The 144,179-nt window shown below is 42.0% G+C and overlaps 1 protein-coding gene across 1 annotated transcript; it reads right to left on the bottom strand.

The window, feature by feature from the left end:
• Window positions 1–69,178: 69,178 nt before the first annotated feature.
• Window positions 69,179–137,786, bottom strand: LOC125455729 (tetratricopeptide repeat protein 9A). The gene is made up of 3 exons (XM_048538101.2): window positions 136,949–137,786; window positions 82,250–82,432; window positions 69,179–70,757 (listed from the first exon to the last, which is right to left on the bottom strand). The coding sequence occupies exons 1-3, from the start codon at window positions 137,337–137,339 to the stop codon at window positions 70,678–70,680; spliced, it is 654 nt and encodes a 217-aa protein (XP_048394058.1). The 5' UTR covers window positions 137,340–137,786; the 3' UTR covers window positions 69,179–70,677.
• Window positions 137,787–144,179: the final 6,393 nt, after the last annotated feature.

The following is a 144,179-nucleotide window of genomic DNA, read 5'->3' as shown; positions in this document are numbered from 1 at the left end:
ATTTTCCTATTATTGTTGTTGTAGGCCTGTTACTTCATTGAAGATTGACTTTTGAAAGTATATGGGGCTGAAAACTTGAAGTCAGAGTCTAGCTGATATGTTGATTAGCAGGAAATTACTTCCACAGGAGAACACAGTCTTTGAGAGATGGAGAGGTTTTTCTCTCTTCCTCTCTCTTCCCCTCCCCCCTCACACACACAGAGTCTCTCTCCCCCTCTCTCACAAACATGCACATCTACAGGGTGAATTTGTATTTGCAGATGCATTCTATTTTATTCAGAAAGCAGGCAATTTATAGACAGCCAGTTAATGTGGTGTTTTATAAATTCCTACTTTAGAAATAGAGCCAGTCTGACTCCAAACCAAAACACAAACAGATCCTAAACAAGACCTCACACCTAACATGCAATGGCTGACATGAAATGCCTTTTCTTTACAGTGATAAAACCTTTTGTTCTCTCAAGACAGCAACTTGAAACAAATCCAGGGATTTACATAAACATATTAATCAATTAAAACCTTCTAACAGAAGATTTAACAGCATCTTAGGTTTGTCTAATACATCACCATCAATGGTGTGAACCTTTGATTATATAAATTCTGTGTTTGATACCACCTCTCTCACTAATACCGGAATACAGAGTGAGGCTCCAAAGCTTGTGTTTTCAAATAAACCTGTTGGACTATAACCTGGTGTCGCGAGATTTCTGATCTGCGTAGTATTTTTTAACACAGTGCTTGCAGATTTCTGCAATATTTCAGCAGAACAGTGGCTGATTTCTAAAATCCTTTCTCTTGTGATTCCTTTGGCTGAGAATGGTCTCCGTGTCCTTCCTTGGGAGATCTGACAAAATGGTGCTTTGCAGTCTCTTGTGTAAAATCCAAGATGGCGGCTATTCCAAAACTATTGCATTATGCTTCCATATTCAGTATACGGTGAGCCACCATCAACCACTGCTTCCCCCCTTCCCCACCCCCTCTCCCAGGAAGCTATTGGAAAGGAGACTTTGCTTATTCCTTGTGGAAATGTGCATTTAATTTGAAAAGTCTTCACGCGTGTAGGTATGTCAATTTGCAATCCACTTGGATCCTTTTGGAAATTGACAGCATTGTGATTATAAAAGTTCAGGTGATTTCCAGGAGCGGTTTCTCAAGTTGATTAAAGATAGGTTAGCTTTTTACAGAATCTATAACATCACGACTGCCATGCTTATGACACAATTAACATCTCTTTGTAATTGCATGCTTTCGCCTGTATGACTTACAATACCACCAATCTTTGTGTCATCAGCTAACATGGCTATGTGCCTCTAAATGATTACAGCCAACCTTGATTTAACAGGCTCTTTATCAGCCAGCACTCTTGATAAACCAGTGAAAGTTATATACTTCAAAACTGCAATCTACCACAATGCCTAAGTATTAATGCTGTAAATAATGTATTACACCTGAAATACAGTATTACTTACTGTACGTTTTTGTGTAGAGTTTTGAGGGACGTTGATGTCTCAAAGCTTTGCTTGGTCAGGGTTTACTGCGTATCTCTTTATTAGCCAGAATATTTGATAAACCAGCACACTCCTGTTCTTATGGGTGCCAGTCAATAAAACATTTGATGTACTGTTATTAATAAACACACATAATAGTTGAGGTTGCAACACTGTTTCTTCTGGGATACAGCTGGTCACATCCTGTCGAGGAGATTGCATATCTATTATCTCTACTCTGTGTGTCCCACTGTTCAGCTAATTTCCACACCATGAATATCTTCAATCGGAAGAACTTTACCGGATGTCCTCATCTATGGACAATCTTATGTGCAAGGCATTAGCCATCCTTTCAAATGTTTCTGTTAAGTGCAACAAATAATGTATCCTCTACAGGAATTAGTGGCAACCTCAAAAGTTTCAGAGAAAACCGAAGCAAACATTTTAAGTACTGTATTGTTAGTTCATATTTGTTTGGCTGTTTTTGCAACATGAAGTTCATTGGCAATGTGATGGGGATAGTAAATGCAAAAGTGGTGTGCCGGTTCTATCCACTGTTAAGTATTTTCAGAATTCAAGTGCAATCTGTAGTGCAAAGACTGACTACCCCTGTTCCAGCATTTCTAGGGCTAGCAGCATAATAACAGGAACACTGTGGGATGAATTGTCCAGTTTGCATTGGAATAGTTAAAATATGAGTGCTCATAAAGTGCACAGCTGAGTTAAATGTCTCATTTATCTTTGGACTTTATATTTGTGTTTGTTGTGCGATTTTGTGTGAACGTGGAGCAAATTTAAAGGATCTAGTCTGACATGATTTGGAGTTCAAATATTGTGAATGCATAGTCAGTCTGATTTTGGCATTTAAAAACCCCCAAACTTTGCTCCTACTCAGAAACACATGGTTGCACTATCAGAATCTGAAACTAAAAACAAAGCTAAGGGAAAATCTTACTGGCATCTGACAAATGTGGGTCAAGGTACGAAATTTCAGAAATATATGTGAACTCCAGCAAGGCATTTCTCAATATTGTGTGCAACTTGGATGGATTTTCCAACAGAGTTCTGGGTGTTGAGACCAGTTTGTTACCAGGCAGTACCAACATGCCTATTATTGTTCATTGTCAGCCTCATTAATGACAGGTATCACCTCAAAATGCAGCTCCTGTGCTACCACTCACTGTGAATAAAGCAAATGTAAGAATTCCTGCCCTGAAAGTCTGAGTGGGTAACTGATTGCTTCCTTGTCACTTCCACCTCTGGATGTCCAGCTTGGATGCCTGGCAACAGAATCATTATTGAATACTCCATGGGCAGTGGTCACATTTGTGGACCTTAGCATCAGACACTTTCCAGGCTCTCCATATCTTCATGGCATGCTTCTGATCCATTTGAGCCGCACTGCTGCACCTTGAGGTGAACTGGTAACTATGATTGTAGTTCTGCTGCAAAGACAGTTTGTGTGCAGAAACTGACTCGCAGCTCACAGATTCAACCAGGCTGCACCTTGCCTGCTCTCTTAGCACTCCCTCACCTTGAGACTACCTGGATGCTCACAACACCTCTGCTTTATCCTTTTGCACTTTGTCCTTTCAACCAGAGCTACCAGGTTAAGGGTGCTTCTGTCTTGCCTTGCCATTTAGCTCAAATACAGGAATCTTGTCATAGTTGTCAGCTGTCATCAGTCAAATAAGGGTGCCGCGGTGGCTCAGTGATTTGCACTGCAGCCTCACAGCGCCAGGGACCCGGGTTCGATTCCAGCCTCGGGCGACTGTCTGTGTGGAGTTTGCACATTCTCCCCATGTCTGTGTGAGTGTGCTCCGGTCTCCTCCCACAATACAAAGATATGCAGGCTAGGTGGATTGGCCATACTAAAATTGTCCATAGCGTTCAGGTATGTGTGGGTTATAGGGTGATGGGCCTGGGTGGGATGTTTCAAGGGGCGGTGTGGACTTGTTGGGCCGAACGGCCTGTTTCCACACTGTAGGTAATCTAATCAAAAAAGTGCTTTGTATGTGAATGTGGAAGGCATTGTTAGTAAATTTGGAAGCATGGTAAATGGCAAAGAGTGCTACTTCACAGTACAACAGGATCTTGGTCAGATGGGCCAAAGAGTGGTAGATGGAGTTTAATTTAGATAAATGCAGAGTACTGCATTTTGGAAAGGAAAATCAAGGTGGGATTTGTGCACTTAATCATACGGTCCTGGGCAGTGTTGCTGAACAAAGAGACCTCAGATTGCAGGCTCATATTTCTGTGAAAGTGGAGTTGCAGGTTGATAGGTAAAATGAAAAAGATGTTTGATGTGCTTTCCTTTATTGGTCAGTGCATTGACTACAGGAGTTGGAAGGTCATTTGTGGCTGCACACGGCATTGGTTAGAGACATTTGGAGTATTGCATTTAATTCTGGTCTCTCTGCTTTTGGAAGGATGTTGTGAAACTTAAAAGGGTTCAGAAACGATTTACAAGGATGTTGCCAGGGTTGGAGGGTTTGAGCTTTAGGGAGAGGCTGAATAGGCTGGAGCATCGGAAGCTGACAGGGTGACCCTATAGAGGTTTATAAAATCATGAGGGGCATGTATTGGGTAACTAGACAACGTCTTTTCCCTGGAGTAGGGGAGTCCAAAACTAGAGGGCATAGGTTCAAGGTGAGAGGGGAAAAGATTTAAAAGGAGCTACTTTTTCACACAGAGGGTGGTGTGTATGTGGAATGAGCTGCCAGAAGAAGTGGTGGAGGCTGGTACAATGAAAACATTTAAAGGGCATCTGAATCAATATATGAATAGGAGGGTTTAGAAGGATATTGGCCAAATGCTGGCAAATGGGACCAGAATAATTTAGGATATCTTTTCGGCATGGTGGAGATGGACCAAAGGGTCAGTTTCCTTGTTGTACATCTCTATGACTTTATGACTCTAAGTTAAGGAGTCCCAGCATATTAAGTTAATTTCAGCTGCTGATGCCAGTCCAAGGATTTGGGCACAAGTCAGTTGGCCATTTGGAGAAGTGAGGGTCAGGATCATTCCCTCATAAGAGGTGAGGAGCAAATTGTCGGGTGCCTCACCACCCATCTTAGCTTTTTCTATTTTACTAAGGGGCACAGCAGTTCAAGAAAGCAGGGAGTACGGAGTAATTTCTAGACATAGCCCTTTCCTAGGTTGCTAACCTGCAGAGTGCCTGTAGCCTCTAGTTACTTGACATCCAGGAACAGGCACAAGGGACATCACTCTTAAAGTGGTAGTCAACATTGTGTACATCCACTGAGTTGTTGGGGAGGAAGTTCCAGGACTTTGATTCAGCAACTGTAAAAGAATTGGAGGATAATTCCGAACCAGGATAGTATATGATATGGCAAGGGCATATAGTTGGTGGTGTTCCCATACATGTACAGATCACACATTTGGAAAGTGCTGTTGAAGAAGCCTTGGTGGATTTCTGTATCAGTGTATCAGTGGTGAAGGGTGTGAATGCTGAAGATGGTGGACGGCGTGTCCTGGATGGTGCTGAGCTTCCTGCATGCTGCTGGAGTCCCACTCATCCAGGCAAGTGGACAGTATTCCATCACAGTCCCAGATGTTGTCTTGTAGATCCTGGATAGGCCTTGGCGAGTTATGTGCTGCAGAATTCCCAGCCTCAGCCTCTGATTAAAAGTAATAGGGCATATGCATTCTTCACCATCCACTACAGATGACTCCTGCAATTCCTCATCTATGGTTGAAAAGCCAAAGTTTCCTGACTTTACTTTAATGCTCAGAACTTTAGCATTGTGGAATCAGCATCTTGACTCTAATCCACACTGCCAATAGCTCTTGTAAACTGGACACAGTTCTCCAGCTGTGGTCTGACCAGTGAATCATGGAGACAATTTTAAGATGCCTGATTGGACATATAATGACCACAAGTTCCTTTGGTATTACTTTGACCTTGTACTTTGATATTTGATAATTTATTTTGTTTGCTCTCCTGCAATTTTAAAATCTGTTTAGCGTTGGTTAGAAGTGATAAGTCTTGTATACAAACATCCTTGTTCTTTTTCAGATTAGTCCTTAAAATATTCATGTGCAATAATCAAAACTCTAACACCCCTGGAATTTTCCTTTTACAAATGCTGTTTTGCCTTCATTCCATCAAGGCTAGAATTTTGGAACTGCCTGTACAATCTAAACTCTCACATTTGCTGAGTCCTCTCCACACAACCTTTTGTCTCATGCAATTCCAGGAAGACCTGATAAATGATGCCTTTCTTATAATGTCAAGCTTATGTGAACATTATAACAATGAGCATCTACGGAAGGGAGTATATTTCTGAATTGAGGTTGTCCCCTTCTCTATATTCGATGAAATCCCTCAGATTTATTTCTCTATTGATTACATTAAAAAGCTCCACAAGAAGCAACTACCTTATTTGGGTAACAGATAACCCAGGAACTGAAGTGAGCTGCAGATTATGGTGCAGTGCTTAAATTGCTTAATTTTTAACAACGCTGCTGCACCGGTGTTCAAATTCAGATTTCCCTTCACAGGATCAGAATTAAGGGACATAACTTCAAAATAAGGGGGAACAGATTTAAGATCGAGTTGAGGGGCAATTTTTTCACCCAAAGGGTTGTGAATCTATGGAACTCCCTGCGCACTGAAGCAGCCGAGGCTACCTCATTGAATATTTTTAAGGCAAAGATAGATAGATTTTTGAACAGCAAAGGAATTAAAGATTATGGTGAGAGGGTGGGTGAGTGGAGCTGAGTCCACAGAAACATCAACAATGATCTTATTGAATGGTGGAGCAGTCTCAATGGATCAGATAGCATACTCCCGCTCCTGTTTTTGTTTACTTATTAATGTTACCTGAGAGCTCTGAGTGTCATTTTCAGTATTCTTCAAGGAATGTGAATAATGCAAGTAGCCACTCTGCCACTTCCCAAACTTGCAGTTTTCATTAATAATCCACTACCGTACAAGCCTAAATCTTTCTACATATTTCACAGCTCACAGTGTACTCGTAAGAAAAGGAACCGGGAGCAGTGACAGCTCTTGCACTGAATTTAATTGCGCAGTGTATGACATAAGGTGTTAAAAGCCTTAAAGCTGCTGACTGCTATTGCTTCACTTTATTAAGCTTTTAGCTCAATTTCAGAATTGGATTTGTTGGCTATTTTTCAAAAGCCACAGGGCAAAGCAAGTAAAAGGCTTGGCACCAAAGCTATTTTAGGACACTTAGGACTGAGTAAGTGAAGTGGTCATTACCTGATGTATGCAATGTGCATTATAGGTGCCATTCCATAGCTTTTAAATGTAACAGTATCACTACATCTCTCATTGCTGTGCAAAGTAGAACACCAATCGTACTGCACTTCTCAGTAGCACTTACTGTAAGTTCAATTCAGGAAAGGTAATGTCTCTATTCTAACTTTTCATTTTTTAATGTCGAAGTGCCACAAACCCTGTTATAACATGATTAAACTACTAAAACAATTGGTTTCAGCAGGTGATTATTGAATCTGAGATGAGGTTATGTTGCTTATATATACAAGCTATAAGTATAATTCCAGCATTAGAAAAGAAAAATAATCACCATGATGTTACAGGTTAACATCTTAAGTCAGACTACGTAGAAAAAGGAGTCGATCATTCAACCCCTTGAGTCTGTTGTTCAGTCAATTCGTTGTTGACCTGTGCCTCAACTCCATTTACCAGCTTTAGCTCCGTATCCCTTCATTGAACAAAACTCAATCAATCTTTTCAATTTTTCCAATGACCCAACCTCAACAATGTCCTCATATTTTAACCTTTCTAACTTGAATGCAATTCTATTGATCGGCATTGCAACCATCCCCCCAAACCTCCCACACCCCCGTAACTGAAGCCAATGTCTTTCTGAAATGTAGCGCCCAGAGCTGATTGTAGCCTTCCAGATGGGTGCTGAACACATTTATGTACAGCTGGAACGTAACATCCATCCATTGTATACATCTGCCTTCAGATTTAAAGGTCAGCATTTCACTGGGCTTTCAATCTTTATTTATATGCCTTTCCACCAGCCTTAAGTGACTTCGGATTTTCATCTCCCCTGCTCGTTCTCAGTTCCAACCTTCTCGCCATCTAGAAAAATTATTGTCATATCTCACTTGGGCCCATAGTGGATGACCCAACATTTTCCCACATTGATTTCTAAGTTTGCCATTCACATCAATCAATGGCTTTTTGTAACATTGTGTTTCCACCACATGATTTCCTACCTAACTTAGCGTTTTCAACAAAATTAGATTGTAGCTCTCTATTTCTTTCATTCCAGGCACTGGGAACAGTTTCATACAAACTAAATAGTCTTTTGCTGTCCCCTTTAGCAGTGATCGTAACTCTGTTGATAGCTTATGAATGCACCCCAGATCCAAACATTGGGTTACGTTATTGTACGACAAAGATATCTAGCACATGCATTCCACCTGCTAAGTATGCCCCTCATGATTTTTTAAACCTCTGTAAGGTCATCGCCAACCTCCTATGCTCCAATGAGAGAAGTCCTTGCCCATTTTTATAACTCAAACCCTCCATTCCTGCCAACATGCTAGTCGATTTTTTATGAGCTCGCTTCAATTTACTAATATCCTTCCTATAGCAGAGCAACCAAAACTGGACATAGCACTCCAGCGAATTGTACAATCTCAACATAATGTCCCAACTCCTACAGTCAAACTTCTGAGCAATGTAGGAAAGTGTGCTAAATGTTTTTTTAACCACCCTGTCAATCGCTGGTACAAATTTCAAAGAGTTCTCTTTCTGAGCCTGTCTCTTTGTTCTACAGCACTACCAAGGGCCCTACCATTAAGTGCAGAGGCCCTGTCCTTGTTTGTATTACCAAAATGCAATACCCCACATTTATTTATATTAAACTCCATCTGCCACTCCTTTGCCAATTGACCCAATTGGTCAAGATCTCTTTGTAATCTTAAATAACCTTATATGCTGTCCACTATACCAAAAATTTCGATGTCATCTGCAAACTTTCTAAACATGCCTCCTATATTCTCATCCAAACTGTTTATATAAATGACAGACAAAAGTGGAGCCATTCCTGCAGAACACTGCTGGTCACAGGCTTTCAGTCTGAGAAACAACTCTGCACCACCACCCTCTATCTTCTACTGTCAAGTCAATTTTATATCCAATTAGCAAGCTCACCCATGGGATCTAACTTCACTAATTACTCTATCATGCGGAACCTTGTCAAAGGTGTTACTAAAGTCCATTTAAACAATGTCTACTTCTCTGTCCTCATCAATCATTTTGGTTACATCCTCAAAAAAAACTCAATCAAGTTGGTGAAACACAACTTCCCTTGCACCAAACTATGCTGACTATCCCTTGATTCTCCAAATGCATATAAATCATATCTTTCAGAATCACCTTCAACAACTTACCTGTGTCAGGCTCACTGGTGTTTAGTCCCTCAGTTTCTCCTTACAACCTTTCTTAAGTGAAGGCACAGCATTAGCTACCCTCCAGTCCTCTGACACTTCACCTATCATTGTAGATGACACAATTTTTTCTGTTAGGGGTCCTGAAATTTCTTCCCCAACTTCACACAACGTCCTGGGATAAGCATGATAAGGTCCTGGAGGTTTCTCCACTTTTCATAGAGATACCAAGGTGTGGAGCTGAATGAACACAGCATGTCAGGCAGCATCAGAGGAGCAGGAAAGCTGATGTTTTGGGTCTGAACAGTTCTTTAGAAATAGGGGAGAGGAAGGGGGTTCTGAAATAAACAGAGAGAGAGGGAGAGGAAAGTGGATAAAGGAGCAGATAGGTGGAGAGGAGACGGATAGGTCAACGAGGTGGGGATGGAGACAGTAAAGATGAGTGTAGGTGGGGAGGTAGGATGGGGGTTGGCCAGTCGAGGGAAGACGGGCAGGTCAAGAAGGTGGGGATGAGGCTGATAGGTAAGAGGTGGGGTGGGGTGTTGGTCAGTGAGGTGGGAGGAGTGGATAGGTGGGAGAAAAGACGGACAGGTCAAGGAGGAAGGGACGAGCTGGGCTGGTTTTGGGATGAGGTCAGGCGTGGGAAGCCTTCAAGGTTGATGTAACCGTTTTTAAAGATATGGCCAAGGGAAATGAATTGGAACACAAACTAGCCACAGAAATTTCTGATATCTTTTGATCAATACTGCCATTGAAAATTCTTGGGAAAAGTTTAAGGATGTTATTTTAGCACATCAACTAAAGTCAATGGGTCTGTTTACCTTCTAAAGACTGCCTATTATCCTCTGTTTGCCAATTGTGAACTAACAAAGAAACTGTTATAAAAACCAAGGATTGCTGCAGGTTGTGAAAGCGAATAGCTTGACACTCATTGTAAATACTGTTTATATAGGTGCTAGTTCCAACAGTGATAAAGTCTGGTTGCAAATGAACTAGAGCCTAGGGTTTGAGTGTGGGTGGATACAGGAACAATTCAACTATTTCTTCAGCTTTTCCTCCCGTCAAAACTCATTTTCTTTCCTGTCTGCATCTACCTGTTTGAGTATGTGTAAAGGTGAGTGTATACAGGGATTAGCGTAAAAGTTAGTAGAGTTAAATGCCAATGGTTCATAACTGTTTACTTCAATACAGAATAGATGGTACTTTATGTCAAACTTAAAGATAGGTCAAAAAGATAGGTAAATTGAGGAGTCTATGTTTACTTTTAAAAGCCTTTAACTGTTATAAAACCTCCGGATACAACGCATCATCCTCCGACACTTCCGCCATCTACAATCTGACCCCACCACCCAAGCTATTTTTCCATCCCCACCCTTGTCTGCTTTCTGGAGAGACCACTCTCTCCGGGACTCCCTTGTTCGCTCCACACTGCCCTCCAACCCCACCACACCCGGCACCTTCCCCTGCAACCGCAGGAAGTGCTACACTTGCCCCCACACCTCCTCCCTCATCCCTATCCCAGGCCCCAAGATGACTTTCCATATTAAGCAGATGTTCACCTGTACATCTGCCAATGTGGTATACTGCATTCACTGCACCCGTTGTAGCTTCGTCTACGTTGGGGAAACCAAGTGGAGGCTTGGGGACAGCTTTGCAGAGCACCTCCACTCGGTTCGCAATAAACAACTGCACCTCCCAGTCGCCAACCATTTTAACTCCCCCTCCCATTCCTTAGACGACATGTCCATCCTGGGCCTCCTGCATTGCCATGATGACACCACCCGAAGGTTGCAGGAACAGCAACTCATATTCCGCTTGGGAACCCTGCAGCCCAATGGTATCAACGTGGACTTCACAAGCTTCAAACTCTCCCCTTCCCCCCTCTGCATCCCAAAACCAGCCTAGCTCGTCCCCGCCTCCCTAACCTGTTCTTCCTCTCACCTATCCCCTCCTCTCACCTCAAGCTGCACCTCCATTTCCCACCTACTAACTTCATCCTGCCTCCTTGACCTGTCTGTTCTCCCCGGACTGACCTATCCCCTCCTTGCCTCCCCACCTACACTTTCCTCTCCACCTATCTTCTCCTCTATCAATCTTCGGTCCACCTCCCCCTCTCTCCCTATTTATTTCAGAACCTTCTCCCCATTCCCCTCTCTGATGAAGGGTCTAGGCCCAAAACGTCAGCTTTTGTTCTCCTAAGATCCTGCTTGGCCTGCTGTGTTCATCCAGCTTCACACTTTGTTATCTAAGAAGAATGGAGCTTGATTTCCAGTGAGCTACCCCAATGATTCATGACAAGCAGAAGTGCCAAGGCTGATTTGACAACAAGAACTAAATTTAAGCATTCTTCTAGATGAAATGCATGGCATCGCTGATCTTACATCTCTGATAAGAAATCACCATCATTATATGCCAGGTACCATCACTCTAAAATGCTACAATATTAGCCACCCTCCAGTCGGCCAGCCATGGTTGCAGATGATATAAATATTTCTGTTAGGAGCCCTGCAACTTGTTCCCTAACTTCTCACAACAAGAGCGATAAGAACCAATGTAACAAAGTGTGAAGCTGGATGAACACAGCAGGCCAAGCAGCATCTCAGGAGCACAAAAGCTGACAATAAGAACCAATGATGGGAAAATAAGGTTGATGACCTTCGAGCAGCTACTGATGAAAATGACCAAAAAGCTATATGTGAGGCTTGTATATATGGTTTCAAACCCAATGGTGTGACAAGATTAGATTCCCTACAGTGTGGAAACAGGCCCTTTGGCCCAACAAGTCCACACCGCCCCTTGAAGCATTCCACCCAGAACCATTCCCCTATAACCCACACACTATGGACAATTTAGCTTGGCCAATCCATCTAGCCTGCACATCTTTGGACTGTGGGAGGAAACCGGAGCACCTGGAGAAATCCACGCAGACACGGGGAGAACGTGCAAACTCCACACAGACAGTTACCCGAGGCTGGAATCGATCCGGGCCCCTGGCGCTGTGAGGCTGCAGTGCTAACCACTGAGCCACCGTGTCACCCGGTTCTGTCATCTCAACCAGCTCTGCACAAATAATCATGGGATTTTCACTCTTGTTGGCCAGATCACTTCAGTGATCTCCCAAACCAGTAATATATAGTGTGCTATGATATCACAGAGATACTTTCTCAGCACCACACTGTAAAAGAGCAGGCACTCCATCCTTCTCAAGCAGAAGTCATGAAGGCAATGAAACCATTTGTGTGGGTAAGTCCCAGGAGCTGACAGCATAGGGAGGCAATGGCCTAGTGGCATTATTGCTGGACTGTTAATCCGGAGATATCGGTAACATTTTGGGAACCCTCGTTTGAATCCTGCCATGGCAGATGGTGGAATTTGAATTCAGTAAAAATATCTGGAATTAAAAATCTAATGATGACTGTGAATCCATTGTTGATTATCGGAAAAACTCATCTGATTAACTCATGTTCTTTAGGGAAGGAAACTGCCATCCTTACCTGGTCTGGCCTACACGTGATTCCAGACCACAGCAATGTGGTTGACTCCCTACTGCCCTTTGGGAAATTAGGGATGGGCAATAAATGCTGCCTTGCCAGCAACACCCTCATCTTGTTAATGAATAAAGGGAGAAAAATACCATACCACCTGAAGTATTTTAGTGTGAAGAGTTTCGTATGGATAAGAAACTCACTAATCTCCTTTAACTTGTCCAGAGTCGAGACTGCTTATCAAGGCTCCCTATCACATCTCACTAATATACAGGGATCTTCATAGCAGGGACCCAGGTTTGGGTCTACCTTTGGGCAGCTGTCAGTGCAGAGTATACACATTCTCCCTGTGTCTGTGTAGGTTTCCGCTGGCTGCTCCAGTTGATCCACAGTCCAAAGATGTGGAGATTAGATGGATTGGCTGTGTTAAATTGCCCAAAGTGACCAGGATATGCAGGCGAGGTGGATTGGCCATAGAAAATGCAGGTTACAGGAATATGGCAGGGGATGGGTCTGTGTGGGATGCTTTTGGACAAGATCTGAGTCTACTGCCAGGGACTCCATCTGGGCCAGTCGTTTTCCTTGGGTTCTCTCTCAAAAAGGTCAATCTGATGTTGCCTAACTCCTTTTGGAGTAGCAAAAGCAGCAAAATTCAGGAATTGTACTAATTGAGACAGGAATTCATGCAAGGATCTTACAGGTGGAATAAGAGAATGACAAATAGGCGTTAGGTAAGGCCTCACACATAGCAGTGAGTGGGAGAAAAGCATCCCACACAGTTTGAGGAGTTTGGGGAGTTGGTGTGGACTCGATGGGCTGACTGACATGCTTCCATACTATAGGGATTCTATGAAGGCCATTTGTAACAATCACCATGAAATAGTGCTTCTTTCAAGAGGAGGACAATATCTTACAAGGGTTATTATTAATCAAGTTGTCACTCACCTTTTTCACTCTGGGTGCCAGAATCCCAGTGTGGTTCTGTGCATGATCATTGATGCATGTCAACTTCAAAAAACATTTTTTGAACAGTAAAAGAGCCTGTACGTGGTGTTCATTGACATGATCAAGATTTTTGATACAGCAAACCAGGATGTCCTGTGGAAGATTCTGCACAAAAACATGATGATCATTGTCATCTGCTCATTTCCTGATGGCCAGTGTGTTAGAAAGTGGTGCATTGTTGGATGCTTTCCATGTTATCAAAGTTGCTAAGCAAAACTCCAGATCAGCTTGCCTTAAACATAATGTATTGGTCACATCCAAGTATATATTTGGCACAGGTGTGTTCAATTCAGTTAGGTTAGCAACATTTTCAACCTAGAATCCCAGCTGATCAAGCAACATCATGAATAAAGCAAAAGGAACAAGCAAAATGCCTTCACATTTTATCTCTTCATTAAAGCCTGAAGCATTTGAATGTTGAATATCTATATGCCAAATTTATCAGTGTCACATTAGAAATAACAAGCAAGCCACAGAATAAAATAAACTAAATTAGAATGCATGTATGTTTTCAAATAAAGAGAACAACCGGTCCCCAAAGGTTGAAGAATTTTTGAGGAAGAGATTGATGGAATCAAACTTCTACATCACAGGAGTTTCCATGACTGATAGGAATCTCTGAATTCCAATTGAGGAATATGTAGGTTGTCATCAAAGCTTTGGTTGAGAATTACAGTTTACTTACCATTTTTAAAACATCCACAAAAGTACAGAAGTGTTTCCTTCTGATTTATCTCCTTCTCCCACTCACTGCTATGTGTGACGTCTTACCTAACGCCTATTTGTCATTCTCTTATTCCACCTGTAAGATCCTTGCATGAATTCTTGTCTCAATTAGTACAATTCCTGAAGTTTGCTGCTTTTGCTACTCCAAAAGGAGTTAGGCAACATCCTGTCTCACCCTCCATTGGAAGATATAAAAGCTTAAACACGTGTACCAACAGGTTTAAGAACAGCTTCTTCTCCACTGTTATTAGACTGCTGAATAGACCTCTCAAATTTCAAAGCTAATGTTGATCTTGTTTTTGTGCACCTCCTATGCAGCTGTAACATTGTGTGGCTTGTTCTCGTCAATCACTCTTTAATCTTTATCCTCGTATGTTATGATCTGCCTGTACTGCACACAAAACTCAACTTTTCACTGTACGTAGGTGCATGTGACAACAATAAATCAAGTCAAATCAAAATTTAGCTTGCTCTTTCTTTCTCTGCTTTTTTCTCTTTAATATTCTCTCTCTTTTCACTATTCTCTTGCCTTTTCTTTTTTGTGTCTTTCTCAATCCTCCTACATATACAAAAATGTCACGTAAATTCCAGAGAGTGATGGAGTTAGAGTCTATCGAAGTAAACGTCTCATTATGGTCTGAGAGCCTTCAGTTGACAAAGGAAGTTTAGCAGGAAATCACTTCAAGCTTTGGTGGTATTAACCCAAATCGGGCTGGAATTACTCCACTGGTATAAACTTATGATATACATGAGTTAAAATATAATCAAAATACATACTGGTAGCTTGGCTCAGTGAGTTTTTTAAAATTGATGTTGTAAAGCAATATTTGACTGAATTTTCAAAGACACTATTCAACACTTTCTGTAAAGCTTAGAAGAATTTAATCTTTTTTTTCCCGCAGTCTATGGGTTGCATGGCTGAAGATACAAGAACCTTTCATGTGAGGATGAGTGCTTAAGGTGAGGGTGAGCTGATAGTTTTGAAGTGCCTCCCTCCTCAATGAGCTCAATGCATTCAACATTTGTTTTAAGCAGAAGGTCAGTGAAATGATGTCACCTGTCCCAACATCCTTGAATGCACCTGTTCTCACAGTCACTGCCACAGACATCAGATTGACCTTTTTGAGAGAGAACCCAAGGAAAATGACTGGCCCAGATGGAGTCCCTGGCAGTAGACTCAGATCCTGCATGGACCAGCTGGGGGCAGTATTTACATCTTTAACCTCTCCTCACTGTGATGTGAGGTTCACCCCTGCATCAAGAAAACCCCTATCATCCTGGTGGCCAAAGAAAAATCAGGCAACGTGTCGTAATGACTACGGTGGCTCTGACTCCAACCATATTGAGAGGTTGGTAATGTCACACATTAACTCCAGCCTCCCAGACTGCCTGGATCTACCACAAGTTGGCTACCATCACAATAGGTCCAAGGCAGATCCCATTCTTTGACCGTACACTTATCCCTGGGACATCTTTGACTGAAAACATTAACTTTGTTTCTGTCTCCACTCATACTGGTAGACCTGATCCTGGTAGACATGCTGAGTTTCTCCAACACTTCCTGATTTTATTTTCAAACTCCAGCATCCACAGTATTTTGCTTTCATTTGGTTGATTCTTTACAAATGGACACCAGTGTTAACCCTGATCTGTTCTGCCATCATGATCTGTTGTTGATGCAGTGATGGCCCTTTGACCTTCAGCAGGAAACTTGTATCTGATAAGGTGATACTTCTGTTAGCTCCTTTAACATAAAAACTAGACGAGAGTCACATAGTACTGAAAAATTAAATAGATTTCATTACAGCTCCTGGTATTTACATTTACATTACAATCACCAATATGTCTGAGCTAATACTTCGCAATATGGTTTTCCCTCAGTGTATAATGCTGCAAGTAGCCTTAGCAGGATGGAAACAGACCATATACCATTATGCCACAAGCAATGGTATGGTGATGATATCATATGATGTTAAAGACATTCTAGCTGTGAGCTATAACACAACACATGGCAAAGAACATTTTTTTTACTCTGACTGAGGCCAGTCCTCCTGCACTGGGTGAGATAGGGAATGAAATCTATGGCTGCTTTTTCATGAACAGTTGAGTATGTTTGATCAATTCCATGTTCTCCAAGCTCCTTTGGCTAGTGCTGGCCTGGACCCCTTGCATTGTGAAGTGCCTGACATCAGATGGTACATCAGTTGCTACTGCACCCTTTCTATACAACATACTCCCTCTGCATCTCTGCAATGCTTAGGACCGATAGAGCAGATCTTCTGCCTGAAGCCTGGCATCCAGCATGTCAGCTGGGACCCAATTTGTACCTCTCTCATCTCTGAGTTACAGAATTCAGTGTTTAAGTCCCTATTCAGGAGCTTGGCAAATAAGTCGAGGTTGGGTTTCCATTGTAGCAATGAGGGATCGTTACATTTTAGATAGTACTGCCTTCTGGATAAGATGCTAAAGACAGAAACAGACCATATACCCTTATGTCATAAGCAATGGTATGGTGATTATATCACATGATATTAAAGGCATTCTAGCTGTGAGATATAACACAACACATTCAAATAACATGTAACCCATTTTTTCTCTGGCTGAGGCCACTCCTCCTGCACTGGGTGAGATAGGGAATGAAATCTTTTACAATGATCTAGGTAAGCTCTACCTGCTTGTTTAGGTCATTGTGAAAAATCCCACAGCACATCTTAATAAAGAGTAGAGAAATTCTCACATGCGCACTGACCAGTACGTAGGCCCCAGTCAACATCTCCAAAACAAAATCATCAGGCCATTATTATCACATTGTTGTCTGTGGGAATCTGCAATGCACAAATTGGCTGTCATGAACAAAAACAGATACTGCTGGGAAAGCTCAGCTGATCTGGCAGCATCTGTGAAGAAAAAAAATCAAAGTTAACGTTTCAGGTCCGGTGACCCTTCCTCAGAACTGGCTGTTAGGTTTGTTACATTACAGCAGTGATTACACTTCGAATAAGTTCTTGATGGAATTTAACGTAGTGGTCATTGAAGTGCTACACAAATACGAATTAATCTTCCTTTGTGAAAAAGTCTCTTTTAGTCTACAAACCTTTCCTAAGGTTAAAAACATGTATAAATAAGATCTATATTTTTTTCAAATTTCTTTAAGAATTACTAATTTGAGTTTGATGCTTCATAACTCAGATGGAATTTTAAAACTTAGAACTGAATGCATGCTTTTCAGTCAGTACAACATTTTTATATGGTGAGTACCTTTGTCTCTTTCCATGTTTTCAATGCAGGTAAATATGCTTCACGAAACTTAACACTCTAGTTGTGAATTTAATATTGTACATTGGGATTGTATCTTCTAATTACGCTTTAGTGTTTAAGAAATGCGGAACAGGCCATAAAACCATTTGCTTATTTCATGTTTGCTCATGTCTGGAAATCGCACTCATCACTCCTTAGCAAACAGGTCTCAATGTATTATGTTAAGTGAAGGAGCAATACCTTCTAGACTTGTCAATAGCTATCAAGTCTGTGTTGTAAAATTGTCATAATTGCAATCCTCTAATGCTTTCACACTAACTCCTCATCGTTGGGGGAAAAGAAAAAGCAATGCTATACTTGAAAATGTATTTAAATTAACTAAGCAACGACAGAAACAGGTGTGAAATGAATGCTTGTATTCTGAAAAACAAATTGGAGGGCTGCTGTTATAACAAGGTGTAGAGCTGGATGAACACAGCAGGCCAAGCAGCATCAGAGGAGCAGGAAGGCTGACATTTCAGGCCTAGCCTCTTCGTCAGAAACTGGAGGCATGCTGTTGTCTCTCATCGAGGTCTCATTGAGATGGGAGTGGGAAACGAAGAGAAGACACTGTGGATGAAGGGTGGACCAGAGGATGAAGAGAAGAAGGTTATATCTTTTCAGTTTCATTCTTAACACATTCAGTCAACTTAGGAAACAGAAATCATATCGGATATGACCAAGACCCGAGAACTGACTTCACTTACCACATACTGCACTTTTAGACTTCGTCTTAGGAGATTTTTCTTCACGCTGAGGTACAATATTTTCAACTTTTACTGTTTCAAAAAATGCTGACCAGATTCTGTAACGGTTCGATTAGCGATTAAGTTCCTGATGTGTGTGAACACACAGACCTCAGGTTTGATACTTGATCTGAACACAATAAATTTATCCGAGCTTGGGGTGTCAGTCAGGATGCTGTAATGTTGGCAAACGATCAAACCCAAACTCTGCAGGCTGATGCACAAAAAGAGACAACTTGTGTGAGTTACGAGTGAATTCTGGGATGTAGATCCTGGAACTGCCTACTCTTGTTGGAGTAACACTGCCATACAGACTGCAGTGATTTAAAGAAGAAAATCCACCCGTACGTTCTTGGGGATAACTTTTGATGGATAATAAATGTTGGCCTTCCCTGGAATACACACACAGTCCTCAGAATAATTACTATTCAAAAGGTTTTGGAACAAATCACTGGTGTCAAAAACAAAAAAAAATCTGAGGGAAGAAGAAAGGAGTTGATCATTGAAAGATCATTGATGAACCGCATTATTGAATGTATGCACTACGCTTAATTCAGTGTGCTAAATGAGAACAGATTGTTGAAGAAGCACAACATGACCGAGTGCACAAGTATAGATCTACCTACGTGGCATAAGGTAACGGTGCTGAAGGGATTAATGCTGAAAGCTGCAATAAACTCCCCCCATTCCGATCATGTTATACAAACTTGGGTGGGGAAAGGCAGAGCATCTGAAGATCTAAAGGCAGACCTGTTATTCTAATAGCCTTTAGGAACAATGTATATAATGCAACAACGTACATCTTGTTTAAGGTAAGAGCCTTTTTCTCATTGTACTAACTAATGGGTTTTTTTTAACCTTGGCCCAGTAGACCCAGTCGGAAAAGACTGTGTTGGTTTCCATCTGCCTAACCACATGTTGGTATCACATGCTCATGGAACTGCAACAGTAAATGATGAGGAAGTTCAACATATTTCAGATGTTTTAAGAATTTTAAATTTTCAGTAGCTTTTTGTTTTAAAGCAAAATGTTTCAAATAAAGAGGAAACAAGACTACTGGTATCCAAAACAGACGTTCTATAAATCACCGTCTCTTTGCCATTGCCAACTGATTTTCCGTAGTCAGCCTGTGGTCTCTTTGAGTGGGACTGTCAATTATGGGCATTTTGCTCATTTGTGAGATGGTTGTTACCCATTAGCAACTTTTTCATACTGCCCATGTTCATGTTTACAGGACTATTCAGCCAACAGTTCATCTAACCACAATTCTGAGCTATGTTCCAGTTGTGAAAGTTCACGGGCCAATCCAAAATGTTTCCAAGCAATCCAAATTGTCACCTTAAAATATTATTCTGTATACAGTTAGTTGGGTGGATTTGAAGCTCTGAAGAAATTTTCTGAATTTTCTGTTCATGGATTTTCTATGATGCTTGGATAATTGTTCACTGAATACTATTTTTCAACAACTCAAGATGAAATGTAAGAGAGAGAAATTGAGCTGGATTTTAAGCCAGAACTTCTCACTTATTTTTTGTGGCCCACTCTTCAACAGCATAATACGGCACTCCTTCATTTGATGCGATACATGGAGGTGTTGATGCAAACAGTAGGCAGCTTGCTGCAAAGCTTTTAAGGGTCAATTATACATGGAATAGATTAGTTTTCAACCTTTAAAGCTCCCTTGGAAAGTTAAATGTGTTTGTTGAGCAATCTTTCTGAAGAATGTAGCCACTGTATTGCTGACTAAGAAACTATATATTGCACCAAAAGCAGGAATTCTAAAACTGCATTGTCTGGACTGTATACAGCCTTAGGCATTGTAATGCTATGTGTCACTGAAATCCTCCAGTCGAACCTACTACCCTGAGTATTCATGTTGTCCTTATTCATTGTAGATAACCGCAGCTACCTTGCAAGTCCAGCCAGTCAAAGAAACCTTAAACATCTCTGCTTTCACCAGGGCCTCAGCATTAGCCCTCAAAATCACTGCTGGACGCAGGCACTTAAACTGTGATAATGTGACCCCAAACCAGTGATGCTTGGAAGGTCAAATGAAGGTCAGAAGAAGCCATGAGAAAACACCTGGAGATCCCTGGTGTTGCCTTTCTGCAAAGCTCACTCTAAACCCTAAACCATATCAATCTAAATCAGATTGGAAACAGATACTTGATGAAAAACATGTAGACCTCTCCAATATGTGGCTGTAGGCATCTAGAATAGATCATGCGTGAAATCTTTCCCCACCTCCATTTTTATCTTTTTGTGCATATTGTTATGATCCAAGTTGATGTTTACTACTGTACAAGTCAGATTGCAGACTGCAAACCCAGGCTGAAAGCTTAACAAATTTTTATTTTGGTTTTAAGAAGATGGTTTCTCATGGAAACATAATCATGGAATCCTGCAGATTAGGTTTTAACAATAAAACTTTTTAAGCAAAAGAAATTAAGATAACATAGAAAAGACCAAACTATTTACATATGATACACCTTTAAACACTTTGAGACACATGGAAGAAATATAATCCCATTAATCCCAAATACGCCTTTACAAATCCTGAGAAAACCCCTTGATATTATCTAAAAGCATACCCTGTACAATACTCATACAAGAAAAATCTGCATTTAGCACACAATAACCATGTTAATGAAATCTTTCTTTTCCTCACTTTATTTCTCTTCCTGCACCTGATTTTACATTGAATTCACCCTCTCTAATCAATACTTCTTTCTAGGTCCTTGTATTGTTTAATCCCTTAATCCTCCAAAACAAAAACTGGTACTTGCTGAAAGCAAAAAAATGGCACTAGAAATCACAGCAGGTTGGGCAGCATCTGTGGAGAGAGAGTAAGTTAATGTTTTGAGTCTAGATGACTAGTTTGCACTCTCTACCCACGGATGCTGCCTGGTCTGCTGAGATTTCCAGCATTTTCTTGATTTTGAGTACAGACTCCAGCATCTGCAATCATTTGCTCCTACAGGTACTTGATGGTTCAGTCAGGCTCCAGCTGTTTGGTTTCTCTTGCTCTGTTGGGATTATTTCCCTTCATGTGTTTCTTTAGCTAGGATGGCATTTATTGCCCACCTGGTGGTTAAGAGTTAATCACAGTGCTGTGACATTTAATGGCCTACAGTTGCTATTAGGCCAGCTTTCCAATTCTAGATTTTATTGATCTCACATTTGAACCAATGTCACCAGAGTCTTGGTCTGGGTCTCTGCATTATGAGGTTAGTAATCATAACACACGGTCACCACCTTCCCCTCACTCTCTGGGAGATGATGGTTCAAATTCCAATGGGGTGGTGAGTGGAATCTGAATTCCATTAATAAGTAAGTCTTAACAATAACATCATGAGATAATTCTCAGTTGTCATTTAAGACCAGCAGGTCAACAATTTAAGGGCTTTTGGAAATAGGCAACAAAAGTTGACCTACCAGAAACACTCACATTCCACAAAAAAATTACAAAAGAACTTTTAGCAATTCGCCACACGAAATAAAATTACAGCTCTGCTTATGGTAGGGAAAGACTATTGAAGAGCAAGAAACATTAAATGACCCATTAAAACAAAGTACAGTCCAATATATTTTAAGTGATCCAATCAAAGAGATACAGAAGACTTATGAATGTAAAATTAAAGAGTATTTATTGCTATTTGAGTGAAATCTGATGAATGATGAACTTGCTTCACAAGTAATGCAACACCCAACAAGAAACAATACAGATGCTTGGTTAGAGATAGCAGGAACTGCCGATGCTGGAGTCTGGGATAACACAGTGTGGAGCTCGAGGAACAGAGCAGGGCAGGCAGCATCAAAGGAGCAGGGAAGCTGACATTTCTGATCTGGACCCTTCTTCAGAAAAGAAAACCTGTTTCTAGCACCCAATAACCATGTTAATCATGTCTTTCTTTTTCTCGCTTTATTTTGCTTCCTGTACCTGATTTTACATTGAATTCACCCTCTCCAGTTGATACTTCCTTCTCAGTCTGAAGCAGGGTCCAGACCTGAAACGTTAGCTCTCCTGCTCCTCTGATGCTACCTGGCTGGCTGTGTTTATCCAGCTCCACAGATACTTGGTTAGTTCAGTGAGTAACCCAGTGTTTACTATTCAACCCTAGCTGCATTGAGAAGATGACTGTAGGCTTTGAACTGCTACTGTCTGTAAGTTATGGCAGTTTGATGCAACATTGTATCCTTTTAATGACATGATGCCATCTGTGTGAGAAGGCAGTGGGTAGACAACCCAACTGGTTTGGGACAAGGGTCATGTAAATGTTGGAAATGGCAAGGATGACAGATTTCATCTCCCAAAGGAAATGACAACCCAACAGTTTAATTTACTGATTTTTTTTCAACATTGCTGATGACAACAAAATTACGGACAGCAAAGAAAGTTGCCTCAGAGTACAACAGGATCTTGATCAGATGGACTGAAGAATAGCAGATGGAGTTTAATTTAGATAATTTTGAGATGCTGCATTTTGAAAAGGCAGGGCTTATACAGTGTAATGGTAAGGCTCTGGGGAGTGTTGCTGAACAGAGACCACGGAGTGTAGGTTCAAAGAAGGTGTTTAGTATACTTGCCTTTATTGGTCAGTGCATTGAGTATTGGAGTTGGATGTTATGTTACGGCTGTGCAGGACATTGGTAAGGCCACTAGTCTCCCTACAATAGGAAAGATGTTGTGAAACACTGAAATGGTTCAGAAAAGATTTACAATGATGCTTTCAGGGTTGGAGGGTTTGAGTTACAGGGAAAGGCTGAATAGACTGTGGCTATTTTTCCCGGAGCTTCGGAGCTGAGGAGAGACTTACGAGGTTCATAAAATCATGAAGGGCATTTGGAAATAGGCAACAAAAGTTGACCTACCAGAAACACTCACATAGGATACATAGAAAAGGTCTCTTACCTGGAGTTGGGAGTACAAACATTGAGGGCATATGTTTAAGTTGAGAGGGGAAAGATATTAAAAGGATGTAAGGGGCAACTTTTTCACACAGAGGGTGAATCATGTATGGAATGAGCTGCCAGAGGAAGCGGTGGAGGCTGGTACAATTACAACATTTAATAGGCATCTGGATGGCTAAAATGCTGCTTTTGGTATCAAGGGTAGTCCCTTTCACCCCAAGTGATTCCAAACTAATTACAGGACCTTCAAAAATCCAGTGTGCGAGGCAAAGGTACAATATAAAAGACCATCAACTAATATTAGAGGGAATCTAGAAGTCTTTTTCTATGGGCATGTAAATAGTGAAAGAGTAACAAGATGAGGGTTGAGGCAGATAAGGGATCAAAAGACTACTGAAGTAGTGGGCATGATCAGAGTATGAAATGAATATTTTGCATCTGTCGTTAACAAAGAAGACATGTTTCCAAAGTCATAGAGCTAATTGAGGCACTAGGCACACCATGGGCTTTAGCCATTTTTAAGAAAGCAGCTCATTGTTGCCTCTAGATGCAAATAGGGATGGGCTATACCTCCTGGTTTAGCCTGCTATTCCCACATTCCATGAAGGAATTTTCAAAAAAAACTGTCTTCCAAAAGTGCTTTTGTCAAACTGCCACAAAATAGTACAGTTGAAACCCATGCAATAAAAGAGGCAATGGTAATACAGATACAGTGAATATGTAGCAAATGAAATGCAATAAAAAGAAATTTTGGTAGGAAGGACTAGGAGAGGTAATATAAATGAGAGAATATAAATATAAAGGGAATGTAGCAATAGAGACACATAGGGTTATATGAGCACATTGAAAGTGGCAGGTCAGGTTGTAGAAATAGCTAAAAAGAGCATTTTACAAATCGCATAAAGGAAACAAAGGAAATCATGCTGAGACCTTATAATGGACTTATAAAAAGATTAATGAACTGCAGATGTCGTAAATCTGAAACAAAAAAATAGAAGTTGTTGGGGAAACTCAGCAGGCCTGGCAGCATTTGTGGAAAGAAAGCAGAGTTAATGTTTTGGGTCTAGTGATCCTTCTTCTGAACCTACTGGTTTGCCAACAACTGGAGTATTATATCCAGTTCTGGACACCCTATTTCAGAAATGTGACAGCTTTAAAGAGGATGTAAAAATTAAAGAGAATGGCTCCAGGAATGAGGGACTTTAGTTACATGGAGAGATTTGCAAAGCTGGGTTGAGAGGTCACTTGACAAATGTGTTCCAAATGATGAGAGGTCTGGTTAAAGCTGAAAGAGTATACTTTTATGTATCTCCCTTTATGTTAATTATGGTTATATTGGCTGCAAAAACAAATTTGCTGGAAAAGCCCAGCAGGTGTGACAGCATCTGTGAAGGAAAAGACAGAGTCAATGTTTTGGGCCCTGTGACCCTTCCTCAGAACTTACAGAAGTAATCTTCCCCATGCACTGTGAGTAAGTCTGTTGCTACTTTCATTTAAGGAGTGGCTAGGACAACACATAGATGTAGACACTCCCTGCACTGCTCAGTTTGATACGTTTGTCATGCTAATGTATAGATCAATGGAAATATTTGCCTTGTACCTTAACAGGCTAATGTGTTCGTGAGCTTGATCATATTTTTAGATTTTTCTTTCAGTTGATTGACTCTGAACCTTCATTGAATTGTTTTTGTACCTGTTTGTGCATCTTAACAATTTCCTTGCTGCCTGTGCTGCGATGTTGTACTGCTAGTTGTCAGCCTGTTTTGTTCTGGCATGGCCTTTTGGGCATGTACAAGAAACTTGATTCCAATGGTCCTTTCTGCCAAATGCTTCACAGATATCACAAAAAACTGGACAGCTTATTGCGAGGTGTTAGATACCACATCTGTCGCAGATGGTGTTTTGGCTTTCATTAACAGGGGGATCGAGTTTAAGAGCCGCGAGGTTATGCTGCAGCTCTACAAAACCCTGGTGAGACCATACTTGGAATATTGTGTCCAGTTCTGGTCACCCTATTATAGGAAAGATGTGGAGGCTTTGGAGAGGGTGCATAGGAGGTTTACCAGGATGCTGCCTGGACTGGAGGGCTTGTCTTACGAGGAGAGGTTGACTGAGCTCGCACTTCTCTCTCTGGAGAGAAGGAGGAAGAGAGGTGACCTGATTGAGGTGTACAACCTAATGAGAGGCATGGATAGAGTCGATAGCCAGAGACTTTTCCCCAGGGCAGGATTGACTGCCACGAGGGGTCATAGTTTTAAGGTGTTAGGAGGAAGGTATAGAGGAGACGTCAGAGGGAGGTTCTTCACCCAGAGAGTTGTGAGAGCATGGAATAGTTTACCAGTGGTAGTCCTGGAAGCGGAGTCATTATTGACATTTAAGCGACTGCTGGACATGCACATGGACAGCAGTGAATCGAGGGGAATATAGGTTAGGTTAATTTATTTTTGGATTAGGAATATTCCACGGCACAACATCATGGGCTGAAGGGCCTGTACTGTGCTGTACTTTTCTATGTTCCATGTTCTATGTTCTAAATTTTATTTATGCCTCAGTAATAGCGTTGGCTGCATCTTAAACATGTAATTGTTAAATCTGCTACTTATTTTATACTTAGTATTATTCTAGTGTCCATCTTTTTTTTGAGAGAACTTGAATATAAAAGCAGAGACGTACTACTGAGGCTTTATAAGGCTCTGGTCAGGCCACATTTGGAGTATTGCGTGCAGTTTTGGGCCGCATATCTCAGGAAGGATGTACTGGCCCTTAATTAGGTTCAGAGGATGTTCTTGAGTATAGAACCAGGAATGGAAAGCTTAATATATGAGGAACGTTTGAGGACTCTGGGACTATACTCATTGGAGTTTAGAAAGATGAGGGGTGATCCAATTGAAACTTTCAGAATACTGAACGGCCTGGACAATGTGAATGTTGGGAAGATGCTTCCATTGGTAGGAGAGTCAAGGGCCCGAGGGCACAGCCCTAGAGTAAAGGGAAGACCTTTCAGATTGGAGATAATGAGAAATTTTGTCAGCCAGAGAGTGGTGAGCCTGTGGAATTCACTGCCACAGAAGACTGTGAAGGTCAGGTCATTGAGTATATTTAAGAATGAGATAGATAGGTTCTTTATTATCAAGGTGACCTAGGGTTATGGGAAGAAAGCAGGAGAATGGGGTTGAGGAACTTATCAGTCATGATTGAATGGTAGAGCAGACTCAATGGGCTGAATGTCCTAATTTCTGCTCCTATGTCTTATAGTCTTATGGTCTTATCCTCTAGAATTTTTTTAAGTTCATTCATGGAATCACCCATTTAATGCCTTGTAGATAGTGGACAGGAGTCATTAAGTGAGTTACTTGCTGCAATGTTCCTAACCTCTGATCTATTCTTATTGCCACTGTTTATGGGGCACTTGAGTTTCTAGTCAATGGAAACCCCAAGGATGTTGATAGTGGGGGGATTCAATGATGGTAATGCTATTAAATGTCAAGAGGTGGTGGTTAGATTGCCTCTTATTGGAGATGGCCATTGTCTGGCATCAATGAATGGTCCTTTTTGTGCACAGGATGTCTTTCTTAGAAATCGGGCGAGATGCTCTTCAGAGAGTGGGTGGAAACTCGATGGGCCAAATGGTCTCTTTATGCCCTGCAGTCATTCTATGATTCTATGGACAGAACAAAACAAAGAAACTATCCCGATTTCCGCTGTACACTCTTAAAAGCAGTTATATGCTTTATTTAAAAAGAACTACAATATTGATAAAGAAGACACTCTGTTGTGTTTTACTGGTACTGCATCCAACATGGAAAAGCTTTCAGTTGTCCATCACTTCAGCTAAAACTTCCAGGGCTCATTCTTTTAAATGCTGGCCTAGTCAACAACACCCAAAATCCTAAAAAACATATATAAAACATGTAATATTTTAAATTCCCAACCAGAAGATGGTTTGATGCATCAATCCGAATGTACTGAACAATTTCCAAGCATCACCTTACTTCATCCAAATCCCTCTTGATTTGGAAGTGGGTCCCAGTTGTGCCATTTCTGCACTTTTTTGCTGTTTAATACATCTCTGCAATGTCAGCATCGATCTTTCTGAAATGTTCAAAAAATTGTATTTCTAGGAGGCATGAAGTAACACATACCCTCTGAGTGTGCAGGAATGACAGAACCAATATCTGTAGACAGGGGCTGGGTGAGTTGTGTGTGATTTGAAGGTAGAATCAACCTCTCATCTCATTCTACTGACTTGTTGTCACAGTCTAGTGAAGAAGGTCAAGATCTTGAGGGCAGTGATACTTCGGAAAAAAAGTACAAGGATATCATTAAACACGGCTTCTTACGACCTAAGCAATATTACAAACAATTTATGCTATAGGGAGCAAAATGTATAAATAAGTTGATGAGTTAATTCTGCTTGGCCAAAATTGTTGCCATAGGAAAAGCACTGGGACACTGTTCATTGCCTATGGTCCCAAGTGAAACTGTGCAAATCTTGAACATATTCCTTTAGTTTGTGCAGAACAGATCCCTGTGTATGAATGCACACCAGAGAAAACTTGAGTTCACAACTAAAGCAACAGAAGCCATTGTCAGACAGCCATGAAACCCTTTGGTTTTTTATTTTTTTACTGTGTGTGTTTGTTTACTTATCCTCCACGAGGCTATAGCTTAGGAAATCAAAAGCAACTGGGCTCTCATTCAGCCTGCTTCAGAAGGCTGTGCCAGACCAGTCTTGACAGCTGGCTGCAGCATCTCAGCATGAGCCTGGGCAAACTGGCTGTGTGGCATTCATGTGACAACGGGCAGAGCAATGGCAGTAAAGTAGACTCCCACCCAGTCCGGGAGAAGATAGCAAGTACTCTTCCCACCGTAGTGACGCCCAGCTACCGCCCTCGACAACAGTTATTGGCTTGGCACCAAGAGGACAAGAGTCAAATCTGTATCAACGAACCACAATCTTTATTAGTTTACTTAAAACAGACATACAATTCATACCATTTGGTTAAAAAAAAGGTTAGCAGCAGGCATGCAATTCATATAAGGCTAAAACCCAAGTGCACATGCATCAGTTTTCAGTGATGTTCCTTGAACAGTCAATAAAAATAAAGGCTAATGCCAAAAATAGAAGCTCATGTCAGCCAGGTGATTTCTCCCAGGTATTGGGGATATATCCATGCGGTCAAATGAGGGGTCCACAATTTCAAAGTTCCACAAGGTTGACCTCCAGAGTTTTCACTGCTGGCACACAGAAATCCTTCATTTTTTTGTCCTTTTTCCCTATCTTTCTGAGCTGTGGTGTCTTGCCCTTGTTAGTTCTTAGCTCATCTGACGAGCCAGTGTCTTTCCAGTACAGGTTGACTCCAAGGACGCCTTCAGGATTACTTCATTATTCTTCCTCCAAATAAGGATTTGCACTCCATGTCACCCTCAGAGCTGACCCGGTTCAAACTAACCAAAGCCAGTGGCTGGGACTTGGGTAACTTCAATTCCCAAACTTGCTGTTTTTAAGTGTGAGCAGCCCCTGGCCCAAAATGACATAGCTGCGCTTGCTGGGCAGTGCCCAAGGAAGGAATGCAAGAATGATGTGGCATTCATTATGTCAACAAGGGAGCCAAAGCCGAGATGGCAGCCACTTGAGCTTCTAGGCCAGACCCTAAAGCTGTCAGGAGAGCCTCCGTTGTGTTGTTGGGACCATTACGGCTTTCGTGGAGCTGATTACCTGATCCATGTTGGATAGAATGGTGTCCATGTTTCATGTGAACCCTTGACACAATTGCTGGACACAATTTCCCTCTGTACTGAGATAACATGTCACTGGTAAGATGCAAAGTACACCTTGCACTTTGGAAGATTGCCATGAACTATTTCCAGAAGACTGGGCTCTCAAACCCAGAATCATTTGCAACCAAACTATGACCCCAATGCCTTCACACTTGTACCCAGTGATTCATCCTATCAGACCCCTGTCCTACCATGAGCTGATAAACTGTGTAGGGTGACAATATCTGAGCTGATGTTTGTTACGGTCCAATGACTTGGAAAAGGAAATTTTGACCTGCTGCAGACCTGCTGAGCTTTTTCAGCAATTTTTGTTTTTGTTTCTGATTTACAGCATCCGCAGTTCTTTCGTTACTTTCTTTTCAAAAGTATGGGATTTTGTTATGTTTTATTAAATCGCTTTCAAAGTTCTATAAACAATCAAAAAGAGAAAAGGTGCAGTAAGGGTATTTTGAAATCCCAGAGCAAGTGTTAAATTCTATCTTCTTAGCCACAGATCATAAATAATGTGTTTATTCATGATTGTCTTTTCACAATCCCCTTTTCCCTGGACAGGTACTGAGGTTCTCATGAGAGTGAGAGAGCACTTCTTTGTACATCACTCAGTGCTTTTCATACATATTTCATACCTTTTCAAAGTCAGTATGTATCAAATCCACCCAGCAAGGACAGGGAAAAATAAAGGATTAATTCATTGATATTCATTCGCCAGGTCAAAAATCACATGGCACCAGGTTATAATCCAACAGGTTTATTTGAAAACACTAGCTTTCTGAGCATTGCTCCTTCTACAGGTGTGGTGAGGGAGGAGGTATTAAGATATAGAATTTATAAGTAAAAGACCAAAGGAGCACACAACTGATGTGAATGTATTGAATAAACCTAAAATGGCTGGCTGACTCTCTCCTGTTAAATCTTTCATCAGTTAGAAAGGAGATGCAGGTTTTGATTAACTAAAACGCAAATCCCCAAATTTCTTTCAAGTCACTGCCCTGAGATAACTAAACGTTTTATCAATGAATATTCCTGCTTTGGAAATAAAACCAGCCTGACTCCAAGCTAAAACACAGCCAACTTTAAATACCCACCTAAAGGGCACTGTATGACCTGAGATGTCACCGCTTACTTATATTGATAAAACCTTTAGTTACCTTGGGGCAGTGACATGAAAAAGATTCTGGGATTTGCATTTTAATCATTTGAAACCCCTGCAAGTCCTTTCTGACTGATTAAAGATTTAACAGAAGAGAGTCAGCCAACCATCTCGGTTTATTCAACGCGTTCACATCAGTTGTATGTTCTTTTGAACTTTTACTCATAAATTCTGTGTCTTGATGCCTCCTCTCTCACTACACCCGAGGAAGGAGCAATGCTATGAAAGCTTGTGTTTTCAAATAAAACTGCTGGACTATAACCCTGGTGCCGTGTGATTTTTGACCCTGTCCAACCCAATCCAACACTGGCACCTCCATATCATTCATTGACGAGTCACAGGAATTGGAGTGTGTTTCTGTGGTTGCTCAAAGGGCTGTCAGAGGCATAGGAACAGCCTGTTGTGCCACTAAATTAGGTCATGTCTGATGTTTGTGCAAAGCAAGAGCTAAAAAGTGATGATTGTAACCAGAAAGACCGACAGTGACCTTATATTTTCCACCAGTTTGGCGAGAGATCAGTCTCCCTGCTTCCATTCATCACTAGCTTCTGTCAACCACTGAGCGCGAGCTATCAAATCCTCCAGCAAAAGTGAAATAGTGCATTTCCGCTGTCACCAGGCTCATCAGGTGAGTTTCTGTTTCTGTTTACAATTGATGGATGTTGAACATCGGCAGTAGTTTGTGGAACAAGAAAGCTCCTGAACCAATGAAGAATGATCGTCATTTCTAATGAGAATGATGATGTTTGCTAGAAAGTTAAGTAGGTAGGAGGTGAATAGAATTTTTCTTCTTTATCCATCATTGTGGAAAGGCCTTTAGCATGCGTCATTGTAATTAATGAATATCCTATCAATTGACCGTTCCTCAGAATTTGACCTGAACCATTAACTCTGACTTCTCTCTACAAATGCTGCCAGGCCTGCTGAGCTTCTCCAGCAATTTCTATTTTTGTGTCTGAATCCCAGGCTTTTTATTGATAGGGCATGGATTGCAAAGCAAGAAAGTTTTGTTAAACTGGTACAGCACATTGGTTTGAACTCAGCTGGAGTAATTTGGCCAAGGTCGGCATTAAGCTCCATCTAATCTGCGGAGGTTGTAATATCTTTGAGTGGAAAGTAAGCAGTGTGGCATTGGCTCCTGATGGCCTTTGTAACTATGCCTAATTAGTCAATGTAACTCTTGCCTACTATTATCACTAATAAACTACATTTTGTTAAAATAAGTGCTTTTGTCTTGTTAAGATTCATAGGTGGTTCATTTTCACTACTATTAACCAAAGACGCTTGCATACCAGGTATAGAACAGAAGAATAGGGAGGTCTTGGGGCACGGTGGTAACATCCCTACTTTAGAACAAGGAGACTTGGATTCAAGTCACACTGGCTCCAGAGGTGTGTAACAGCATCTTTTCGATATTTTAGAAACCTAGAATCCTTGCAGTGTGGAAGCAGGCCATTCGGCCCGTCAAGTCCACATCAACCTGCCAGAAGAGCATCCCAATCAGACCCACCTTCTACCCTAGACACTACAGGCAATTTATCACAGCCAATCCACCTAATTTGCACATCTTTGGACTGTGGGAGGAAACCAGAGCACCCAGAGGAAACCCACACAAACACAGGGAGAATGTGCAAACAGACAGTCACCCGAGGTTGGAATTAAACCCGGGTCCATGGCGCCAATGGCAGCAGTGCTAACCACTGAGCCACTGTGCCTTGTTGTTTAGAAAGCATCTGGAAAGGAAGGCTAGAGGCAGCCCTATACACCAACTACAAACCACCAGTGATTGGTATCAGAATGTATAGCAGATAGAGGTATTGAAAATTCTGAGGGATTTGGATAGTGTAGGCACTTAAAACTGTTCACATGGTGGAGGAAGGACACTTGTTCACAGTGAATGGCTAGGATTTAGTAAATGCTGCTTCAGAATACGGAGGAGGCAGGGTTGACTGAGGCATTCAAAAGGCATTTGGTTAGTTGCCCACAAAGCAAACATGAAGGTTATGAGAAGGGGAACTTCTGTGAACTGATGTTTTAGAGGCCTGGTGCAGACACAATGGGCTGAAGGGCCTCCTCCCATGATGTAACAGCTCTGTGATTCTGTGGCCTGGCTTTCAGCTAATGCTGGCCCATAAGTGTGGCTGAAAATGTCAAACATGTCACAATGCATCATCAGCACAGCACTAGAGATTAGCTAAATGTAGCCTGAGTACCTTGTTCCAACTGACAAGGATAGCAATGATGCAAATGAAAAGTAGATCTAAAATCAGTGAGACAACTCACTGCTCTTTAACTTTGCCCATGAATTGTCAGACAATTCAAATGTTCCCAGATTTTTTGTCTTTTCTTCTTATAAATAGCACCTGTAAAAATATCCTGGGCTCAAGATGATGCTTAAAGTCCCCTGACTTAAGTGAGCAATGGATACAGTGCACCAACTCACCCAAAGTATATTTGACCCTATCTTTTCACAGCAGGCTCAAAAACAAGATCTTTCTCTGAATGTTTCTCATGCTGTACTGTCAGCCATGACTTGTTTGGTTCTGTCACCTTTGAGTCAGGATCTTTTTGAGTTCAAACTTCCCTCAAGAGACTTGAACACAATAATTGACGCTGCCACACCAGTCCATACTGAAGGGGTGTGCACTGTTGGAGACACACCATCCCTCACATAACCTGTAAAATCTACAGATCTATAATCTTGAATTGGTTTAAAAGACCATGAGCGTTATTGCAGAGCAAGGAAATTCTCTGTGGTGTCAGGGTTAAAATATATCCCTCAATCAAAGTCTCCAGTATAGATGATTTAGTCTTGCCACTGTGTGTGGGAGCTGGCTGGGTGCAAACAGGTTGCTGCATCTCTTAAATTAGAAGAGTGATTATATGTCAAATCTGCTGAATTAGATATAAAGCACTTCAGAACATCCTGAAGTTATGAAAACTGCCATACAAATGCAAGTCTTTTTTTTAACATTTGATTTGATTTATTGCAGTCACATATACCTAAGTACAGTGAAAAGCTTTGTATTACGAGCAGTGCAAGCAGACCATAGCAAACAAGGACATACAGATCATTGAGTGCTCAGACAGGCCAAGGCATAGAAGATTAGGGCTGCACAGGAGGTGTGCAAAGCAAGATCAACATTAACAAGGTTAGTATTTTTTGAAGCAGGGAGGTCCATTCAACAGCCTAACAACAGCAGGGAAGAAGCTGTTCTTGAACCTGTTGGTGGGTGTGTTCAAGCTTCTGTATCTTTTGCCTGATGGAAGGGGTTGGAAACAAGCATTATTTGGGTGGAAGAGGTCTTTGGCAGCCTTTCCACAGCAATGGGAAGTGTAAATGGGGTCCATGGATGGGAGCTTGTCTTACATGATAGTCTAGGCTGTGCACACAACGTTCTGTAATTTCTTACAGTGCTGGGCAGAGCAGGTGCTGCATCAGGCCATTATGCACCCGAATAGAATGCTTTCTGTGGTGCATATAAGTTGGTGAGGGGCCTTATGGTCATGAAAATGCAAACTCTTCTTTGCATCTCATTTAGGAATTGCAACGTATCATTCCATGGGACCCTAACTTGTCTTTAATTTTCAGATTCCTCATCCCCCAAATGCTCACAGGCTCTACAACCTGAGCTAAGTGACACTCCTGACTTTCTGATTCATTTTTCTTTCCCCGGTGATGTCATTGTTGTACATACCCTTCGGTCCAACCAGTCTATAATCTCAAACTAAACTAGTCCTACATGCCTGCTCCTGGTCTAAATCCCTCCATTCCTTTCCTATTCATTAACTTATCCAAAATTGTAAACATTGCAATTGTTCCCACATCCTCCAGTTCCTGTGGCAGTTAATTCCACACCTTAACCATTCCCTGTGCTTTTAAAAAAATCATTCCTTGTGTCTTTCAATATTTCCCCTCTCACCTAGTTTCGAACTCCCCTCACTCGGGGAAAGGACCCTTGCTATTCACCTTATCTATGCCCATTACGATTTTATAACTTATATCAGGTCCCCTTTCAACCTCCTATGCTCCAGTGGAAAAAGCTTCCAGTCTACCCAGCCTCTCCTTATAACTCAAACCATGTCCTCTATTTGCTATTGTCCCCCCAATTTTCCAGTATAATCAAAGCCCTTAAGCCTTGCAAATATCAGCAATACATTTACATATGCATTTCTCCAGAGGATTTCTCATATTTGGAGAGATAGAGGACATTGCACCTTTTATATCTAAAAAGGGTTGTGTGAGTGACAGCAAAAGTCAAAGTGGAAATGAAGAGGTCAGCGAAACCTTCAATCTGCAGCAAAAGTTATTGACCTATAAAATAAAAATAGAAAATGCTAGAAAATTCATTAGGCAGCAGGGAAATGGTGATGTTTCAGGACATGTGAGCTTTCACCTAGAACTGGGAAAAGTTAGTGATGGCATATTTTAAGAGGTGGGTGGGAGAAGAACAAATGGAAGATCTGCCTCAGAATGAAAGACAGGGAAGATTGAACAACAGCAAAGTTAGGTTACCCGGTCATTGGGAATGGAGGTGGAGGAAGAAAATGGAATAAAGAAATAAAAGATGTGCTCAGATATGTGCTCCTCACAGGAGAGGAAGCAAGGAAAGGAAATAAAATGAAGACAAGAATTTGCAGTCTGAAATTATTGAACTCATTGCTGAGTCCAGGGAGTTGTAAAGTGCCTCAGTGAAAGATAAAGTGCCATTTCTGGAGCATTTTGTTGAATTTCACTGGAACCGTGCAGCAAACCAAGGACAGAGATGTGAGTGTGCAAGCAAAATGCCAAATTAAAATGAGAGGCACCTGGGACCTTAGGGTCATAAAGAATACCAATTTTGTCCATTAAGTAATTTGGTCACCTTGTCTGCCTTCTTGTCCCCATAATGTGAAGGTTCCCACGTTGTGGGCAACGAATACGCTAAATTAGATTAAGAGAAGCTACATGTCAGTTGCTGCTTCACCTAGAAAGACTGTTTTGGACCATGGATGGTGTGGAAGAGCAGAGATAAAACATCCTGTTTTGCCTGAAAAAGTGATATGGAAAAGAAATGGGGAATTGGGGATGAATTGAGGAGTGAACCAGTATATCAATACTGAAAGGAGAAGATGCGTTTTGTGATGGCTCCTTTCTTTGGAAGTCCCTCATGGTCAGGGACAACTTGTTACAAAACTGAAAATGAGTCCTCAGGCGAATGAAGAGTCAGATGCTTGACTACAGTCTCTTGTCATTGATGGGGGAGTTGATGGTTGGGGAGGGAGGAGGCGGGGGATGACCAGGCTGTCAGCCCTCCTTTCTCTGCTGATGCTTGACTTCTGTTTGCCATGTGATGAGACTCAAGGTACAAGGATATTTCCCAGATGCTTAATCTCTGCTTTGGACAGATTTGGACCAAGTTTTTCTAAGTGTTGGCGGGAATGTTGGGATTCTTCAAGGGCCCTTCAAGAGTGTTTCCTCTGGTGTCCTGGGGCTTGCTTGCCATGTCGTGTCTCTGAGAAGAACACTTGTTTCAGGAGTTTTGTGTCAGACTAGTGCACAGTGTGGACTACCCTGTGGAGCTGATCGAGCGTGGTCAATGCTTCAACGCTAGGCACGTTCTGAGGCCAAGGGGTGACTTCACAGGTATATAAAATCATGAGGGGCATGAATAGGGTAAACAGACAGGATCTCTTCCCTGGTGTGGGAGAGTTTAGAGAGCACAGGTTTAAGGTGAGGGAGAAAGATTTCAAAGCGAATTAAGGGGCAACTTTTTCACACAGACAGTGTATGGTATGAGCTGCCAGAGGAAGTGGTGGAGACTGGTACAATTGCAACATTTAAAAGGCAACTGGATGGGCATATGAATAGGAAGGGTTTACAGGGATATGGGCCAAATGCTGGCAAATGGGACTAGATTTGCTTAAGATAGCTGGTCGGCATGGATGAGTTGGACCAAAGGGTCTGTTTCCATGCTGCATATCTCTATGACTCTATGTTGGATTGTGCTAGAATACTGACATTGTTGAGTCTGTTGTGGCAATGGATATCCAACATCATGCTAAAGATGGTGTAAATGATCTATTGACTATGGAGGCAAGTGGGGTGGATTCAATTGTATTTCGAGAAGGAATGAAAACAGATGAAAGCAGATGAAATGTTCCACATATCCCACAAAAAGACAGGCATGGCAGAAGCACAGAGATCTGGGCTAGCTGCCCTATCCTTGTTTTTTTACGTTGATGTAGTCACTGGAGATTTCATTGGAGATTTGTTTTTATTCATATAACCATTCCTCTTCTCTAAAGCTGCCTTCTTGCTTATAAATAGTTTTACTGATTCTTGTCTTCCAGGGTCATTGATGGATCTGATGGACCATTTTGGAGGCCACTATCCGGGTTTGTTTTTGTCATGAAGTGTTAAGAAATGAAATGTAAGGTCATTAAGGTAGAAGGAAAATTTTGACATGCCTCAAACAGTATTTCATCTGTTTGAAGCTGCCTCTCCCAACCAAGTTAGGAAAGTGCATCCATTGTCAAACTTTCTACAAATATTCAACATCTCTGATGTGCACTCTAACCTGAATGTAGCAGTTTTATTGTGGAAATTGTTGGAAAATCATCAAGCAGGAAGTGAAGGCTAAAGTCCAGCCTAAAATACGCAGGGCACTCACATTGTTCTGTGCAACAGTGCCTTTGGAATGGCTCTCTAGCCAAATGGCGGAATATATATACAATTACTGTTCAACTCAGATTTACAAGCGGTGGTCAAAAAGTACGGTAAACTATTATGTGGTGATTGTTAAGGATGTTGACAGAGATGTCATTTAACTTACTCGTGACAGCACATGAATATAATTATTAGACTGTCATCTACTGAGAAAGATATTGTGGACCAGTTTCTGTAATATTCCAGTTTTAGTTCATTTCGCCTTTAGTGTAACTTTTTTTACAAATAGCTTTTGGTTTTCAATTTAGCCTGAATGCAATGATTCAGTTTGCAATTTTTATGCTTTTCAAAGACGAGATGTCCTTGTATTGTTTGTATGCCAAGTAGATGTCAGTCCTGTGGCATTTCGAAGAAGATTTTTCTCAGCTATTTTTTGGTCTGCAGTTAATATTGGGAAACTATGCACTTCCAGCCGATGAATTTCCCTCTGTTGAATAAATCAATGAACAATCGTGGCTTGGATTGCATTATTTCCTGACTCATGCTCCTGGTATACACTAGAATACCAACTCAGAAAATCTCTACTGCTGTTAAGACTCCTATAGAAGGAAATACTGATCTGACTAAGGGAGCTACTGCTTTTATTGGGAATGTGCATTCAGAGAGAGCCTGTAGACTTTGATTCTTTATGAAATATCCTCTAAAGGTGTACTGACCCTGTTTAACTTGAACAGGCGGTGTTTCTTTTGGGGACTGCAGACCCTCCAAGCAAAACAGATTCCACATCTAACCTCTCAATTTATTTATCCTCGAGCTTGAGAATTTATATTGCATCAAATGCCACCACTAATCCCTGCAGTGAGTTCTCAGAAACATGGTATGTCAAAATTAATTATTATTTGCTGTTAGCCAAGTGTTCAGTTTCTTTATTTCACCGGCAGGATTTCCACAGATTTAACTTCTTTTTCTTGAATGTGCCTCTTTTAAAAATAATCCATTGGTGGTACGTGTGAATCATAAATGAATCTTCCATAAAATATAAAGTAAGTCATTGCTGCAGTGAACATTAGTGTCAGCCTGCTTGATGGAGACAATCGATGACATTCTGTGTGCTGTTTGGTCCTTTGAGGTTTTGCTACGTCAATTCTGTTGATTAAGCCACGTGTAAGAGATGATTATGAACAGGTTAAAGTGCATTTTGAACATTTGCCCTGCAAAACCATTCCATAATTTTAAATTTAAGAGATGTTCAGCCGAGTCCAAAATTATGGGATATAATACAAGACAGTCACTAATGAATGCAATAAGCAATTGAGTAGAAGATACTTAGTAGCTGGAATGTTGAACATGTTGCCACATCATGGGGTTTTGGTGAACACAGATGCATTTAAGAGAAGCTGGACGAACAGGAGACAGACACTAATAGAAGGATATGCAGCTAAGGTTCAATGAAATTGGTTGGGAGGAGGTTCATGTGGCGCTTTAACACCGGCACAGACCAGTTGATCTGAATGATGTGTCCTTGTTCTTTTTAAGAAGTTTTTGTTTGTAATTTTACAAATGCTAGCTGAAGTGGCCATTCGACATATGCTAACCTGATTGGTGAAGCCTTTCTGTGTATGGCTATTGTTCACATCAGAAGGCTAAAAATAGACTTGCCCTGACACATTAGCATCACAAATGGAAAAGATAGAATTTGCTTGTGTGATTACTTTAATAATTGTGTGCCCCTTTGATTTTAAACATTGTGTAGCTTGCACCAGAGCTTCTGTGATGTGCTCATACCTGTATTATTCTAGTCTTCAGGCTCAATGTATAATGATACAGCACAGAATCATTGGCACACTGAGTTGCTTTTTAAGCCTAGTCCTATTGTTTGCAGAAATGCAATAAGTACTGGCTGGCTTGCCATAATAATGTAACACCGGTCTTTGGTGCAAGGGCTTTTGTGTGCAGTCTGGGGCAGCCATGAAACACACACAACTTGGTACATGGTGTCAAGGATGGTGCAGCTGAAAATGTGTGGAATTTCAGAGCTGCAAGCTAGCCAGCAACTTTAGGAAATAACAAGTAGGAAATAAGACTGAAGACAGTGGCCTGCAATTTTGAATTACTGGGTGAGTCACAATGTCTGCACACATTCTACTCCTGCTGTGGAAATGAAAAGAGATTTGAAGCAGAATTGGATTTTAGACCCCATTCTTAGCGGTAATGAAATAATGACAAGATTAATTTTAAAAAAAACTTGAGCAAATAAGAGGAACAACCTTCCTATCAGTGCTAGGGAAAGAGAGCTACAAGTTGTGTTGCAGCTTAGGAACAGAAAAGCCAATCTGGAGAAATTTTGCAGGATTTGAAAATACACTTTGAACCTTGTAATAATATTCCTTATGAATTGTCTTAGGCAGAGAGGGGGAGCAATTGATTAGCATGTGACGACATTGATATAAACCAGCTGAATCTTGAGGGTTTGGGCAAATCCATCTAACCAGAGATAGCAAGAATTGCAGATGCTGAGGGGTCTGGACCCGAAACATCAACTTTCCTGCTCCTGTGATGAGCCTGGCCTGCTGTGCTCCTCCAGTTCCACACTGTGTTGTCTCCATCTAATCAGAGTTAGGTTCCTCATGGGCTTAAGCGATGTTGCCAAGAACACATCTTTAAGAGTGGAGAGATATTCTCAAAAACGCTATCAACATGTGCAGGGTCTGACAATGGAAATTTCTGGAACACAATGGAACACAATTTTGTTAACAAATGACCATTTGCTTTGTGACGACATACATTTAGGTAGTGTAGTAATTGGAACCAAGTGGATTGCCCACAGCCCACTGCGCACATGTAAAATAAGGGTGACAGTATACTGGCCTCTGTGCAGTTATTTAAGGTAACTTGTGTAACTTTATGAGCCTTTGTGTGCAGTCCATGTCAGCTATTAAACACACCACTTTGAACAGCCATTAGTCCCATTTCTCTGCATATTCCCTCTACCCCTACAACTGTGTTTTTTTCAGTCCTCAAGAACTTACCTAGTTCTCCTTTTTGAAGACTAGTATTGTACCTGTCCCTAAATGTAAAGAGTCACTGCATTCCAAATTGTAAACACCCATGGGATACTTTTTCTCTCATGTCTCTATTTCTTTTGTCAAACACCTTAAACTTGTGCCCTTTCATTAGCAATCCTTTAGCCATTGGAAATGGTTTTCCTTCAGCTATCCTGAATAATCTTATGATGATTTCACGATTAAATCTTCCCTTTGTCTACTTTGCTTGAAGAAGGGTAATTCCAGTTTTTCCAATCTATCATTGAAACTGTAATCCCCAAGCTCTGGAACATTTCTCCATGTTCTCTACCAAGACTTTGTATCTTTCCAATTGAGTGATGTCCAGAATTAGAAACATTTGAACTGTGGGCTGTTTTACAGAATGTTTTAGTTATTTGTGGCACACTTAAAGCCTATGCCACTATTTACAAAGTCTAGGATGCCATGTACTTGATTAACTACATTGTTAAACTGCCTTGTCACGTTCAAAAATCTGTGCACTAACACCCCAGTCTGGTTCTTCTTCAATGACTTTCTGATTGTACTATTTAGCATGTATAGTCTCTCCTTTTTCTGCAAACATGCATCAGCTCCATTTTCTGGAGGAATCCATTTTGAATTTCATGTGCCACATGCTTGCACATTCCAGCAGCTTATTGACGACCTCCTGAAGTCTATTGCTAGCCTTCTCACCACTTGCTACGCTCCAAGTTTCATGTCAACTTCAAATTTCAACTTTGCTCTCTATTACCAAGAGGAAAATTGTATCAAAAAAGGTAGTGATCTTGTGACGTTTTCAAGTCTGGGCACTATTGTTTAGGAAGAATATGTGAAGACTTCGTGGAGGGACAGAAAAGTATTAGTAGATTTGATTATTGGTGTTTGGACTTTGCTGGGTCTGTACCCCTGATTTTCTTACTGTCACTGATCATCCACAGAGCTCTAGCATGGTTGCCTTCTTCCTCCTTCAATGAGAATGTAGCCTGGGCTATACCCAAACCACGGTCTCTTTAATATCGTGTGGAGATGGATGAACACAGCAGGCCGCTGTGTTCATCCAGCTCCACACTTTGTTATCTTGGATTCTCCAGCATCTGCAGCTCCCATTATCTCTCTCTTTAAGATCGGCCCATTTTTCCATTACGCTTTAACTCCCCAATCCTTGATGCTAGTTTACCTGGAATAGGTTCATTCTTAATGCCACTTAAACTGGCCCTCCTACAAATTGCTATTTTTATTTCTGTATTTTTTTCTTCTTGCCCTTGTTTACGGTCACCAGCATAGTCTCAAATAATGACAGAACAATTTTTGAAGTACTCAGCAGGATGGTCAGCATTGGCCCAAAGGCGGGTTCATACTTCCTTGAGGAACTCCGAACCTGAAAGCCAAACAAGCATGTCAGTCTGCAGGGAGAAAAGGTGCTGCTTGGTGAGGGGAAGAACAAACTATCAGGTATTTGAAATACAAGGTTGACTGATGAGTAGCTGGCTTAAAAGAAGAAAATAGATTTTCAGGTGAGGCAACAGATCATCCCGGTCAGAAGTAAGGTATAATGGGCACACTGTGTAAGTCCATTATAATGCCATCACTGCACTGCAAACACAGCATGGGGGTCTTGTGGCTTTCAAAGGAGCTAAATCTTTCTTTATTTAAGGCTTAATTTTGCCTGTTTAAGAATAAGAGAAAATAGGAACTTTTCCTATTTACTGTGGTCCAGTTATAACGTGATCTAATTATAAACCATAAAGTTTCACTTCTTGGAGCCTAACATCTGCATAATAACCTTCTCCCACATTAAACATAATGAGTGCTGAAAAGAAGGCGATGTACTGTGGAAGTTTTTAGTTTTGAGCTCATTTGGGACAAATGCAAGAATCACAACAGCATGCTAAGGGAGGAAAGTGATCCCAGAGGTTTGGCAAATCAATTCTGAATGGATGAGGCATTGCTTTGGAGAAAACAAGGAAAAATAGGCTCCTCGAGCTCCTGGATAATTCAGTGAAAGTGCGAGGTTTGAACATATTCCTTTCATTTGAAAAGAATGGGCCCCTGTGTACTAATGTCTGTCGCTTGTACCAGGCATAAATGATATTACAACCTTGGTTGATTATCTTAAATTGGTTGTACGTGTATGCTACACTATCATAGAATCACATCCAACAATGAGAGTTTCACCAAAGGAGAAGAATTGAGAGTATGTATAAATTGGTGGGGATATAGAATGTCAGAAACATTCGACAGGTACCTACCTGAAAAGCAGCTCAACTCTCAGGGTTAGTAGGAACTGCAGATGCTGGAGAATCTGAGATAACAAGGTGTAGAGCTGGATAAACCCAGCAGGCCAAGCAGAAACATCTGCTAATGTGGTATACTGCATCCGCTGTTCCTGTTGTGGCCTCCTCTACATCGGGGAAACCATGCGGAGGCTTGTGGACCGCTTTGCAGAACACCTACGCTCAGTTCACACTAAACAACTGCACATCCCAGTCGCGAACCATTCTAACTCCCCCTTGATTCCACAGATGACATGTCCGTCCTGGGCCTCCTGCAGTGCCACAATGATACCAGCCGAAGGTTGCAGGAACAGCAACTCATTTTCCGCTTGGGAACCCTGAAACCCAATGGTATCAATGTGGACTTCACAAGCTTCAAAATTTCCTCTCCCCCTACCGCATCCCAAAACCAGCCCAGCTCATCCCCACCTCCCTAACCTGTCCTTCCTCCCACCTATCCCCTCCTCCCACCCCATCTCCTACCTACTAACCTCATCCTAACCCCTTGACCTGTCCATCCTCCCTGGACTGACCTAGCCTCCCTACCTCCCTACCTACACTCACCTTTACTGGCTCTATCCCTGCCTGTTTGACCTGTCTGTCTCCTCTCCACCTATCTTCTCCTCTCCACCTATCTTTTCCTCTATCCATCATCTATCCGCCTCCCCCTCTCTCCCTATTTATTTCAGAACCTCCCTCCCCTCCCCCATTTCTGAAGAAGGTTCTAGGCCCAAAAGGTCAGCCTCCCTGCTCCTCTGATGCTGCATGGCCTGCTGTGTTCATCCAGCTCTTCACCTTGTTATCTCAACTCTCAAGATGTACACCTGCAACAATCCATTCTTTGAGTCACAGCACAAGTTCAGGAGATGATCTAATTAAAATGTTTAAGACGATTAAATGATAATTTAGTTGTGAAAACTGCCTGAGTTTTTTTAATTTTTGTGCTTTTTAAAACTCTGGACTAAAATGAGAAAGAACTGTTTTAAGAATCAGTCTTTTGAAGGATTGTTGCATGTTTTAAAAAGTAATTAACCTGACACTCATGATAAGCATTTTGCTGAAAGCTGTTTGAACGACCACTTACTGAAGTGGCTGCCTCTCTGTCTCTCTTCCCCTGCTTTATTCTCTCTCTTTTCCAACCCCTTCACTCTCTCTCTCTCTTACCCCGTGTCTCCCTTAGCCTCTCTTTCTTACCCCGACCTCCTCTCTCTCTCCCCTCCCCTGTCAAGAAACTCTTGAGATTGGTGTGGGTCCGTTGGTCATTTCAGAACTGAGACTGATAGATTTTTGTTATGTAGGTGGTATGGGATCTAAGGTATATCTCAGGTACTGATTTGATTGAGTAGTGGAACAGACCCGAGGGCCTGAGTGGATGTTTCAGCCAATGGATTTGCATCCAATATTTGCCTTCCGCCATATGTAATAAACTAAATGCATTTCAGAGAATAGTTGTAACAAAGGTATTAATGAAGGAGTGGTCAATAAAGAGGATGAGAGGAAAGTCAGAACATGACCTTGGTAGTAATGGTGGTGTCATTTTGCAAAACAATTTTAGCATTTGCAAGAGCCGATGTGACGAAAGTTAGCTCTGTTATAGAGTCATACCGCATGGAAACAGACCCTTCGGTCCAACCAGTCCATGTCAAACATAATCCCAATTTTACACATCTTTAGAGAGAAAAGCTGCCACACCCTCATTTTATTTTCAACTTGGCTCAACTGCTTGTGTCAAGCCTTCTGAAACCTCACCCCCTCCCCTACTTTCCTGTAAAGAGAAAACAAAGATTAGTGGCTACTTCAGGAATCCTCTGCCAAAGGAAAACAAAATAAGTCAGATCCCCAAATCAGGCAGGATCCCCGGGGGTCCCTGAGCCACCTTATTATTTCCGAGAAGTATTGGTCTTACTTCACATCTGCTATGGTCAAGTCAGTTTTCAAATATATCTATCCTGCTTCTTCTTGAAGGAGACAATTCTCATTCACAGCTTCAGAATCCTGTTCGACAACATGGTCACTTTCTGAGAAAAGCATAATCTTCTGAAAATTTACACACTACTTTCTCACTTCATACATTGGCCTTTTATTGCCATAGTTTTGGAGTGGAAGAACACAGAATTCTTGCTACAGTTGTCCTAGACTTTGGTGAGATTGCACTGGAATGCCATGGCATAGTTGTGACTCTATGTCTAAGGAAGGGTATGCTTGCATTCGAGGTGTATCCGTGAGGATTCACTAATTTTTGGGGTGAGAGTTGTCCTAAAATGAAAGGCTGAGTAAATTAGCTGGTGGTGGGATGGGGGTGGAGGGGCAGAATCTATGTTCTATAGAGTTTGGAAGAATGAGAGGAGATGCCATTGAAACATTCAAGATTCTGATAGGACTTGACAGGGTAGAGTCTGAGAAGTTATCTCCACTGGCTGGGGTATTGATAACATCAGGATGGGTTAAGTCTCAAGGTAAAGGCTGATCACTTAATATTTAACAGCGTGGAACATTTCTTCATTCAAAGGGTTCTGAATCTTTAGAATTCTCTGCTCCAGGGGGTTGTGGAGGCTCTGTTGCTTAATATGTTTTAAGGTTAAGGTAGACAGATTTGTGGTCTATTGGGAATAAAGGGGTGTGAGGTGTGAACGAGAAAATGGTGTTGAGACATCATATTATCCATGACTGTACTGAATGAGATAGCAGGTGTAGGGGCTAAGTGGATTATTCCTGCTCCTAATTTTCATCTTTATGATTTTGTATGGGTTATATATCTTTGATTTCAGCATTGGGTGACTGTGTGAACTTCACACAGACATTCTCCCCATGTCTGTGTAGGTTTCCTTCGGGTGCTCCAGTTTCCTCTCACAGTCCAAAGATGTGCAGGTTCGGTGGATTGCCCATGCAAAATGCAGGGTTAAAGGCATAGGGTAGGGGCGTGGGTCTAGATGGGATGCTCTTTAGAGGGTCGTTTTAGACTTGATGGGCTGAAAGGCCTTCTTCTACACTGTGGGAATTCTGAGTCTCTAATTCTGCTTGCTACATCATCACAAAAATGACTAATAGAACCTTAAATGGCATTCATGGATGAAATAATTTTAACTTTGTGAAAAAGCCACTTTTAGTTCTCACTTTGCTCGTGAAACCAAACTGACAGCACAAGTCTCAGTATTTGTGGAGACTGCGCAGGGAGCTCAGGAGTACAGGGGCAAAACCAGGGAAGACTTGGTGCACCAAAGCCAACTGCAAGGTCTGAGTATAATCATTTTCTCTTATTTTGTTTCCGGTAGCTGGCCAAATTGATAGGCCGACTGGAAGCCTTGGGTGAACCATGCTAACAAAGTCATTAAAGCATCTGGCAAGAACGTCACGAAACTTGAAAGTGTTCAGAAAAGATTTACAAGGATGTGTCCAGGTTTGGAGGGTTTGAACTATAAGGAGATGCTGAATAGGGCTGTGACTATTTTCCCTGGTGTTTTGGACACTGAGGGGTGACCATATGGACATTTGTAAAATTATGAGGGCAATGGATAGGTTGAATAGCAAAGGTCTTTTTTCCAGTGTAGGGGAATCCATAACTAGAAGACACTTGATTAAAGCTGAGAAGGAAAAGATTTAAAAGGGACCCGGGGCAACATTTTGACGTAGAGGGTGGTCCGTGTGTGGGATGAGCTGACTGAGGAAGTGGTGGAATGTATATGGATAGGAAGGGTTTGAAGGAAAAGGGCAAATGGGGCTACATTAATTTAGGACATCTGGTCGGCATGGACATGCTGTATATCTGACTGTATGTTCTGTTTTGAAAACAAAATCTCCTACAACAAAATATCTATAATAGATATCTCAGGCAGGTTAAACAGATCAGATGTTAAGAAGGAGGTGGATGAGGTGAGAGGACACTTTCAACGGGTGTACGAACAGAGTCAGGTGGAGCGAGTTGGCGGTTTGGGACTAACCATTCAATGAGATGGTTGAGGGTTGGAGGTGCTGAGGGAATGCACATCTGTGGGTAACAAAGTTTGAAGTTGGAACTCATTGCAAGAGTTCTGCATGTACAACGTCAATCTGGACAAGAGAAAAAAGAACAAACTTAATCTTGTGGTTCTTTGTGATTAATTCCTCTGAGTAGAAAATATTTAACATGCAAACTGCCAGCTTAACTGTTACCTGGAGGGCTACCAATGATGGAAGCTCTCAAATGAACATGAAAAGTGTTTCAAAAATTCGACTACAGCATTCAATGATACAGAACAACCTTCTCTCGTGATGAAATATAAATTATGCATGTTTGAGATGATGTATGTCTTTTTTTAAAGTAGCTCTAGCAGCGACCATAAAATGCCAGATACCTAGGCCAAGCATAGAGTTTCAAAATCCCCGAAGCATTTCCAGTTGTAACACCATAGTATACCAGTCCATGAGTAAATAAGTATCTACATCACCATGTTTATCCAAATCCCCAGTTTGGGGAAAGCTACATGCTATAGAATGTATAGAGATACTGTGTAGAATGAAATATTAAAGGTCACTTATTGGGATGTAACATTGTTATACCCAGTCATCATTTCATATAAAACATAATGAAAATATATGTAGTATCTGCTGACTTAAATCAGTAATATTACCTGAAGGGAGTATATTTTTGAAATTTCCTAAGATAGTAAATCACATGGTTGAACAGTATGGACAGGGCTATTAATCATTTCTGTGCTCACAGAACCAGTGAGTGGTTTCAGATTCTAGCTGTAGTGGCTGATGCATGTGTTTCATTATTGCTGTGATTCTCTTCGGGTTCCCTGTAGCAGGGCTTGCTGACAGAGCTGTAGTATGCTCTGGGCCGGGGTTACAGGAGCAAATCGGCCTAGATGGAGCTGCAACCAAGGAACAGTAACAATTTTTGCGGAGAAGCACGGATTCTATTTTTCGAAAAGCATACTGAGCAAAGAGTAGCAGTCAACACTGGAATACGTGATTGTCCTCAAATGGCTTATTTTGCAGAGTCAGTTCTTTATTTTAATAAATTAGTGCTGCCAGACCATTCGAATTTACAGCAAACAGTTTGGTTTTCCCCATAACTCAATCTTATCCAAGCAAAGTCCCCATACCCTGAAATTCTTGCACATTTGGTACTTTTACAAACTTGCAAAATATTTGCTTTTTAAATAATACATTGTGTAATAAATCATAAGCTTCAGAATTTTTAAAGCTGTAAGTGATTTTAAGATTGGCTCTGATTTAATAGTCCACTGTCTCTGGTTATGTAAATTAGGCATTTAATTGCACAAATTGCAGAACTCAATGCACAGCACGTCAGTCAGTATTTCGGGAAATTGCAATCATTTTGTTGACGTACCATTTGCTCTGCTAATGAGGATACAACTGAAGCAGTTGCCTACGTTTCCTGTTCTGCTGCTGACAGCCTCGAGCTCAGTTTTCCGGATCCGCTGGGGAAAGGCTGGGAGATGGATGGCCGAGCCAAATGGAGACCCAGAGGGAAATGAAACAGCAACAAAAACAGTAATACTTGGTAATAAACATACTGGTTGAACTGATCTGATGTATGCAAGCACATAGGACCATGATGCCTCATTTGAGAGTCATCCTGTTTCTTCATAAGACATAGGAGCAGAAATCAGGCCATTCAGCCCATCACGTCTGCTGCGCCATTCAATCATGGCTGATAAGTTTCTCAACCCCATTGTCCCGCTTTCTCCCTGTAACCCATGACCATCTGGGATTTTCCTCCGATTGCTTTCCCACTGCCTTGCTATATTACCAATGTCAGGAAAGTTGGGGCTTTTGACAGATGGAAGCCAACTGTGCCTCCATGAATATTTCAGGGCTACCCCCACCTCCGTTGGTACCTTCTGCACCTTAGAAGGATCCACAGTCCTGTTAAACCTACCAACGAGTTTCAAGGGGTGGTAGGAGCCTCCCTAGCCATCATTCCTATATACAGGGGCCACACAAAAAAAATTATCACCGCAGCCACTGGTGCAGTGATTTTCTCTCCTCCTCCTGATTTTTACCAGGCTCTGGCTGCCTAAACCCAGCTTTTCCCAAACTGTGGCCCCAGCTCTCTGCCACTGAGGTTCCTTCCCCTGGCATCTACAGCCTGAGCAACAGCCACCACCAGCAGACACCACTAACTGTCTCACCTTCACCCCCCAACCCAACCATCAACACCCCACCCCAAGGGCCCATCCCCTTAAGCGAGACTCGCATCTCCTTTGTTACCCCAATGATGGGACTTGCTGGCAATGAACTAAAACTGCCCATTGCCATTCAAGCAACTTCCTCTTTTGTTTTTGAATTTTATTATCAGCATTTATTTCCATGAATTTTTTTAAAAAGTCTGCAAGCAGACTGAAAAGCTGGATTAAAAGTAAATATCGTCCCCTGTCCTGATATGTCACGGTACCTAGCACTCCCCGGTTAAACAGCATAGGTTGAATATCTGCTCCAAAACCTCTGCCAATGCTTCAATCGACACACCTTTGCAAGAAAAAAGGTATTATATTGTCATTTGTCTCACTGCTGCCTGTGGGAGCTTGCTGCATGCAAATTGGTTGATATATTTGGTATGTTTTAGCAGTGAATACACGTCAAAAGGCCATAATTAGGTGTAAAGACACAAAATTGCTGGAAAAGCTCAGCAGGTCCGGCAGCATCTGCGGAGGAGAAAACAGAGTTAACGTTTCGGGTCCGGTGACCCTTCCTCAGAACCTCTTGATTTACAGTATCCGCAGTTCTTTTGGTTTTTTTATAAAAAAAACCTGCAGATGCTGGAATATCTCCCTTGCGTTTGGATGTAGGTACATTTTAAATTGTACTTCCTCCAATGATACTGTTAAAATTAACACCAATAACCACTCACTGCTGTCTTCCTCAAGTTTCCATATTTCTTAGGTTCCAGTGCAATGATCAAACAGTGACACAAATGTTCACTTTTGATCTCAGCTTTTGAGTCGGGGAGCACTGGAGAGCGATAGACAAGCAGACAGTGGAGGAAGGATTCAACATTATATTGTGAGACCAGTGACCCAGAGAAGAGATGTTCTGGTGAAAGATCACTAACCCAAAAAACTGACTCTGTTTCTCTTCACAGGCGTTGCCTGGCCTGTTGAGGGTTTTCAACATTTTGTGCATCAGTTTCAAAAGGAAGTCAGGACAGCTTCTTTGAAAGACTCCCCTTGGGAGATGGGTTAATTGTGTCAAAATCTTTAGCATTGATATCTCAACAGCAAAATCTGTGTGTTCCAAAGAAAGCTCACTGGGCTCGAAACATTAACTCAGCAGTTTCAGCAGCATCTGTGAAGAGAAAGCAGAGTTCCTCCAGAAATCTCTGTTTTCATTTACAACAAAATGAATGGCGCCCCATATGACTTTTTCTGTCAAATTGATCAGCTATCAATGGGTTTTTATTTATCATTTTAAAGTGCTGGACTACTGGGAGCTCTCCTTATTCACAGATGACACATGTAAGTGTAGTTAAGGCCTCTCACATACTCTGCCCAAGTAAACACATCAACTAAAACCTCTTGTTCGAATCCACAAATCATTAGGCAAATGACTTGAGATGAATAAGTGCATTGAAAAAGCTAAGAGAAATAATCAGTGAGGATTAGAGGGCACGAATAACAATTTGCCAAACACGTACTTGCTGAACTTCGGTGATAAAAGCCACAGCCTACTTTGAACCGTTGGACACCATGGTATCATTTAAAAGCAGCTACTTACAACATTTTCTAATGATTTAACAAACTGCACTTTATTTTTATCCACCTATTCGACTTGCAGAAACTAAGTGTCAACTTGGTGGGTTCTAATGGGTCTGCCTTGAAAGGCACATGTCTTTAAGTTATTGAACAGGACAGAATGGTAAATAGATGATTTTTTAACTACAGAGGGACATAAGGAACAGGGTCTGGAGTTGGCCAGGCAGGTCTTAGAGCCTGCTGTGTCAAAGAATCATTTTAATTTATCCTGGCTAAAGTTTCAATAGCATCAACACTGTACCAAGTGCCTTGTTCCAGTTGAAGTCTGATAGATGTCTGTGAGACTGAGAGACTTAGTGAATGTTGGAGTGATATTTCCCTATTGGGCATTATCTAGTTCTAAGAATTCTCATTCAGTGCTGCATCCTTTTCAATATGAAGCGCCTGGGATTTCATGATTAATTAGCTCTAAGACACTGCCCAGAGTCTCACTCAGAGGAAAGTTGACCTCCATTGTTCAGCCCAGTGGTGGAATGCTGCCATCTTCACTAAATTCAACCCAATCAGGGAAGCTCCTGAGCATCTTTGAGGGAAACTCTTGCTGCTTTGAGTGCGGCTTGCGTCTGAAGTTTGCAAAATGGCTTTTAATTAGGGAATCACACTGTGTGGTATTTAATTTCTCTGTTTGTTATTCTTAATGCATTGATTTAGCATTGCTGCTTTTAAATCTCTTTCTGGGCACATTTCAATGTTCACTTAAAACAAAAGCTAAATGACTGTGTGTTTAAAGTGGCACACAGAGGAATTTAAAGTTAATTTGTTTAATCAGCATGGTCTAGAAATTCAACACTTAAATCTTATACCACTGTGACACCATTAGAGTGGAAGTGCAGTGGTTACATCAGCGGAGCTCATAATGGCCAATGCCTCCTCAGCTTGGGACCCCAAGATTTCAGATCATGGTCCCACTTTGGGAAGCCCTGATATAAATGTTTTAATAATAAGCATATTCTATTGATATCAATGTATTGGAAACATCCCTGACAACTTTTTTTTACATCTGTTGAAACAATAATTTTGGAGCATTTCTGACCATTGAAGCATTTACATGAGCAAACTCTCGGTTTGGACATTTTTACGTTTACAGACCTAAACCAGTTGGACATTATATCTTAAATGATAACATTGCTTCTGTATCAAACATTAAAATCTGTAGAAATTTCAAATGACTATCAAACTGGTAATAGTTCAATGAAATGTGTACAAGCAAATACCTTGTAATATGGCACAATTTGGTAGCAAATTACCAAGGTTGAAAGGAATGTATATTTACCACTTCCAAGTAGATTTGAAATATGTACTGTTCCTAATGTAGAAGCCTAAGTAATTAATCGAGATGGAATATGGCTTCTTATCCAGAGTATCATGTAAAAACATGTAATCTACTGCCAACAGATGAACAACCAGAACAGTCTCCTGACTCCCAATTTTAACGGCAAAAAGTTATCAATGCATAATCTGCTGTAACAATTACAAAGAACAATTAATGTGCTGCTTGCAGGATTGAATAATAAGTATTGATTTCTTGGTGATACACGACAGAAGAGTGAGACCACTAGCAAGTTTGCTATAAACCGAATGGCCTGCCATTAGCTCAAATTCCCTCAAGCACCCCACAAAGTCTCCTCGGATTGCCTGCCCCCAGTCTGAAGCACTCACAAACGATAATGGCACTTTGTCTGAAGATTACACAGAGAAGGGGATGTTGTCGATGGAGACATGATGGAGAGAAGATGATGATGGGAGAACAAGATGTAAGAGGAGTTGTGACAATGCTGAAGGACCATTACTATATTTCACCATTGTCCTTGTCTTCACCTTCCCAGCTCACCTTCAGGAAGAAGGCATGGCCAATATAAATATAAACCAACACTGTGCAGGTTTCTGCTGTTCAAAGTAGAATTTAGTAATTATTGCAATTTTTAAAACCTTTCCTCTAAGCAGAGAGAGGAAGTGTGTGTTTCCTGGATGGAAAAGCTAGTTTTACTGAAGCTAGTATTGAGGCACTGAGTTTGACTTTTAGCATTGACAGCAGCAAGGGTGCACTCAGTTATAGATCATATTTAAAAACAATTAAACGACATCCACCTTTTATAAAACTGCCAAATCATTTTCATTGGTATTCACAATTAAGGCTTGTGTTGAGTTAAACAAATATATCTTTTTTCCACACAGCAAAATACTTTGTGAGTGAATGGGAATTGTGGACATGGCTGATTCTGACTTAGCCAAAAAAGCTGCAAAACATAATTCTTCTTCCATCCTGAAGAACACTCATACCAGACTCAAAATGTTAACTGTTTCTCTTTCCACAAATGCTGCCAGGCCTGCTGAGTTCCTCCAGCACTCTGTGATTATTTCAGATTTCCAGCTTCCATTGAAACATAATTGTCAGTTATTTTTCTCCTTTCTATAGCCTCATGAGTCACCTAAAATACTGGAAAACATGACATGTTGATGTCAGTATTAATGTATTACATTCCATTGGGTAGAATAAATGGCAAGTGTGGATAATGAAGAGTCAGGGTAAATATGACACTGCTGAGAAGAAGTGTTTGTAAACTCTAACAAGTAGTATGGGATTAGTAGGGTAAGTATTGAGGCTCATCAATATAGACTGGAATGATCAATCTTCAAAGGAGTAGTGACTTCCACACTACTGAGGCCGCAAAAGTGAGAGCCACGGAATTTAATCTTCGGAAGATTCAATAATGAGGAATGATAATCTGAAGATTTGTACAATTACCTTCGAGTGTCAAATGGAAATTTTACAGGAATCTTCCTTGTTAGGTGTTTGGCAATGTTTCCACTTAGCTGTATATGTCTGTCTGCCTGGGAGGAGACCTGTTCCATGTTAAAAACTGTGTGTGCATGGGAAAGAAAAGAAGGTATAAAGAAGAGAACAACAAGATTTTAAGCTGTATGTTGATCCACATAATACCGATTACAAATAGTTTGTGCAGCAACTGGATGTATAGAGAGAGATACTACTTATTTAATTTTTGTATTAATAATGCAGAATTAGTGAAGTTTCTTTGGCAAAGTTTATTGCAAAGATTAAAATCAGTTTACTCACTGCTCATTATACCACATAGGTAAGAATAGGATATTTTTAAAATAAGTTTGAGTAAATATACTAAACACACTTTGCAGCTTAAGCCACTGCTGCTCTTTAATAAATCGTAAAGTTTCAACCAGTGACTTCTGCGAGTCGAAAGGAGAAGGTCACGTACAAATACACAGCATGAGGAGAGGTGTGTTATTATGCTAATACCACTAGACTAGCCGTTCAGAACAACAACAACTGATTCACATCCCACCACGGCACAGGGTGGAACATGAAGTCAATTAAGAAACAAACGATCTGTAATAACATCCCAACTGTTGATTGTTGTTAAAACCCATCTGATTATGTTTAGAGAAGGAAATCTGCTATTTTTATTTGACTCATATGATTCCAGATCCATTGCCATGTGATCGACTTTTTAAATATCCTCAAGGCAACAAATTTGCTGGCTTAGTGAGCAAAGTCTGCAAGCTAATTTAACTTCACTTTTAAGTAGTCCCTTACTTGAAACAGACAGATTCCCTTTCTGGTCTCCGCCAGATGCTGGGAAGGGCCTCAGACCTGCTGAACATTTCCAGCAACTTTGTTTTTGTTCTTCCAGATGCTGGGCTGACTGTGACGATGAGAAACCGCACCATTCTGAGGCCAGGACAGCCCCCTTTTTACAATGGAAGGCGACATTTCACCTCAGTTCCTGTGCATTGTGGAGCACTGTGTTTGGCAGACTCTCCAATAATGTTGGAGGGTCATAGAGTCATACAGCATGGAAACAAACACTTTGGTCGAACTCGTCCTTACCAACCAGTTCTCCTAAGCTAGGTCCCTTATCTGACCAGTTATCCTTAGGGTCCCTATCCTTTCAAATCTTTCCCCTCTCACCTTAAACAAGTCACCTTCAAATTGCAGATTCTAGTTAAAACTCCCAAACCATTGGTGAAATTTACTATTCAAGTGTTTCCCTTGTGTTTGCCACCCTCCCTGCTGCTTCTCGGTTTCCTGGTTTTGTTTGTTTAATGCGCCAGGGAAACAAAACAAAAAAACGACAATTAACCCATCAGCCCCATTCTGTCTATACCTTCTTGCAGTTAAAGATCTTCCTTCTAAAACACACAAGTAAAACTCTGCTGGATCCATTTGACAATATAGAGAAGCCTGTAGCGCCACTAATGGAGGTGTAACAGAATTGATCACTTGCATCAACTGTTTCTGAACTTGTGTCACTAGAGGGGTTACAAATAAAAGATATTTGCTATTAAATCCAACAAGCAAGTTGGGGAAATATGTATTCACGCAGAGAATGGTCCAAATGGGGGAACTTGCAGACACCTGGAGTGGTTCAGTGAATATCGTCCTGTTCTGAGGAAGGGTCACCGGACCTGAAACGTTAACCCTGTTTTTTCCTTCACCGATGCTGCTAGACCTGCTGAGTTTGTCCAGCAACTTTGTTTTTGTTCAGCCAATATCATCGATGCGTTTAAGCAGAAATTAGAAAAACAGAACAGAGAAAGGATTGGAGAGATTAAGGGAAACGAGGAATTGAGGAAGGTAGATTGGGAGGATACTCTGGATAAAGCATAAGCAGACAGCAATTGGCCTGAGTGCCCTGATTCTGTGTGTGTATACTATGCAATTCTATGCAATAAAATTGGGTAAATCCATCCTCTCAAAACCACAGTAGTTGTTTTCAATGGAGAATCCTTACCTTCAGTGACATTATTATTGTTAAAGAAGCTGAAAAGACTTCATGTCCTATAGTTCAGTCTAAAACTGAGGACTTTCTGCAATATTGTATGAGAAAAGGAAATTACGATAATGCTTGTTGACATTTCACCTACCCAAACTTATTCTAAATTTAGCTGCCCTTTAAAAATACCAATAAATACAACTGACCAGACTGCAAGGAGAAGTCAACACAAAACTATAATTTTGTGTCCTTCCTATCATTCAATTGATTGATGCCACTCACTCCATGTAAACCATTAGTTATTTGACCTGGATTCAGATCAAATTATCCAGTACATATGATACCTGATTATGTCCAGTTAAATAACCTAAATCTAATTGTTTGTTTGTCTCAGCTTACACTGATGGAGGAAAGATACAGCACAGTCATTCCTGCTTCAAACAGCAACTGAGAGAAAACAATCATATTAAACTCTCAACACAAAATCAACATTTGAGCTTAAACCATGACAACATCCATCAAAAGAATAAAACTGAACACAAGATTTATAAGGTGGGTGGGGAAGGGGGGGCAGGGTTGCTATGGGTGAATGAAGAGACAACATGGTGTGGTAATAATGTAACTAGACTAACAATCTAGAACTCCAGGCTAAGATCTGAGGATGTGGGTTTAAATTCCACCATGGTAGGTGGTGAAACTGGAATTCATTAAAAATCTGGAATAAAAAGCTGGTCTAAGAGCAGTGAAGTAACTCCTGGTGATTGTCATAAAAAAATCAATCTGGTTCCTTTAGAAATGAAATCTGCCATCTTTGTTTGGCCTGATCTACATGTGAGTCCAGACACATAGCAGTGTAATTAACTCTCAAATGCCCTCGGGCAATAAGGGATGGGCAGTAAATATTGACCTGGCCAGCAACACACATCCTGTAATTGAAGAAGTGTAATTAACATAACTCTGATTTTCCCTTTTATGAGACAATAACTAGTCCCAATTTAAGGTTCACCCTGCCTTAGCTACGAATGAAATGATGACAACTAAGCAGGCAACAGCGGAGTTCAAATTATGTTTTCTTTTTGAGTGACAGTGTTATCAGAATAAAATGGTTTATTTATGTCTTGACCATCAGTTGCAATCAGCAGGGCGTCCCCAAAACCTTTTAAAGGTTTTTTTCCCATATTGTCTGACCAAAGTGGCTGATTTCAATGACTGGATTGATTAGTTAACTTGTACATTTTTTTCTAAAAAAGACAATTGTGTGTGTGACAGGGTGATTAATCAAAGTGTTCTTCAGATATCACCCCAGATGTCAATCATGGTTGAACATTGTTTGGACATGTCAGTCCCAATGTGCCATTCCACACAGTTTAAAATTGTAAGGATGTCTACTCTTCCAAACCTCCTAATGGCCAATTATAATTTACTAATGGTAAAGACCTGAGCACATACGTTGCCACCTTTTCAATGAGTAAGATCTATGTTCCACTAGAGAAAGATAATGAAGAAGATAAAATATTCACCAAAAGAATGACCCAATGTGAACTTCTTTGTTCCTTTGCCTCTATTGAAGCAGTTCATTGGACACCTGAGCCTTCAGTGGTCAAAGATCAATTGAAAAAACACAACAGCCTGGTTCCACAAAGGTCAGTGATTTTTCTCTCTCCAATAGGTCGATGGCGTGCAGTATGCTGTGCAGTTTATTGTCCTCAACAAGAATAAGCCTTATAAGGATAAATTAAGTAAACTGGAATTCTACTGAGTGAGCTGTTCTCATGCTTCCTATTTATTAATATCTGTACAGCCACTGATACCATTGTGTTCTTTACAAACCTAGCATATAGAAATAATATTACAGACGTTACGACAAAATCTGAGTTTGTCAGTGAGTTTTTCAGAAACTATTTCATTTTACGAATTGAAAATCTTGTACCCCAGCAGTACTTTGCTTGCACTCCAATATGTACCGCTTCTGTTTGGAGCAATACAGCAAGTTGCCACTCTAAGTTGCAGCTGCAATGTTAAGAGAAAAGACTTTAAGTGAGTGAGAGATAATGGAAACTGCAGATGCTGGGGAATCCGAGATAACAAAGTGCGGAGCTGGATGAACACAGCTGGCCACGTAGCATCTTAGGAGCACAAAAGCTGATGTTTCGGGCCAAGACCCTTCATCAGATGAAGGTCATCTCGGCTCGAAACGTCAGCTTTTATGCTCCTAATATGCTGCTTGGCCTGCTGTGTTCATCCAGCTCCACACTTTGTCATCTCTGACTTTAAGTGAGTATCAGGTTTTCATAAGAATCAATGTTAAAGTCTGAGTTATGTTCCTTTGGATATTTTATGCCTGGAATAAAAAGAAGTTCAAAATACTTTACCCTACATGAACAACACTGCACATTGCCAGCTGAAATGCTTTGCAAGATAAAGTATCACTAACTGTAAGGGAAATACAGTACAGTTTACCACATACAATCTTTTAAAAATACCCGAACTTTTAGACTGCTCACACTCCATTTAGTGGAAGCCTATACTGAGTTCAGGGAGATACAGAGCCTTGTTCTGGATGGAGAACTTCAGTATGAGTTTGGAACAACAGCCAGGAGAAGGGAATGGTTTCAATGATGAAGGTAAAGCAATGGCAGAAAGAGGCAGCATCAGAAGAAAGTGAAGATAAGGGATCTGGTACAGGGGAGTAAAGCCTGGGGTGGGGGGGGGAGATAACTCAGGGGGGAGGCAAGGCTGGCAACGGAGCAGAGGGAGGTAGGAGGGATAAGAGACAGTGGAGACAACATTACACTAGAATTGCCAACGTCACAAAGAAACGGGCCTTAAAAATGTTTAAATTAAATGATGTCCAGCAGGACAATATGAAGTGAGGACCTAGTGCAGAGATACTACTTACTCATTCCACGCCAGACTGATTGCAATCAGCGCTGCCAATGCAAAACCAACCAATCTGCCTGAATATAACAAGGAGAAGGTTGAGGATGCCATTATAAACAATAGCATGGATTGTAGGCTGATTTAAAAAAAACTCCTGAATCAGTGTGCTTACATCAATGTATAGAAAATATCACAATTATGCAATGGATACAGATACGCACAATGTGCACATACAAAATGCAAAGAAAATACTCTAACTATTTTGTTCCATCAAGTGAAAACACATCGTAGTACCAGCTGAGTTGATGATGATTATAGGACAATTTTATAATCTGTGATGAAATTTGACAGATGTTTCTGGTCTCTTTCCATTCTGACCCTTTTGAAATGATCAAGTTCACAAAATAACTGACCAATCAACCTTAATCACCGCATTCCTTGAACTGTCTTGTGCTTACTAACACTTGTGGAGGAAGGACATTGCAATATGTGAGTTTTTAAGATAGATTGGTTCCTGGAAGAGGTCAAAACTGGGCTAAGGAAAATTGACATGGCATCCAACTCTATAATTCACTTTAAACTGAGTTTATAGGCTCAGATCATTTTATGTAAAATTATAAAATACTACAATGTTGTGAAGTCTGTGCAAGTCGAACATGGGTTTAGATGTTTTGGTCTTTTACAATGCATTTGAGATCAGATCCATCTTTGATCAATGATGTGAACACAGCTTCAGATTATATTCATCAATGGTCAGAACATATAAACCATAGAAAACATGGTTTTGTAATTTGTCAGAGACAGGTATTATGTGGTTGTGCTTTGGAATGTGGAAAATTGCAATATTCTGTTTTAAATCCATGCATTTTTTGAAGACTTTTTTTAAACAGAATGATATTGTCTACTGGGGACTATAAATGGTCAACTATACTATACTCATGGTAAAGTTATGTTGCCACCCTCTCCACAATTTGGATACATGTGGCACTAGGGAAGGGTACTGAGGTGGAAGGATATAATATATTCAATAATGTAATGACCCAGAATGATACGGTCCTCTGGGACAGGTTAGCAGACGATATCAACATCTGCTGAGAGAGAGATGTGGGATGGCCCAGCTGTCCTTGGGTCAATCGAGGCAATTAATGACCACTCCAGGGCCTCTTCCCCACTGTAAGTATCCTTTAGTGGGCAGAGGTGGGAACCACATTTGAAAATGGCACTTTTCATTTCTCACTTCTCACAGATCCTCACTTATAGGTGCCTCGAACTGAGTGGAGACAATATACTCCTTTCTCCACCCCACCAAATATCTTGCTCTGTGGTATTGTCCCCGCCCCCACAGTCCTAAGAGTGACTATCCTCTCAGTGATGCGGTGGGACCCTAATGCTATTGCTCTGGTGAGGAAATCTTACTCTGAGCTGTGTGTTAACTGGGAGCACAGGGTGGTAGCAGGGACAGGATCCCACAGACTGCTTTGCAGATGGAGAAGTCGACCAGAGCTCTGAGGAAAAGTTAACTTCAGCATCACATTTTGTATCCCTTGTGCGGATCCATGCCGGGGTTTTGTGCTTCTCTCGAGGGAAATCGGATCAGGTTTTACATTTGTTGCTTTGGCTTGACCTACCTCAGATGGATGCACTTTTTTTTTGTTTTGATCATCTCTAAGCACCTGCATAGCTTGAACAGCTTTCAGATACCACATGAGCAGGCCAGCTGCTGATTTCAGCTTGTGGCTAAATATATCAAACAAGCAGAAAGACATGATGCCCTTGTCAATAAACTCAGTTTAGTACCAATTCCAGCCAAACTACGCTTCACAAATTGAAGCAACAATGTCTTAAACCTGCAGATTTGCCCTTGATCTTTGCTTTTGTTTGGCCAACAGGTAGCATACATGCCTTCCTTTAATGCTTTGGGAGGCACTGAGGTCAATATGTCTTTTTTTGGACCAAGTGAAGGTCAGTAATTTGATTTGAAGCATGAATAAGTTCTAAGAGAGTTTACTTTTAAATGCTCACTTTGTTTTCTCCTCGAGTTTTTGCTTCGGTTGTTCCCACCATCCTGAATAAATCTGGTCAACTGCCTTGCTTTTGTCACTATAACAGGCTTCCAAAGAGACCCACAATGTGTGAGGAAAGCAGATATGACTATTCGTGGACATTGCTACACCATGAGACAAAATCTTCCACATGTGGCCTGAGCGAAGAGAGTCAGGGAGTTGGGGGGAAGAATGGCAAAACATTGCAGAAACTTTTAGGCTAAATGAATTAAATGAATTAACACAGCAGCAACGCGCAAATGCATGAAAACGTACTGACTCAACAGAACCACTGCCCCTTCATTTTAATAAAAATGTGCCTGCTAGCCCCAAGATTGAATGAGCTTGCTGGTAAGAACAACATGCTGATGCAAGGGAGAGACAGGCAGCTGAGTGCTTTTAATTAAATTAATGTCTTCTGCTGTGGCAAAAATTTGTTTCAGCAATTTTTTTTTCTCCCCTTTTGCTTTCTATTTAGCTAATGGATATATATCGCAGTTGGGCAAAATGCTCTACTTGTTTATCATCGCTGTTTGGCTGGCACAGCAGTTTTCTTTTAAAGAAAGGCAATCCACGTTGCCTTCAAAGTGAGGTTCTCTCGCATGGATCATTTTTCTTAAGGATTCCCACTCTGTCAGAGCACGGTTTACCATGAGTTTATTGCCTGCCTTTTAATTCCTAACTTCAAATTCAACAGATAAAAAGGGCTGAGATTTTCTTCTGTCTGCTAGATGTAGTTTGCCCAGAGACACAGGAACTGCTTTGAACCTGACAAATCGCACAAATCCAGTCTTTATTTGGCCACTTTAATGGCAGCTGGACAATTGGTGCGACCTGGGAAAAAGCGTGCTATGCTTTATTTTAAGCTGTGCTGAAATGCTGTTATCTGAACCGAGGTTTGCATTGCAAAACACTCTCACCCATTCTATTATTCTTGCTATTAAAATCCATTGACCTTCTCAAGAAACAGCAAACCCTAAAAATTCAACATTTCTCCTCTCCTTCCAAGAAAGCACTCATTCACGTTTGGGTAATGGTTCAAAGGCACAGATATCTCTCCGCTTTCTCAAACAAAATAATTTTATCTTTTGTGATCTCGATCAAATGGATTTTCTCATTTGTTCCTAGAAATTCAGGTTCAGCCCAAACCTATGCTGCAAGGACACATATGTACTTTAAACACCAAAAGTCAATGTTAATACTGGGGAGTGGGTTCCAGAAAACCAAAATGATAGAATGCCTATAGTGTGGAAGCAGACCATTCGGTCCATCAAGCCCACACTGACATTCCGAACAGCATCACACTCAGACTCAACCCCTGCCCCATCCCTGGACACTGCAGGCAATGTAGCATGGCCAATCCACCTAACCTGTACATCTTTGGACTGTGGGAGGAAGCCCACGCAGACACAGGGAGAATGTGCGAACTCCACACAGACAGTTGCCTGAGGGTAGAATCAAATCTGAGTCCCTGGTGCTGTGAGGCAGCAGCAATAACCAAGGAGCCACTGTGCTGCCAGTAACTACAATCTGAGATCGATACGCCAACTAAAACCACAAAAGGAAAGCAAGACCCCCCAGACTTGTATGTCTGATCTGTAACCATGGCCACTGAGAGAGAAGGCCCGTCACAGTTCAAGAATACAAGGTGCCCCACAGCAATGGTCAACACATCATCCACTTGTTAAGTGTAACATTGTAGCAAGCTGTTCATTGTTAGTGAGATAGTAATAACGAATGCCAGGGTCAATGGTGCCCAAAAGCCTAGATCACAAGTCAATCCCATTCTCACTGTCAATTTGGGTGCAAATGATGTAACAGGTGACACAGTAAGCTATGTCGAGTACAACGCACCCAGGAACAACCAGACAAAAACAAACTCTGTGCCAGCTCATGATACAACATGTACAGCTGCCTTTAGGCTTTACGCATTAACTTGGACAGACTGAATTAATGCTCAATTTTCACTTGTATTACATATTGATATTCCACAAGTCCAATTTTATGTATATTAAAATATAACCAAATTCTTTTCATTGTTTTCAGAATGGCCAGTTTCAGAGGTCTAATATATCAAGGGATGATCTGTGTGAAAATCTGAGAGTTGATGTTTGGATAGTCTGAAGGACTGTATTTTCCAGCAGTTTTTCTTGCTGGAGAGGACAGTTGTTGGTGTAAAAAGGTTACTGCACACTATGGAGCTGTGTTTTATCTAGAAATCATTTAGTTTGTGAGCTCAACCTCTTTTAGAATGCCTTCTAAACTGATTGTCTAGCTCCTTTAAATCTTGCACAAGTTTGATCATGCACTGCGTCCAGGAGCAAGGCCAATCTCACTTAAAATTAAGATCTAGCTTTCTAAAATCCTAAATGAAAATGACTCATGAAGGAGTTCAGTAAATTTTAGGCTGTTGGCGTAAGATCAGGGGTTTACAAGATGACTTGACCATGTACTGCACTAATCATATGCTGCCACTAATCTCTCACAGTCCTTGGAGGTAACAAAAAATGTTGTTCTATAACATATGTTATAGCTACAAAGTGAGTATAAAAACAGCAAGAGCAAAGTGCTCTTCAAATCAGCCCATTCCAATCACTAACAGGCCCAAGGCTGATACTTAGGAGATGTTGTAACTTGGGACAATTCAGAATAAACAAAAAGTCATACATTTAAGCTTAGTTATCACACTCTTGTTTTCCCATGATCCATAATTAATGTTTATGGTTACATCAATGCCAAGTTTACCAACCTGTCTACAGACTGCCAACTATAGGGAGGACCTGCCTGGTTCAAAGTCAATGAGGTAGTGCGAAGAACAAATATCAGCTCTCACCAGACCTCTGGAAATGTTCAAAACTGCAGAAAAATTCAAATATTCACTAATTTTATTTATTTTCTTTGCCCTAGGTTCATCCAATGAATAGCTGGATTGAGGAGTTGCAAGTCCAATTCCTTAACTGCGTAGATTTATCACCTCCAGCAATGAATTTGAGAGCTTGAAGTTATTCAGGGGAAAACTGGTAATGACATGATCTTCCAATGGTTACTTCCAATATGCCAGATGGTTAGTTTTGTTCGAGTACTGTAGATGAGCCGAAACCTGCTTTCACCCAGCTATCGCCAACCTACAGTAAATTGGCTTCTAAAACTAAAAATGAGGGAGTTGGATTAGCTCAACTTAGTAAAACGGTTGATTTTTTTTGAAAAAGGAACAATTCATGTTGAGGTGGTTGCCACGTGGCTTTCATGTGCCAGCACAAAACCGCAAGGCTTTCTCTTCCAGCTTGTGGTCCAAATGCAGAGAAGGCTTCATTTATAACGGCAATGCAGTGGCAAACCTAATTACTGGTTAATCACAGCATAAACTCAGTTCAGATCTGTTGCAATTTTTGTACCCTCTACTCAAGGTACAACCACATGATGTGGAGGCATTATTTTAGAGAACTTCTCTCGATTTCTCTTTTCTGTACTCTCAATCTTTGTGTCTCCCAGAAACTGATAACTATGATGTTAAAAGTTCCCTTGCTGAGCTTTCTTCATTCAACCATCCCTCCTGATTTGATCTACCAGACTGATTCTCAGGATGGTAGGGCTGACAAAGAACAGAGAAAACAAAGAGCAATACAGTACAGGAACAGGCCATTCAGCCCTGTAAACCTGCACCAACACATTTTCCCGTTCAATACTAAAACAGTCTTCAGTTACACCAGAGATAGTAGGAACTGCAGATGCTGGAGAATCTGAGAGAACAAGGTGTAGAGTTGGATAAACACAGCAGGCCGAGCAGCATCAGAGGAGCAGGAAGGCTGACATTTCAGGCCTCTACCCTGAGGAAGACCCTAATTTTCTGAAGAAGGGTCAAGGTCTGAAACGTCAGCTTTCCTGCTCCTCTGATGCTGCTTGGCCTGCTGTGTTCATCCAGCTCTACACCTTGTGATCTTATTTCAGTTACAGCATCTGTATCCCTCTATTCCTTGCCTGCTAATGCAGTTGTCAAGGTGCTTCCTGAATGCTGCCATTGTGTCTGTTTTTATCACCACCACCTCTGGCGGCATGTTTCAGGCACGACTACCTTTTACGTGGAAAAACTTGCTCTGCGCATGTCTTTTCTGCATTGACACCTCCCACTCCCCCGTCTTCCCCCCAATCACCACTACCACCACACCTTGAACCTGTGTCCCCTAGCAATTGACCCCCTCCACCCTGGGGAAACAAAACCTCATACTTCACAATCTATCCGCGCCATTCACAATCTTATAAACCTCTACCAGGTCACCCCTCATCCTCCTGCATTCCACTGACAACAAACCCAGTCTTTCAAATCCAACTTTACTTCATTGCTAAAATCCCCCATAACCAGGCAACATCCTGGTAGACGTTTCCTGCACCCTTCCGAAAGCATTCACATCCTTCTGCTAGTGTGGTGACCAGAACTGTGTACAATACGACAGATGAAGAAAAACTGGATTGACTGGGCTTCTGCAAACTAGAATTCCTAATTGTTTTGAGTGTGGGGTATGTCTCATAGAAACACATAAATCACGGTGAGCGCTGGACAAGCTAGATGCGGGAGAAATGTTCCTGATTTGGGGAAGTACAGAGCTAGGGGTCATCGACTAAGGATAAAAGGTAAGCCATTCAGGATTGAGGTCAGGAAGAATTTCTTCTCTACAGACTTGTGAACCTGTGGAATTCTCTACCACAGAAAGCTGTTGGGGCCAGTTTCTTAGATATATTCAAGAGGGAGTTGGAAGTTGCCCTTCCAACTAAAGGGATTAAAGGATATGGAGAGAAAGCAGGAGAGAGATACTGAAGTTGCACGATTAGTCATGATCATAGTGAGCTGTACTTAGTGATTATTTTTCAGAAGTTGTTATCCAGTCTGACAGCTGAGGAAGCTGAATCAACGTACACTCAGCTGAACTTACTGGAATGCTCCCAGCTGAATGACTGTATCAGTGCTGATGTGATTTGGCTCCCTCACAATTTGTCAAATTCAATAATTTCTCCAAGCAGTTCCTTCAATAATGCTGGCTGCATCTGTGTACTTAAACCATATACAGATAAGTACTGAATTCTAAGAGAGAGAATGCTCATAATTATATTTGAAAGAAAAAGGGGTATACTGTAGGAAAGTGTTACCTCTACGTTTTCATTCTTTGTCAGGTATATGTTGGTTCAAGACATAAGCAGCCCAAGGCAGCACTAAAGGAGTGCTGTATCATTACTGGTATGACTTTCTAGATGAAGCATTGAGCTAGAGGTTCTTTGTCTGGTCCAGATATTCAATCAGATCAACAAGCATTGTGTCCTGAAACAATCCTCTCTCAACCAGCCTCATTAAAGCAATAAATTAACCTGTCTCTTATTTTGGTATCTCAATGCGTGCCTTATTTTTCTGCATAACATGATTAAAATCATGTCAGTGCAGTAGGTTTATGAAGATATTCGGCTGGCTTAAAACCAGGGAGAAATATTATCAAGATAACACGGTGTAGAGCTGAAGAAGGACCCAGGCCTGAAACGTCAGCCTTCCTGCTCCTCTGATGCTGCTTGGCCTGCTGTGTTCATCCAGCTCTACACCTTGTTATCTCAGATTCTCCAGCATCTGCAGTTCCTGCTATCTCAGAAATATTATCAAGAGCTCCGGTGCAGTGGTTCTGTCCCTACATCTGGGCCAGAAGGTCTGGGTTTAAGTCTCACCTACTCCTGGACAGGTTGATTAAAAATGTTTTTTGAGACATTGAAGTGATATGTAGAAAGCATTACGTAAGTCATTTCTAAGCCAAGTGTGAAACTCCTTCTAACTGTAAATGCCCACTGGGAAAAGGTCAAACCTCTTAATAACTGTAAGGGGATACAAGTACATTTGACATGTAAAATTTTGCAGAAATATTTTAAAGGCTATCTTTTTCCTCATCATCAATTAGGTACCAAAAGATGGATCAAATGACTCTAGATTGTTTGAAGATGCGTTTGCTTCACAAGGTGGGGTTCAGGATCTCAAGGAAAGTTGAGAGCTGAAATTTTGGAGCCATGAGCTCCAATGGCAGCAATACTGTCTGAGTTCATTAAAGCTGCACTCCTACTCTCACAGAAAAGCTCCTGACTTACCACACCCCCACAGTACTCACTGAAGGGTCATGATAATTTTCAAATCTTGAAACGTAGTAGGAAAAGGATTTAGGAAGTTCCTGATCCAATCAGTATGCTTCTTGGGAATCGTCTGAAAATACTAGCCTGTTCAACTGCGCACATCTGTCATAAATATACCTAATTTTCCCTCTCCTTCGCTAACTATTACACAGGCAAACCTCAAAACTACTGGGATTATCCAGATGTACCGTCTAATCTAGCGTAGCAATTGAAAAAAATCACACAAATGAAATGTAGGACCACTGGATATGCAAGCATCCATTACCCATCCCTAATTGCCCCAGAGTGGCAGTGGTGAACTACCTTCTTGAACTGCTGCTGTCCTTAGGGCTGTAGGGACACCCACTGTGCCACTCAAAAGAGTTCCAGGATTTTAATCAAGCTACATTTAAGGAGTAGTGATGTTTCCAAGCCTGGATAGTTTGGACAGGAATTGGCAGGTTCTCATGCTTCTGATGCTCTTGTCCTTCTAGATGATAAAGCTTCTGGGTCTGGAGGATGCCTGTCAGAGGAGACTTAGACAATTATTGCAGTGTACCCTGTAGATAACACATACTGTAGTCACTAAGTACTGGTGATGAGGGAGTGTATGTTGAAGGTGGGAGATGGGGTGTCAATTAAGCAAGCTGTTTCATTGGGATAGTCTTGAGTTTTCTTGAAGCTGCACCTATCCAGGCAAGTGAAGTGCACATCACAGTTCTGAAAGGTGCCTCGCTGTTGGTGGACTGACGCTCTAGGGAGTCAAGAAATGTGTTACCTAGTGCAGGATTCCTAGCCTCTTGAAGCTACAATATTTATACGGCTTGTTAGTCCAGTCTCCAGTCAACAATAACCCTCAGGATGCTGACCATGAGAGATTCAGTGATGGTAATGCCAATGAACATCAAGGAATGATGATTAAATTCTGTCACTGGAGATGATCATTGCCTGGCACTTATGTGATGTAAATGTTTCTTGCCACTGACCAGTCCAAGCATGGGTACTGTGCAGGTCTTGCTGCACTTGGACACAGACTGTTTCAGTATTTGAGAAGTTGTGAATGCTGCTGAGCATTGTGTAGACAACAGCAAACACCCCCATTTCTTTTATTTTGATGGAGGGAAGGCCATTGATAAAGTAACTGAAGTTGGTTGAGTCTAGGACACGACCTTGGGGAAACTCCTGCAGTGATGCCCTGGGGCTGAGATGATTGACCTCCAACAACCACAGCTACCTTCCTATGTGCTAGATATACCTCCAATTATAGTTTTGCTCAGGCTCTTCGATATTACACTTGGTCAAATGTAGTCTTCACATCAATGGCAATCATTCTCGTCCAGTCTCTGAAAATTCAGCTCTTTTGTCCATGTTTGGACCAAGGCTGCAATGAGATCAAGAGCCAGATGGCCCAAGTGGAATCCAAACAGATCGTCAGTGAACACATTATTCCTTTGCAAGTGCCATGTGATAGCACTGTCAATATCTTCCAGCACTTCGCTGATGATTGGGTGGAGTTGGACTTATCCTACTTTTGTGTTCGGGACATAAGACCATAAGACATAGGAGTGGAAGTAAGGCCATTCGGCCCATCAAGTCCACTCCGCCATTTAAATCATGGCTGATGGGCATTTCAACTCCACTTCCCTGCACTCTCCCCGTAGGCCTTGATTCCTTCTGAGATCAAGAATTTTTCGATCTCTGCCTTGAAGGCATCCAACGTCTCGGCCTCCACTGCACTCCGTGGCAATGAATTCCACAGGCCCACCACTCTCTGGCTGAAGAAATGTTGTCTCATTTCAGTTTTAAATTTACCCCCTCTAATTTTAAGGCTGTGCCCACAGGTCCTAGTCACCCTGCCTAACAGAAACAACTTCATAGCGTCCACCCCTTCTAAGCCATACATTATCTTGTAAGTTTCTATTAGATCTGCCCTCAACCTTCTAAATTCTAATGAGTACAATCCCAGGATCCTTAGCCGTTCATCATACGTTAAACCTACCATTCCAGGGATCATCCATGTGAATCTCTGCTGGACACGCTCCAGGGCTAGTATGTCCTTCCTGAGGTGTGGGGCCCAAAATTGTATTCTAAATGGGGCCTAACTAGAGCTTTATAAAGCCTCAGAAGCACATCACTGATTTTATATTCCAACCCTCTTGAGATGAACGACAACATTACATTCGCTTTCTTAATTATGGACTCTACCTGCAAGTTAACCTTTAGAGAATCCTGGACCAACACTCCCAGATCCCTTTGTCCTTCTGCTTTGCAAATTTTCTCACCATTTAGAAAATAGTCCATGCCTGTATTTTTTTTCCAAAGTGCAAAACCTCACATTTACTCACATTGAATTTCATCAGCCATTTCCTGGACGACTCTCCTAAACTCTCTAAATCTTTCTGCAGCTTCCCCACCTCTTCAGTACTACCTGCCTGTCCACCTATCTTTGTATCATCGGCAAACTTCGCCAGAATGCCCCCAGTCCCTTCATCCAAATCATTAATATATAATTTGAACAGCTGCAGCCCCAACACTGAACCCTGTGGGACACCACTTGTCACCGGTTGCCATTCCAAAAAAGAGCCTTTTATCCCAACTCTCTGCCTTCTGTCAGACAGCCAATCCTCAATCCAAGCCAGTAGCTCACTTCGAACACCATTGGCCCTCACCTTGCTCAGCAGCCTCCCGTGAGGCACCGTATCAAAGGCCTTTTTGAAATCTAGATAGATAACATCTGCTGGGTTTCCCTGGTCTAACATACTTGTTACCTCTTTAAAGAATTCTAACAGGTTTGTCAGGCACGACCTCCCCTTACTAACATACCCAGGCATTCTTACACATTGTTGGGTAGACGCTTTGTTTGATGTATAAATGTTCCAATTACCTTGTTCTAATATTTCTAAGAACACATGCTCATTGATACAAGAGGGTTGGAATAAAAAGCAGCGATGTGTTTCTGAGGCTTTGTAAAGCTCTAGTTAGGCCCCATTTAGAATACTGTGTCCAAATTTGGACCCCAGACCTCAGAAGGACATACTAGCCCTGGAGCGTGTCCAGTGGACATTCACACGGATGATCCCTGGAATGGTAGGTTTAACGTATGATGAACAGCTAAGGATCCTGGGATTGTACTCATTAGAGTTTAGAAGGTTGAGGGGAGATCTAATAGAAACTTACAAGATAATGTATGGTTTAGAAGGGGTGGACGCTGGGAAGTTGTTTCCGTTAGGTGGGTTTACTAGCACCCGTGGGCACAGCCTTAAAATTAGAGGGGGTAAATTTAAAACTGAAATGAGACGACATTTCTTCAGCCAGAGAGTGGTGGGCTTGTGGAATTCATTGCCACAGAGTGCAATGAAGGCCGGGACATTGGAGGCCTTCAAGGCAGAGATCGACAAATTCTTGACCTCAGAAAGAATCAAGGGCTATGGGGAGAGTGCAGGGAAGTGGAGTTGAAATGCCCATCAGCCATGATTTAAATGGCGGAGTGGACGTGATGGGCCGAATGGCCTTATTTCCACTCCTATATCTTATGGTCTTACGGTCTTATGGGAAAAGAATACTAAATAAATTTTAATTTAGAGAGGAAAATGGCTTCCATACTCAGTTGCTGTGGCACCACAGACAACATTATCCTTTATCTTTTAGATGGTCACTGTGCAGATCCAGCACTTTCTCTTCTTATAACACATTCTTTGTACTGTTCTGCGCACTACCTTAAGATAATGTTTGAACTGTTCACAACAAAGGCTAATAAGAGCTGAAGCCATTGTCCAATTATTTGAAAATTGACAACTGCAGCATTTGCCCCATCACTTGTAATTTCATTAATGAGTAGTACAGCTTCCACTCTCCCTTTTGCAATGTGCCTGTTAGAGTAGAGAGACAGTCTCCCAGTAAATCATTTAAACAGCAGTTCAAAGTTAATAACTTATTAATGAAATTGTGAGCACTGACTAACACGCAAAGTCTCACAACCAGCAGATATATATTAACACCCTCAGGTCCCAAGATATTCAAAGTCTACTGTGTTAGAACACACATCTAGGTTTTCTGTGCAATTGCTAATGGATTCTATCACCACGGCAACGAATGGTTATCAGTGAGACCTAAAAAACACCCATCTTTTTACAGCAGCTTCTTTTCTAGTTGAAAAATAATACGTTCATCTCTCTTTCATTTCTCTAGCTTCCAAATGCACTTCTTTGCGTTAATTGTTTAAACGTCTCCACTAAAATAATGGATAGAGAAGCTCGAGACAAGTTCATTACGCATTTTGTATACTACAATGTAATCTCAGGGCAATTGCAAACAATTCTTGTGCTCTTCCTCCACTTTGTTTTTACCATTGCACTTAGCATGCTCAACACTTGTGTTATACCACAGCTAATTCCACTTAAATAAAAGTTTTTTTTTAATTTAAAGCGTGTTTATCAAAATTGATAATAGTTGTAGATACTTGTTCCCTTACTTTACATATATTTCTTAAAATCTGAGTATAATAATTCATGTGTATTATTTTAAACAGGTTCTATAAGCAGCAACTCTCAACCTTTCCCTCAAATCGCTAAAACCTGAACAAATAAAGGCTAAATGGCAGTGCAAATATACAAGACTGCTTTCTGTTCAAATGTTGTGGATGCTGTCCATCAAATCAATTGTTTCACAATAATCTCCCTTGGCCAGTTTTCAATCAGGACATCTGGAGTTGACCATTTTGCGAGATTGCTGTGGTGTCATTGCAAAAGCACGTTTCTCCCTATCCCTTAAGAGTAGTAAACTCCTCCCGCTCTCAGTTTCTCTGTAAACGTTTGTTAACAGTCATATTCTTTTTAAAAAATGAACCTTTTAAATGTGTTACCTTCCTCAACCAAGCAACGCAATTCAAAAATGTCCCAAACAAAGCTTGCCAATAAGTCTTGTAATGACGTCACAGCTTCGGGCTCACTTCCAATCCGTTTCTGGCTGCACAAAATGCCAAACTTCAAATGGCCTCTGGGTCTTCAATCCCTCAGCTGAGGAACTGGAGCTTGTCTCGAGCCGGCAAGCTTCCAATCCAGAGAATGAGGTTGATGGCGAAACAAAGCCCACCAGTCACCGCACCAGTTGTCCTCTCATACCCTGTCGTAGCAATTGCCTTTAAAGTGCTTCTTTTTCCTTCTGCGAGCATCTGCTGAGCTTCATCTCTGCCAGTTGGATGTATCTGATCACATTTGTATCTGCATTTTAAACAAAGACAGAATTAGCACAAAGTTGAGCCACCCTACACTCTATTCACTCACTGTTGTACCTTGGATTATGAAGCTTCACCAGGCCCCACCTTCCTCCTTGGGAAGTGCCAACTTTGGGTACAGTTTCATAACTACCATCTGCCTTGAACATTGTCTGATTAGGCAGTACAAGCCGAGAGGCTGATTCATTACCTTGCCTCATGACTGAGTGTAGTGTTACACATCTACAGAAAGCAGAAAGTTGAGACAGAAAGAATTTGCTGCCTTCCCTTAGTTTTGGGGCCAATCTGAGCATTGCCGTTATCACCCTGATTGTGATTGCCCACCTTATTAAAATGCAGCACTTGAGACTTCTCTCACTCCTTTCTTATCTTGGCATTTATACAACACAGGGTAGTTCAAAATCCCCAAAAGGTCATCACTAAGGAATGATGGGTGTGGGGACAATACGCACATCATCCTTCCTCAGCCTTCCTTTGAGCCTGTGGTTTCAGTGCATTTAAATACAGAGGAACAGGGGAAGCCTAAGTGACACAAATAAATTGGAGCTGCCATCCTCTTTACTGGTCCTGGTGAATCTTCAGTGAGAATGAATTGAAAGCAAATTTCAAAGTACCGAAAGACAAGGAGAGAACATAAGAAATAGATGCAGGAGCAGGCTATTTGGCCTTTCAGAGCCTTCCGCATCCTTCCCCACCATCACCCCTATTCCATTAGACCATAGCCCTGAGCCACAACACTGTGCCAGCTCTTCATAGCCCTCATCACTCTCTGATTTGAAAAATCTATCTTCCTACGCTTGAAATACTTTCAGGGAACTCGCCTCCACAACTCTCTGGGATAGAAAATTCCAGATATTGACTATCCTCTGGAAGAAGAAATTCCTTTCCGTCTCAGTTTTAAATGAGTGTGCACTTATTCTATAATAATGTCTTCAGATTGATGAGACCAAGCCCCCTTAACTTTCTCAACATCTACCCTCAATCATGTATGTTTCAACAAGATCATCCATCAGTCTTCTATGACTCAGAAGCCCCAAATCTCTCACATCTCAATCTTTGAACCACTCATTTACCACTAGCAAGCATTGAGATTTCAGAGGTAGCAAGCAGATCTAGAAGTGGTAAAGAATTGGTAAGAGATGTGCTTAGAAGCAGGGAAGTATATAATTTTTTGATGTATTGGGGGTTTTTTGGTGACTTTGTGTTTTATATCTGCTCAAAGCAAGGAAACACTGAATGCCATCAGGAAATCTGAATTGCATCAGTGGATGTGGACCAGAGTACAAAGGCAAATGAATATTTTTCCCTTTAACATTATTAAAAAGCAGTGCAACACTTGCATTATATTACAGCTTTTAGCATAGTAAAACATCCCAAAGTGCTTCATAGGAGGTTCATCTCAATCAGTCAATACCCCAGTGCACAAACTCACAGACCATGTGACTTGTCCTGTTGCCTTCCAGAGATTGTCATTCCTCATATCATCTGCTTCACCATACAATATTTTACATGGGCAGCGTAGGAAAGAAAGTTACATATTTGTACAGTGCTTTTCACCAGCTTAGGATAATGTTCCAAGTTTGAATTGGACGACCTAGGCACCGGAAAACATAATGGAAGAAACAGCCCCATCAACCATGCAAAGTCCTCCTAACTAATGTCTAGGGGCTAGTGCCAAAGTTGGTAAATCTATCTCAGAGCCTAGGCAACAGCCTAACATACCTTATAGCAAATGTCCCAGACACCATCATCAACATCCCTGGATATGTCCCGTCCCAGTGGCAGGACATACCTAGCAGAGGTGGTGGCACAGTGGTATACACTTGAGAGGGAGTTGCTCTCGGAGTTCTCATCATTGACTGCGGATTCCACAAAGTTTCATGGCTTCACATTAAACGTGGGAAAAGAAACCTCCAGCTGACTACCACGTACCGTCCTCCTTCAGCTGATGAAACAGCACTACTCCATGTTGAACAACACTTGGAGGAAACACAAGGGTAACAAGGTCAGAGAATGTACTCTGGATGGAGGATTTTAAAGACCATGGCCAAAGGTGGCTCAGCAGCAGTCCTACTGGTCGAGCTGGTGAGGTCCTAAAGGATTGCGTCTGCTGCAGGTGTTGAGGGAACCAAGAGGAAAAATATATTTGACCTCATCCTCACTAACCTGCTGACTCTGTATTTCATCTGCCCATGGCAGTATCAGTAAGAGTGACCACAGCGCAGGCTTTATGGAGAAAAATCTTGCCTTCATTTTGAGAATAACCTCTAAAGTGTTGTGTGGCACTATCACCATGCTAAAACGGGCAGAATTTGAACACATCTAGCAACTCAAGATGCGGTATGGACGAGGCATTGTGGGCCATCAACAGCAGCAGAATTGTACTCCAGTACAATCTGTAAGCTCATCGCCAGCCATACCCCCCACCTAACCATTACCATCCAGCCAGGGGATCAACCCTGGTTCAATGGAGAGTGCAGGAGTATATGCCAGGAACAGCACCGGGCATATCTAAAAACGTGGTATCAACCTGGTGAAGCTACCAAACAGGGCTACTGCATGCCAAACAGCATAATAAGTAAGTGACAGACAGAGCTAAGCAATCCCACAACCAATGGATCAGATCTAAGGTCTGTAGTCCTGCCACATCCAGTCATGAACGGTGGTGGACAATTAAACAACTCACCTGGAGGAGGAGACTCCACAAAGACCCCATTCCATTTCATTTGGGAAGAGTCCAATAAATCAATGCAAAAGATAAGGCTGAAGCATTCACAGTAATCTTCAGCCAGAAATGCAAAGTAGATGATCCATCGTGGATCCACCACTGTCTCCAGCATTACCGATTCCAGTCTTCAGCCAGTTCGATTCACTCCGCTTGATATCAAGAAACAGTTGGAGGCACTGAATATTACAAAGGTTATGATAACATTCTGGCAATAGCACTGAAGAGTTGTGCTCCAGAAGGTGCTGCGCTCTTAGCCAAGCTCTTCCTGGACAGTTAAACATTGGAATTAGTCTGACAATGTGGAAGATTGCTCAGTTATGTCCAGTACACAAGAATAGATCCAACCAGCTAATCACTGCCCCATCACTCTATTCTTCATCATCTGTAAAGCGATGGATGGTGTCATCAACAGTGCTACCTAGCAGAACCTGCTCAGTGACACCCAGTTGGGGTTCTGCCAGGGCCACTCAGCCCCTTACCTCATTATAGCTGTACTTCAAACATGGACAAAGAGCTGAATTCCAGGGGACAGTCCTTAATATCAAGATTGCATTCAGGAGTCCTGGCAGAATGGGAATCAATGGGTATCAGGGGGCAAACTCTCCAGTGGTTGCAGTCATACCTGGAACATAGGAAAATGTTTTTGTTGAAAGTCAGTCATCTCAGCTCCAGGGCATCTCTGCAGGAGTTCCTCAGGGTAGTGTCCTCAGCCAAACCATCATCAGCTGCTTCATCAATGACCTTCCCTCCATCATAGGGTCAGAAGCTGGGACGTTTGCCGATGATTGCACAATGTTAAGCACCATTCATGACTCCTCAGATACTGAAGCAGTCCATATTCAATTGCAACAAGATCCGGTCAATATCCAGGTTTGGGCTGACAAGTGGCAAATAACATTCGCCATCGCACAAATCTCAGGCAATGGCCACCTCTAATAAGAGAATCTAATCGCTGCCCCTTGACATTCAATGATGTAACCATCACTGAATCCCCACTATCAACATCCTGGGGATTACCAATGACTTGAAACTCAACTAAACTTGCCATATAAATACAGTGGCTACAGCAGCAGGTCAGAGGCTAGGAATACTGCAGAGAGTAACACACCTCCTGACTCCCGAGAGCCTATCCATCATCTATAAGGGATAAGTCAGGCATGTGATGGAATACTCCCCATCTACCTGGATGGGTGCAGCTCCAGTTCTCAAGAAACATGACCCTATCCAGGACAAAGTAGCCTGCTTCATTGGCACTACACATACAAACATCCACTCCTTTCACCACCAACACTCCATAGTACACACTACTGCTATCTACAAAAGGCACTGCAAAAATTCACCAAAGATCCTTAGACAGAAACTTCCAAACCCAGATGGACCATTTCCATCAAGAAGGGCAAGAGCAGCAGAACACAGGAAGCCCCTCTCACGATCCTGACTGAGAAATATACCACTGTTCCTTCATTAATGCTGGGTCAAAATCCTAGAATCCCCTCCACAAGGACACTGTAGGTCATACCACAGCACACGGACTGCAGCGTTTCAGGAAGCAGCACACCAGCAGCACCACCTCAAAGACAAGTAGGGACGGCCAATAAATACTGGCCAGCAGCAACAACTGTGCCCCACAAAAAAAAGTAATTGGATACCAATGAAATTCTTACATCACTGCAGTTAGATTTTAGCCACAATCTTGCAGAATTGAAAGGATTACAAATGAGTGACACCAATACCTGTGGTACCAATAGAATGGCCCTCCTTATAGAGGGGAATGTTACCATAGCATGAAGGACTCACATTAGCAGATCTCCTTAAGCCAATACAGGAGTTTGCATCCATTCAAACTGACTGCAGTGCCTGTCAATATCATCATATTGTCAGTGTTGAGTTGACAAGGCCCAATCTGCTGGGCAGAGATTAACTGAATAAAATGAACAGCTTGCACTTGAAAGTCTGCTTTATGAAATCAACCAACTGAGTTATGAGAGAGTTAGCTATCAATTCATCTGACAGGAGTCCCATATGGGAGACTGCCTTCCTGAGTATGTGGAATGCCCTGGCTTTTTGTGGCACTTCCTGACTGGATGTCTCCAAACAGGCAGAGAGAAGACTGGTGGAAGTCTTTCTGATGAGGAAACAAGTCAACATGATAGATGTTGAGAAGATGAAAACTGGGACCCATAAGAATGAGACATCACATTGTAAATCCAACAAGGAATTCAGGAGAATTGGTTTTATGCAGTGAGAAATGGGATTGGATATTGCAGGGAGTGGTTGTGATGCAATGCTGGACTTCTTATTTCTTGATTTTTCTAATTTTTTTTCCCTAAGAGCTTGTACTGGAGAAGTTCTTTCTCGATACCTTTGAACCTAAGATGGTGCCATAAGTGGTGACTTGTAAATTTTTCACTGCACTCATTTGAGTACATATGACAATAAATCTAATTCAGTTCAATTCAAATACGATAATGTTTACTGCACAGTCAAAAACCTTCCACAAAATCGATTGCACTAACCATCTTAATCAAGCCGGATAACTACAGTGATAATTCTGCTTCCACGAGCGCTCTTTCTTGTGTTCTCTTCATAACAGCAAGTTGGAGAACGCATTTGAAAATTCCAAACAATGGAAGAATATGAACAGGAAACATAAAACAAACTCAGGAAGCACTGGAAAGGTAGCAGAAAGTTACTATCCTTGTGACCCACAAGCCTGACGGAAACTTGCATTTCTTAGCCATGTTTATTTCTTTGTCACAATGTGACACTTCCGATTCACAGCTCCTGAGTGTACAGAGCAAGCCACTGAAGCTTGATCCTAATACAAAACAGAACCCAAAGTAGTAAAAGGGTTGGTTCAAGACAGTCACAAATACCGTAGATATAGACTTTTTGGAATAAATAGAAACGTTACTTTGCTAAGCCTGCATTTATTTTAACAGTGGTAAATTTGGAAACCTAACTGGAATAGAGATTACTTGAGCTCCAAGTACGCTTCAAAAGTAAACTCCATACATAATTGGCAATGTGTCTGCCACCTACTAGCACAAGCACCTTGGCACAGAGGTTCCTGTATTAACCTTCTTTTTTTTCCATAGAAGTATTTTTACTGTTGACCAAAAAGACCAATTTAAGAGTGGGAGAAGATAGGATATGGAAGGAACAGGAGTGTAGAAATGTAGAAACTGGAACTCCCTTTTCAGCTTCTCAAACTAGTCATGCAATTCAATGAGATCAAAGCTGGAACCAAACTCCCATATCCTTGATACTATTGAATAAGAAAAATAGCAGCTGATCTAGCATCAATTGCCATTTGTAGAAGAAAATTCCATACTTCTACCATCAGTTACATATAAAAGCGTTGACTAATTTCACTCCAGAAATGTTTAGGCTATTATCCTCCAGTCTTAGATTCCTCAATCTAATATATATCCTTTAGCATTAGCTAACTACCTCTCTTAAGGGGTTACATTTGTTGTGAAGTCCATTAAAAAAAATCAATGTACCATCCCTTGTTTGCTACTGCAGTCACTTCTTCAAGAAACATAATCGTGTTTGTCAGGTTTGACCTCTACGTTTCTAATAAAAGAAATGAGCTGAACTTGAGCACTGCAATAGACAGCAGCTTTAATTAGTGAGCCTTTTTCATTTGACAAGTCATTTGTCTTACTTGGATCACAGTATGAGACAGAGGCCGGTTTTGTTTTAGATTGGAGCAAACGAAGGATAATCCCTGGTGCCTGCCAAATAAAGACCCATTCAGCCGGAAACATTTGCAGAGATAAGGCCTGATGAACCTGTTGCAAATGTGTGGCCATCCATCCCCACCGACCAGCCTCTCACACCTACCTCCACACATGCAAGCACGCACACACACACACACACACACACACACACACACACACACACACAGGGACAAGAAACATGCAGCTGTAGAGGTGAGAGACTCAGCACAAGTCCTGAAAAAAATTAGTCTCATGGCACTTATCTGTGGTAAGAAATAGTAAGGGAACTGTGAAGATGGTAACACTGGCCAGGGAGAGGCCAGAAATCACCAGGCAGTGAGGAAGAAAGTGAGCGAGACCCAGAGCAACAGCAGGACCTAGAGGCAGGAGGCCGAGACTCAAGACAGGGGAGCACAGATAAAGAGAAAGAAAGCAAGTAAGAAAGCAAACAAGAAAGAGAGAGGGAGAGAGACAGAGAGACTGGAGGCCTGGCAGCACCGTGGAGGGTCAAAAATTTGATTTTTGCCTTTTATTGTGACCTTGGTATTACAAGGATAAGACCACAAGATATAGGAACTGCCCAGCAACCGGGATCAACTAGTTTAACTGGTCATAAATAACAGTTTGTAACTGTTTCATCTCGATGGTTAATGCTGTTCCTTTCCTTCTGCAGTAACAGTGTGACAATGTGTGCCTGAGGAATGCTATGGAGAGAGATGAAGTACTGAGCCAAATTTGTTGAACAAAAAAAGAACCTGAATTATTTGGCAAACAATTTCCTGCAGATGAAAAGAAAAGGGAGAATCTGGGATCTGTGAACTTTCAGATGGCAGCCTCTAAGCAGTCACAAATTCAAACATTACAGTTGTATTTTTAGGATTAAGGATTCATTGGGTTGTGCAGACTGTCAAGGACAGAAGTAGCTACAGGTAAAATTGTGTGTTATTCCCCACAGATGATAAGTAAACTATTCAAAACCTTTTAGTTTGAGTCCCTGAGTTGTAATAGCTGCAAGTTAATGTATTGTGTTGCCCTTGAACTGGAGTGACGGGGTAAGGTATTAAGAGGTGGTTAGCATAATTAGCTGGATGGTTAGTTCACAAAGCGGTGTGATGCTGACAGCGTGGGTTCAATTCCCACACTGACTGAGGTTACCATGAAGGTCTCCTTCTCTGCCCTCACCTGAGTGAGGTGGCCCTCAGATTAAACCACCATCAGTCATCTCGTTGAAGTGAGAAGGGAATGCTATGGCCTGGTAAGACTTCAGCGACTTGATTTAAGTAGTAACCAGCAAAACTGTGGAAGCTCAGACATTAAGCCAACTCAAGCGAGAGATTGATAGATTTCTACTTACTCATGGCACTAGGAGGTTTTGGAAAGAATATGGGTTTGAGGTAGATAATCTAGAATGGTGGAGAATAGAACAGATTCAAGGGGATTGCTCCTCCCTCTTATGTGTTTCATCAAAGTTCAAGTCTCAGGGATGCCCTCACTAATTTTTCTCCTTCCTGAATACAATCAGTTGTGTGACCTCCCTAGCCATCCCTGTTGTGATCAGATGAATAAGCACAATCAAGAGTGTGAACCTGAGCTTTCCTACCCTGCATGGATTTCGATCAATTCACGAGGTTAATAGGGCAAACCTTTGTTTATCTTTCCGGGGTCTGGGGGTGTAGAGAGTGGCCAGGGAGTTTTAATTCTTTTGATCTCCCAAAAGATTTAGTTTCCAGTGGAGTGGAGTTAGCTGCAGAGGAGATCATGGGATCAGGTAGATTTGAGCCCTGAGATGGGGTGAGTGGTGGAAGGTTGGGGAGGTGCAGGTGGAATGTCCGATCCCAGGAGGGTGTTTGGAGGTGGTCAGGAAATTGGAGGCATCAGGGATTACCGCTTGGATGGAGGGTGTCTTTGGACTTTATTAAGGGTATTGGAGGCTTGGAGAAGTGGTGGAGGAGGGAGTTTGTGGGTATTGAAGTCAGAACACTTCAGAGGGGGCGTGGATTTCTAGTGTGGGGTGAGGGGGCGAGGTGAAATTGGACGCTCTTTGGGGAGATCGGAAAGATTGAGCATGGAGTAGCTGTCTGATTGCAGCAAGCCTGGATGCCAGCTACACTGGATCCAGCAGCTCAGTAGAAAGCCACGTACCTTCAGAACCAGCAGACTTCAACTCACTTTAGCCAGTGGACTTCCTGGCCAGAATTAGAAGTGCAAAATGATAAATATACATTATTCATTTTTAAATTGCCAATTACCTCACTTCCTGGGCACAGAGTTAGTCACTTGACTCCCCCATTTAGCCTTTTGTCAAATCAGAAGTGGGTGGAGTGGAGGGTCAAAGGTCAGGATTCAGATTGTTAACACTAACCTCACAACCAACCTAAATGCTCCCTATTACATACGAAAAACTAGTTACTGCTGCATGTAAGCAAACTTGTAACCAAGTGTGGAACTGAATCTAAAAGATACAGCAGGGCTTCAGTAACTCCTGTTGGGTTTGGGGTGGGGCAAAGATCACTAACAAAAGGTACGGAAATTGAGAAGATTTATTGACTATCAAGGATCAGTTGTGACTTCATGCACTAATTTATTCTATTCTACATAGAGAACTGACTCAACTCTTGCCCCTCTACTGACACAAATTTGAGAGGTTCTGTGGATGAGCATTGTGTTCAGTTACAATTCAGCAACATTTAGAATGTAGTTTGTCTCCAGTTAAAGTTATTAATCAAACATTTCCTGGTCTAGACTCCAGAAACAATTAGATGAGTAACCAATAACTCTTTAATTTAACATCTGCAGTACAAATGTTAATTTTGAGAAATTACTGTTTTTGGAAACCTACTGATTATTGAATATATTCCATTGAGATCTAGTGCATTGAATAGTGATGGCTTGGTCACAGCACTGCATTATCTTAATAGCAAATTCAGAATAATTGTGACAGGCTGGTGAAACCCAAGATACACATCAGTTCCCTCAATATTGTGTAAAATTGCCCAGAACAATCAAAGATAATACAACTTCTTGCACTGAAAAGAATTGATTTCAACGATTTCAGACTATTTCTGCTACGTTACCCATTTAACGTAAAGGCTGCTAACCTGCTCCATGGTCTCAAAGCCGCACACTCATCAGTTGTTCCTAGCTTTATATTGTAAGAATATTAGCCCATCAGCAGATAGAACATAGATGCCTAATGTGGTGCTTCTTCTGGCATCATTAAGAAAGAAACAATGCTGCTCATAACCTTCACTACTTGATCACTGTGTTACTGTGGTATTACACCAAGAATTGCAAAGCCCAAGATGCACATTAGATCCATCAATAATGTGTAAAATTAATCAGAATGATCAGAAATAACATTTTCTCACAACAAAATGAGTTGATTCCAATTGTCTCAATCTACTTACATTAGAGATATCACCTCCCGGGTTACCCTCTCACTACTTACAGAATAGCCAGTGAAATTGACGGCCGCAGAAAGTAATTGAGACCAAAACTTTGAATGTTTTCAAAGTGTTAGGTGCAGTTCTTAGGGCGATTGGGTCATTGGGCAAAAGCAGGAGCAGGGTACTGAATTGGATGATCAGCCATGATCACACTGAGTGATAGAGCAGGCTCAGAAAAGGGGCCGAACGGCCTACTTCTGTTCCTATTTTCTAAGTTCATGCTACAGAGAAGAAGGCGGCCGCTCAGTCCAGAAAGCATAGGTTTAAGGTGATAAGGACAAGGTTCAGTACAAGGATGTCATTAAGCATTGCCTAAGCAATATTAAAAAAAAGCCAGTTCAAAGAAGCAGTACAGTGGCCCAGTGGTTAGCACTGCTGCCTCACAGAGCCAGGTATATAGGTTCAATTCTACCGTCGGGTAACTGTCTGTGTGGAGTTTGCACATTCTCCCCGTGTTTGCATAGATTTGCTCCGGTTTTCTCCCACAGTCCAAAGATGTACAGGTTAGGTGCATTGGCCATGCTCAATTGTCCAGAGATGTGCAGGTTAAGTAGATCAGCCATGGGAAATACAAGGTTACAGGAATAGTTTAGGGGGTTGAGTCTGGGTGGAATGCTCTTCAGAGAGTTGGTGTGGATGTGTTGTGCCAAATGGCCTGTTTTCACACTGTGGGGATTAGATTCAATGATTTAAAAGGGACCTGAGGGGCATCCTTTTCACACACAAGACAGTCCATTTATGGAATGAGCTGCTGGAGGAAGTGAAAGTGGCAGGTGTAATTACAACCTTTAAAAGGCATTGGGACAGATACACGAAAAGGAAAGGCTTGTGGGGATATAGGCCAAATGTTGGCAAATGGGACCCGTTTAGTCAGCATGGACGAGTTGGACAGTAGGGTCTGTTTCCATGCTATGTGACAATGTCTACGCAGAGCAATTCATCTATTGCTAACGGCCTCCCACTGCTCCCCTCTACCCCCGACCATAACCCTGCATATTTTTCGTTTTCAGATAATAATCCAACTCCATTTCGAATGTCGTGGCTTGAACATGTCTCCACCACAATCCAACGCAGCACATACCAGATCTTAATCTTTTAAACCAAAAGCCTTCACAGGACTCAATAAAATTCCTTTGTCTCTATTTTAAAGTTCAGCTTCTAAAATGATAACTTATACACCTTTCACCACCAAGTCACATCCTTGCCTGTACTCAGGGATGACAAAGTAATGCACCAGTTTTCTTACAATGCAATATCAGGTAACGCAATAATATTCAAAGGCAGCAGTCCTCCAGTTGTCAGCTAAAGCAAGCATATAACATGTTAGATTCTTAACTCAGGGTTTCATATGAAATATATAGAGTGCAAATTTTCCTTTTGTTTGGGAAAAAAGAAATGCTGTTTGCTTTGAACATGCTACAACCATCAATCGAAATGAAGATGATGCTTAATTGTGTATATGTCCACACACACACAACACACACACACACACACACACACACACACCCACACACACACACACACAAAATGTGCACTTTAATACTCACCTTTTTGCAGGGTATATTGGGAAATAGCTCACCTGTTGGCTCTCTGTTCCTTGCTTCCTTCAGGTAATGTAATGCCTTATCATAATCTCCGAGATGATAATAAGCCACACCAGAACGATACAGGGCCTTGAAATTATCCCCTTCTTTCTTCAGGACTTTGAGGCAATATTCCTTTACTCGTTCATAGTTCACTAGTTCCGCTTGTAGCAAGCAAGCTTTTGAGGGAAAAAAAATGAAGAAAAAGCACAAGGGATCAGTTGTTAGAATTCTTAAAGTAGGCTGGAGCACTGACACTAAAAATTGAATTTGTAACAAGGAACTGCACATAATATGGTGATTCTGGTACACTGGGGATTGTTTGGTATGGGATAATTGCAAAGGGAATTTCCATCACAGTGAAAATGGAACACACACATCAACTGAGGGCATCCTCATCAAGCCGCATCACTTTACATCCAACTGATGTATTTTGCGATCAATTTCATTACTATTTGCCGTCTGCTCATTACACCACGAGCATTTTTCACTTTAAAAAGACAGCAATGTGATATGCAAGGTAGCATGTCAAAAGGCCCGTCTCTAGTCTGATGCAGGGCAGGCACTGATACAGTGGGAATGTCACAATCCACAACTCCAGGCCAGTGCTTTGGAGGCAGAGGTTGAATTCATGGCAGATGCTGGGATTGGAATTCAATAACAATCTGAAAAAAAAGCTGGCCTAATGGCAACTGTGTAACTTTTGTTGACTGTTATAAAAGCCCATCTGGTTCACCCACGTCCATTAGAGAAGGAAATCTGCAATCCTATCTGGTCTGGCCTACATATGACTTCAGACCCACAGCAACGTGGTTGACCCTCTGAGCAATTAAGGATGAGTAAATGCAGGTTTAGCAATGTTCTCATCTGATGAACAATTTTTTTTTGAAATGGTGAACAGAGAACGAGCAACTTCTGTCTGATATTCCCTCTCTCTCCATCAGGTATCATGCACTGAGATTACTGTACTGACAGTAGATTTCCACATGCTGGTCAATGTTCATGCTTGACAAGATGTTGTAGTAGCTTGTCATTGGCTTCAGCTGGCTTTGGCTAAACTGAAGTTCCCTCCTGCTTTTGTCATCTCATCATCATATTGGGCTCTGCATGGTTGAGATATAGTGCTGCCACCAATCCTCCTTTCTGTATGAATCTAAGGATATATGTCACTATCAGCAAGGTGATAAGACCATAAAGTCTGGGAGCAGAATTAGGCCATTCAGCCCATTGAGTCTGCTCCCCCATTTTATCATGGCTGACATGTTTTTCAGTGCCATTTTCCTGCCTTCTCCCTGTAACTTTTATCCCCTTACAATCAAGAACCTAAACATAAGTCACTGTAAAAGCTCAGCAGGTCTGGCAACATATGTGAAGAAAAAAATCAGAGTTAACATTTTGGGTCTGGTGATTCTTCCTCAGAAGGAAACATTAAGTCTGACTGTTTTCTTCACAGATGCTGCCAGGCCTCCTGGGCTTTTTCAACATCTTCTGTTTTTGTTCCTGATTTACAGCATCCGCAGTTCTTTCGGTTTTTAATCAAGAAGCTATCTACCACTGTCTTAAATACGCTCAATGTCTTAGCCTTCACAGGTTCACCACCCTCTGGACCCACAGTCCTCAACTGCTCCTCCGTTATCCCCAAGATTATTCTTGCCTTTGTTGTCCGGACCCCCTCCGATGCCAGCACATCTTTCCTAAGATGTGGGGCCTAAAGCTGCGCGTGATATTCCAAATATAGTCTGACCAAAGCCTTACACAGCTTCAGCAGTAAATTCTGTTCTTGTATTCTAACCATCACAACATGCATGCTAACCTTACATTGGCGTTCCACCTGCCAATTGAACCTGCACGTTAACTTTCAGAGAATCTTGAACTAGTACTCCCAAGTCCCTTTGTGTTTCAGATTTCTGAAGCTTTTGCCCATTAAGAAAACAGTTTATGCCTCTATTCTTCCTATCAAAGTGACAACCTCACACTTTCCCACATTGTATTTCATCTGCTACTTCCTTGCCCACTTGCCTAGCCTATCCAAAGCCCTTCTGCAGCCTCTCCACTTCCTAAACACTACCTGTTCCTCCACCTATCTTTGTGAAGTTTGCAGATGACACAACAATACCCTCAATTCCTTTGTCCAGATCATTAATGTATAATGTGAATAGATGTGGTCGCAACACAGACCCGTGTGGGTTTCCACTAGTCGCCAGGTACCATCTGAATTCTATGCCTTCTGCCAGTCAGTTAGCCAATCCTCCATCCATACCAGAACCTTGCCTCTAACACCACAGGATCTTATCTTATTTGGCAGCTCCAACACAGCACCTTGTCAAAGGCATTCTGGAAATCCAAATAGACCATGTTCACTGACTCTCCTTTGCTCAATTTGCTCATTACCTCCTCAAAAAATTCCAACAGTTAGGCATGACCTTCCATTGACAAAGCCATGCTGATGTGGGCCTATTTTATCATGTACCCCCAAGTATTCTGCACTCTCACCTTTAAAAATGGACTCTAAAATCTTACCAACCTACAAGGTTAGGCTAACTCATCTATAATTTCCACAGGCATGTAACATTAGCCATTTTCCAGTCTTCTGGGAACCTCCTCCCAAGTCCAGCAATTCCACCTTCAAGCTTTTCAGCTTCCCCAGAAGCTTCTCCTTAATGGTGGCCACTTCTGCTCCAGACTCTCTTGAAGTTCTAGCCCACTGCTGGTGTCTCCTACTCCAAAAACTGATGCAAAGTACCAGTTCAGTTCCTTCGCCATTTCTTTGTTCCTATTGCTACTTCTCAAGCGGTCCAACGTCTGCACTTGCCTCTCTCTCTATACCCTTTACACATCTAGAAAACCTCTTGCAAACTTTTTATATATTACTAGCTAGCTTGCTCTCATATTTCATCTTTTCCCTGCTTATTGTTTCTTCTGTTGTCCTTTTGCTGGTTTTTAAAGGTTTCCCAATCCTCTGGCTTCCAGCCAATCTTCACCACATCGTATGCTTTTTCTCTGTTTTTATGTTGTCCCTGATTTGCCTTCTCAGCAATGTTTGCCTCACTGCAGAAGCTGGAATCCAAGGTAGACAAACAGGAGGCTGGAAAAACACAGCATGCCATGCAGCATCTGGAGGAAAGGAGAAGTCAATGTTTTGGGCATTACCCTTTTTCATACCTGGATGTGGGGGTCAGGGGAGCTGCAGATAAAAAGGGGACGTGGGGTGGAGGCAGAATGTGGTGATAGGTAGGTGCCGGTAGTTAAGTACAACGTGGTTGGTCAACACGATGGACGAATCTGGTTGGTGCTGGAAGGGAGGGTCAGAAGGTGGAATGGAATGGAGGAGGTGGGGGATGGGTGGGAAGATTATTTGAAGTTGGAGAACTCACTGTTGAATCCTCTAGGATGTAGGGTGCCCAGGCGGAAGATAGGGTCTTTTATGGTTACAGGGAAAGACACTGGGTGAATTGGAGTGGTTGGTATGAAGTATGGCATGAACTAAGGAGTGGCAAAGAGTCCTTGGTTCTTTTTCCTTGGGATGAATTTCTGTTGTGCCTCCTGAATTATCCCCAGAAATTCCTGCCATTGCTGCTGTACTGTCTTCCCTGCCAGGCTCTGTTCCAATCAGCTCTGGTCAGCTCCTCCCTCATGGTCTTTGTAGTTAACTTTACTCATTTTTATTTGCATTAGATTTGATTCCAGCTTCTCCCTCTCAAACTCAGGGTGATTGCTATCATACTATGGTCGCTGGCCCCTAGGGGTTCCTTCACCTTAAGCTCCCTAGTCAAGTTGCCTCATTACACATCATCAAATCCAGAATGTGCTCCTAAGATGCTGCTTGGCCTGCTTTGTTCATCCAGCCCCACACTTTGTTATATCAAATCCAGAATTACCTGTTCCCTGCTGGGATCTACGACAAGCTGCTCCAAAAAAGCATCTTGTACACTTTCCACAAATTACTTTTCTTTAGATTTGCTACCAACCCGATTTTCCTAGTCCCCCTGCATATTGAAGTCCCCAATGATTATTTTAATAGACTCTTTCTTACATGCTTTATCCAACTCTTGATTTATTTTCTTCACCACATTCTGACTACTACTACAAGGCCTGTGTATAACTCCCATCATGGTCCCTTCTCCTTTGCATTTCCTCAATTCTACCCACACTAATTCTATGGCTTCCATATCTATATCGCTCCTTGCTATTGGTTTAATTTTATTTATTACTAACAAGGCAACCTCACCCTCTCTGCCCATCTTCCTGCCCTTTTGATAGGGCACGCATCCTCGGATATTTAGTTCCCACCTCTGATCCGCTTACAGCTATCCACAACATCGTATCTGCCCATTTCAATCTGTGCTACAAGCTCATTCACCTTGTTTCATATACAGCGTGTATTTTAGTACAATACTTTCAGTCCTGCATTGATCACCCACCCTTCTCATAGTTCTCCCTTTATTTGCTGAGCCTGAAGTTAGATTACTGGCTTTTTCCATACTCTGTATCCTATTAATTGTTCTGGAAATGTTAGTAACCACTTCTGAGTCCTTTTCCCATTTCCTTTTGTGGGTAATTTTCTGCTCCACTCCAACAAACCCCTCCCCCCCACCTCCCACCCCCAAATTTAAATTAAAGCCCTGTCTGCAGCCCTAATTATGTGCTTCACCATTACTCCAGTCCCAGCATAATTCCGGTGAAGCCCGTCCCATAAGAATAGCTCCTGATGAAGGGTCTAGGCCCGAAACGTCAGCTTTTGTGCTCCTGAGATGCTGCTTGGCCTGCTGTGTTCGTCCAGCCTCACATTTTATTACCCTCCTTCCCCAGTACTGGTGCAAACAACAATAGCCATTGGTCTTACAGAATAAGAGGTAATTCATTGCACAATAGCTTTGAGCACAAGTTACACAGACTAGTTAAGTATAATTACTTAAGATAGCCCGGAACCAGGATCTCATGCAAGACTGCCCAATTCTCTACTCAAAGATTGGGTAACATACCAGATTGAGGGAAGCTCACTGCAACTTTAACTTTAACTCTTCCAGAAGAATTCTTATACAACATCTCCCCGCAGTGTTTTAATTCCATACTTAACATTTAGACATTGTACTTTTACATTTATCACTACCCAATCTCATCACTCCCCTGACTCCCAGTTTCTGATTTCACAAATACTAGACAACTGGAGGACGCACAATTGTTCTGCAAAACACTTCCTTCTGACTTGGAAGATTTGGTAGGTCTTTGTCTTCAGGGCTGTTCATCTTGAATCTGATCTTGACCTTCAGCGCTCCATGAATCGCTCATACAGTGGAGGATTTTTGATTTCTTGGATGCCATTTGTGAAGAATGTAGTTCCTGATAAGCTCGGTAGTTGGTCTGTTACTTTATCTGGAGCACCCTTAAATGCCTCGAGTTTCCATCACATCAGGAACTCTCTCCTGCTGACTCCTATCAATCCTCTTTAACCTCATCTGGGAGATGGGGGAAGAGATATTTAATCTCATGAATAGCCAACTCTGTTGAAATAAATACTTTTTTAGTACAAATCTGGATTTCGGGATGAAGAAATTGCTTTGTGGTTTGGATGGTTTTATTTTGCAGCATCCTGGATGTTCAACCCAAGAAATCTGTTCTTTTGCACAATGTCCTGCATCTGTAGACGTGGCTCAGACTTCCATGGGAATCGTTATGCTGCTCATCTCCCTTTGGTTCAAGGGACCCTTTACTCTCCATCTGCCGATACATCTTCGTTGAAGTTTGTAGGCTTTTTGCTTCAATAGTTTAGATGTCTTAATTTGGCCCCTGTGGATGTCTTTCTAGAGAAGGAGACATGCTAACATTCTCAGTCATGTTGCTGGAGGCTTACTTCTTAACTAAGGATTATTTCTGTCTCTAATCTTGGGAGATAAAGGATTTAAATGTTACTCTTTAACCTGTGTTATCTCATTATCGCTCTTCAAATTCAAATCTGCTGTATCCATTTGTTCACCCTATGGTGTCTTTTTGTTTGAACAAGATCAGTTAAAGGCTCCTCAAAAGGACATCAGCTGGGTTTTACTGCTCATTCTTGTTCTTGGGGCATTTATTTCTTTGGTCAAACTTTGGAGACTTATTTCCGGCTCTAATTTCAATAATGAATGAAGCATTTTCCAGGCCCAACAATCCTACATATGTTCACAGATTTTGCAGTGAGTTAGCAAATCTTCATTTCTTTGAGATCTCTGGCAATCACACCGTTGCTTGCCTCAGCTGTACACCTGGTAATGTCCAAATATCCCTGATGTATTCTTTCCAATATATCTTCCCGATGGGATGCTCGAATCACTAGTCTTCAATCCACAGCTAATAAATCAGCAATAACTATGAAATGCTGGCAGTGCTTAAACTATGTTCTCAGCCATCTCACTGGTATTTTAGTCTTCAACACATTACTAGCGAATGGTAGTGCATACTCAATTACCATTTGGTTCTTATTGAATCTGCTGGAGCCTCTTTTCACTTGCAGGCCACTGCAGGTCCCCTCGTCCGTATGACATAATTTTTTTTGCTATTAGAGGTAATCTCAATTGATTTTTTCCTTCTTTTTGGAGTCCTACCAGGAATTTAGGAAGCCCAATGACATATTGTACTGGTGCTCCTTAACCTGTCAGCTGATAACAGTTTGTTTCTGGACTCATTCTTGGAGAACTCGTCAAACTCTTTCTGCTATCTTTAAGGATGTTGAGGCCAAGACATGTAAGCAAGTTCAGAGGTGACAAGATTGATTCTGACCCATATACATATTTTCGCCTCTCGTTCACTGTTAGTGTTAATCATAGCACATCTTTAATCTCTGGAGTTGTTAACTCCTGGAACATATAGTTTTATCTTCATAAACCATAACTTACTGTTTCTTCAGCCACAGTATCTGATCTGAAGGAATGGTGACACTTGTTCCTGCAGTGACCTTAAAATTTATGAATTACCCAGGGACATAAATTAACAATTTTGTTAAATCATTAATTTCCCTTATGAATACCTTAGGTATAAAGTAAGAGGTCTAACTAGCTTATCATCATAAGTAAACACTTTTTGTTGCTTTAAAATAGTATTCCAGTCCTATACATTCTCTGTAAGTCTTACAGTTTTACAGATGTAGCATTCTTTTGTTATCACTGGGCACTGTCTGTGCCTGTGAGGCTTTGTAGCTCCACAATAACTCTTTCATAACCATTACTTTACACGACAGGAAAATATTGCAGCTTGATAATCAACTCATTGATCACATTATGAAAGCACCATTCATGGCCAACACATCTCAAGTGGGACATACCTGGAGCTTTCAAGGCAGGGAAGCTACTACTCTGCCACAAATTGCCCCACCCTACAGCGAAGTCCAATTTTACTTCATTGAATGTCCCAAAATGCTTTAGAGCCAGGGTTCATGAAAACTGCAATGTAAATGTAAGTCATTTTATCTGCCTAACACAGTGCAAATCTAATGAATGCTCTCTGAAAGCTAGTGTTAATTGTCCAGAGGTGCAGCATAACAATGTTATTACTAGTCAGAATCTTCTGGAGCATTGGAATCCATGGTTTCCTACATTTGGTTGGCTCCCTGTTCTTAATGGGAAGAGAAAACAAAGTGGGTGCTCAAGACCTGAAATGATGCCAAACTCAGGTTCCAGATACCCATTGGAAGGGACAGTTTTAAAAAGTTGGTGACCACTTTCTGTTTGTTATTTTTGAGACCCCATACTCTCTAGTCATTTTTGCGGTTATTTAAAACACATCTGGATGGATATATGAATAGGAAGAGTTTAGAGGGATATGGCCCAAATGTTGGCAAATGGGATTAAATTTATCTAGGATATCTGGTCACCATGGATGAGTTAGACTGAAAGGTCTGTTTCCTTGCTGTACAACTCTACGACTAAGAGCTTGGCCATCAAATTTCAATAAGTTTTTAAATAGGGCTTGTTAAAAACTTGGACAGACATTCAATGACGTGGAGAAGTTTAGCAAGACAATTTCAGAGATAGAGCCTCAGCAGCTGAACGTTGGACGGGCTGGAGTTGGGGATTGTTACAAAGCAATCCCCAAACAAGATCTGGAGGAGCTCTTGAAGAAGGGTCACTGGACCCAAAACATTGACCCTGATTTCTCTGCATTGATGCTGTCAGACCTGCTGAGCTTTTCCAGCAATTTTTGTTTTTGTTTCAGAATTGAAGGATTGGGGTAGGTTCTGCAGGGCAGTGGCAGTGCTGCAGGAAGGGGATGTACTGAATGGCTGGAGAAGAGAATTAGTGTAAGAAAATTGTTCAGTTATTTCAGAAGATAAGTTACCATGGTAATTACACACTTTTAAGATAATTCACTTTGCAATAGGCCCTGAAAAATTGTATTGCAAACATAACATATTTGCTGTGAGAAAAATGGAAGGTCCCATGAGGTTTTCTTTTGTGTTCTGAATAGTATTAGAACAAGTAATGCCACACATAAGAAACAATGGCAGAAGCAGATCCATAATATTAAATAGGAACAAAACAGATGAATATTTTAAGAAGCAACTTGCAGAAAAGGCAATAGAAATGACGGGGAAGTGAGGCAACTGGGTTCATTCTTTTCGACAGTCAGCAGAGGTGAGATCAGCAAGATGGGTATGCTGTTAAACTCTGACCAAGTGTTAGAGATGGACAAACAATCTCGCATTCACAACCAGAGGGCCACAATGCAAACCATGTGATTAATGGGCCCAATAATTTTTAAAAAATTGTCATCTCCTCATCAGAAGACATTCAGCACAGACAGGTATGTCCATCGCTGATCTAGTCCTTGGATATGTTAAACCTACAAATTGGACTGTTTGCTTTCCATTCTTTTTCTCTCAATTGTTATGCGAGAATTCCAGACAACTGCAGCTCTAACCTCTTCAAACCCCACCCTTATACTGCTAAAGTGATTCAGTGCTACAGCTTGTCCCACTATTCAAACAGTGATCAGTTTGAATGCGGTGCTCTTCTTCCTCCTTAGCCTACATCGTTCTTCGACCAAGAATGCGTCTGCATCCCTTTTATAAGTTACAACTAAATCTGTTTCTGCCACCCTATTGGAAGACATTCCCGGCTTTAACAATTTCACCGCATACAAAACATTCTCCTCGAGGCCGCCACTATAGATCTTCTGACAATTATCTCAGTCTGTGTCCTCAGATTACAGAACACCACCCCCCCCACCAACTCCCCACCAGCAAAAGCAATTTAACAACTCAGCCTGCAATGTGACTCATTTACACTCTTTAGTGGCTACTCAAATACACACATATATCTTCTGTCAGTAATAAACAATTTGATATTGTCTAAAGCATTAAAAACTCACTTTCAAATGCGTCTTTTAATTCTTCTATTAAACATCTCTGCTTTAAGGTAAACATCCCAGCTTTTCTAACTTGTCCAGACTACTAAAGTGCCTTATTCTGTTTTTTTCCAAATGGATTAATTCAGATTTCTTTGCATTGCTTATCAAAAAGGACAATCTCTTCTTAACAACAATCAGAAATAAATGTGTATTGATATTTGAATAGCCTGTGGCAATTTATACTGAACATTTTTACAATCTAAGCAGGAACCATGACACATTGGTTTCATGACTTGAAGAAAGGAGATAACTTTAAAGGTAATGGCCTTTATTTGTCTTACTATTATTTCCTTCCTCCTTTTCATGTTGACCTGCACTTCTCACAAACCTAGCACAGACATTATAAACAAATTGTGTATAATTTTCAGTGACTGGCCATCCCAAAAAGAGGCTTTGAATAGTGTGGCAAAATAATTCTTTTAAATGGTTACGGAATGACAATAATGTAATGTACTAAACAGGGCATTAAAGTGAATACATGCCCCTCCAGATTTGATCCTGGTTGTGGCCAACAGCACTGAAAAACTTGACAAAATCTTTTATGCAGATAGTGATAATCGAAAGGGACTCTCCAGTCCAACGCAAGCTTCAACTTCCTACTACAATGGGCACTTTGCTACAACTGAAGTTTACGTACAAGGGCATTGTTGTTATCATAGTAATAATAATATATTATTATGCAGAACACATCATTATTTGGACAGGAGGTCCATAGAAATGAAATGTGGTATCTGCTGCTTCGCTGGAGGTACAGCACACTTCCATTTAGTTGGAATTATGGTTGGGCATAACATTTCAATAAAATGCTATCACAAGAGTGTGGCATTTTTATTCTGAATCCATTTGAACTGTGGTAACATCCTTAATAGATAAAGTCTAACCTTCATTACTCATATACTTTGAGCTTTGTTATCGGCATAGAGAAGCTGTTGCTCACAGTTCAGTCACAAACAGCCCTTGCAATCGGAGGCGATAAATTAAAAATATATTGGCTTGTGTGATTTCACTCTCCCCACATAGTGTTTTGATTCCATAAATAAACCTCGTAGCACCACAGCAGGAATACCTAACTCAGGCTGAAGCAACCGTTTGAAGAATGAGACTCAGAAACAGAGAAAGACATTTGTACCCAGTCAACTTTTCTGCAAAGCATTGGGGTGTAATGTGTTCAGGAACACAGCCTCACCTTCCATACCAAGCTTCTCCATGAATGGACAGACTTCACCTTTGTAAGGCACTGAGTTTAATCAGACTTTAGCTTCCTTTAGATTTGTTAATTGTCCACAAATATTTCAATCCGGCTACCCCAGTTATTTATTACAGGACAGTTTAGGACTGATTACTAAATCTGGGAGCTGTGTATCCATAATGCTATATCAGCTGGGTACCCGTACAAATTAGAAGTGATGCACAGAATCATGATCAATGCTTAATAGTGGGATTATGGAACTGATGTCAATTATAATGATGATATCGTTTTATTTAACTTTTTTTTATACTATGAACTGAAATGGGGAAAAGAAAGTCTTAAAAACCAAAGATTCTGGAAAGGATTACTGCACTTCTTTGTTGAATAAAAACAAGTTGCCTGATATTATTCATTGTGACTGCTGGTTTCACTGCTGTTCATTCAGGCAAGCGGGGCAAGAGATAACCAAGTGTTATTACTCTCTTCCACATCTTTCCTTTTCCCGCAATGTCATCTTCTTCCCCACCTACCCCCGCCCCACCCAATGAACTCCATGCTAGCTCCCTTTCATATATGGCCCACAGTACCATCACATCGCACCCCCCATCCCACTCCCTCCTCCAATAATCTGCAGTGCCTTCTTTCCTCACCCTCCATGACTCTCAGTGTCTAATTGCTTCTCTGGGTTGCCAGCCTTTTTCCTTCTTCCTACTTCCCTCTTTCTCTCACACCAGCTGCCCCCTCTCCATCTTCTCATGCTAGATCACAGATTTCAAAGTGATTTCAAATAAAACATATTTTGTGTCCAAGAAAGATAATATTTCAACAGCGATTACAAGGTAGACAATGTTACACACATTTCTTAATCAGTTATGCAAACGCTACCCTTACATAGCAGCATTAAATACGCCATTCCCTGATGCTGCATTTATTAGTTCAGGACTCAACCTCATGAAGTACTGTATCTCTATTCCTGTACATGTGAATTCGTATAAGCTAATTATTCCTGAGCCACATTGTTGTTTGGGGGGATAAAAGGTCTGTACTTACAAAATGGTTGACGATTTATTTTTATAAAATATACTGAGAATTTACAAGCAAATTGAAAATAAATGGGCATGTCACATTAATGTAGAAATTTAGTAAAATGGTTATTAATTTATTTTTAATACTGCATAGAATAAGCCAATTATTCTGCACCTTTTACATCAAAGCAAAGCAGATTAGGCAGATTCAGCTTCATACTGATGTAAATTAGATCACAGATTTGCCAGTACTAGATTTAGGCAATGCTGTTTGGCCAAATCTAGGAAAGCTCTGATGAAAAGTCATCTAGAATCGAAACGTTAGCTTGCTTTCTCTCCACAGATGTTGCCTAACCCACAGTGTTCTCCAGCATATTTTGTTTTCATCTCAGGAAGCAGGCACTTACGTCTTTAGCTTTGCAAAGGCAGTAGCGTAACTATAGCATGTTCCAGTTTATGGGCTGTACCATCAGCCCCTTTACTGTAAAATCAACTGATATCTTATTTCCTCTGACTAGAATGCTGTGTGGAGCAGACAGTGCAGGCTGGCTGTGTCAGCTTGCTTTAGAGAGGGATTGGCACAGCACACACTGAAATGAAAACGAGTCTCTTGGTTTTTTTGCTCTCTGTGCACTCGGAAGTTAGAGCTCTGAACTGGCCTTGTTAACACCCTGTACTTAATATCACCACAATACTACAGCTGGTGTCTAATTGCACACTAGCATAAGTGCGCTAAATTTAAACTGGTGCTTAAAGCAGGCTGCAGCCTTTATTATAAACTTTTGTATAATTGATGTTAATTGTGATCTTACAGCCTCTCAAAGCTTTAAATTAAACTACTTCCATAATTACCAAGGTTTTAATTTTATGGAGACTGTGGTATCATCTGTCGACGGTGGTTAGTGGGAAATGAGGCCATGCTGGAAACCAGGGGTTCGAATGCAATTCATAAACCATTCGAATTTTAATCTTATGTCTTATGAAGTTACCTCAACTCTTGTAATAACTCTTAAGTTTCAACATAATTTTCTAAAACTTTTCTTTTAAAGATTGTAGGCAGTGGTTTTTCATTCCACAATTCTGTCTTGTTCCTGTCTCTAATTTTTTTTACCCTCATTTCTCATGCCGTGTCACAACAGTAAACATCAATTCAGCTTCCACGTGGTACTGTCAGCTGATCTATCTGTCTGGGTGGCTAACAGGGCCTGGTAGACAAAACCAAGGATGAATCTTAAATAGTAATTAGCAATTGGAATATTCCATCTATTGAAATGGCAGGGTTCCCTAAATTAGAGCATGTGCTTGAATATGCAGCAAGGGTCATTCATAGTGTTATTGCTCATTTGCTTTTGGGGAAAATCTAATTTAATATTAGCATGATGGTCTCTTCATGGTAGAGGTTTCTCTGAGATATGGTTTCTGTACAGCGCCTGGTTTCTAATATGCGATCACGTGACAGGGTTGCCTAGCGAGATAAACAGAACAGCCAAGGGTCAATCAAAATTCATTACAGGAATGAGCAGATTGTGGTTGTGCCTCTGCTTCAAGCAGGAGTTAAATTTTTCGTTTTGAACAAGCCTGGGGAAAGAAACATCTCATTCAAACAGGAAGCGGTGAATTTGAGAGTGGGCTAAATGAGCTTACAATTACTTTTGCCCAAAGTACTCCCACGCTGTATGTTGAACCTTTGGGACAGCCAAAACAAAAATGGACAGCTGGTGGGTGAGCATAAGTATGAGAGAACAACTGCAAGAGTTTAAGTGCATGGCTGCAAACAGGAGAGAAAGAGAACAGGGCTTTAGAATCAAAACCCTAAAGTTAAAGAATAATGGAACCAGGAGAGTTCTGATCCAAGTCGACCATGCTCAAGATGCTAGCAACAGCTGGAAGGAATGGTTGGAAGACATTTAGAGGAACAAAGTGATCCAGAAGTAAGCTAAAGATCCAGGAAGATTCAAACCTTTTATGAACCTCTGAAAGATTCCTCAAGATGCATGGTTAACGAAGTTCCAATTTCTGATAAATATCTCATTGTGCCATTGGAGGGTGGAAGAAAAATGGTTGTAGGAGAAGGATACTTGATCTAAGAAGTTTGGTTTACATTATAAGTAACTGTGTTCATTATACATTTAATGTAACTGACTAGACAAGGTGCAGTTTTTTTTAACTTCGGTCTAGTAATTTCCAATTGTTTTAAACTTTGAACTTCACAGTTTTATTGTTCTGGTAAATTTCCTGCGCTTTGGATCCAAAAAGACTACTCTCATTAAATCTTCTGATTTTAGCAGAAACCAGTAGAAGAAAACATTTCTCACCTTCCAACTAAGATATCTGAACTGTAGCCACTTTATTCTTTCAGTATTTTAAACAATCTGAACTCTTTATACAATTCACAAAAATATTGCCCCCTTCACAACATGAAAGCTAGTTAACAGCATCAATTGGTTGTGGCAAGAGGCCTACATTACAAACTGTCCTTCAGACAGCTCAGCAACAAAAGGGGCAAATGAATTTGCATTGTTATTGTCTTTTTGAATGAGATGGGTTGTTTCAGTTATCGGTTTCCTTTCCACAACCTTTGCAATGCTTCCTTAGTCTTCCTCAGAGTCACATGAAGCTGTCCAGGAAAGGTTTTCTAACTATCCTTGCCTGCCCAAGCTATTGTGGTAGTTTCAGATATTCGGTACAATTGTTGCCTCTGCTCCAAGTCCTGTTGTAGCATTCCTGATTTCGTTATATCCTGGACAACCCTGGAATTCCTCATAACCAACAGATCACTGCTGTTAGTGTAGTTTCCTCAACACCATTTGCCACGGTTGAACCATACAACATTTTGGGGAGAGCTACTGCTTAAATGAAGTATTATTAATTTAAGGAAGACACCCTGAAAAATATTATTGTGCTGTCCTGAAAGACTTCTGCAACGGAATTAGCTTTGGGAGTGGCCTCTTACTCTTCTCCAGCAAAAGACTGCAAGTAACAGTTCCCCCACTGATATGATTGCAACTGACAATCCATCACAATGGGATGGCTGGAATAGCAAGGAATTGTCAGATTCAAACTGAAAATCACTGAATTATCTAATCTCTGTTACAACACTGACGCAGAGTCACTCAAATGTATGTCATGAACGGTATTCGCCACTCTTCCAGGTGATAGATCTGAATTGAAAGCGACTGTACATGGTAAAAATGGCTGGGTGTCTCATTTAAAAGAAAAACAAGGGCAGTGATGTGGTTACAGAAAATGAAATAGTCACAATAAAGTGAACTCTTCCATTACCATAAGAGTTGCTGTTCTACTAGCAATGACTTTCAATCAATAAATAGCATGTTGAAATACCTGAGTATTCAGGGAAAAATTTGCATCTATAGGTTGGAATTAAAATTCAATCACTTTTTTGATTTCTCTGAATTATTTAATATATGTGTTCCTATTGCACATATAGAGATGCAATTGATTTTGTAGAAAGATACAATTCAAAGACGATTTATTCGCTTCAGCATGTAGAAAAGTACCTTCCTGAGAATGAAGCGCAGCCTGTACATACGATTATGAAAAGAAGCACATTCAGTTTCAAGTAGACTGTTCACAGCAAAAGGGATATCTGACGAGTGGGAGGCTTTCCAAGGTGTGATAACAAGCATTCACAGTCATTATGTTCCTGTTAGAGTGAAAGGTAAAGCTGGTAGGATTAGGGAACAATGGATGAATAAAGATATTGAGGTTCTAGTCAAGAATAAAATAGAATCACGTTAGAAATTGACAACTGCGTTCAAGAGATCCGTATAAAGAGTGCAGGGATATTCTTAAAAGGGAGATCAGAAGGCAAAGAGGGGATATGAGATAGTCTTGGCAAATAAGGTTAAGGAGAATCCTAAGAGATTCTACAAGTACGTTAAGAGCAAGAGGGGGCAACTAGAAAGAGAGAGAGAGAGAGAGAGAGTAGGGTCCCTTAAAAGATCAAAGAGATTGTGTTTGTGTCAAACCTGAGGAGATGGGAAAGATATTAAATGAATATTTAAATATTTAAATGAATATTTTGCATCAATTTTTACTGTGGAGAAATAAATATTGATGTTTTGAAAGCAGTTCACATGACATAGCTGAAGGTCTTAAAAAATATAAAAGGTGAATAAATCTCCGATACCTGATCTAGTGTATTCCAGGACTTTGTGGGAGGTTGGGGGTGACGGGGTGGGGGAATTGTGGGGCCCCTAGCAGAAATATGTGTATCATCTATAACATGGGTGAGGTGCCAGATGACTGGGGAATAACTAATGGCAAGCCTTTGTTTAAGCAGGGTTGCAAGGACAAGCCTGGCAACTATAGACATGTGAGTCTGACTTCAGTGGTGGCTAGGTTGTTGGAGGTGATTCTGAAAGATAGGATTTATACGGACTTAGGAAGGCAAGGAATGATTAGGGATAGTCAGCATGGTTTTGAGTGAAGAAATCGCATTTCACAAACGAGGTACAATTTTTTGAGGAAGTAACCAAGAAGATTGATGAGGGCAGAGTTGTAGACATTGTTTACTTGAACTTTAGTAAAGACTTTGACAAGGTTCTACGTTTACTTATAATTGTTTGCTTTTATTATAAATTATTTCATTATAATTCTTATGATAAACTTTTACTTATAAATTCTGTGTCTGACACTATCTCTGAAGAAGGACTGAGGCTCTCAAAGCTTGTGTTTTCAAATAAAACTTTTGGACTATAAGCTGGTGTTGCGTGATTTCTGACCTTGTCCACCCCAGTCCAACCAGCACCTCCACATCAAGATTCCACATGCTAGATCGATTAGTGAAATTAGATCACATGGGATTCAGGGCGAACTTGCCAAGTGGATACAAAATTGGCTTAACGGCAGGAGTCAGTGTGGTGGTGGTGGTGGTGGAGGAGGGTTGTTTACTTTTGGACTGGAGGCCTGTTACCAGTGGTGTTCCATCTACTTTTATTTGTCATTTATATAAATAATTTAGATGAGAAGACAGAGGACATGGTTAGTGAGCTTGCGGGTGACACCAAAATTGGTGGACAGTGAAGAAAGTTATCCAAGAATACAAAGAGATCTTCATCAACTGGATCAATGGGCTGAGGAGTTGCAGATGGAGTTGAATTTGTATAAATGTGAAATATTGTATTTTGGTAAAACAAACAAGGGGAGGACTTATACAATTAAAAGTAGGGCTTTGTATCATAGAATCATAGAATCCCTACAGTGTGGAAACAGGCTCTTCAGTCCAACAAGTCCACACTGAACCTTACAGCATCCTACCCAGAGCCATCCCCTATAACCCACCTAATCTACACATCCCTGAACACTACGGGCAATTTGGCATGGCCAATCCACCAAGCCTGCACATCTTTCGATAGTGGGAGGAAATCGGAGCACCCGGAGGAAACCCGCGCAGACACGGGGAGAATGGGCAAACTCTACACAGACAGTCACCCGAGGGTGGAATCAGACCCTGGTCCCTGGCACTATGAGGTAGCAGTGCTAATCACTGAGCCACTGTGCCACCCCAAATAGTGCTGTAGAACAGAGAGACCTAAGGGTTCAGGCACATAATTCTTTGAAATTTGCATCATATGTAGACAGGGTGGTTAAGAAGGCATTTAGCACACTTGCCTTCATTGCTCAGATCTTTGATGACAGGAATTGGGGTGTCATGTTGAGTTTGCACAGGACGTTGCTGGAAATGGAGGATTTGAGTTATGAGGAGAGGCTGGGTAGTTTAGGGCTTTTTCCATTGGAGCAGTGGAGGTTGAGGGGTGACCTTCATAGAGGTTTATAAAATAATGAGGAACAGATAAGTTGAATGGCAGGTGTCTTTAAACGAGGGGCATATTTTTAAAGTTGAGAGGAGAAAGATTTAAAAAAGACATGATGAGCAACTTTTTTTTACACAGAATGTTTCGTGTGTGGAATGATCTTCCAGAGGGAGTGTTAGATACAGGTACAGTTGCAATGCTCGAAAGACATTTAGATAAGTACATGAATAGGAAATGTTTGGAGGGACATGGGCCAAAGTCAGGCAAATGGAACTATTTAGTTTGGTTGGTGTGGAGTGGTTGGACCAAAGGGTCTGTTTCCATGCTATATGAATTTATAAGTGTCTGCACACAAAATATGTTCTGAGCAAGGACAAACCCTACAAATGGTAACCTCAGAGAAAAGAATTTGCGAGAATTGTGAACAAAACCACAAAAGGGGCACTCGGAAGAGAGACAATTTCAGTATGGAGGAGTTTAATGCTTCATTTCAGAATTCCATTTCCCTGAGGAGATATTTTCTGATGGGAGCAAATAAACTTTCAATTGTGATCGATGTGAGAAAATCCTTGTGACTATCTGTGTTTAAGAGTCATAAAAATTGACATGTCAGAATTAGGAGAAGATTTGTCTACAGTATGACTAGCAATTTTTTTCAGATGGAAAATTCCATGTACAGATTTGGAACTCCCCGGGTGAATGTTCTGCCAGTGTACCCACTCTGACAAAGTTTTCAGCAACAATTGTTCAAGTAAAGATGCAAATTAGTGCACAAAGAAATGTTCAAGTGCGTCTATAAGATGCACTGCAGAAATTCACCAAAGAGCCTTAGAAAACCCCTTCCAAACCCATAATTTTCATCTAAAACAACAAAGGCAGCAGATACATGGGAACACTTCTGCATGCAAATTGCCCTCTAAGCCGGACTCAAAAATATACTACCATTCCTTCACTGTTGCTCGGTCAATTCCTGGAATTATGGGTCCGCAGCAGGTCAAGAAGGCAGCTCACCACCACCTTCTCAAGGGCAACTAGGAACTGGCAATAAATACTGGCTCAGCCAGTGAAGCCCATGTCCCAGGAGTGGAAACAAAAGGATCCTTAACAGTGATGAGAGATAATGGGAACTGCAGATGCTGGAGAATTCCAAGATAATAAAATGTGAGGCTGGATGAACACAGCAGGCCAAGCAGCATCTCAGGAGCACAAAAGCTGATGTTTCGGGCCTAGACCCTTCATCAGAGAGGGGGATGGGGAGAGGGAGCTGGAATAAATAGGGAGAGAGGGGGAGGCGGACCGAAGATGGAGAGTAAAGAAGATAGGTGGAGAGAGCATAAGTGGGGAGGTAGGGAGGGGATAGGTCAGTCCAGGGAAGACGGACAGGTCAAGGAGGTGGGATGAGGTTAGTAGGTAGTTGGGGGTGCGGCTTGGGGTGGGAGGAAGGGATGGGTGAGAGGAAGAACCGGTTAGGGAGGCAGAGACAGGTTGGACTGGTTCACCTGTCTCTGCCTCCCTAACCGATCCTTAACAGTACTCAATTTAACAGCACATTTAGTTAAAGGGGGGAGTCAAAGGGCTAATTGATGTGAGCTTGATTTGTTCTCTGATCTATCTTACTTGATTGCATTAAGCCTGTAGATGAAGCTGAAAGGTTAACTGAAATAGAAACATCCAGACCAAAGACCTGGGTTCTGGCTGAGACTATGTGTTTGGGAATTTAAATAAATGCACTGAGGCCAGTATCCCATCACCAAGTCATCCTTTAATTATACATGCATAGGGCATGGTCTCTGACCAGCCAGCTCAGGGCCAGTCCCTAGACTGAGGAGAGCCTTTGAATATCCGGTTTATATCTGTCAGCCAAGGCTCCTTGACTAGGGCTGTTAACCTCCGCCAAAAAAGGACCTCATACCCAATGAGTTACACCTAGCCCCTGTTCCAAACATTGCAGGAATCCTGACAGCTCTGAGACATTTTAAAGTATCCTGAATAAATCTGTTGCAGGTTTAGCACTAATCTCTCTGAATTGCTTCAAGATAAATTTGCCATCCGGGATACAGAGCAAAACTGAACAAAACAGTGAACAAAACATGTGGGAATGTATCAATTTTGCACAGGATCTACTGGCTATTAATGCTGCACATTTCTGCTATTTATACCAAAGTTTTACCTATGTGAGATTTTTAAAAAATGACTAGTAATATTGCCTGCCTTGGGCTAAATCTCTTGTTGCTTTAGTGGACATGGGACTTGCACAATTTATAGCCATATGTGTATCAATCAGGTAATAAGAGATATGAGCCACTCAAGTGCACCACCTAATTTATTTAGTATGGAGTGTAAGATGGATAACTAAAGCAGTAAATTAGATTTTCACAAAATTTAGTTCCCCTAGTTACGATTTGCAAACACTCTGAGGGTTGATTCAGAGTGATTGTTAAAGCTTGCACATACATAAATGGTGCATTAAGTAGTAATAGGTTTGTATAAAATGATGCTGATATCCCCATTTCTTGAAAATTGCTTCCAGGAGTAAAAAGGTAAAGCATGCATTATTACAAACATCTAACTTCAGCAATTTTTTATGTCCATTAAGAGATTTATATATATTGAGCATTTGATGAGTTTCTCCTCTATTTCCTCAGGCGTGACTTTCAGATACAAGGCATTACTGACGCCTATTGAGAGTAAGCATCACATGAGCAGCAGGAACGACAAGATACATAAAGCAATCTGAAGCAGACAGAACTGGGACACAAGACAACGGGGAAAAAGGTGACAAATGCATCCCGTGACAGAAAATTTACACAGGAATGTCCTTCGAACATCCACGATGTCAAGGCTCTCCGTTATCATGCAACACTACATGATATCTTCACTCCAAAAGACTGAGTTCCAAAGCAGAAGTCTGAATTTCTTTTATAAACAATGGTAGATGCCATACAACAGCCCAAATGTGAAGCTGTACACTTCAGTGAAAACCAGAAAAGCAGAGCATTATTTAAATAACAATATATTGGGAATTATGGACTTACAAAGGGATCTGGGTGTCCCTGTGCATCAGCCAGTGTAAGTAGACAGGTCAATGCAGCAGGCAATCAGGTCTAACCAGGCTGGACAGACAAGATGCAGGGAGGATGTTTGCTTGGGGGGAGTCTAGAGTCAGGAGTCACAGTGTCAGGGTATGGAGCAGATCCTTTAGGACTGAGGTGAGAAAAACTATTTACTCGAAATGGCAGTGAACCTGTGGAGTTCTCTACCACAGGGGACTGAAGAAGTCACTGAATGTATTCAAGAAATATACTTCTTTAAGATTTTAAAGGCATTGAGGAATATAGGGAAAAAGTAGGCATTTGCCACTGAGCTAGAGAACCAGGCATGATCATACTAAATGGCGAAACAGGCTTGAAGGGCTGAATGGCCTGCTCCTGTTTCTAATTTCAATGTTTCCATGTTTCTAAAAATATATGAGTTTTACTGTTTTGAACTCACGGACAGTGTATAACTACAAAAATAAAGGAGTTACACAAGAGAAATATTCAATTGGACTCAATGGAGCTTTCTGCTGCACATGAAATCCTCCCACTCTACCTTTGACTCACCCTTTCACAATATCTTTCAAATATTTCTCGTGAACACACTTAGCTGTTTTCCCTTCAATCTAGTTACACTCTTCACTCAATTCCTCCATGAGGTCGAAAATTTTAAAACGCTGGAAATACAAAAGAGATACATCAACATCCTGGGGAGGAAAGGTGACACAACATTCCTGTTTTGTTCTGTTCCAGAGTCTTTACCACAACTAACAAAGGATTTCCAGCAGAATTGTTAACTTGTCTTTTCTTTTCGCAGATACTGACAGGCCTGCCATGTCTTTTATAATGCAGATTTGGTTTGCTCTCCAGCATTTGTTATCTTCTTCCATCCAAGCATTTTATATTTCCTGCATATTAGTGTGTAAATATTGCACTTTTCTTACCGAGCCGTCTCCTTGAGCAACTTTACATGATTTTGCACTTGTGATTGGAATCATTATTGTACGGTTCCATCATGTATTCACAACATGCGCAATTTTTAGAGATAATGGGAACTGCAAATGCTGGAGAATCCGAGATAACAAAGTGTGGAGCTGGATGAACACAGCAGGCCAAGCAGCATCTTAGGAGCACAAAAGCTGACGTTTCGGGCCTACACCCTTCCGAAATGTCAGCTTTTGTGCACCTAAGATGCTGCTTGGCCTGCTGTGTTCATCCAGCTCCACACTTTGTCATGCGCAATTTTTAAGTTTGTTTTGACTGAATGAAAATACCACATGGAGCTATCAAGTGACCAATCATTTCCACACAAGCTTATGGAATGCTGGCCGCACACAGTGTCTTCTGATTATTTGGTTTTCTTCATCTTGTGAACATAAGCATTGGAAGTTAGTATTTCACACAGACGGCTTCAGTTCATTCAGTGTGTCTATTAGCAGATTGTTTCACAACCAATCCCATTGCTACAAGAACATTCTGAATGACTGCTATGTTTTGGATTAGTTCGAACCAAGTTTGGCTTCACCACACTGAGAAAATGGATTCCAATTTAACTCAATTCGGTGTCTAATTCCCCACATGTGTATTTCAAAGCAACTGCGCTAACCTTGTGCCTCTGTTCATTCAATCATCCATCAATTTAGATTAAACTTGATAACAAAGGAGATTTTAAAAATCACTGGAACAGAAAGTAACCTAATTCTCAAGCCACAAACATCAATTGGTGTATTCACCAGTTTGTGGACTCTAGCCACTGTGATGTAGGAACATTCACAACGATAAATTATACCAGTGGCTCTCTCTTGTTATACTGTGAAAATCCAGGAAAATGTCCGTACATGTTGCTGAACTAATACAGGTAGATGCAACCAAACAGAAATAATTATGAGAAAGAATATATATGTTAATGTTAGAACAATTAGCTTCATTCAATGGTCTAGGCTTTATTGATTGTGTCCAATTATCTCAACTTTGCACAACATTAAATCGCTTATATTTGAAATAACTTCACTTGCTGGGTTTTTATTTCAGGATAATTGTCCACAAAACAAATCACCATCAATACTACCTGCCAGTTAGTTAACATGATTGCATGATATACAGGCTTAATCTTAGAAATGTCATTTTCTCGACTGGAGAAGCTGAATGAGAAAGCTGAACAGGAGGTCCTGAAGTTCAGCAAGTTCACATCTTGAGACAAACCTCTGAGACAGACTTTGTCCTTCAGTTCAATTACCTACATCCCACTACTGTAGATAACACCACACCCTCACGCTCTGTCATGAATTTACACTTAAAATGCCTTTTAGTGAGGTGAATGCATCACTGTAAGTTGAGTAATAGACCTTTTTAAAAAAGATGGAGGCTTAACCTTTCTCCCCCAGTCTGATTTATATCTAAGAGATTTTAAGAAAAATTGGAATATCAAGGTGCAATGGTGATCATCTTTATGCACATATAAAAAGCAATTCCAACTGAGAGGGGAGGCAATGGCCTAGTGGTATTATCACTGGACTGTTAATCTAGAGACCCAGATAATGTTCTGAGGACCTAGGCTCAAATCCCACCATGGGCAGATGATGGAATTTGAATTTAATAAAATGAAAGTAAGAATCTAATGATGACCATGAGCCCATTGCTGATTTTTGGAAAAATCCATCTGGCTCACTCGTGTCCTTTAGGGAAGGAAACTGCCATCCTTACCTGGTCTGGCCTACATGTAACTCCAGACCAACTGCCCGTGTGGTTGACTCTTAACTGCCCTCTGGGCAATTAGGGATGGGCAATAAATGCTGTCTAGCTAGTGATGCCCTCATCCTATAAAAGAATAAAGGAGAACTGACCCTCTGATAGAGCTGCAATGCCCAGTGCTGATCCCCTAAACATGTGGCAGCACCCTCAATTCTGACCCCCCTTAAAATAACGCAGTTGCTCAGTATTAATTGCTAAAATTGCCCATAGTATCCAAGGAAGTGCACACTTGGTGGATTAGCCATGGGAAATGCAGATTTACAGGGAGAGGATATGGGTCTCGGGGTGGGGGGGGAATGCTCTTTGAAGGGTCGGTGTGGACTCACAGGGCCGAATGACCTGCTTCCACACTATAGGGATTCTATGCTCTTTAGGGGAGTAGCTGGCATTAAGGTTACCTAGAACTCTGGAGAGTTGTATTTACCACTGAGACAATTGAGGTTGTTGGAGAAGATTATGAAACTACATGTGAAAGATTCTGTCTTCCCCTTGGCCTGGCTACACTATGGAGTTTGGAGGCACAGCTCTGTTGAGGCACTATGCACTGGCTCAGGCTGACCCTGCAAGTCTCATGACATATGGTAACTACCCAATCAGCATGACATCAGAAATGGGGAAGGAGTCAATGTGTTCTTCAGGGAAGCCTTTGGGGCAGGGCAGGCACCTTGATAAGCAAATGGTGCACCATCACTGGATAATGGCAAGAGATGTTCCAGACAAAATGCTGTTGGGCTACTGCTTAAAATGGATGTGAACGCCCTTCCAGCACCTTTTCTTCCTTCCAACCCCACCCACCCCACCCCAAAAAAGGATCGGGATCCTGGCTCGTAGCCAACACCACCATAGACAAATTAGCATTTTATCATTGTATGCAGCACTTTGCTGCGTGCAAATTTACTGTGTGTTTGCTACATTGCACTGGCTCTGCATCATTTGGAGACATATCCCGAGGCTGTGAAAGCAATTCCAATATATACAAGACTTTTATTTTCTTTCATCTGCTTCAAAGATAACGTTGCAGAAGGGCAGTAGACGCTATGCCGATCTGAGCATACTGAAAGACCAAGGCTGCAAAGACCCAAGGATTTTTTAAAAATATAACAAATAATCTGTTTTCCTGTACGAATATTGACATGCTAATTAAGTTCAGTTCCAGTCAACCACACTGCTTCAAAGAAATGTGGTTAACTCCAAAGGAAAGCATTCCATTGAATCCCTACAGGGCAAAAACGGGCCACTCAGCCCACACCGACCCTCTGAACAGTATCCCCTCTCCTACTCTATCCCTATAAACTTGCATTTGCCATGGGTAATGCAACTAATCTACACACCCCTGAACACTACGGATAATTCAGCATGGCCAATCCACCTAACCTGCACATCTTTGGACTACGGGAGGAACCTGGAACACCTAGAGGAAACCCACACTGAATGTGCAAACTCCACACAGTCACCGAAGGATGGAATCGAACCCGGGTCCCTGGCGTCGTGAGGCAGCAGGGCTAACCACCGAGCCACTGCGACATGTGTTCCTCCACTTTTCATTACAAATACTCCCATCCCTTTTTCAACCCCACCAAGCTAATGGATTGCACTTGTTACATTTTGTTCAGTCCAGCAATTCCTGGTTTCTGTTCAATACCATTTATTTTCAGCCACTCGTGAGACACGGAAGTCAATGGCTGAGCCAGTATTTATTGCACATCCCGAGCTGCCTGTCCTCAGGTGCCCTTGGGAAAGGCACTTGCGAAAATAGACTCGATTAGTTAGTTATATAAAAATGAGTCAGAGTTGAGGCATTCATTCCCTGGCTTGCCTGCAGTGCAAGTGATGCTGACGCTGTGTTATTAAACCTTGCTGTTGGAAGTAGTGATTAGTACTAATAGATTAACCATCACCACCTCCTCCCTGGTCTTTGAGTATCATTAAAACTCGCGGCTAAGAGAGCTCCAACGAATAGCTTAACAGATCTCAGCAGTGCTGTTTTGTAATTAAATGAGAACTTGGCATTATTTACACAACAAGTTGAACAAGCTCAAACATCCTACTGGTAAAAATAAATCTTGTTCAAGGAAATTTCTAAAGCTGTTCTCTCCTCACACTTCCCCATCCACACCAGCTATCCTCATGCAGATTTCACCATTATACTCTCTTCTAAAAATTCGACAGCTCACATTTGGTGAAGGTTCAGGTGCCAAGTGCTAACTCTAAACTTCTGGACGTGGACAGGGAGTATGGATAGCCAAGTGCTGTTAAAGCAGCCTGCAGCTTGAATCCACACAATGAAAAGGGTTTAATCGATAACAATACTTTACATTTGCACTATGTTTTTAAACATCCTGTCCCAAGGTATCTTCTGCAGAGCTATGTGAGAATCTTGTAAACCAAGCCTTACAGAGTTATCAGGACAGTGGTTAAAATCTTGGTCAAAGAGGCAAGATTTAAGGAAATGATAAAACGTGGTGACAGAGATATATATAGCTCATGTGTATGTGACAGTGGCACTGAGCTGTGTGGACGTGTGTGTACACAATGATGATGAATATGGATAGGGGTGTGCGCACGCATGTGGCAACACATGATGTGTGTTGTGGAGGATGTGTAAGTGAAGGTGAGTAGTGAGGGCAATGTATGGACACACGCAAGGTCCAGACACATCTACAGACAGTGAAACACAGTTAAGGGATGAGCTTCACCAGGCCAGTCAAGATGTAGGGAGGAAAATTAGAAAAATACTGTTGGCATTCCTCGCTAACACGTTCCGGCCTCCTTGCATTCTTCCAGGATGTAGCTTCTGTGTTCGGATAGCGACACTACCAGCAGGAGCAGGAAGGCATAAGGGGACGTTAATGAAGCAATCAGTGGAAATTTTCCAACAACAATGGAATTTTACTTGGGAGCCCTGCGGTGTCTTGCAACTCATTCAGGAGGCGAGTGCACAGCAGGAGGTCAAAGCATCACAGAAATAACATGCAGCCTCAAAGTTCAAAGTGTAGATGGGCAAACCACAGGCAAATGGGTGTGGGCACCTCCTGGAGACTGACATCACAGACTGTGCTTTGGCGAGGAAGCAGCTACCATCTTGAATGAAAGCAAAAATACCGCAGACATTGGAAATCTGAAGTAAACACAGGAAGTGCTGGAGAAAGAGATAGTGGGAACTGCAGATGCTGGAGAATCCAAGATAACGAAGTGTGAAGCTGGATGAACACAGCAGGCCAAACAGCATCTTAGGAGAACAAAAGCTGACGTTTCAGGCCTAGACCCTTTATCAGAGAGCTCTCTGATGAAGAGTCTAGGCCCAAAACGTCAGCTTTTGTGCTCCTGAGATGCTGCTTGGCCTGCTGTGTTCATCCAGTTTCACACTTTGTTATCTAAGTGCTGGAGAAACTTAGCAGGCCCGGCAGCATCTGTGCAGAAATAAACAGAGCTAACATTTCCAGCACTGGTCAAATTCTTCAGAACACCAGCCATCTGCCCAGGCTGCATGGTACCTCCATTTCTCTCTCTCTCGCCTCAGCAATGCCTCTCACAGTAGACAGAGGATGGAGTCTTGTCGAGATGACTGCAGTCTTGGCTGCCAACTGAAAAGTGGTCAAATCTCCTGCCTCATGTCCCTACGGAATTTACCGCTACATGTTGTTCCAGTCAGGCAATGAAGTAGGCAATCCCCAGGCCCATTCCCAGAATCAAGGACCCCAGAAGGGCAGAAGCACTCCCCTGTCCCTCCCCAATGAGAGCAGTAAACTAGTCAGAAGCCACCTGTACTCAGTTGCCCTAGTGGAGAGGTGGCGGTTGCATCTGTTGGTATGATACCCAGTGTTGGCTGAAGAAAAGGACCCAACTACAGGTGAAAAAGTACTGGGAAGGCAAAGGCCTAGTGGTATTATCACTGTGCCATTAACTCAGAGACCCAGATAACATTCTGGGGACCTTGGTTCGAATCCTGCCGTGGCAGATGATGGAATTTGAATGCAGTAAAATAACTGGAATTAAGAATTGCATGATGACCATGAACCCACTGCCAATCGTCGGGAAAAACCCATCTGGTTCACAAATGTCCTTTAAGGAAGGAACCTGCCATCCTTACCTGGTCTGGCCTACATGTGACTCCAGACCCACAGCAATGTGGTTGACTCTGAACTGCCCTCTGGGCAATTAGAGATGGCAATAAATGCAGCCTAGCCAGCAACATCCTCATCCCATGAATAAGGGCGGGGACGGAATGTGACGGGATGGGGAGGGCTGTGGAGGTGAGCCCTCAACAAGGGGCACAGTAGGAAAGCCTCTCAAAAGATGCCAAGCGTTGTCGATGCCATCCCGCTCAGGAATCTGTGCCTTTGAACAAGGGACAGTGTCAAGATGCCATAAGCAAACTGACCAAGCTTTGTTGGCCATGGCACCCAATATGGTGAGAGCTCCCTGCCTGCTGCAGGATTACTAGCAGCAGCGGCAGGGTGGGGAACAGAGGGGATTGAAGCATTAATTGCCCACTTAAGGAGTCGACAGGTCACAGGGTGGAGTAACCATCCAAAAGGTTCAAGATAGGAAGTCGGTGCTGGGGGCCCACTTGCCATCCTTCTATCTAATTAAATGCCATCCAACAGCCACTAAAAACGTACCACAGAGGGAGACCAGAAAACTGCCAGTCACTGTGGTAATTGAGCCTGCTGAATAATGCCCCCTTGCCCCCGCCTCACCCTCCCGAATTGAGCAATGAATCCAGAGGTGCCCTTGTAACAAGTGACCAGCAGTTGCACTACCATAGCAACAGTTTGTGTTCGCCAACCTGCAAAATGGCCGCGGTGCCCAGAGAAAAATCCCAAGGTGTGAAATTTGAGCCTGAGGTCTCAGGTCAACCGCCCTTTGGCAGAAATTGGTATGTCGCAAGAGGGGGAAGAGCTAGATGTCCTAGTCACGTACTTGCTGATATTGGTACAGAAAATTGTCCCAAGCAAAGTACTTTTCCTGAAAAAAGTTTCATATCACACTGAGAATACTGTCTCAGAAAAGGCAATATTCTGTGACTCCACAGAATGGGACAAGGGAATGGCAAGTTCCTGGGTCCTTTTGCTAAAGGTAATGCTTGCATCACTATGGAAATAAACACGGGTATGCTGCTTTCGAGTACACTTGCATCAGCCTGCTACAAAATGAATGCTCTATACTCTAGTCATTATCATTCTCTTGCCCATCCCTTTCCAAAAGGTGTCATTTGTTGATGTTCAGCATGCAGCACGATATGACAAGTTTTCCACCTTTTTAGGGGAAGCCTGACGTGTAGAAATCACTCCAGGACAGCCAAAGAAACACACAGCAGATGTTGCATAATACGGTAAACGAGCGAGAGAGTTTCAAGTTTTTGCTGATTATAGTTGTCTTTCCCCAGGATGGGGCATTTCATGACTATGAGACACATTTTTAAGGTGGGAGAGGAGAGGCATTTAAAATAAAGGCATGACAGGCAAATTTGTATGCACAGAGGGTTGTTCATGTGTTGAATGAAATTCCTGAGGGAGTGGTGAATGTACATACTATTACAATGTTTAAAAGGCATTTGGATGAGTACAAGAATAGCAAAGGTTTTGACTAGGAGCAGATAGGGCAGTTTGTGTTCAGCTTGAGGCGACAAGGTGTAGAGCTGAATGAACACAGCAGGCCAAGCAGCGTCAGAGGAGCAGGAAGGCTGTCATTTCAGGCCTAGACCCTCCTTCAGAAAATCATGTTCAGCATGGACTGGTTGGACCAAAGGGTCTGTTTCCATGCTGTATGACTACAGAAATTATTCATCGAGTCATAAAGCCCTAAAGATTGCGAACAGTCCTCCCTCAAACAGCTACCTCTCTGTCTCAAAACCAAATGTGGCTGGGGAGGTCTCTCCTGACAGACAGGACAGTTATTGAAGCGAACCAGGTTTCCAGACTGACCATAGTGTGAAAATCTGGCCAGCAAACCCACCCTTCTGGGAGGTTAACAAAACTACCAAACCTCTAAGTGAAGGCTCCAAGCACACACAGGATGCCAGGAGAAACATGCAAATCCGAAGGCTCCTAGATAACCATGAAACTCACGCGATTGTATCTTAGAATACGGGATCAAGGAATCTTCGCTCAGTTCAAGGATACTGCAATTGCTCACTCAAGCAAAGGAAAAAGACAAAAATCTGCACACGATAAGCACAGAGGAATCCGGCTGCTCGTGATATTTGATAAGATTTGAGCTAAATTTGGAACATAGAACACAGAAAAGTACAGCACAGTACAGGCCCTGCGGCCCATGATGTTGTGCCGTAGATTAATCCTAATCCAAATATAAAATAACCTAACCTACAGTTCTACACACAGAACATGCTGAGAACTGCCAGAAAGTCAAAGTGAGTCGAGGTAAAGGAGAGAGGAATTTACGATGTGACCTTCACCCTTTGACAATACGAAGGAAGTTCTGTGAACAACAGATCGGACTCTGCTGTGTCTTCAATGACCAGGCAAAGCCTTTAGTACAATAAATAGTTTTGAAAGTCTTTACCAAAACTTAGGTTGTCGTCTTAAGGTTGCAAACCTGATACAGCATTTTAATGATGGAGTGGCAGTGAGGGTCACTGATTGTGGTGAATATACTCACCCCTTTGATGTCACAAATAGTGTGGAACAAAGTTGTGTCATGGGCCCTGTGCTCTTCGGAATGTTATCTGTTGCCATGCTTTCTGGGGCACTTGATCAAAATACTGATGGAGTATACATCCAATTCAGAGCAAACATGGCTGAAATCCTCAACATGAGAGGTGATGATATGCCAGTATTTGCTGGTGACACACTGTGGTCATGGCTTTCATGGATAGTTTTTCAAAAGCGGCCGACAAATAAGGGCTAACCTTCAGTTTAAGGAAGGCAGAGAAAGTCCAGCAAGAAATATACATATATGACTATAACCCACCAACTAAAAGGGTCAATGATATCACCTTGAAGGCCACAGCTGGCTCCACAAATGTAATTGACAGTGAGGTGGCAAATAGAATTACTATCTACTTCCCTATTTAAGGCAGGGATTGCGGAAGAACTGAGGTATCAAACTCACAACAAAACTAATCCTTATCCCTCTTTTATACTTTGGAGGCAAGAACTACCTACTCCAGACATATTAAGCATGTCTGGTTCCCAGTCTGGGGTTTCCTAGAAGTGACTCGATCCCTTATTGCCACACTAGTGGCCCTTACATTCTGTCACCCTCTGACCACTCCTTACCATTTTGCTGTAGCCTCCTCTTCATTTGCCCATTCTCTAATTGCAGGCTTTCACTGTCCCTTACCAAGAGGTAATATGTAGTATCTCACAGCATAAAAAACTTACTTTTAAAAGAAATATGAAAAATAAATCAAAATGTGAAAGAAATTTGAAAATCTATGACATACATTTGGGGCATTTTTTCTATAAATGTGCGACTAGGCTTGGTTAAAACATGTCTATCCCTGCTGACACTGTTAGTCAGAGTGTAAATAGGGACATATAATCCATGCTAGGAGGCCGAAACCCCACACCCCTGCTCCCCCTCTGCCACACACACACACCCCAGCCCCAATGTGGTTGGATGTTAATTCCCCTACAATATTCCCTGAATCCAAAGTATTAATCCAATCAGCAGTAACAAAGTGGGTCCATTTCTGAAGAAGGCTCCTGACCCGAAATGTCAGCTTTCCTGCTCCTCTGATGCTGTCCAGCCCGCTGTGTTCCTCCAGCTCCACACTGTGTTATCTCTGACTCCAGCATCTGCAGTTCTTGCTATCTCTATTGATCCCATCAAGTTTTGTTTGAGATGTTGCAGGAATAGACAGATCAAGACTAAAGCAGTTCTTTTAAGTCAGGAATAGATAACAAGAATATGCAAATTGTTCCCATGCAAAATACACCCACCAGCATATATTGGAAACAAAAAAAATTAATAGCCCTTTCACTAAAAGATGTCTTAGTGCTGATGTCATTTATAATTCAATGCTTTACAAAGAGAAGGATACCACTTCTCAAAGAAAATGATGCAGGATTCCTCACCACTACAGGCCAAGGAGGAGCATCATCACTTAAGAACAGGGTCCATTAAAACATCCTCGAATTGAGTCTTCATATCTTTGCTTTCAGATTCCTCCACAGCCTCACTCCTCCTTATCATTGTAACCTCCTCCAACCCTGCAATCCTCTGAGATCACTGCATCTCTCCAAATCTGGCCTCTTACGCATCCCTTATTTTCTGAATCACAACAGTGCAGTTTCGTTGGCCACAGAATCTGGAATTCGCTCCATAAACCCTTTGTTCTGTGAATACATTCTCTCTTCATTTAAAAAGACTCCTTAAAGTCCATCTTTGACTAAGATTTTGGTCACCTGCTCCATATGCCACTTTGTGTGGATCAGTGTCAAATGTTGTTTGGTAGTGCTCCTGTGAGGCACCCTGGGACATTTCATTGCACGATTACATGATTATAAATAAAAATAGTTATTGATGTGAGTAATCACCTTGCAATCAACACCATGGCCACTTCCTTTAAATGAAGGAGAAATCAATGGTCAGACAGGGAGGGGCAGAGACCAACTTGGATGAATGCACAGAAAGCAATAAAAGGAATTCAGACCCAGGCTGGGGGGGGGGGGGAAGCAAAGCTGTAAAAAGTGATGGAAACAAATTTACACAGAACAGATGGGGGAAGAGATGCACACTGTCAAAGAGATAATGGATGGAGGACAGAAGACAAAGATAAATGGATCTGAAAACTGAGTTGCCTTGTTTTAAATAAAAGCAACCCTCCATTTTACCCCTCAGGCTCATTTCTACTTCGACACATTTTGCCAGCTGATAGAATACAAAAGGTGAGGCTCTGTTTCTCAGGTTGTCCTCCACAAGACAGGAAAAGAAGAGAGACAGAGTTGAAACAGTTTTTTAAAATATAAACACTGCTTGTCAGTTGCCAGGAAGGGAACGGGGGGCTGCCAAAAATATAACTGTCAGTTAAAAAGCTATTCATTATCTTGTGTGCTGCTGTAATTTCTTTTTCATTCTTTAATCCTGTCATTTAGAATTCTCGACAATTGTCAAATTTTGAGTCTTAAATCATGCTCAGAATGAAGACAGCCTCGCTGGAAGAGACAATATTGAAAGGAATAAAACCAGAAGGTGTTAGAGAAACTCAGCAAGACTGGCGGCATCTGCGGAGAGAGAAACAGAGTTAACGCTGCGAGTCCAAAATGATTCTACTTCAAGCTGCTCTCTTGAGCTTCTCTAGGACTCACTTTCAGATCTCCTGCATACAGAGTACCTTGCTTCTATTTGACCAATGTAGAATTTCTCTTCCTTCCCTGTCTGACCACTAACATCACCTTAGAGCTTTGCTTTCCCAATGTTCTGCTATTTGTCCTGGCAATGCTGTTTAATGGCTAGATGTTTTGGATTACACAGTGTATCAAAGCAGTCCTTTTCAGGTTTGGTTAAATGCAGTTAAGAGAAGGATCAACAACAGCAATTTGCTTAAATATGAACATTTATTAAGTAATAATAAAAGCCAAAAATAAAGAAACATTTATTAAGTAGATAAAAAGAATGAAACATAGAGGAAGTAAAAAAAACAATATGCCTCACGCCCATTGGGGCTCCTCGATCGATGGCTGGTCTGCAGTTTGTTCCTGGCACCATTTGTGATCCCAGTTCGAGATGATGTCCAGCAACTTGGGACAAAACTCTATCTTTTGTACAGTGTAACAAACAGCCAGGCACACAGAAAGCAGACACAGAAGTCAAAAACTGCTTGCTAGTACAGAAAACATAGCTACATGGGTCGTCTTCAGCCAGTAAAGGAATGCTCACAGGAGTCATTCAAGGTCAGGCAGCTGGTCAAGTATCATCATTCACTTTCCCAGCCTATACAATCTATTTTCTCATGCTGCTGTCAAATATCATCGTTAACCTTTAGCCCTTCGGCCCATCCTATACACTGGAACAGCAGGGAGAACCATGCGATGAACATTGCTTTAACCATCGATAATTCCAGCCGACACACTGTGGTGTTCTCCTCAACGTGTACCAGGGAAAGGAGGTAGTTCCTTCTTTCAAGTAGTGATTGGCCTATTTTTGAGTTGTGCCTCATTGGGAGCAAGCTGGAGAGTTAAGTAGCCTCCTCCTACTCCTAATTTGCATGCTTTTGCCACCTATCAAAAGGTGATGGCTAGATGAAAAATTTGGTTTTCTCTACAATACTGAACAGTACCCTTCCTCTCAACAGGGTCACTTCTGCATTGTGCAGCATTTCCGTCATGTTTCAATGAAACGCAGATTCAGCCAAGAACATTACTCTTATAACTTTGGAAAATGTTCTCTCTCCTGTTCGTGAAGAGCCTTCAGCCTGTGACTTCCCCACAAGGTGAATTCTGTCGTGTGATTTCCAGTGGAAATTCAGTGTATGGAATGCAAATCAGAGCTCAAAACAAATGAGCTGCAGTGAGATGTTTACATCATGATATGCAAGCTGCTAATCCACTTCGTGGCGTTGCACGCATGGGGAAGCTTATGTCTTTTTCTTAATATATATATAAGAAAGCATGAGTTCACAATTCAGTGCACCCAGCCTTCTGTCAAATATTCGTACCTTCAGTAGACAGAGGGATTCACACAGAAAGACAGTCATGTGTATAGCTACTGCCTGTGGAAAGAGCAAAATCTTGTCATTTAGGCATTCTGACCTTTTTCTTTGAACACACCTAATGTTTCAAGCGCCTGAAAAAAAAACTTCAGTTCCTCAGCTGCAGACTCTAGGGATTGCTTACAATAACAATAACTTCTGCATGGCCCAATGGTATTCGCCCGAACTTGTAGAAGCGTTACCATGGGTAACCATACAGAGGGGCGGCTTGCCCCTGGCTGCAATTGTAGTGTTGCACCTAGGCTCACCATTACTCAGTTTGAGGGAAGAATGACAGCAGTGGAAATCAGCCTAGGTTGCTAATAGCATTTCCTGCCACAAGAATGAGGGAATGAAATACTGAGGCAATAGACAATTGACAATAGACAATAGGTGCTGGAGTAGGCCATTCGGCCCTTCGAGCCAGCACCACCATTCATTATGATCATGGCTGATCATCCACAATCAGTATCCTGTTCCTGCCTTATCCCCATAACCCTTGATTCCACTATCTTTAAGAGGTCTATCTATCTCTTTCCTGAAAGTATCCAGAGAGTTGGCCTCCACTGCCTTTTGGGGCAGAGCATTCCATATACCCACCACTCTCTGGGTGAAGAAGTTTTTCCTCAACTCTGTTCTAAATGGCCTAGCCCTTATTTTTAAATTGTGTCCTCTGGTTCTGGACTCACCCATCAGCGGAAACATGCTTCCTGCCTCCAGATTGTCCAATCCCTTAATAATCTTATACGCCTCAATCGGATCCGTTCTCATCCTTCTAAACTCAAGTATATACAAGCCCAGTCGCTCCAATCTTTCAACATATGATAGTCCCACCATTCTGGGAATTGATCTCGTGAACCTATGCTGCACTCCCTCAATAGCAAGAATGTCCTTCCTCAAATTGGGAGACCAAAACTGCACACAGTACTCCAGATGCGCTCTCACCAGGGCCCTGTACAGCTGCAGAAGGACCTCTTTGCTCCTGTACTCAATTCCTCTTGTGATGAAGGCCAGCATGCCATTAGCTTTCTTCACTGCCTGCTGTACCTGCATGCTTGCTTTCATTGACTGATGTACAAGAACACCTAGATCTCGTTGTGCTTCCCCTTTACCTAACTTGACTCCATTGAGATAGTAATCTGCCTTCCTGTTCTTGCCATCAAAGTGTATAACCACACATTTATCCACATTAAACTGCATCTGCCATGCATCCGTCCACTCACCTGGCCTGTCCAATTCACCCTGTATTCTCATAACATCCTCCTCACATTTCACACTACCACCCAACTTTGTGTCATCGGCAAATTTGCTAATGTTACTTTTAATGACTTTGTCTATATCATTAATATATATCGTAAACAGCTGCGGTCCCAGCACCGAACCTTGTGGTACCCCACTGGTCACTGCCATTCCGAAAGGGGCCTGTTTATCACTACTCTTTGCTTCCTGTCAGCCAGCCAATTTTCAATCCAACTCAGTATTTTGCCCCCAGTACCATGTGCCCTAATTTTGTTCACCAATCTCCTATGCGGGACTTTATCAAAGGCTTTCTGAAAGTCCAGGTACACTACATCCACTGGTTCTCCCTTATCCATCTTCATAGATACATCCTCAAAAAATTCCAGATTAGTCAAGCACGATTTCCCCTTTGTAAATCCATGCTGACTCTGACCTATCCTGTCACTGCTATCCAAATGAGTTGTAATTTCATCTTTTATAATTGACTCCAGCATCTTTCCCACCACTGACATCAGGCTAACCGGTCTGTAATTTCCTGTTTTCTCTCTCCCTCCTTCCTTGAAAAGTGGGACAACATTTGCCACCCTCCAATCCGCAGGAACTGATCCTGAATCTATACAACCTTGGAAAATAATCACCAGTGTGTCCATAGTTTCTAGAGCCACCTCCTTAAGTACCCTGGGATGCAGACCATCAGGTCCCGGGGACTTATCGGCCTTCAGTCCTAACAGTCTATCCAACACCATTTCCGGCCTAATATAAATTCCCTTCAGTTCGTCCATTACCCTCGGTCCTCCAGCCACTACTGCATCTGGGAGATTGCTTGTGTCTTCCCTAGTGAAGACAGATCCAAAGTACTTATTCAATTCTTCTGCCATTTCCTTGTTCCCCATAATAAATTCACCTGTTTCTGCCTTCAAGGGCCCAATTTTAGTCGTAATCATTTTTTTTCTTTTCACATACCTAAAAAAGCTTTTACTATCCTCCTTTATATTTTTGGCCAGTTTTCCTTCATAGCTCATTTTTTCTCTGTGTATTGCCTTTTTAGTTATCCGCTATTGGTCTTTAAAAGGTTCCCAGTCCTCCGGCTTCCCACTCATCTTTGCTATGTTATACTTCTTCTCTTTTATTTTTATACAGTCCTTAACTTCCCTTGTCAGCCACGGCTGCCCCCGCCTCCCCTTAGGATCTTTCTTCCTCTTTGGAATGAACTGATCCTGCACCTTCTGTATTATATCCAGAAATACCTGCCATTGTTGTTCCACTGCCGTCCCTGCTAGGGTACTGTACCACTGAACTTTGGCCAGCTCCTCCCTCATAGCTCCAAAGTTCTCTTTGTTCAACTGAAATACTGACACTTCCGATTCTCCCTTCTCTCTCTCAAACTGCAGATTAAAACTTATCATATTGTGGTCACTACCTCCTAATGGCTCCTTTACTTTGAGGTCCCTGATCAAATCCGGTTCATTGCACAACACCAGATCCAGAATTGCCTCCTCCCTGGTAGGCTCCAGAACCAGCTGTTCTAAGACTCCATCTCGGAGGCACTCTACAAACTCCCTTTCTTGGGGTCCAGTACCATCCTGATTCTCCCAGTCTACCCGCATGTTGAAATCTCCCATAACAACTGTAGTGATACCTTTGTGACAGGCCAGTTTCAACTCTTGATTCAAGCTGCACCCCACCTCCTGACTACTGTTTGGGGGCCTGTAGATAACTCCCATTAGGGTCTTTCTACCCTTAGAATTTCTCAGCTCTATCCATACTGACTCTACATCTCCTGATTCTGTGTCCCCCCTCGCAAGGGACTGAATATCATTCCTCACCAACAGGGCCACCCCACCCCCTCTGCCCACCAGTCTGTCCTTTTGATAGCACGTATAGCCTTGAATATTCAATTCCCAGGCCCTGTCCACCTGAAGCCACGTCTCAGTTATCCCCACAACAGCATACTTGCCAACTTCCAACTGAGCCTCAAGCTCATCGACCTTATTTCTTATGCTTCGTGCATTCATATGTAATATTTTCAGTTTGTTTCTCCCTTCACCCTTCCTATCAATCCCTATTTCACTTGGCCATACTGTACGATTCCTTCTTGAGTTTTCTGCTCTGTTGATTCTGTTGTCCTTCTTAACTTCTCTTGTTCTCACTTTCCCTTTAACTTCATTCTTAAATTTCCAGTTTGGCCCCTCCCCCCACTACTTAGTTTAAATGCACCTGTGTTGCAGTGGCAAACCTGCCTGCCAGAAAGCTGGTCCCCCACCTATTAAGATGCAAACCGTCCCTCCTGTACAATTTATTCTTACCCCAAGACATACCCCAGTGATCCAAGAATTTAAATCCTTGCTCCTGGCACCAGTCCCTCAGCCACACGTTCAAGTCCATTATCTCTCTGTTCCTGCCCTCTCCAGCCCGAGGAACTGGAAGCAAACCAGAGATAACCATCCTGGATGTCCTGGTTTTCAGCCTTCTTCCGAGTTCTCTGAAGTCCACCCTGGACATCCTGCTTTTCAGCCTTCTTCCGAGTTCTCTGAGGCATGGTCGTGATGGTTTGTCTACATACTCCATCCAGTAGGAGCTATTACCTTCAGGACAGGGGACATGGGAAAGGGTTTTGATAATTGAATCTGTGTCAAACAAGGGCACAAATGGTTCAGTTGCTCAAAAATATTCCTACATAAACGTACACTAATGCACATCTTGTGGTGCAGAGGTAGTGTCCCTACCTCTGAGTCAGGAAGCCTGGGTTCAAGTCCCAACTGTTCCAGTAGGGGTGTATTAACATCTAGGAACAGAAAATATCTGCTTAGAAAATATCTACAAACTGTCACCAGCATGCGTACATGGACCAATCAGTTCAATTACATTCCATGCATACCTGCACTCAGAGAAACTGTCGTCCAATGTGGCCTACTCTACATTTGCAGATACCAAACGCAGGCTGGGTGACCGCTTTGCAGAACACCTCTGGTCCATGTACAAGCGTGCCCCTGCCTCCCCCCACAGCCAGTCATTTTAACACAGCCTCCTGATCGCATGCCCGTGCGTCTGTCCTCGGAACGTTGCACTGCTCCACTGAATCACAGTGCAAACTGGAGGAACAACATCTCATCTTCAGGCGTGGCACTTCACAGCATTCTTGACTTGGCATTAAGTTCAACACCTTTAAATTGTGCAGCATTTCTTCCCTTTTTGCTGGCGTGTTATTATGTCCTCCACACCCCATCCCCTGACCCAGTTACTGTCCTTTCAAGTCTGCCGGGAGACATACCGTTGTCCTGCCATTCTCACATTCTGATCACTTAAGCGGAAATAGCAACATCTTTTCTCCACAGCACCCAATACCCACTCCCCCCACAGCAGCCCCCACCAACTCAAAATATAGCATAAATGCTGTCCCTTCCGCACTTCACTTCAATTCTCATGAAGAGTCATCTAGACTTGAAACATTAGCTTGCTGTGTCTCCATGGATGCTGTCTAACCCGCTGTTGTTTTCAGTACTCGAAGCTTCTGTTAGTGCTTCCCTTCCAAGACAGGGGTGGAGTATGACAGCTTCAGCCAGAGCTCATCCGCTCTGCCCATTCTTTTTCTTCTTTTTTTCTCCTCCTCGTGTTTTTTTTTCCTTCTTCTCTCCCAGCCTCTGGTCAACTCCTGGTCTCTACGTAGCCATGACAAGCGGTCCTTTCGGCCTGACATGGTTCTCTCTCAGCCTGACATGGTTCTCTCTCAGCCTGACATGGCCTCAGTGTGGACTCCTTGTCTCAAGGTGATTCCACGGCGATCTCCCAGTCTCATGAACCTTGAGGTGAAGTCTAGTGCGGTCTGGAGCCAAGGTGCGGTGCAGATTGGAGGTTAGGTGCCAGCGTGGTCTGGCTTGGAAGACCGTTGTAGTGAAACTTTTATTTCTGCAATGCTGGACTTTTTGTTTCTCTTTTTCTGAGGCCTTGGAACTGAAGACATTGTACCTAAAATGGCACTGCAAGTAGAAACTTATCAACTTTTCACTCTCTGATGAAGGGTCTAGGCCCGAAACATCAGCTTTTGTGCTCCTGAGATGCTGCTTGGCCTGCTGTGTTCATCCAGCCTCACATTTTATTATCTCAACTTTTCACTGTGCTCTTTTGAGTACATGTGACAATAAAGCTAATTCTATGCTACTTGTAATATCAGGGAGATAATGCTTAAGAAGAGGTAGGCAGCGAGATCGTCTCCATTCAACAGGAACAAGGAAGGTCTTTGGAGAGCAATGAGGGGAGAAAAGTCCGACTCAACACCACTCTACCGGAGAACCAGTGAATTTGTCTCCAGAACAAACCAACATTCCACCAATTAATTCTAGTTCCATTCAGACATCACCCAGTCCTTTCTCAAAAGTCTCTCTCTCTCTCTCACATACACACACACACGCACGCACGCACGCACACACACACACACACACACACACACACACACACACACACACAGTTCTACAAGGCGATGCATTTGTGTCAAATCATGTAATTGCTCTTTTCATGTTAAAGAATGTAAACTGATTGTGGAAGACTCCTGTGTGCTGAGTTTGTCGCATCGTGGTGGAATGGAACATCAAAGGAGAAATTGCCATCCTGACAATTGTGAGTTTGAGAACAGAGTGATTAAAATTTTAATCGAGACATAGACTTGCTAAAGACTGCAATGATTTTTCAACTGTACTGAAGCAATGGCTCCATTGTGAGAGAGAGCACAAAAATGCCTCGTTCTCCCCAGTCCCAGAGATTTTGAAGTGCGCATTCATCACAACGCAGACACCACTTGTTTTAATTTAAACACAGACTTGAAACTGGGGACCAGAAAGTACAAGTTCAAACCATAATTTATATTTTTAAAAGTATATTAAAATAAGCCAAAAGTAGGGATTACTTTATGTGATCCAAGACAGACGCTATCACATAGCACTCCTAAGAATCATTGTCATTTTAGGTACATGCTATTCCTTAGCAGTTTAAATGTAGGTGTATCACTTATAGTGATATCTAAGCTCTTGTGTCATTGTTATCTGTGCTAGAACCTTTAGACCACATAAAAGGGGGTCCTAAATTTTGTCTTTACTGAACTGGTTCCTAACTATCACTTTTTTCCTCTTTTGACATACTGCAGCGAGATGGCTTAATTGGCAGAAGCCTAAAATGAATGAAAAGGCTGGGAACACATAGAGTCACAGACACGTCAGCCCAAATCATCCATGCCAATCATCTTCCCAAACTAAACTGGTCCCACTTGTTTGCATTTGGCCCATGTCCCTCTAAAGCTTTCCTATCCATGTACTTATCCCATTTTTAAAAAATGTCATAACTGTACATGTGTCTACCACATACTTTGGCAATTCATTCCACACACGAATCACTCTCTGTGTAAAAATGTTGCCCCCCTCATGTCCTTTTTAAATCTTTCTTAAATCTCCCACCTTAAAAACAGACACACTAGTTTTGAACTCCTCATCCTAGGGGAAAAACCCTTGTTATTCACCAATCTCTATAAAGTCAACCTCCTACGCTCCAGTAAAAGAAGTCCCAGCCTATCCAGCCTCTCTATAACTCAACCCTCCAGTCCTGGCAAATCTTTTCTGAATTCTCTCCAACATAACAATAGCCTTCCTTTAGTAGGGCAACCGGCACTGCACACAGTACACCAGCCTCACCAACATTCTGTATAACCTCAATATGACATCCCAACTCCTATACTTCTCAGGATATACCTACTTTATCCTGTGTGCTTCTTCTTACAAGATGTGCCAACTATTATGGTCTTATCTTCCTGTGAGCAGAGATAGTGAAAGGAAGGGATGAGTCCAACCCTAAACCTATTCCGACAGAGTATTTAACAGAGGGGTGCTATTCCCAATCTCCAGCAGTCATGGCTGGACAGAAGTCCTGATTTGCTTGGAAGCGTGCAAAGAAAGTTGCAGAAGTGTGGAGAGGGCAGAGGAAGACTCCTACAAGGCTGTGGAAGACAAGAATTCAGGGGGTACATGTTAAGCAATAAGAGGGCTGAGCCAGCAGTTTGTTTTAAAGGTTATTGAAGATAAACAGAAACTGAAGAAAACAGCATCAAGTTAATGAGTGGGAATTTGCTGAAAGGAAACCAGTTCCGGCCATGCCAGCTAAACGAGAAACTTTAAATGGAAACGGGGGTAAACCTCACTGAAATTCAATGCCTATAAAAGATATTACTCACATAAAGAGGATCAAGATTTCCTTCTGATGTTTGTACTGCGATTATGCCAATAATCCTTTCATAATGTAACATAATTGGGGTTTTTTTTGTGTAATTAGCCTCCCTGTTCTTTCTTTGACTCACATGGGCAGCCTTTTGTAACCAGAGTTGAGTGACTGATGTGCAAGGTACACAAAAGGAGAAGTAAAAAAAATTGTGGTTTATCAGGCCAGATTTCTCTCTGGGATCTGACATGTTCAGTATTGCCATCAGCCGAGTAATAACACGGTCATTTAAGTCAGACTTGGTGTTAGCACAACTTACATTAATCACAGAATTCACTACAGTGTAGAAGCAAGCTATTTGAACTATCGTGTCCAGGCTACCCCTCCAAACAGCAACCCATCCCCATGAGCCTGCATTTCCCATGCTCAATCTACCTAGCCTGCACAATTTAGCATAGCCAATCCAGCTAAACGGCACATCTTTGGACTGTGGAAGGACACTGGTGCACCCAGAGGAAACCGACGTGGACACAGGGAGAATGTGCAAACTCTACACAGTCAGTCACCCAAGGGTGGAATCGAACCCGGATCCCAGGCACTGAGGTGGCAGTGCTAACCACTGAGCCACTGTGCCACCCTTAGTCACAGTACTCTAAAAGGGGCTAGTGAAATGGCAATAATTGGTAGCATTTGGTGTGTTTAAACATGCATCTTTAGAAAACGATGAACACAATACAAAATTCAAAAGGTAACAATGGAGGCTTTCGCTATGTCACCATGATTCAATCCTCCACAAATAATTCACACTTAAGCAGGAACATTACCGACTTAACAAAATCAACCTTCCGCCAAAATTAATGAGATGTGCACTGAATAGGCTGCATTCCAAAGTGATGACAAGCAATTCAGTCATGAAACCTGTGCACAAGAAGCTGTCAAGAGAAGGCTGTGCAGCTGCTGTCAATGACTGAACAGAAGAAAATAAGTGAAAGCTGGGAGCTCTATGTACAAACACTTATCTCTTCATCGATTGGATTGCAGCATTTTAATTCATTGAAGGGTTGGCTGAGATCCTTCTCATGGCAGGTGCCATGGCTTTAAATCCTGGCACTGAACTGTTCTGACCATTTTGTACTGATTGCGGCAGCTCATTTATTATAATTGACTTGAAGAACACTGTTATTTCTATTCACCCACCTGCCAATCCTTACCCACTTCAGTTCAGAGATGGTCATCCCAAAACCGTTCCAATCGAAGCAAGAGAGCATGGAATGGTAGACCTGCCAATTCTAACACAATCTAATCAGATTCTGCAATGCTAATTTCTAAATATTAGTCCTAATTTTTTTGGACGTTTGAACCCGCACCCCATTATTGTATCAAATTTAACAGTAATAGTAGAACTTTCGGATTTCCCGTCTGTTTCTCCCAAGTACCTGATAATCATCCATAAGGTCATCTCTCAGGCAACTTTATTTCATTTTCAAAGGCTGGAGTATCCCAACAGTTTGTTCATAACTCTTTCTGGTTTATCTTCTGTTAAGTTGACCCTGTCATTTAACATTCTGCGAGTTTTACTGATTATCAACTTTATGTTGTTTAGGCAGGTTCAGCTTTATCAATGATGTTACTTAGACATCTTTTGGCTTTACCTTTAGCTATTTCAACACATTTCTTCAAATGTATCTATCACGTATTCATCCTACAATATGTTGAATGTTTTGTTTTCTCCGTTAAATTTCAGTTGTCACTGTTCTGCACAGTTACATGTTTTGTGCAGCTCTTGCTGTATTTCTGAGCTGCCTCCCTTGAATCCACTAGTCCTTCCAGTTTGGCATCTACTAGAACCTCCAGATCATTGAAATAGCAATGTAAATATTATTTTTAGAAGTCCCAGTTTAAACTATTGAAATTACAATTGGTTAACTGTTCACACATTAAAAGGTGTATGAAAGATGATACACCATATGTTTTCTCAGCTCTGTAATTTAAAACATAGAACAATACAGCGCAGAACAGGCCTTTCGGCCCTCGATGTTGCGCCGACCTGTGAACTAATCTAAGCCCATCCCCCTACACTATCCCATCATTATCCATATGCTTCTCCAAGGACTGTTTAAATGCCCCTAATGTGGCTGAGTTGACTACATTGGCAGGCAAGGCATTCCACCCCCTTACCACACTCTGAGTAAAGATTTACATTATACTCATGAGTGAAAAGGAGCAAATCTACATGAAAAACTGTAGCAATATCTTACATAACATTCTTAAACATTACTAATGACTTTCCAGAGAAAAATCACTTCCTGCAGAGATAATGGGAACTGCAGATGCTGGAGAATCCAAGATAACAAATTGTGGGACTGGATGAACACAGCAGGCCAAGCAGCATCTCAGGAGCACAAAAGCTGATGTTTCGGGCCTAGGCCCGAATGATGAAGGGTCTAGGCCTGAAACGTCAGCTTTTGTGCTCCTAAGATGCTGCTTGGCCTGCTGTGTTCATCCAGTCCCACACTTTGTTATCACTTCCTGCAGCACTTTTTAAAATCTGTTTTAAATGTTAACTGCAATATATTAATGGCAAGACCAACATTTATTGTTTAGCCATTTACTGTTTTACATGCTGGATTGATTGAAAGTAGTAGTGGTCCCAGTGCGGAGTGTCTGTGGCACTCCTCCCAGACATCAACCACCTAATGCCAATACAGTTCTATAACAAGTCCTTGTCATTTTCAACCCTTCATCCTGAGTTTGCCAGGAGCCTCCACAACTTCGCGCTCATCCCAGTTGGGTTCAGGGTAAGAGGCTGTCCAGTTAGTGATGACTTCTGGTATGTCAAGATTACATTAAGTGCTGGCTAAGGAATACTAACCTCACTACTGAGTCAGAATATTGTAGGCACATAACCCAGGCTGCCCTGTTCTCCACATTTCAAAAGTGACCGCACAGCAAAATTATTCCATTGGCTGTGAACAGATTTGGAAGTTCTGCTTGCTAGCTCATTGAATTCTTTTAAAAGGCAGAGAGAGTGAAATTCTTGACTAACAAGAGAGCCAACGGTATCAGGCAAGATGAGAACGTCAGGCTGACACCACAGTCAGTTCAGCCATGATCTCATTGAATGGTGGAATGTGCTGGGTAGCCTTCTCCTGCTCTGAAATCATACTTTTAAAAGAAGTATATGCATTGTACATAATGTTGGAAATAAGTGCAGGAGTAAGCCAAATGCTCTCAAGTCTGCTCCACCACTCTGTAACATCATGCCTGATCTGAACTTAGCCATACTAAGAAGAACTGAACTGTTGAACTTCTCACTTCTTATAATAAAATTCTATTTTTGTACGTAAGATTTTGTACCTAGGTATCTTTGTACTTAAGATGGCACCAGGAATAGCAACATTGTAGCCTTTTCCCATACTTGAGTACATGTGGCAATAAAATCTAAAACTTAAAAACTTGCCTGCTCCCTATAATCCTTTCAATATTACAAAAACTATGTCCCCCAGCCTTGCCCATATTCAATGACTCAACTCCTATAACACTTTGATGTTAAGCATTCTGAAAATTCACAACCAGTGAGCAGAAATTCCTCTTCATCTGTCTTACATGGACAATCTCTTACCCTGAATTCAATTCTAGATTCTCCCACAGGGGAGGGTCACTTAGGGAGTAGTCTCAGTCTAATCTTCAGCCTCTCAGCTTAGTCGCTCTGAGGTCTGCACAGCTTAACCAGACTATAAATAAATCAAAAGCTGTTTTTAAATGAGATGGGAATTTTACAGATGTTTACAGAGACCACATTCTGCAATTTAAACCTGTTTACCCTTAAAAAGCAAGAAACAGTGGATTCTATATAGTGTGATTTTCAAGTTTTGTTGTCAAACCAATGATAGTCAGGCCATGAAATGAGATACAGGAAAACCCATCGCATTAGCATCGCTAGGTGAATACCTGTTTTCTTAGAAAAATTATTAAAATGTTATTTACAGGCAGCACTGCTATGTTATATGAGTGTGAGCACAAAATGTTGTAATTCAGGTGTGGTCCATGATTGCTACATTATTTGAAAAGAACCATTAACCTAAAATGTTTGAGAGCTAGTGTCAGAAATTGTAGCTACCATTCCTGATTCTTGTACTCCAACCTTTCGCAATTGGAGGCTAACATGCGGTTGACTGAATTCTTTAATGGTGCACCTTATTAATCAAAGTGGCATTGCCAAAGAAAATATTTAAATAAACAAGCCTGCAATTTAATTCACCTAATATACTGCAAAGTCTTATTAAGGACCCGAGTGCATATTTTATGACTGTACCTTATCAGAGTGTTTTCTAATTGGCTCCTCACTATTTCCATGGCAACTACTGGGCTAAGCAGCAAAGCCAGCTAAGTATCTTAGCTTGGTATTAAAGCTGTAAAGCTCACTTTTAAAGTTCACACCCAACAACAGCTAGATACCCACAAGCAGCTATCTTAATCAAACAGCTCCAAAAACATACATCTTCCCTGGCCAGAATTAATCGAAGCCTCAAAATCTGCAGTGATAAGAACTAAGAAAAGAAACAGGAGGAGTTTTCATTACAGCTTTGATTGACAGTCAGTTGCGATGGCAACAACTGGGCAGGAATTCAATCTCTCACAATCCTTTCCTCTTTCCCTGAAGGAGCCGTAGCAAAATTGATGCCAATAGGAATCAAGGAGAAAACACTCCATTTTTTGGAGTTGTGCTTCAAAGGAAGATTGCTTTGGTTGTTGAAGGAGAATCGCCACAGCCATATGACATCAATAGAGAAGTTCCTCAAGATATTATTCTAGATTTCATCATCATCTCAAGTTGTTACAATAATGGCCTTCCCTCCACCATAAGGCCAGAAATGGGCTGAAGCAGTCAGATACTATATGCAGTAAGACAAGGAATGTTCAGGCTTGTGCTGATTCACGCCACACATGTACCAGGCAACAAGAGATAAAATGATTATCTTCCTTTGATAGTCAATGGCACCCTCAGCCATCCATATCCTGGGGTTAATGTCGATAAGAAACTGAACTGGAAATACCGCGGCTACAAAATCAGACTTAGGGGCCAGTAACTCGGAGACAAATAACTCAGCTCTGACTTCCTGAAGCCTGTCCACCATCTCCAAGGCAGAAGTCAGGAGTGTGGTGGAAAATGCTCCACTTTCTTAGATGACTGTCACTTTAATAACTCTCAAGAAGCTGCATCCCATTCTCAACCTTAAACATTCAATTTCTCCATCACCTGAAGTACAGTGCTAGCAGTGTGTACCAACTATGAGATGCACTGCAGCAACATTCCTTCAATAATACCTTTCAAACCTGCAAGCTCTAACACACAAAAATACAAGGGTTTCAGCCATATAGGGACACCACAACCCACAAGGTCCCCTCATAGTCATGGCATCCCAATTTAGAACAATATCACTATTCTTCCACTCGCTTTCTAAGGGCATGTGGATGTACCTACTCCAGATGAGGTGCAATAATTCAAGAAGGTGGTTTGCTATTGTGACCTTAATTGTCTCCCAAGGGGAAATTTGGACAGTCAATAAATGCTGACATATCCAGAAATGGCCACTTCACACGAATAAGAAAAATCAGTCCACATGTGCAATCAAATGGAGAATTTTCCGAAAGTAACAAGCAAGCAGCCTTTAGTCGCAAACCATTTCCACTCCCCCTCCCATTCTTTTGATGACATGTCCATCATGGGCCTCCTGCAGTGCCACAATGATGCCACCCGAAGGTTGGAGGAACAGCAACTCATATTCCGCTTGGGAACCCTGCAGCCCAATGGTATCAATGTGGACTTCACCAGCTTCAAAATCACCCCTTCCCCCACCGCATCCCAAAACCAGCCCAGTTCGTCCCCTCCCCCCACTGCACCACACAACCAGCCCAGCTCTTCCCCTCCACCCACTGCATCCCAAAACCAGTCCAACCTGTCTCTGCCTCCCTAACCTGTTCTTCCTCTCACCCATCCCTTCCTCCCACCCCAAGCCGCACCTCCATCTCCTACCTACCAACCTCATCCCACCTCCTTGACCTGTCCGTCTTCCCTGGACTGACCTATCCCCTCCCTACCTCCCCACCTATACTCTCCTCTCCACCTATCTTCTTTTCTCTCCATCTTCGGTCCGCCTCCCCCTCTCTCCCTATTTATTCCAGAACCCTCACCCCATCCCCCCTCTCTGATGAAGGGTCTAGGCCCGAAACGTCAGCTTTTATGCTCCTGAGATGCTGCTGGGCCTGCTGTGTTCATCCAGCCTCACATTTTATTAGTGTTTAGAAATTGATGTGTTCCCCACTGAGGTTGATGGGACAATGTGTCTTTGACATGCATGGTGAACCATTCGTTTGTCCACTCTTCAGGAAGGGAAAGTTCTTTCTGCACTAACTGCCCTCTCCTGGATGATCTCCCATTTTCTACCCTGCATTAACCAGAGCTCATTCCAAAGCTCTGCTTCTTTGCCCTTTCTCATACAAAGTCCTAATTCCTCCTCCTTATCCATACCTATCAATTGTCCTTAACCCTACCTCTTCTGCCCTTATCTTGTATATTAACATTTTTTTGAGACTCTTTAGTGCATGTCTTTTGGAAATGGAAGTATACTTGTTCCCCTTTACCTTCCCAAATAGTTGCATCAAAAAGCTCTAATAAATAAATAAATAAATTTAATCAGAAACATTTAAAACCAATTTGAATTTCTCTGATCACACTCTGTTTTGAAGTACATTGCTAGGGCTTCCTCAATGATTAATTCCAGCATTTTACCCAACAACTCAGAAGATGAGAATAACTGGCCGGCATATTTCCCTTCCTCCTTTCCTGGATATTGATGTTACAGTTGTGAACTTCCAATCCACAAAGACTGATCTAGAAGCTAAGGAATTCATAAGTAATGCATCCACTATCTCCTTTTAGAACCTTAGGATGCAGGTCATTGGGTCCTGAAAATTAATATAGAGAAAAAAAACCTGCAGATGCTGTAAACAAAAGTAGACAAACAGGAGGGTGGAAGAACACAGCAAGCCAGGCAACATCTGGAGGAAAGGAGAAGTCAATGTTTCTGGTACTACCTTTCTTCAGGACCAGATTCGGGAGGGGAATAGGGGAAGGTGCAGATAAAGACGAGGGGAGGGTGGTAGCAGAAAGGTGCTGATAGGTGGACACCAGCGGTAGGTATGACATGGTTGGTCAATGGGAGGGATGAATCTGGTTGATAGCTGGAGGGGAGGGTCAGTATGTGGAATGGAAGGGAGGAGGTGGGACTGGAAGAAGAGGTGGGGGATGGGTGGGAAGCTTATTTGAAATTGGAGAACTCAGTGTTGAGTCCTTCAGGCTGTAGGTTGCCCAGGAGCGGGCTGTTCCTCAAATTTGCATCCTGAATCACTGTGACACTGGAGAAGGCTAACTTGGGGTGGGGGGAGGGGTTTGGTCCAGGAGTTGAAATGGGCAGTGGCCGGGAGGTTAAGTGGGCCGTTAGGGGCCAGGAAAAGATGCTGAGTGAACCAGTCACCTGGTCTACATTTGGTCTCACCGATGTAGAGGAGACCACACGGAGAGCACTGGATACAACAGATTAGATTGAAGGAGATAATAAAATGTGAGGCTGGATGAACACAGCAGGCCAAGCAGCATCTCAGGAGCACAAAAGCTGACGTTTCGGGCCTAGACCCTTCATCAGAGAGGGGGATCGGGTGAGGGTTCTGGAATAAATAGGGAGAGACGGGGAGGCGGACCGAAGATGGAGAGAAAAGAAGATAGGTGGGGAGGAGAGTATAGGTGGGGAGGTAGGGAGGGGATAGGTCAGTCCAGGGAAGACCAGCAGGTCAAGGAGGTGGGATGAGGTTAGTAGGTAGGAGATGGAGGTGCGGCTTGGGGTGGGAGGAAGGGATGGGTGAGAAGAAGAACAGGTTAGGGAGGCAGAGACAGGCTGGACTGGTTGTGTGGTGCAGTGGGGGGAGGGGACGAACTGGGCTGGTTTTGGGATGCGGTGGGGGAAGGGGAGATTTTGAAGCTGGTGAAGTCCACATTGATACCATTGGGCTGCAGGGTTCCCAAGCGGAATATGAGTTGCTGTTCCTGCGACCTTCGGGTGGCATCATTGTGGCACTGCAGGAGGCCTATGGTGGACATGTCATCTAAAGAATGGGAGGGGGAGTGGAAATGGTTTGCGACTGGGAGGTGCAGTTGTTTATTGCGAACCGAGCGGAGGTGTTCTGCAAAGCGGTCCCCAAGTCTCCGCTTGGTTTCCCCAATGTAGAGGAAGCCACACCGGGTACAGTGGATGCAGTATACCACATTGGCAGATGTGCAGGTGAACCTCTGCTTAATGTGGAATGTCATCTTGGGGCCTGGGATAGGGGAGAGGGAGGAGGTATGGGGGCAAGTGTAGCATTTCCTGCGGTTGCAGGGGAAGGTGCCGGGTGTGGTGGGGTTGGAGGGCAGTGTGGAGCGAACAAGGGAGTCACGGAGAGAGTGGTCTCTCTGGAAAGCAGACAGGGGTGGGGATGGGAAAATGTCTTGGGTGGTGGGGTCGGATTGAAGGAGATGTGGGTGAAACTATGTCTCTCCTGCAAGGACTGTTTAGGGCCCTTGAGGGTGGTACTGCTTGGTCAGGTCTTGCATCTTTTTCAGTTGGGGGGGGACATGGGGGCATTGGAGTAGTGACCAACACTACTGGTGTCCACCTATTACCACCACTCCGCTACCATTACCCTGTCTTCCCCGTTTATCTGCAGCTACCCCTACCCCCAAATCCAGTCCTGAAGGGCAATACCCAAAATGTTGACTTCTCCTTCCCTCCTGACGCTGTCATGACTTGCTGTGTTCTTCCAGCCTCCTGTTTATCTACCTGAGAATTTATTCTCTTTTTTCTTAAGTGTCTCCAGTGTTTTTTTTCCCCTGCTAATACTGACTGCTTCAAGTCTTATTAACCCTTTGGTACCACCCTCTGGGTACAAATACAGCAATTACTTTCGCTCCGATGAGAATTACGGCGATAGCAAGCAGCATTGCTGAGGATTGCGACATGACGCAAGAGCGCCATCTACAGTGGTCCTGCAGACCACATCAGCAGAAAGCAGCTTTGGAAAGCACTCTGCTACATGTTGTTCAATGTTTGTCCCACCCGCTCCCCAAACTTAGCTCCCCTGCCCGAAACACACACGTAGTCAGTGTGCAGACTTCAAACCATGGCATTTCTAACCTGCGCATAAACTGCTTTAGCATTCGACAGAATCAGCTTAGCTGAGATGGAATGGTCCGTACAGAAGATGGGGAGGGGTGCCCAACACTACCAGTGTCCACCGGTAGTGCTAATCGAGAATGTTAGGGCTATGATGAGTATTGAGAGTTCAAAGCCGAATCACAGAATCCCTATAGTGTGCAAGTAGGCCATTCGGCCCATCGACCCCACACCAGCCCTTCAAAGAACATTCCACCGATGCTCATGCTATGTCTCCATTTCCCACCCTAGACACTGTGGGCAGCCTAGCCAATCCATCTCACTTGCACATTTTTGGCCTGTGGGAGGAAACCGGAGCACCCTGAGGCCGAAACCCACACAGACACGGGAAGGACGTGCAAACTCCACACAGACAATCGGCCAAGGGTGGAATCTGGTGCTGTGAGATAGCAGCGCTAACCCCTGAGCCACTGTGCCACCCCCAGATAAATACAATTGACCTCAGCTTAAGATACTGAAATACAGTGGCAATAAGAGAAATATAAATCAGGTCAAAACCAACAAAAACATAACTGTGCAACTAAGATGGAAGCCAGAGGTCTGAAGGAGATTAACTAGAGGAACGATGTTTGATTTATAAAAAAAACGTAATTTTGGTCATACCACTTCCAATCTAAGAAAATTACCTCTGCTATGAAATAAAACAGTGGCATTGTTAACTGCAACTGGTCTTCAAAATGAATGGGCAAAATTCTGGTATCCACACAAAGAATTGGGATCTAGCAAGTGCTAATTTAAGTGCTAGTGGAATTTGCTCGGTGTTTTCACCTGCACGGGTCACAAGTATTATCTTCACTCCTCCAGCAAGAGTTTCTATTCTTGGCCTTACTGGAAAGTTCAAGTTAATGTATGTGAGGACAAGATATGATTTCCCCCAGTTACTTGATGCCATTGTCGACACTGGCTCGGATCATTTTAACTCACGTTGATACTACAAAGAGTTAGGACATTGGATTAGCCATCCTTCATACAGTCTTGATTTTTACTTTCATTGACTTTGCAGGTTTTATTGAATTGCAGCTTGAAACTTGCATTTGGATCTACCTTGCTCTCTAAATAACCTCAGAAACGTACTGAGTTTCTCCATCTTACTATTTCCCCTGATCAAAGGTGTGAGTCAGCGTACCTTCCAATGGTGGATTACAGTGGATTTGTGTGGTTTACCAAGGATCCTCTTGTGCAATATGAATCCCATTAGTGTTCTATTCATTCTGTTGGATTTTCCAAGAATATTTTATTGTATATTTTGCACTGCAGTCTCTGCTTTTTCTGACTTCACAGCTGCACTATAAAGTCCTAAGCAATTGTTAGAAGCAAGTGTGTGATATCATATGCTTGCACGTATTGCAAAGTCCCTGTATCAACAAAGGTCTTCAAGGTCCCTGTCTGATCTCTGATTTGATTTAAATGTTTGTTTTGCTTTGACACTTGAAGACTGATTTTGAAATTCTCCAGCAGGTCAAGTTCCCTTCATAAAAACTGCTGGTTGCTGAAATCTGCTCTCTATGATTTAGTGACATTTCCACTTTAAAATGTTTGCAGCAGATGGGTGTGATCTGGGGACACCACCAATTTAGCAATCAGGTCACGATGCATCCGTCTGCTTACAAGCTTGGCAAAATTTTTCCTTTCTTCAATTCTTTCTTCAGTTCAGAAACCATCAAACATACAACAGGTGTACATTGAAGGATCTAGGCCTGAAACGTCAGCCTTCCTGCTCCTCTGATGCTGCTTGGCATGCTGTGTTCATCCAGCTCTACACTTTGTTATCTTACATCTTGCACAATGTTGGATATCAACAAGGCTTGAAGAACAAGAGACTTATTTTCTCTCTGAGGGTCATTAGTCAGAGGAAATTACTTTCCCAGATGGCAGTGGAGCTTGGGTCGCTGAATATATCCAGGCTGACTTAAATAGATTTCTTTTCTTGTTGACAAAGGAGCCAAGAGTGGACCACAACCTGGTCAGCTATGATCTCACTGATGGACTCAAAAGGCCTAATCCTAAAGCCTTTGTTCTTATGTAGACCTCATTTTACATTGGGAATCCCTGGTTTAAGCCAAAGTGAGGGTCAGTACTCCAAGGGATGTCACAAGGTGTGAAACTGTAACGTCCACAATCAGGTTTGCATCAAGGTAAACAGCCAGGTTCCCACTCTAACAGGCCCTCACTCTCTCAGCTCTCACTGACAGGGTGGCCTTGACCGTTTTCAAGTCTCAAAATGGAGTCACAGTGGGAAAATATTTGGGAAGCACAGGCCTAAATACTATCAAATGTGTACATCAAATGGAACAAAGTCAGCAGCAGCCTTTGGAAGAAATTGCGTGTGTCCACAGGCTGCCTTGGTACCTTTTTGTATTACGTAATTGACAGGCCAGCTACCTCTTTGACAATTACAATGGTCGACCAGATTTAACTCTGGATATCACCCATAAACTAGTTCTAACTTTCTTGTTAGTCTACTATTAATATTGCTGTAGTAAATTGAACCAGTGATATTTCAAGTACTTTGCACCATGCTGATGTTTCTTTCTGTCAAGAGTTTATTTTGCATGCAAATGGCCACACTGATCAATAGATGATCTCTGTTGGACATCATTCGAGTTTGCATTCAAGCACTGTCTGATTACTTTATAGATAGTTATTGCTTTATTAGCATAAGATGCGAACATTTAATTTTAAAAGCTTACCAAAATTTTGATCGCGTGTATGTTTCTGAGTTTTTTTTTTCTCCAAAGACCATTGTGCCTTTTGCTAATATATTCTTCTGAAAAATTCATAGTGCAGAAAATGGAGATCATATTCCAGCGAATAACAGCAGCTTGGAATTATTGCCTGCTTACAAAACTGCAGGGACCTTGTCTGTACCTACTAGGCATATAGTAACAATATGGCAGAGTGGGCAGAGGCAGGGTGTAGGGTGGGGCTGCTTTTGGCTTAATACATACATGGCAGAGAGATATCTCTGTGTTGGATGTTTGGACAGTTTATCTTCCATTACTTGTGAGTGTTGTAAACTGCTTCGTTAGCCACTTTGGATATTGTGCCAAATCACTGGCTAGGTTAATACAAATGTAGAATCATAGGACCCCTGCAGTGCACAAGGAGGCCATTTGGCCCATCAAGACTGCACCAGCCCTCCCAAAGGGCATCCCACCCAGACCTTTACCCTATCCCTATAACCCCAGCTTTAACATAGCCAATCCAACTAGCCTGCACATCTTCAGACTCTTGCAGGATATTGGAACACCCTGAGGAAACACAAACAGACACGGGGAGAAGGTGCACACTTCACACCGACACGAAGCAAGAATTGAACTCAGGTCGCTGGCACTGTCAGGCAGCAATCACTGTGCTGCCCAGTTTGGAAGAAGGGTCACTGGACCTGGACGTTAACTGTGCTTTCTCTCCACAGATGTCGCCAGACCTGCTGGGGTTCTCTGTTTTGGTTTCAGATTTCCAGTAACTGCAGTTACAGAGTCACTGACTTGCACAGCATGGAAATAGACTTTTCAGTCGAACTTGTCTATGCTGACCAGCTATCCTTAACTTAGTCCCATTTGCTAGCATTTGGCCCATATCCCACTAAACCCTGCCTATTCATATATCCATCTAAATGTCATTTAATTGTACCAGCCTCCACCACTTCCTCTGTGACTACAGCTCCTGAATCCTTGCTTCTGAAAGGGCGATAATGTATTTCTCAGGATTTGATCAGCACACGCTGTGCACTGGGCAAGGAACAGCCTGGTACCTCCCTGAATAGTACCCTAGTGAATCACTGGTGCTGGTATTATATTCGCTAAACATGTCCTTGGTCTCACAACACTGGGTGTCATCTACACCCGGTGATGTCATCCTCTCCACAACATGATAACCAACATGTCACCTTGGCAAATACCAACATTCCAGTGTAATATAAGGTAGAGGAGCAGATACAGGTAGCTGGAATATATCTGGGGTTGATGGACGTATAGAAAGTACTCCAGTTCCAATATGAGGGTCCCTGTACTCAGACTACTTTCAAATATGCCATTTCCTCTCCACCTTTAAGCGGATGAGTATTATGCTGAAGGAGCAAGGAATGGGGCGGCTGGAAAGGAAAGGGGTCAACTCCAAAGTGGCCGAGACACATAGCAGTAAACTGGGCAGCAGAAGACTTGGAGAGACTTACCCGCCAGACTGTTGTAGCACTCGATCTCGCTAGTCTCCAGCAGCCTCCTCTCTTCCTCGGTCAGTGCGAGCGGCGCTCTTCCGCAGGAGGGAGGCTGGACCTGGACAGCGGAGGACGACGACTCGGGATCAGTGACCGCCAGGAAGCCCTTCATCTCCAGCAGAGCCCGGTGGTATTTGCCGATGGCTTCTCGGAATTTCTTCGCCTTGTAGCACTGGTTGCCCTGCGTCTTGAAATCCAGGGCTCTCTGGACGGTGCCCTGGGACTCCGGCTGGCTTTGCTCGCACTTGGACGCGGTCCGTGCAGCTGACCCTCCGCCCAGCCCACCAGCATCTCCTGGCCGCCCGGCGTTGGAGATGTACTGGGTCCCGGGCACCGCTTTATCTTCCATCTCTTAGCAGCTGCTGCTAGCAGCGCCGACCTGATTCCTCATGTTGCTGGCACACCGTCTGCTGGCTGTTTACGTCTGTCTGTCTCTCTCTCTGCTTAGAACTGATTGCAGAAATTGACCACTACTGCTCTGTGTGTGTGTTTTTTTTAAAAAAAGATCATTGGCTCTATATTGTTGACCCGGAAGAGCTGGAACAGTCCACACGTAATCCAACCCTGATTCACTTTCTAATAAGAGCGATCGGTGTCTAGAGAGGTGAGCAGAAGCGAATCACAGATCACTGGAAGAGTTGGATGGGGGGGCTTCAGGTACAGCAGGGTGACGATTTGATAAACTTCGAATCACACAATGGCTCTTGGAGGACCATCAAGCCCTACATCTAAGGCGTGTTAATGATCGGTCGAATTTACTGCAGGGTGTAAATCTCTCGCTCTCTCACGCACACACCCAGATCAACCACGCCCTCTTGTTTAAAAAAAGACACGTTTCCCCATATCGCCACACGGAGAAACTCAGCAGGCCTTGCAGCATCTGCGGAGAGAGAGAATGTTTTGAGTCCAACGTGACTTCTTCAGAAGCGAAGGGGGCTGTGGAAAAGTTTTTTTTTTAAAAAAACAAATATGTTTTTATTCAGCGTGTTATGACACACGTCTTGGGGCGGGTACATTGAGCTAAAAGACTCCAGGTTTTATGTTTCAGGGGCAAGTGTCGTGAAAGGGGTGACAGGCAGGAGGAAAAGGGTTACTAATGGACCAATGTAGCAGGGATGTGGGTGAAGAGCGGATGTTAATAATAGGCATTAATAGCAGAGGAGAGATCAGCTCTACTGAGAGCAGACCCGTGGGGCGAATGGGTTCGAATCAAAATAGAGGACAGTTTTCTTCATGTCTAACATTGTGGAATTCTGTCCTCCTGTTTTGACTGCAATTTTTCCCCCTTCCCTCCTTTTCCCCCCAAAGCAAGTTAATTTCACACCGCCCTATCTATTACCCAAGACCTGTTTTCGGAGTATCCGTCCTCAGATTCACGCAAGCTTGCTTCCCCACCCGCGCCCCCTTTCTGCCTGTCTTCGGTAGGGGTTTTTTTTGTTGTGTTTGGGAGATGGTCCTGGAATACGTTGCTCAGGTGGGTTCTTTCATTTTCAGCTGTGAGCAAATTTGGACAAAGATTTGGCAATGGGCAATATTCCATCGGGTGCCCTTTCAGTCACACCCGCACACTCACCTCCGTCCACCACCAGCGCCCCATCATTCATCACACCACCGTTCCCTTGCCATACCCTCCTTCGCCCCACTCCACACACAAGCAAAAACCTCCTCTACCATCACCCTCTTCATAACTTGAAGGACTCTCACTCCCAACCAATGAGCAAAATCAGTTACTAGTCAAAGGGTAAATTGTGGGGTCTCCCTATGACTAACTATGCTTTTACAACCTTAAGCAGTGATTGCTCTCCGTAGAAAACGACGCAGCAACTGTCTTATGGCAAGGCGTATTGTCCTTAGCAGACTTGAAAAATAGACAATACAAAGCAAACTTTCTGCCTATGTTTTCTTCTGCATCCCATCCCACATGATCTGTGGTATACCTTGAAGTCAGCCTGTACTCCATAAGCATTGTATTCCATTTTGTTTCCTATTGTTTAAAATAACAGTTTTTGAATGTGCTGTGTGGTTCCAATTAACTACAGCCCGCCACTTCTTCCCATGTATTTCTTATGTATATCTTGCAGTGCTGTGCAAACGCGCAGTTCATTAAGCTGAAAGGAGTTTGTCTGCTATACTGACGGGGTTTGTAAAACCGTCTGTAATCTCTGTTCATGTGTCGGGTGCGGCAGCTTCATGTGCAGGTGTCAAACGTCGCCGGGCTACTCCCGCATCAACTACTGCGTGAACTTCACGTGTCACCTTTAAACCCGAGCTTCTGCGGATGGGAAAGCGTTCAGATCACCAAATCTCACTCTCCTGCATGTGCCATACTATTGCAATTAGGCTGCCTGAAATGCTGCTGCGGCCGTGATCTTCTTTGTGAAGATGATCTGCTCCAGCCCCTGCCAAATGTATTAGTGACATCGAGTGCCAGACTGCAAATGCTGTAAGACAGCTATGCATTGCGATTAAACAGACACACTGCCAGGGACGCGAATCCAAATTTTAAAAAAAACAGAGCATAATCTTTGAAAACTGCCACTTTAAAAATACACATTCAGATCGTGAGATGCTTTCAATGTAACTTACTAACTATAGTCAATCAATTTAGGGTTTTCTTGTATATCTCTCTTTACCCATCTGATATTTCCAAAACTGGTTTGAATGTATGAAATGTATAGCAAACGTGTTACATCCTCGTGTACTTTTCTAGGAAATTCACATATTTTGACATGATAGTGGTAAAACTTACAATGAACGTATATTTTCCTTAGTTATGGGCCTTACTGTACCTGGAACTGGTCACTGATCATATGCTGGAATTTCCAACTCATAAACTGGTATTTCATATATAATACCATAAAGATTATGTTATAGGACTTGTAACCTAGATAGACAACTTGAGTTCTAATTCTATTAAATAAACGGGGAAAATATCTCAAAAGGAAAAGCTAGCCTCAGTCATGGTGAGCATGGAACTGTAGGATTGTTACTTTGGAAACAAAAACTACTAATGTCTTTCAGGGAAAGGAAATGTATTTATATCCTTGCGCACTCTGGCCCATATACCTGACTCCAAACCTACATCTTTGTCAGTGACTCCCAAATGACCTAGCCAGTCAAATTCTATTCAAAAAGACAGCTCGCAACCATCATCTAATGGGCAATAGAGACTGGCCTTGTCAGTGATATGTCTTTCCTTTGAAGGAGTAAAATATACAGTTTCCTTAAGTGGTACAGAGGAATATAGTTCAGATGGAATATAACTTAAAGGCTGGGTATCTGAGTAAAGAATTTGTACCTACTGCCAGCTCGTTTACCTTTCATTACAGTGCAGTAGTGCAGCATGTTTTCTTTGTACAGTATTGGCACAGGGAGCTGATCGCCCTTAATGAGGATCAAGGTAATCCATAATCCTTATGATCCATGAGGTAAGCTGTTATATGTGACATGAACTGTGAGCCTAATATAAAGCATGATGTTGATAGCTCTGTGTACCTCAACAGGGATCTTCCATTTCGAATTTGCGTTAACTACAAACCTCTATAATATAAATTGCAATTAGTGTAGCATTAGCTACAATTTTATGCATTCAGAGTTGTGCTAAGGGTAGAGAAGTGTTGTTTACTTACAGTAAGAAAAATAAACATGTTACTAATATGAAGAACAAGGGGACAAAATTGCAAGAGTTTTTGTAAAGTATCATTTGAACATGGAATATTGAGATGAAGATCGCAGAATTATTTAAATTGAAACTAGGTAGGTATTTGAATCGGAAGAAAGTAAAATCATAGGAATAATGGACAGGTTTATCTCAATCTTTGCAATAATTTCTATGACTGTGAGAAAGAATGTTTGAATTCTGTTTATTTCATTTTAGTAGTGACAGTAAGGATTGTAACCTGGAATTTTGTAATGTGTTGTCTGCGTATCAATGTTTATTTTATATGGAATGATGCCTTCTTTTAAATAGCTGAAACATGCATTTATACAAATTCATGAATTTGTTGTGTGAAAATGCTGCCCTTCACTGCTCACTTTTAACTCTGTGGTCACCAATAATGACATGCATAGGGTGCTGGGGTGAGGGGTAATGACTGTGTGGCAGAACAAATATGAACAAGGCCATTTTATTATCAAATTGTCAAATTTTAAACTTGACTTTGTGGATAGTATCTTAATCAATCCCCTCTGCACTTGACATCTGCACAAACGCTTCTAAGCATTTAGCGCTGAATAGTGATTAGGATTATGAATTGTGGCTGATTGTTGGCATTCCCGGCCCTTCTACTAGGAGGGTCAGAATTGCTATATCATTTGAGATTATCTAACTCAGTCAGGCAGAATATGAACAGGAGACCTTCATTAGTTTGAATTACTCAAAGCTATCAAACAAACCTCCATGGAAACTACATTGAAGTTCTTCTTATGACTTTGTAAATGATAGCTAAAAGCTTGGAAGGCCGAAACTATTATCTTTTGTCTTCACTTTGTCCATCTATGTCCTTGGCAAGTGTCTGAGGTTGAAACAGCATATTTGCAATCCTAGATCCAAATCTGACCAAGCAATGAGTATGCAACTATATATCTACTCAGTCACCAAAACTTACCATATCTACCTCAGTAATAGTGTTTCACTCTGTCTCTGCCTCAGCACATCTGTTGCTGACACCTTCACCCAATGTTTATTTTTAAACTCTCAGCTTGACAACTAACAACTCAGCCTTCCCAACTAACACCTAATAATATTGTCCCCTATTCAAACTTGAGGGTAATCCAAAGCTCAGCTGCCTACATCCTAATTTGCACCACTTTCAGTTCAGTTTCACCCATTATCCCAAGTACAATATCCTGCATTGATAACCCATTCAGCAAAGACTCAAATTTTAAATTCGCGTCTTAAACTTCAAATCTTTGCAAAATCTCACCCATTCTTATCTACTCCAAAACCATCATGCTTTGATGTCCCTGCAGTGGTCCCATTCATACCATAATTGGTAAATAAAGATTCAACTGAATAGGTGTAAAGCGCTGCGCTTCCATCTTTAAAATTTTACTTCTCTCAAGTTTTAGAACATAGAACATAGAACATAGAACAATACAGCGCAGAACAGGCCTTTCGGCCCTCGATGTTGCGCCGACCTGTGAACTAATAAAAGCCCCTCCCCCTACACTATCCCATCATTATCTATATGCTTATCCAAGGACTGTTTAAATGCTCCTAATGTGGCTGAGTTAACTACATTGGCAGGCAGGGCGTTCCACGCCCTAACCACTCTCTGAGTAAAGAACCTGCCTCTGACATCTGTCTTAAATCTATCACCCCTCAATTTGTAGCTATGCCCCCTTGTACAAGCTGAAGTCATCATCCTCGGAAAAAGACTCTCACTGTACACCCTATCTAATCCTCTGATCATCTTGTATGTCTCTATTAAATCCCCTCTTAGCCTTCTTCTCTCCAATGAGAACAGACCCAAGTCCCTCAGCCTTTCTTCATAGGGCCTGCGCTCCAGACCAGGCAACATCCTGGTAAATCTCCTCTGCACCTTTTCCAATGCTTCCACATCCTTCCTGTAATGGGGCGACCAGAACTGCACGCATTATTCCAAATGAGGCCGCACTAGCATTTTGTACAGTTGCAGCATGACATCACGGCTCCAGAACTCAATCCCTCTACCAATAAAACCTAAAACACCGTAAGCCTTTTTAACAGCACTATCAATTTGGGTGGCAACTTTCAGGGATCTATGTACGTGGTCACCAGGATCCCTCTGCACATCTACACTACCAAGAATCTTTCCATTGACCCGGTATTCTGCCTTCCTCCCAAAGTGAATCACCTCACATTTTTCCATATTAAACTCCATTTGCCACCTTCTGGCCCAATTCTGCAGTTTATCCAAGTGTCCCTGCAACCTGCAACATTCTTCCACACTGTTCACCACTCCACCGACTTTAGTGTCATCTGCAAACTTACTAACCCATTCACCAATGCCTGTGTCCAAGTCATTTATAAAAATGACAAACAGCAGTGGTCCCAAAACAGATCCTTGAGGCACACTACTAGTTTTGGACTCCAGGCTGAATATTTTCCATCAACCACCACTCATTGCCTTCTTACAGAAAGCCAGTTTCTAATCCAAACTGCTAAATCTCCCTCAATCCCGTGCCTCTGTATTTTCTCCATTTTCTGTCTCCTTTCAAGATCCTTCTTAAAACTTACATTGTTGATAAGAGCACCCCTCTTAATTTGTCCATATGTGGCTCGTTGTCATGTTTCATTTGACAATACGCCCACGAAGTGCCTTTACAAATCATAGTCCATGAAAAGTGCTATGTAAAAATAATTTGCTGTTGTTCCTTTCAAAATTTTAATTCAAAATGTAGATGATGTATATCTAGTAATAGGAAACCCAAGTGATACTCATTGTATAAGATATTGGATTAAATATTCACCACTTAGGACTCTGTGGCTACTCAATGTCTGTGTAAAATGCTGTGTTGATAAATGTACCGTGTTGTGATGCCACTCGTACTTACAATGTGCTTTGAAGTAACAGAATAGACAATAGAAAAATAGTTAACATTGCAAAGGAAAAATCCTCTCTGCCTATCTTACACTTAACATGACAACTATGTCTAATAAATTCATACTTGTGATCTCTAATGAGTTCTGAAAATATGCAGAAAGGTGTCTCTGTTCACTGTATTACTGTGTTTGAAATAGTGATGAGCAGCTTGTATGTTACTTACAGAATTTGTATTCTCCCTAGAGGCTCAGCCTCTCAGTGCAACTGATCCATGAAGATCAGGATGACCCCGGAATTCATCTCTACATCCATTGAGTAAGCATCTCTCAGTTGGAGTAGCTGGCAGAGCACTACAAACGGTGCTGGTGTTCCTGAGGAACTCAATAAACCAGCACTCACCTTCCTAAACATTAAGCACCTTCTAATTATCATTTGTGCCTCTGAATGTTGAGTGACTAGCTATGACTCAGTCCACAGTGAATGAAACTTCTCGGCCCGAAACTTCAGCTTTTGTGCTCCTGAGATGCTGCTTGGCCTGCTGTGTTCATCCAGCTTCACGCTTTGTTATCTTGGAAACTTCATAACAATCACCTTTAGGAACACACAAGCAGAGCATGAAATCTGTTTGCACCTCTATAACTGTACTTGCGACACTTTTAGAA

This window comes from Stegostoma tigrinum, chromosome 10 (assembly GCF_030684315.1).
Source record: "Stegostoma tigrinum isolate sSteTig4 chromosome 10, sSteTig4.hap1, whole genome shotgun sequence".
NCBI lineage: Eukaryota > Metazoa > Chordata > Chondrichthyes > Orectolobiformes > Stegostomatidae > Stegostoma > Stegostoma tigrinum.
The sequence above is the reverse complement of the archived record's forward strand: the minus strand, read 5'-3'. Positions and strand labels throughout refer to the sequence as shown.

Coding starts and splice junctions, on each gene's coding strand:
- LOC125455729 (XM_048538101.2), bottom strand. CDS start 137,339: ATGGAAGATAAAGCGGTGCCCGGGACCCAGTACATCTCCAACGCCGGG. Junction 82,433..136,948: donor GTGCTACAACAGTCTGGCGG/GTAAGTCTCTCC, acceptor TTCCCTCAAAAG/CTTGCTTGCTACAAGCGGAA. Junction 70,758..82,249: donor AAGGAACAGAGAGCCAACAG/GTGAGCTATTTC, acceptor TTTAAAATGCAG/ATACAAATGTGATCAGATAC.